We start from the raw sequence: 144179 nt of genomic DNA, 5'->3' as shown, positions 1-144179 counted from the left end.
AATAGGCAGAAGACATGAACAGACATTTCTCCAAAGAAGATACATGGATGGCCAACAGACACATGAAAAGATTCTCATCATCACTTATTGTCAGGGAAATGTAACTCAAAACTAAAATGATATATCACTTCACACCTGTTAGAATGGATAAAATCAACAGCACAAGAAACAACATGTGTTCACAAGGACACGGAGAAAAAGGAATCCTCTTACATTGTCGTTGGGAATGCAAACTGGTGTAGCCACTGTGGAAAACAGTATGGAGGTCTCTCAATAAGTTAAATATAGAACTACCTTATGATCCAGCAATGGCACTGTTGGGTATTTACCCAAAGAATACAAGAACACTAAAATCAAAAGGATACATATGCCCCCATGTTTATATCAGCATTATTTATAATAGTCAAGATATAGAAGCAGCCCAAGTGTCCATCAACTGATTAATAGATAAAGAAGTGGTGTATATATATATACAGTAGAATGTTATTCAACCATAAAAAAGAGAAAAATCTTGTCATTTACAATGACACAGATGGAGCCAGAGTATTGTGCTAAGCGAAATAAGTCTGTCAGAGAAAGACAAATAGCAAATGATTTCTTTCAGTCATATGTGGAATTTAAGAAACAAAACAAACGAGCAAAGGAAAAAAGAGAGAGAGAGAGAGAGACAAAGCCAAATAACAGACTCTTAACTACAGAGAACAAACTGATGGTTACCAGAGGTGAGGAGCATGGAGGAATGGGTTAAGTAGGTAATAGACATGTCGGAGTACACTTGTTGTGATGAGCACAGGGTGACTGATGTATGGAAATGTTACATCACTATATTGTATACCTGAAACTAATATAACATTGAATGTTAACTGGGATTAAAGTGAAAACTTAAAAATAAATTAATAATAATAATAATAATAATAATAATAATAATGTGCATGGATTTTAGAAGTCAGAGATCTGAGTTCAAATTCTGAATCTGACATTTACAAGTTCAGGTATAGAGCAGTTCTATAGCACTGCGTTAAGAAAATGAACCAAAGTCAGAATGTTGGAGTCTCAGTTCAAGTCCTCACCTCTTCCTAGGTGTGTAACGTTGGACAATACTCTGTATCTAACATGGGGACAGCAATGCTACCTACCCAATAGAGCTTTGGTGTTAATTAAATATAAATTAAATAAAGTAGAAAGCACTTGGAATATGGCAGGAGCTCAAAAACATTTTGCCATTTGTTAGTAAAGGTATTATCATGCCCTTCATTTAAACCACAGTCAATTTTGCTGGCTAAATTATCAGAAGACTGAAATTGATATCCAGTGGATAAATGGATTAAAATACTATAAACTATAAAGAGAAAAATATATTTGCTCTTGGATTACAATTCACTCTGTGTCTCGAATCAAATTAAACCAAGTTTTCTCTTAGTCGGTGAACCTCAGCTTACCAATCTATGTTTTTTTAAAGCTTAGACTTCTGTGAAAACTAAATCTAATGCATAATTTACAACATATAATCAAAATCCAATATTTAATTTTATTTTATATTAAAGTAAGAGCAACACAGCTGGGGGGGAGAAAGGTCAGAATTTGCTTAAATTCATGATACTTTGAAGAATCACAATATATTACAGTCAAAGCTGAGGTGTTCTTAGTTACAGTGAAGATGCAAGAAGATCCCAAAGGAAGGAAGTGGTGAGTAGAATTTCACCCCTGAAATCTTCACTGGGGATATACTGTTTCAATTGCAACATCTAATGTGCAAAACTAAAAAACAAACTGACAAGCTGAAAGCTATCTGGTCTTCATTTTATATTTCGTTTCTGTAACTACCAAAGAACATATAGCCCATCATATTGATTCTTTTCTGCATTTTTTTTTGTTCAAAGAGCAGAATATATTCTCAGGTATATTAATCATATTTCAAAATCAAGTTTATACTTTGATATGTAGGTTTTATAGTCCCTGATGTGTTCTAAAAGTACACAGTAGTTTTTTTGGTCTGTGTATACCTAAATATATGAGGCTTTAAAAATATCCTTAAAATGTAAACTTGGCCAAATAACTGCAAATCTAGCAGATGTTTTATGGAAATTTCTCTCAACACTGACATTTTTGTGTATTTGGTAAGACTGGCATATGAAATTCTATGCTGGTTGCTTCTCTTCTGTTATGTGTTTGTTTGTACACAGACATAACCGCAGTACTGTTTTAAAATGCTCCCTATCTGAGATATCTCTGGTTACCTGCTGTTCTACTAACTATTCTCTGAAAATTACATGCTCATTTCGGTCTCCCCAAACTGCATATTAAAAATGTTTCATATCTTCCCTTTGTTTCCAGGACTGTGGCTAGGAACTAAGACTGAACAGCATGTCTAGAACAGGTACCTGCAAATGGGTTAACTACCATACTGCATATAATGATATCTTCTGCACATGTGTTTCTAATCATTTATTACTAATTCTTTTTCATTTTTCTCTTTTGCTTTTTCAGTAGGCATCTTTTAGATTTTCAGGAGGTGTCACAAAACAATTACTGAACAGGGATCAATGAAAGGCATTTTAAATCCAATGGCAAGAGCAAAATGTTACATTTTATTTAATATTTCTTTCAGAGAATGCATTGCCCACTAATTTTGCCTGCCATCTTCTAGAGTCACTTTTAACCTTTTTTTTTTTTTTTTATTCCTTGTGTCCTCAGCTGTCCTTGGAAAAGAGCTCAGAGTTGTTCCATATTTTCACTCTTCAGTATAGTACCTCAATCCTAGGCTATGAACACTTCCAGCTCATCTTTAACTGCGTAAATGACAGTTTTTCCCACCTCCAACCCACACTACAAGCATCCTCTAGATTAAATTTTCTAAAACACCACTTTCATCATGGCACAATGTTGTTCAAGATCCTTCTGTGGTTCTAGTAACTATGGGAAAAAGCCCACACTTCTTACACTGTTAGGTTCCCAGTGCTAGGATATAGTATCTCATTTTAGTTATCAATTTAACCTCCTATGACTTCCCAATTTACTGTTGCTCCCACCAGGATAAATTCCTTTTCATTCCCCATGTGTTGATGCTTAGTCTGCCTCAGTGATTTTCCAAATATTCACCTCTTCTTTTTCCCTCCATCTCTACATCTATCCAAATCCTATCTGTCCTCTAGGACAAACTAAAGTGTCACAAATCCTATAAAAAATTTCAACTGATCCAACCCTCAAGTCATATTATTCTCTGAACTTACACTATACTCACCCTCTAACCACATAACAGGAAGTTTATATGCTGTACTGCATCGCTTCTGTTTTGAACTACTGCTGGTCCAAGTAGATCATAAACTGCTTGAGGCCATGGAATTCTCTATCTTTCCTTCCTATTATCCACTGTACTTTTTTCATTGCCGGAAACATATTAGATACACGAGAACATAAAGTGGACTCATTATAATAATCTTTTTTAAAAAAAGTTTACAAAATGCAATTCTAGTGCTTGCACTATTACCTAAGGATACATTAATGATTGTCTAAGAAATGTGAATGGGGCAAATCTGTGTGTGGTGCAAAATATCAAGATCAAATTTCTATAACTAAAATAAAAGGTTAAATGTACTAGATAGTGAGATATAAACAATCTTTTGGTGAGTCTCTTTATAAAGATAAGAGGACCACCTGATTTTCGGAGTTTCAAACACAGGTTTCTGTATTACTCTTTTCAGAAAAAAGCTTTTCAATTTTCTAAAATAGGAATTACAAAAATAAACAAGCAGGGGAGAGCAGACATATCTGTCTACTGTGAGAGGGAACACAGAGTAACCTAGAACAGTACATGAGGGCGCAAATTAAAGGAGGAGGGTATTCACAGAGAAAGTCTCCAAGTCTCCCTGTGACAGAGTGTCAGAGTCTGAACTGGGTAAAGAAGGCATCCTCATGGAAAAGCAAACTGAAGTGAGACATGAGTTGGGAAAGCATCTAAACAAGAGAGAGGAGGGAAAGCCTAATACACGTACTCTGAACAAGCAGAGGGAGAAGTGATCCCTACGGAAAGGTGGCTGGATGTCAGATGTCAGCCCCTATGCACGATGAGAACATCCATGCATGGATGTAGTCTGCTTTGAAGTGTCAGAGTTAAAGCAGGTGAGAAGGATCTTCAGGAATGTAATCTGGTCCATCAGGGAGATCAAGAGCTCAAATGGAGTGAAAAGGATATTTGTAAGTGAGGAAAAGGCTAACAATGGATGTCACAGTCCAAGCAGGGGGAGGAGGTACGAGGATAGTGTATAGGATCTTGAGTGAATATCCACATATGTGGAGTCAGAGTTGGAAGAGGATACGAAGGGCATCTGTGTGGGGGAGGAGCTGGAAGGGAAGACAAGATATTGGTATATTAGGATAATGTATTTCCTGAGAGAAACTTGGAAGACTGGTTTCTCAGAATCACAGATGAAAACTACACATGCAAAAAAAGGGAGAAAACTGGAACAAGTCCTGTGGTTCTACTCTGCTACTGGTTGTACTAATGAGAATTTAAGGATTTCACTATACAGAAATAATTATTGACAGGATTTGTGTGTGTGTGTGGGGGGTGTATTATACTTATTTATATTTCTTAGATCTATCCACTGTAAGGTCTGGAAGCAGTGACACTCCAAAAGCAAATGGTATACCTGACTCCTGGGTTTTAGCTTCTACTATTCTCTATTAAAAGAAATCAGGCCACTTGAAGAAAAGGCTGATTCTAGGCCTGAGACAGAGAAAGTATAAGATAAGCTACAAGTATCTGATATGGAGATATTAATATCCAAAATATGTAAGGCACTCATACAACTTAATAGCAAAATAATAATAACAACATCATCAAGAGCAACACCCAATTTAAAAAATGGTCAAAGGACCTGAACAAACATTTTTCTAAAGACATACAAATGGCCAATGAACATATGAAAAGGCGCTCAGCATCACTAATCATCAGGGAAATGCAAATCAAAAATAAATGAGGTATCAACTCTAACATGTTAGAATGGCTATTATCAAAAAGTCAAAAGATAAGGGTTGGTAATTATGTGGAGAAAAAAGAATACTCTAGTGGGAATGTAATTTAGAAGAGCCAAGGGCGCCTGGGTGGCGCAGTCGGTTAAGCGTCCGACTTCAGCCAGGTCATGATCTCGCGGTCAGTGAGTTCGAGCCCCGCGTCAGGCTCTGGGCTGATGGCTCGGAGCCTGGAGCCTGTTTCCGATTCTGTGTCTCCCTCTCTCTATGCCCCTCCCCCGTTCATTCTCTGTCTCTCTTTGTCCCAAAAATAAATAAATGTTGAAAAAAAAATTTAGAAGAGCCAAATAGAAAACAGTATGGAGATTCATCAAAAAATTAAAAACAGGGGCGCCTGGGTGGCGCAGTCGGTTGAACGTCCGACTTCAGCCAGGTCACGATCTCGCGGTCCGTGAGTTCGAGCCCTGCGTCGGGCTCTGGGCTGATGGCTCAGAGCCTGGAGCCTGTTTCCGATTCTGTGTCTCCCTCTCTCTCTGCCCCTCCCCCGTTCATGCTCTCTCTCTCTCTGTCCCAAAAATAAAATAAATGTTGAAAGAAAAAAAAAAATTAAAAACAGAACTACCTTACCATCAGCAATTCTACTTCTGGGTGTGTGTGTGTGTGTGTGTGTGTGTGTATATATATGTATATATATATATATGTATCAAGAGGAGTTGAAATCAGTATCTCCAAGAGATACCTGCCCTCCAATGCTCACTGCAACATTATTTACAATAACTAAGGCATGAAAACAACTTAAGTGTCCATCAACAGATAAGGAGAATTACATATATATATATAATTTTCTTTATCCATCCCTATATACCTATATTTATGTATCTTTATATATATATAATTCAAAAATTTATATATAATATATAAAGATACACACAATGGAATATTATTTAGCCATAAAAAGAAGGAAATCATTTCATTTGTGACAACAGAGATGAACTTGAGGACACTATGCTAAGTGAAATAAGCCAGACACAGAAAAAGAAATACTGCATGATCTCACTTATATGTGGAATTTTAAAAAGTTGAATCCGTAGAAACACAATGGAAAGTGGTTACCAGGGCCTGATGGTAGGGGAAATGGGAGACAGTGGTCAAAGGGTATAGGCTTTCAGGTTCAAGAAGAGTAAGTTCTGGTGACCTAGTGTACAGGATAACTACAGTTAATAATAATGTACTGTATACTTGAAACTTGCTAAAATAGTAGATTAGATCTAAGTCTTCTTACCACAAGGAAAAAAGTTAACTGTGAAGTGATGAATATGTTAATTAGCTTGACAGTAATAATTCCTTTGCAATGTACACACATATCAAATCATCACATTATACAACCTTAAGTATATGCAATTTTTATTTGCCAATCATACTTCAATAAAGCTGGCAAAAAAAATTAAAGAAAAGCCTCAAAGAAAGGAAGCACTCAAATAATGGAACATACCCTAAGAACAAATAAGTCAGTTTAAGTGGGCAAATGCTTGCCAAATTTGGAACAATTTGAGCACAAAAATAGAAACCTTTAGTTTATATAGGCAAAGTTAACAAATTAAACATATTTTTTAATTTTTTTAATGTTTTTACTTATTTTTGAGAGAGACACAGAAAGCATGAGTGTGGGAGGGACAGAGAGAGAGGGAGACACAGAATCCGAAGCAGGCTTCAAGCTCCAGCTGTCAGCACAGAGCCCAACGCGGGGCTTGATCCCACAAGCTCTGAGATCAAAACCTGAGTTGAAGTCAGACACTTAACCAACTGAGCCACCCAGGCGCCCCACATATTAAACAGATTTATGAGGAACAGATACTTACAGAGTTCCAAAGTACTTTCCCACAAAACATTCATTAATTACAACATAGAAAAGAGTTACTTTACAGTAAGGAAACTAGAATACTCCACCTTAATCAAGAAATCAAAGTGAGTATCATCAGTAATGGGGCAAATTGAAATCATGCACCCCTTCATAGGATGCCATGAGAAGAAAGGATTTCTTCTGTAGTTTCCTGACAAAGATACCTAATCTGAATGTAATCATGAGGAAATATCAGACAAATTCATACTGAGGAAACATTCTACAAAATAGCCTGCAATCTTCAAGAGTGTCAAGGTCATACAAATCCAAAGAAAAAACGGTGAAAACATTCCAAAGTGAAGAAGTGAAAAGAGACAAAACAACTAAATGCATTATGTGACTTTGAGCTGGATGCTTTTTCTATAAAGGATGCATGTAGGGTGACTGGCAAAATTTGACTGGAATGAGATTTCTCTGGATGTATCAAAACTGATTTCCTGGTTTTGATGGTAATACCATGATTATGTGGGAGAATTGCCTTGTTTATAGGGTTTAAACACAAATATTTGGGAATTATAAGGAATCAAACCAGTAACTTACTCAACAAATGATTCAGGAGTAAAAAACATTCTCTGTATTGTGCTTCCAATTTGTAAGCTTGCAATTCCATAAGAAAATCATTAATGAATACTTTGAAAATTATTAAAATGTGTTAAAATGGTAATGTAAACCCACACATATATAAGATAAACTAGAGCAGGAAAGGCTGATGCAAGTACCAAAAAGGAGTGTACAGCATCACAGCTGAAAACGTATCTGCCATTGTTTGTACTGTGAAGAGTTGCTAGACCTAATCAGTGCTGAATACAATTGATGACAAGACTAAACCTTTGGTCGTTCCAAATAAAATTCTTAAAAATCATCTCAAATAGGCAGTTGGACTAGCCCAGTAATGACTGGCTTAAGTCCAAATATAGTGGACTGAGTCCTTGCTAACCAGAAGTCATTAAAAAAATGTTTAAATACATAAAAATACTACCATAAAAATATGCATTCTTGATTTAACAAGAAACATTAGAAAAGATGGAACAGTTAAAATTTTGAGCCAGCAACCAGACATCTCTTAACAGATTTCACTCTACTATTTAGAAAGTTCCTCTCCTCTCCTTCAGTATCATGGATATCATTGATCAAAAGACACTCTGAAGAAGTGGCTGGTACAAATGACTGAAAGCTATGCAAAAATATTTCACTGAAAGTTCTAGAATTTTTTATGCCTTTATCCCAAAATAGCAAAAATATCTCTTTGACAACCAAAGTTCTCTTCCTTCTAAACTCTGTATATTATATGTATCACCTATGTGAGAACAGAGTTCATATCCCAAATCTAAGATAAAGAATAGATTCCAGCTTGCTTTGCTTTTATTCTCTACTACTCCTGTCACATCTCAAAGACAAAAGAGACTAAGGAATGACAAAGATTTTTTTCCTCAATTACACCTGTACGTGGTCTATAGGACACTATAAATTATGCCAATAGATACGTAAATCTAATATATTACCCTGAACCATAAACAATTTTAATGGGTCCAGCTGAAGCTGGGCTATAATTAAAATTTTAGTTTAGTAAACTTTTACACTAATATCTCAAGAGGAGTCCTGACAAAGAGAGTCTGAGGCTGCTACTTCCTCTGCTTTTGTAAGAACAGGACATTTTATAAGCTGAGGCTTTTCCAGTGTAGCATGCAGATTTGCAAAGGCCCAAAGGATATTAGGTAGATCCCAAAAGAAAGCAATCCTTTGAATGCCATTAGATATAGTTGCCTGCAGGGTAGGGTAAAAATCAAATAGAATCAACAAACTGGTTATTTTCTTGAATACTAATGTAGCCACAATTCTCAACTCTTTTTCTGTCTGCAACCATCATTATTACTATATACCTGTACTATTCCTCATTACCTGTGATGAATTTTGGAACTGGGAAGAGGCATTTAATCAATATCCTTCACTTGGGGTCTTGGGTAACTTAATTTGAAGGTTCAATTTTGTACATATAAAGTCAGGTTCATCTTACTTTTGATAGACATGGGAATAAAATCTCTAAATTTTTTTTGGCTTTGGGTTTTTGGTTTTGTTTATTGGGGTAAACTAGATGTATAATATTACATAAGTTTCAGGTAAACTACATTATAATTCAATATCCACATAAAGTGATCACCACTTTAAGTCTAGTTACCTTCTATCACCATACAGTTGACTCTCATTTATTTTGCCCTGCCCTCTTGTAACCCCCTCCCTCTCCACTCTGTTTCCTGTATCCATGAGTTTGAGTTTGTGTTCTGTTTTGTTCATTAATTTGTTACTTAGATTCCATACATGAGTGAAATCATATGGTACCTTGGTCGTTCTAGCTAGTTTTACTTAGCTTAATACTTTCAAGGTCCATCCATGTTGTCATAAAATGTCGAGATTTTTTTACGCCTGAGCAGTGTTCCACTTCTCTATCGGATAGAGAAGATGTGGTGTACATATATCATCAATGGATATTTAGGTAGTTTCCATTTCTTAGGTATTGTAAATGATGCTGCAATGAGCACAGGAGCGCATATATCTTTTCAAATCAGCAGTTCTATATTCTTCAAATAAATATCCAGAAATGGAATAGTTGGATCATAGGGTAGCTCTACTCTTAATTTTCTGAGGAATCTCCATACTGTTTTCCATCATGGCTGCACGAATTTACATTCCCACCAACAGTATATGAGGGTTCCCTTTTCTCCACATCCTCTCCAACACTTATCATTTGTCTTTTTGATAACAGCCATTCTAATCAGGGAGGTGATCTCACTATGATTTTGATTTGTATTTCCCTAATCATTAATGATGTTGAACACCTTTTAATGTTTATTTCTTTATTTTGAGAGAGACAGAGCAAGAGAGGGGCAAAAAGAGAGAATCCTAAGCAGGCTCTGCTTACAAATCGTGAGATCATGACCTGAGCCAAAATCAAGAGTCAAATGGTTAACCGACTGAGCCACCCAGATGCCTGATGTTGAACATCTTTTCACATACCTTGTTATACCTTAAACTTTTGAGTTTTTGAGTTAAAAAAAAAAGAAAAAATCAAGGTGCATTATATTTTCATCCTTAAGGTTGAATCTTAGGTAAGGCTAGTACCAATCTTGGGTATAATTAAATAAAAATCACATCTGGATTAAATTTTTCAATTCTAGAAGAAAATGTTTAACCATGTGAAGAACGTTATCAATTCCTTTCAATTGCTTTAAGAAATTCAATTATTTAAAAAAAATCCAATTGTTTATTTTCCTCATGCTTCCTTAAATTACTTTGTAAATTTAATATTATGGTGTACGGCTCAATCATTTATTTGACTTAATTTAGGAAATAATCTCTCCAGTTTGGTCCTTTCAGGATCCCCTATCTTTCCACATTATTTTTGGCACTAAAATTTTCTCTAAAATTAATTCTTACCTACCAACTTATATGGTATTAAACATTTAATTACATTGCCTGAACATCAATTTAAAATTCTTGTCAGGGTGTGTCTTAATCCATTCAGGCTGCTAAAAGAGAACACCATAAAAACTGGGTGGTTTATAAACAATAAACATTTATTTCTCACAGTTCTGGAAGCTGGAAGTCTAAGATCAGAGTGCCAGTGTAGTCAGGTGGAAGCTCCCTTATGGACTGCTGACTTCTGTTGTATCCTTATGTGACAGAAGGGGCTAGGGAGCTGCATGGTGTCTCTTTTATAAAAGCAATTAATCTCTTTCATGAAGGCTCCACCCTCATGACCTAAGCATCCTCCAAAGTCCCCACTTCCTAATACCTTCACATTAGGCACTAGGATTTTAATATATGAATTTGGAAGGGATGATTGAGAAGATAGCAAAGTTTCAATTAAATCTGTTTTCAGAATGAAGTTTCTAGCACACTTTTTTCTTCTCCCTATATCATTCTGGAACAGGATGGATCATAACTAGTATGGAGAGTTCTAATTCGTGTCCTTGCTTTGTAAGTACTTAATGTAGAGAACAGCAATTTCAGTGTTATACAGTAGAAATGAGAAGAGCTGGGTTAAAGTCTTCAGTTTTTGTAACACATTAATGGATAAATTATATGATATTGTCCTCAGTTATTTCTAGGTATTGCTTATAGTTTAGAAACTGAGAAACTTAAAAGCTCTAAGAGGTTCAATAACTTGCCCAAGGTCAGACAGCTAATAAAAAGAGTCATGATATAAAACTATATCTACCTGTCTTCAATATCTGTGTGTGGGTTTTTAGAAAATCCTCTCTATAATGACATCCTTAATTCTTCTTTTTCATAGAAGGTTCTAATGGGGGGGGGGGAGCCAAGATGGCAAAACAGCATGGAAGTTTTTTCTGTGTCTCACATCTGTGAAATACAGCCAGACCAACAATAAACCATCCTGCACACCCAGAAAACTGATTGGAGGATTAACACAACAATCTGCACAACCTGAACTACAGAATTCAGCAGGTACGCGACACGGAGAGGTGAACTTGGGGAGCGAGAAGCCACAGTAAGGGAGGTATTTTTGTGGGTGGAGAGAGGATGGAGACGGGGGGGGGGGGAGAGAATCCAGGAATGGCACCCCTCCCCAAAAACAGCTGGAAAGAAAGTGGAAAATTGGAAACAGCCACAGGGACTAAACTAAAAAGGGATAAAGGAGACAGGAGAGGGTTTAAATTCCATTAAGACTGTAAACAAGGGGAGCGCAGAGTCTGCAACTCTGAAGCTCAATACCTGGCGGTGCTCTGGTGGGAAGGGCGAGTCCCCAGGAGCACAGTGGGTCCAGGAGGTTCTTGGGCCACACAGGGAAAAGCGGTTCCACTGCTGGAAGGATATTTGGTAGAGACTGTTGAAGTCACCTGGTCCCAGCAGACCCCAGAAAACCACCCACATTCGCTGATGCTGTAACAAGGTCATTAAAGGTGAAGCCTGGTGCCAGATGTGTGTGGTGATTTTCCATAATCCCTGAAAAGCTGCTGCTACACTATCTCGCAAACTTTTCCTGGGGCATGCTGGCACCTGGCCGCAGTCTCAGGGCACTGTCAGCATCAGGGTCCAGCAAATGTTCCTGGGTGCAGTCAACATTCAGCCATTGCTCAGTGAGACCCTCCCACAGAGGGGTAGAACAGGTCAAAGCCGCAGTCCTTTGGAAGTAAGGGGACAGGGAAAACAGCCACATCTGACACAAAACTCAGGAGAGAGGTATTGCCTGGGGCTTGGTCATGGACAGTGAAAAAGTGGGGAGTGGACAAAAGCTGAAAAGGACGGATAGCGATTGCTGATCCGGGAGAAGAGAGTTCCCACACTAGAGACTGAGGAGCAGGGTGATGCCATTTTCACCGCTCTGGCACATGCGCATATGCACCTACGAGCGCCACAACACTCCATTCAAGTAGGCTAGCAGCGACATCTAGTGGAGAACGGAGCCATTACACTGAGCCCCACCCAACTAGGCCAACCTTGCTCACTCTTCAGGAACACAAGTCTCACCACCTGATTACTTTATGGACAATAAAGCGCTTCACAGTCTGACTTCCATGGGAAAACGAAGTAATTTCAGTCCTATTTCAACCTGTTACCTGGTCCATCTATTCAATTTTCTTTTTTTTTTCTTTTTCATTTCTTTTCTTTTCCTTGAATACAGAAAGAAAATACTCATTTTACTTTCAATTTCTATTAAAATATTTTTAATTTTTTTACTATATTTTTTGCTTTCATGTAATTTTTTTAACTTCTATTTTACTTCCATCACTTTATTTTAGTCTACTACAGTGTATTCACATTTTCCAATTTTCAGGCTTTTTTTTCTTTTTCTCTTTTGTTTCTTTTCTTTTTCTTGAATACAGAAAGAGAAAAAATTCATTTTTATTTTTAATTTTTATTAAAAATATTTTAATTTTTTCTACTACATTCTTTACTTTTGTGTACTTTTTTTCAAATTCTATTTTACTCCGATCATCTCATTTTGGTCTACGTCAGCGTATTCATTTTTTCAAATTCTCAAACAATTTCCTTTTTTCCCCACCCCTTTTTTCTCTAATCTGTCAAACCACTTTCAACACCAAAACCAAAAGACACCTAGAATCTAGTATCATTTATTCCATTTGTGTTTAAAATTTTAGTATTTTTTTAATTTCAATCTTTTTATTTTAATTTTTCTACCTCATTAATTCCTTTTCTCCCTTCAAAATGACAAAATGAAGGAATTCACCCCAAAAGAAAGAGCATGAAGAAACCACAGCCAGGGAAATAACCAACACAGACACAAGCGAGATGTCTGCACCAGAATTTAGAATCACAATAATAAGAATACTAGCTGGAGTCAAAAAAAGATTAGCATCCCTTTCTGCAGAGATAAAGGAAGAAAAAAACAGAATGAAATAAAAAATCCTTTAACTCTGCTGCAGTCATGGATGGATGCAACAGTGGCAAGGATGGATGAGGCAGAACAGAGAATCAGTGATACAGAGGACAAACTTACAGAGAATAACAAAGCAGAAAAAAAGAGGGAGATTAAGGCAAAAGAGCACGATTTAAGAATTAGAGAAATCAGTGACTCATGAAAGAGGAACAACATCAGAATCATAAGGGTCCCAGAAGAGGAAGAGAGAAAAATGGGGGTAGAAGAGTTATGTGAGCAAATCATAACAGAAAACATTCCTAACCTGGGGAAAGACACATCATCAAAATCCAGGAAGCAAAGAGGACCCCCATTAGATTCAACAGAAACCGACCATCAACAAGGCATATCATAGTCAAATTCACAAAATACTCAGGCAAGGAGAAAATCATGAAAGCAGCAAGGGAAAAAAAGTCCCTAACCTACAAGGGAAGACAGATCAGGTTTGCAGCAGACCTACCCACAGAAACTTGGCAGCCAGAAAGGAGTGGCAGGATATATTCAATGTGCTGAATCAGAAAAATATGCAGCCAAGAATTCTTTATCCAGTAAGGCTATCATTCAAAATAGAAGGAGAGATAAAGTTTCCCAGACAAATGAAAATTAAAGGAGTCTGTGACCACTAAACCAGCCCTGCAAGAAATTTCAAGGGGGAATCTCTGAGGGGAGAAAAGATGAAAATATAAATAAATAAATAAAAATAATAAATAAATAAATAACTACCAAAAGCAATAAAGATTAGAAAGGACCAGAGAACACCTCCAAAACTCCAACTCTATAAGCATCATGATGGCAATAAATTCATACCTTTAAGTACTCACTCTAAACATCAATGGACTCAATGCTCCAATCAAAAGACACAGGGTGACAGAATGGATAAGAAAACAAGATCCATCTATATGCTGTTTCCAAGAGACCCACTTCAGACCTAAAGACACCTTCAGATTGAAAGGGGATAGAGAACTATCTATCATGCTAATGGTCAACAAAAGAAAGCCGGAGTAGCCATACTTATATCAGACAATCTAGACTTTAAAATAAAGACTGTATCAAGAGATGCAGAAGGGCACTGTATCATAACCGAGGGGTCTATCCACCAAGAAGACCTGACAATTGTAAATACTTATGTGCCAAATGTGGAAGCACCTGTATGTATATACATCAATTAATCACAAACATAAAGAAACTCATCGATTATAATACCATAATAGTAGGAGACTTCAACACCCACTTACAACAATGGACAGATCATCTAATCAAAAAATCAACAAGGAAACAATGGCTTTGAATGACACACTGGACCAGATGGACTTAACAGATATACTCAGAACATTTCATCTTAAAGCAGCAGAATATACATTCTTCTCCAGTGCACATGGAATGCTCTCCAGAATAGACCATATACTGGGATACAAATCAGCCCTAAGTACAAACAGATCAAGATCATACTGTGCATATTTTCAGACCACAATGCTATGAAACTCAAAATCAACCACAAGAAAAAATTTGGAAAGGTAACAAATACTTGGAGACTGAAGAACATCCTACTAAAGAATGAATGGGCTAACCAAGCAGTTTAAGATGAAATTAAAAAGTATATGGAAGTCAGTGAAAATGATAACACCACAGCCCAAAACCTCTGGAACACAGCAAAGGCGGTCATAAGAGGAAAGTATATAGCAATCCAGGCCTTCCTAAAGAAGAAAGAAAGATCTCAAATACACAACCTAGCCTTGCATTTTAAGGAGCTGGAAAAAGAACAGCAAATAAAACCCCAAACCAGCATAAGACAGGAAGTAATAAAGATTAGAGCAGAAATTAATGCTATCAAAAACAAAAACAAAAAAACAAAAAACAGAACAGATCAATGAAACCAGATGCTGGTTCTCTGAAAAAATTCGAAAAATTGATAAACCACTAGCCAGTTTGATCAAAAAGAAAAAGGAAAGGACCCAAATCAATAAAATCAAGAATGAAAGAGGAGAGATCACAACCAACACAGCAGAAACAAAAACAATAATAAGACAATATTATGAGCAATTATATGCCAATAAAATGGGCAATCTGGAAGAAATGGATAAATTCCTGGAAACATATACACTACCAAAACTGAAACTGGAAGAAATAGAAAATTTGAACAGACCCATAACCAGTAAGGAAACTGAAGTAGTAATCAAAAATCTCCCAAAAAACAAGAGTCCAGGGCCAGATGGCTTTCCAGGGGAATTCTACTAAACATTTAAGGAAGATTTGACACCTATTCTCTTGAAGGTGTTCCAAAAAAATAGAAATGGAAGGAAAACTTCCAAACTCTTTCTATGAAGCCAGCATTACCTTGATTCCAAAACCAGACAGAGACCCCGCTAAAAAGGAGAACTATAGACCAATTTCCCTGATGAACATGGATGCAAAAATCCTCAACAAGATATTAGCCAACCAGATCCAACAATACATTAAAAAAATTATTCACCACGACCAAGTGGGATTTATACCTGGGATGCAGGGCTGGTTCAATATCCACAAAACAATTAACGTGATTCATCACATCAATAAAAGAAAGGACAAGAACTATATGATCCTCTCAATAGATGCAGAGAAAGCATTTGACAAAATACAGCATCCTTTCCTGATAAACCCTCAAGAAAGTAAGGACAGAAGGAGCATACCTCGAGATCATAAAAGCCATATATGAACAACCCAACGCTAATATCATCCTCAATGGGGAAAAACTGAGAGCTTTCCCCCTAAGGTCAGGAACAAGGCAGGGATATCCGCTCTTGCCACTGTTATTCAACACAGTATTGGAAGTCTTAGCTTCTGCAATCAGACAACACAAAGAAATAAAAGGCATCCAAATTGGCCAGGAGGAGGCCAAACTTTCACTCTTCACAGATGACATGATACTCTATATGGAAAACCCAAAGATTCCACCAAAAAACTGCTAGGATTGATTCATGAATTCAGCAAAGTTGCAGGATATAAAATGAATGCACAGAAATCGGGTGCATTCCTATACACCAACAATGAAGTGACAGAAGAGAAATCAAGGAATCGATCCCATTTACATAAAATACCTAGGAATAAATATAAAACCATAAAATACCTAGGAATAAATATAAACAAAGAGGTGAAACATCTATACACTGAAAACTATAGAAAGCTTATGAAAGAAACTGAAGAAGACACAAAAAAATGGAAAAAGATTCCATGCTCCTGGATAGGAAGAACAAATATTGTTAAAATGTCAATACTACCCAATGCAATCTACGTATTCAATGTAACCCTATCAAAATAACATCAGCATTCTTCACAAAGCTAGAACAAATAATCCTAAAATTTATATGGAACCAGAAAAGACCCTGAATAGCCAAAGCAATCTTGAAAAAGAAAACCAAAGCAGGAGGCATCACAATCCCAGACTTCAAGCTATACTGCAAAGCTGTAATCATCAAGACAGTATGGTACTGGCACAACAACAGACACTCAGATTAATGAACAGAACAGAGAACCCAGAAATGGACCCACAAAAGTATGGCCAACTAATCTTTGACAATGCAGGAAAGAATATCCAATGGAATAAAGACAGTCTCTTCAACAAGTGGTGCTGGGAAAACCAGACAGTGACATGCAGAAGAATGAACCTGAACCACTTTATTACACCACACACAAAAATAAATTCGAAATGGATGAAAGACCTAAACGTAAGACAGGAAGCCATCAAAATCCTCGAGGAGAAAGCAGGCAAAAACCTCTTTGATCTCGGCCGCAGCAACTTCTTACTCAACACTTCTCCAGAGGCAAGGGAAACAAAAGCAAAAATGAACTACTGGGACCTCATCAAAATAAAAAGCTTCTGCACAGGGAAGGAAACAATAAGAAAAACTAAAAAGCAACCGACAGAATGGGAGAAGATATTTGCAAATGACATATCAGATAAAGGGTTAGTATCCATAATCTATAGAGAACTTATCAAACTCAACACCCAAAAAACAAATAATCCAGTGAAGAAATGGGGAAAACACATGAATAGACACTTCTCCAGAGAAGATATCTAGATGGCCAACCAATGCATGAAAAAATGCTCCACATCACTCATCATCAGGGAAATACAAATCACAACCACAATGAGATACCACCTCACACCTGTCAGAATGGCTCACATTAACAACTCAGGCAAAATCAGACGTTGGCGACGATGCAGAGAAAGAGGATCTCTTTTGCATTGCTGGTGGGAATACAAGCTGGTGCAGCCACTCTGGAAAACTGTATGGAAGTTCCTCAAAAAACTAAAAATAGAACTACCCTATGACCCAACAATTACACTACTAGGCATTTATCCTAGGGATACAGGTGTGCTGTTTCAAAGGGGCACATGCACCTCCATGTTTATAGCAGCACTATCAACAATAGCCAAAGTATGGAAAGAGCCCAAATGTCCATCAATGGATGAATGGATATAAAGAAGATGTGGTATATATATACAATGGAGGATTATTCGGCAATCAAAAAGAATGAAATCTTGCCATTTGCAACTATATGGATGGAACTAGAGGGTATTATACTAAGCAAAATTAGTCAGAGAAAGACAAAATCATATGGCTTCACTCATACGAGGACTTTAAGATAAAAAACAGATGAACATAATGGAAAAAATAATATAAAAACAGGGAGGGGGAAAACAGAAGAGACTCATAAATATGGAGAACAAACTGAGGGTTACTGGAGGGGTTGTGTGGGAGGGGGGATGGGCTAAATGGGTAAGGGGCACTAAGAACTCTACTCCTGAAATCATTGTTGCACTATATATGCTAACTAATTTGGATGTAAATTTAAAAAAATAAAAAATAAAATTAAAAAAATATAAGGTTCTAATCCAAGTTATCTCATTTTTTGAAGTAATACATATATTCTGTTCAACAATGCCTCCATGTTTGATATCAGATACTAGGATAATATAAAGATGAGTAAGATGTGAACCCTTTCCTTCACCAAATTTACAATCTAGAATAAAATCACCAAAAACCTGACTTGATTATACAGAAAAAAGATTGCCTTTTTTCCCCCTCCATTTGTCTCCACATTTATATCTTCCACTAGAGGTGGAACTAGAGAAATTTGGTTTCAAGTCACATGCTATCATCATTGGCCTTGTCACAGAAAAATAGCACACAAAGGTTACCTAAATGAGGCTTTTCCTGAATTGGGTTCCAGGTTGAGGTTTATTTTTCACATTAGAATTTATTGAATCAACTATTGGAATTTTTGCCATGCAGGCATCCCAGTTTCTATAAGCCCATGGTAAAATAAGATTTTCAAAGAACAGGGGTGAGAGGTAACAATTTAGGGACAAAGGCAGACTGATAACACAGAATAAGAATCTGCAGTTGTCCCAGTGAACATAGGGAAATTGCCAAAGACACTATTCGACTTCAGGTGAGCCTAGAGTATTGTGACAAGGGACAAATTTAAAAATAACCCATATGCGAGATTTCTTGTTATATAACGCATTATAAAAATCATCTGCTATAGAATGATATAAAGAAAACAACTACAGAGACTATGAAAAGATTTATTCTCAGTACAAATATAATTATCAGTCTTTGGTGTCAATATATTATATTAATTATAATTATTCACATATTTGTATATTCTGATGAATTTAAGTTGAGAAATGCAGTTTGTTTTGTAAAAATCCAATCAGATGGTAAGTTTAGTTACTGCAAAGGAACTCTGATTTATAAATAAAAATGCCAAGATATAAATTAAAACAAAAATGAAATAAAAAAAAAAGTAACTAAAGACGAAGTTATTTCTCAAACAGGAATAGGCAGTATCCCAGAATCTATTTTCAGCCTCAGATAATAAGTTGGTGAAACCAAAGTTCAGTATGAGGAAAAGCCTTTCCATAGACTTAAGGAACACTTGATTAAAGAATAAAGAAAACTCCTATGTGAATATGAAGGAGTCCACCTACTGGACAGAATTGTTAATTGATATGGAAAAAAATCACAAACAGGTGTTTTATACTCCAGGCAGAAATCTCAGCAACATGAAAACATATTTTTTTAACAATTAGCATTATTACCATTAAGTGTGTGCCACATCTAGGACTTAATACAAAACCAATTGAAAGGAAAGAAGCAAGGGAAAAAGGCGGGGGGGGGGGGGGGTGGTGCGGAATGAACCCCATCTCTTCTTAATCTTCCTGTTTCATTTTGTTCACTTTTTTTCTGACAAGAATTTTAGGGGATAGATTTTCAAGCGTATTTTCCAAAGAAAGATACTATGTCCTCCTAGCCAAAGGGTAAAACAGACAGACAGACAGACTCATTTAAGATGCAAAACTTCATTCTACTCCTAGCCCGTCTGACATCTGTGAAAACCAGGGAAGGCTGCCTTATGTCCTTCATCTGCACACTACCTACTATATAGGGCTCAAAGGTTTCATATAAGATCATGTATGCAAGACTTTACAAAGTAAATATCCCATAACACAGAAGACAATGAAGCCTTATTTGACAATTCATACTAAGCAGGCAAGCCGTCTTACTACTTGACTCTTCCCCACCCTCACCCCCACAGAATTAGGAGACTGAAGCCTGCAGACAGCTTGCAGAATGAAAACAAAGGCAGGACTTAGCCTAGCCCAGGGACTGCTTTGCCACCTCCTGGACATGCCTCATTCCCACTTGGTGCTATTAATCAGGCCAGAACCAGTAGGCTGCCAATCCCTGCTGAAGGCACTGATGCCCCAAATGAAAAGCCTGCTTGCTGTGCTGACACTACTCTTAATGACTCAAACATCTGGAAAACAACATTTCACAGTGACTATCAGAACTTCCCAGAGAAGCAATAACTCACAGGGTGCATACCGTGCATTAGAAGCACAACAGGAGTGGCAAAGTGATGTCCCTTAGAAGGTGCCACAAGAACTTAGTGTTTTCCTTTGAGGCAAAGACTTTGGTGCCTTCAGGTAACAGACAATGCATTCCACCAAAACTTCAATGAATTCTTTTAGAATTATAGGAAACCCGCCACACTTAAATCCTGGTATATTTCTACCTTGTTAAAGCCACTTTAAGAATTTAAGTATTATTTTTAAATAATAAATGTGTTCAAATCACAAAAGTAATACATAACAAGTAACAGTAATAGACAGGTTACTGTATTTCTAAAGAGGACAGATTACTACATTTCTTCCTGAATAATTATATTGCAAAGATAGCTCTCCCCCATTCATCTCGTTTATACTTTCTTCAATTCCCACTTCTATCTCTTCCCCTAATCCCTCATTCTAGATACCACCAATACTCCAAAGCAAGTACCAAAAGGTTTTTTTAAGTGTTTTTTGTGTGTTTGTTTTGTTTTTATTGGGGGGGGGGGGAATGGGGAAGGGGCAGAGACAGAGAGAAAGAATCCCAATCAGGCTCCTCACTGTCAGTTCAGAGCCCAATGCAGGGCTTGATCTCAGAAACCATAAGATCATGATCTGAGCTGAAATCAAGAGTTGGACACTTAACTGACTGTGCCACCTGGATACACCCCACTAAAAGCTTTTTTAAGGCAGCTACTTACCTGTACTTTCTAGTGTTCCTATAATGATCATTTATTAATTAACTCAACAAACCCAGGAAGAAAGTAAACTACCCTTATAAAAATTTCTCATATTTCCATCACCAACTATGCTTATAATCTGCATTCTCACTGGCAAGGACTTACCATCTTCCTTGTTAGGTCTGGCCGTGGACCTAAAGTATAGTCCTATTAGAGACCTGCCACCTGCTCCCTAGATTTAGGTTCTATCACAAACAGTCTCAGCATTGAATTCTTCCCCATATTCACCAGGCCTACCACCACATCACTCTTCTTCAAGTCAGAGATACTCTCACACACTTTAACTCTCATTTTACTGACTACTCAACTCTGTTTTCCAATGCTGTTTTTGTGCATCCAAGCAGGCTGGGTATTACGTGTGTGTGTGTGTGTGTGTGTGTGTGTGAGAGAGAGAGAGAGAGAGAGAGAGAGAGAGAGAGAGAGGAAGAGATGGAGGGAGAACAGAGAGAGATTAGAAAGGTATGACAAAAGGATGAATATTAAAGTACAGGGTAATGGTGAACATGGAAAGAGTGAAGTCTAATTTCAAGTGAAAAGAATGCCTTCTGAGGAGTAGTTAATGAGGACAAAAAGTCAAATCCCCTCATCTTCTTGTTGTTGTTTTTTCAAGTTTTATTTATTTGTTGGGGGGAGGCAGGTGCAGAGAGAGAGAGAGAGAGAGAATCCCAAGCACGCTCCACTGACAGCACAGAGACCGATGCAGGGCTCCATCCCACGAACAATGAGATCATGACCTGAGCTAAAATCAAGAGCTGGACACTTAACTGACTGAGCCACCTAGGCACCCCCACCCCCATCTATTTTTATTAAGATACTTAAGACAAGAACAAAGGGCTATGAATCCAAATACTGCTCAATAAATACTGTTGGCTGACCCTAACTAGGTAAGCACATACACAGATACACCCACACTAAAATAAAAGTGATAATATATCAAGATTTTAATAATGGATTTTTCTGAGAACTGGAATTTTGAAAAAAAATGACTTTTCTGCTTTTTTCTGCAACTGTTGTTTTTCCAATATTTCCTCATTAATCTAGTATATGTTACTAGAAAAAATGATTTATACAAATGAATAAATGCCAGCAGCATGAATACTAGAAAATTCACCTAAGCATTAAAACCTCTGACCTGCACAGCCAGCAGAGCTCAGCTCTAGAAATAATGAATCTAGCTGAAGGCAGTAGGACAACAGACTTAAGCCCCTACTACATAGAATCTGGAATGAATCCTGAAGCTTTATGTTACTCTAGTGTGCTTGAGTAGAAAAACCGCCTAAGTCTAGGCCTTCCTTAGTACATGGCATATTTTCATAATCACAAGGATTTGGCTTCCGTTCTAGTATAGATTAGCTGCTAAATGCTGGGTCTGGGTCTGGCTGGGAACTATAATGAATTTGACTATGGATATACTCCCTACACCTATCCCAACAGAAGGATGCTGCTCTAAAGCAAACAGAGCCCCTAGGACATTAATGATGCCTTATTCATTCATTCAGTAAATATTTACTTAGTGCCTAACAGGCATTTTAGACTCAGGGAATTTAAGAGAGGACAAATCAGACCATGTCAGGTCACACACCCATCTTACATTCTACTTGGAGATACAGCAATAAAAATATAAGAAATAATAATAATAAAGGAGAAGGATGCTACTTTGAACAGGACAAGCAATGAGGTTTTCTCTCAAGCTGACACTTAAACAGAGATTGAAAGAAATACAACAGAAAATCATGTGAACATTTGGGTGACGATCACTCTGGACAGACGCAACAGAAGTTCAAGGACTGACGTAGAGTCCTTCCTGTGTTGAAGAGCAAAGCAGCTGGAGAATAGTGACCAGGGACAGAAACTAGTTAGTCTGGAATCAGATAATATATGGCCTTTAGGCCATAGTTAAGATTTTTAATTTTATTGAGCGTGATAGGAAATCATTAGAGGGTTTTATTCAGAGTGTAACTGCATATTTACACTTTAAATGGATGCTTCTGACCATGTGTAAAGTATAGCTAAATGGAAGCAAGAATATGTTGCAGGGAGTATGGCCAGAGTCGCAAAAGATGATTCCACAAAGTACAGTTAAGTGAAGGTCCTCATAGGGTCCTCAGTCGGAATGAGGCCCCACTCCAGAATGAAGCTTCTTTTTATTAGGATAATTGCTAAAGACTATGTGCATAAAGTCAGGTAAGCAAGTGTTTTAATCAATCTAATGGTTTGGCTTTTCAAGGTTGAATTTTGAGTTAACTGGTTTCTGTAACACTAGGGTCAGGTCTCTGAGGCAGGATCCAGCCCTGGACAATGATTTTTTTTATTATTTTTTTTAATGTTTATTTATTTTTGAGACAGAGAGAGAAAGAGCATGAACGGGGGAGGGTCAGAGAGAGAGACACAGAATCTGAAACAGGCTCAGAGCGTGGGGCTCAAACTCACAGACCGCGAGATCATGACCTGAGCCAAAGTCGGATGCTTAACCGACTGAGCCACCCAGACACCCCTGGCTGAACAATGTTAATGGCTCTAGGCATTCCTTAGGAGCTGCAGCCCCATTCAGCTGTGTAAACATGGCCTAAGGCCTTGCACCTTCTCCAGCCTTTCCCTTTTGAAGTCTTCTCCTTTGATGCTTCTCTCCTGCATCTCCCACAAGAATAGATACAAGAGGTAGGAGAATAAGATACTAGAACAATTTAATCAATAAATGATGAGAACATCTCATCATTTAATTTTGGCCTTTGGAACAGAGAATTAAAAAGAAAAGAATCAAAAGTTTTTCTAGACTTAGTTTATTAATAGAAGAAAGAGGTAATATCAAGGTAACTTCAGGATTGGAAAAAAGAATATAAATTTGAAAGGGAAAGCAGCAAATTAATTTTTATGCATAATTGGGTTCAGGCTAGAAATGATGATGGCTTGAATGAAAGATGATGACAACAGAAATGGAGGGAGGCAGTCAGATTCAGTTTTGTTGATGTGGGATGTGAAATGAGGATTGACAGGATGAACTTAAAATTTTTGACCTGCTAGCATTTACTTGAAGGGGAATACTATAGGAAAAACAGATTTGGTACACAAGAATAAAGAATTCAATCTGGATATACCAGGTTTAGGTACAAAGTTGGATATGGGTCTGAAGTTCAGGGGAAAGATTCAAGTCACAGATAGAACCTGGGTGATCTTTAATATAATAAGGATGGTAATTTAAAGACCACCTAGGAAGTGAATGCATCTGAAAAAAAGGAAGTGTCCAGGGTCAGAGTCCTGGGGCACTTCAACAATTAAGGTCAGAATGAGACAGGGAACCAACAGAGGACTGAAAGGGAGTAGAGACAAAAAGATCAGGAAAAAAGATGCTCCCAAAGCCAAATGAACAAAGTGTCTAAGAGAATACACAGTGAGTAACACAACTATGTAGTTCCCTTGTCTTCTCTCTGATCTCAGTGCCCTGCAGGAAAAACATTAGCTTACGTCAAATTTAAGTATTCCCCATGCCTTTGAAATGTATGTAGTACAGTAGTGAATACCAGGCCATCCCATTATGGCTAAGTTTGTTTAGCCCTCTTGGTTCTTCCCCTTCTTCTCCAGCCTGTATCACTGTAATGACACTGGATTAAGCACAAGCTAAAGAGACCACAGATTCTTCAAAAATCACACATCCTGAAAGCTACGTTTGTGAGCATTGTAAAGCAAAATTAAATTACAGGCATATTATTCTAATGCAGTGAAGAGAAAATGAGTCTTAGATATAAGTAGGTTTCTTTTGTGCCAGCTCTGTGCAATGGACCTCTTCTGTATTTGCTTGTTTTCTTATTCTTTCACCCTATTCTGTTAAATTTATTTTTAGCTATTCTTGGGCATCCTTCAGGAAAGGCAAATACTAAGGACTATAATTGAGTACAACCTAAAGGTTCCAAATAACAGTCTACTTAACACATCAATGTCAAAGAAAAAGCACCTTTCCTCCTAGGAGAATCAGATTCCCTCTTGTTAACTCCAGCAGCTTGTGAGTCTTCCTGACTTTGATATTAATTGCAGGGATTATTGGTATTACTGTTATAGGTTATAGTATAGGCTAAAAAGAAGAACAGTATCACAAGTGTTCTTTATCAGACATCACTGATATTGTTGATATTAGTGGGACAACTCTATCAGGAATGTCAGTCACATGAGTTAATACAGGTAGACAGCAGAAGTGTACATCTTTTAAGTCAATATCACGTATCTTTATTTCTATTATCCATGATAGCATTTATGATGTATCTCACAGTTGGTATTTACTGGCTTGGCCACGATAGAGAAACTGAAGCACACAAGGGCATGCATTCCTTGCCTGTGAGTTACTTTGGGGACTTGCCATCAGTTTGTACAGAAGGTGGAGCTCAGTGAACTTTAAAAGGTGATTTACTTCAATGGTGCCTATTCCTTCACCCCAAACTTTGGCTTTCTTCCCCACATCCCATTTCCTTAGAAAAAATGACTCATTGCAAGGAAATAAAATCAAAGTAGCCCCCACATCTTCAGAAAATAAGAACCAAAATAGATCACTGTATCCCCAGACCACTAGCTGCTTTGAGATTTTATTGTTGCTGTGGAAATAATTTTTTTTATTAATAAATATGGTTGGGGAAATGACTAAATTTATTTTTCTAAATTTTGTTGCATTTGTCATTTTAACATACAATTATTTACTTTCTTACTTAAATTTATATATATGGTTTTGTATTTTCCCCCAAATTACGTAAGCTCCAGTCTGCACCAAACCCTCAGCTCCCTGAGGGAAAATGTATTCATTAAAATCACATAGCTGGAAATGATTATAAGTGGACTTTGAAGCTTTGGGCTGTTTGGTCTCAAAGAGTTCTTTCTATAGCACCATTACCACCTTCATCATTCAAACCTCAGTGTTAATGAATTTCATCTTCTCTTGAGACTAAATAATTGTGAAGAGGAGAGAAAAATCAATGAGGATTTTAGAGAAAAGGATATTATTAGGCACACAAAGAAGAGGCTAGAGGTACCTAAAGATAACCTATTCCTACTTCATAATTTTGCCTAGACTTGTGCTACTGGTCTCATGTTATAGTGCTAGCTAAAAAGAATTAAGTGTACATGAGTACACACTTTTATTTTGTCCGTACCCTTGCATTTCTAAAAATTTGACTATGGTTTCACAATTGGCGTGCCCATGAGATTGTCTATGGAAAAAGAAAAATCTGCAGTACACCCTTTGTTTACAGAAATCTTTATCTCAGAGGTACCAACCTACTTTTATTTTCAGATGCCTTGTATTATTATGGTGGTTGTGCTATTGGTAAATGTACTCAACAGCAATTTCATGACTTACACACCCAATTAATAAAATAAATAATTGAAACTAGCATTAAGCATGCTAATAAGTCTACAGGATTATTTCCTAAAACAATTACACCAATAAAACAAAGGTTACAACAGGCAGATAGACAAGCCAATTACACTTTGAGATTTGATTTTTTTTGGGGGGGGGATGGGGGAAGATTCATCGTTGTTTTCCTATTAAAGCTGGTGGAAAAGCCTTTCTCTGGGGACTACTTTCCTAATTCATTTGGTACCATGCTAGCACTAACAAAGGAAAAAAATGGACTAAAAGCACAAGGTTCTATAATAGGAATAAACTTCGACACACCTAATACACAGTTAGGGCAACTGAACATTGTTACTTTTTGCCAATAGCAAGCAACAGGCACCTTTTTGCTTTTATTAATGCAGCTCAGCTGATATGAACAGACAGAATTGAAAGAATTGAAAGTGCTTTATTATTTGCAGCCAAATTTCAATTTTCTCTTTCAAGTACAGTTGAATGCATTTTCTTTGCAACCCAAAGACAGAAGATCTTGATTACTATTGCAAGAATAATCTCAGCCTTTGTGTGAAGAATATAGGGAAAATAAATAGTCTCTCTGGATGATGTGTCAGCTTGTGAACTTACAAAATAAGATATATTCTTAGAGGTAGGAAAATTAAATTAAGGTGAAATGGTACACCCATTAAAATGACAAATGAAGGCTTATTTTTGTAGGCCATCGCTGGCTTCCCAATTGTCCTTTGTCCTTAGCTTCACCCTAGGAGTACAGGCCACAGAACCAGAAACAAACAGGGTCAAGACAGGGGCAAGTGTCTGGAAATACAGGTCACTCAGGCTGTGAGCCCCATCGTGAACTGCTGGCTCTATTGTAAAATTAAGGTTTCAACCCTTCTAACCCCTACCACCACTCTTATTTCAGGTCTTTAGGTGGAAATAGAGTTGGTATCTCTCCAGATTTCATCTCATTTTTATCCACATAAAAATTATCACTCCAACACCATCTCAGCCAAGCATTCATCCTCTCGAGTATTAGGAAAAGCTGTATTTTTTGGTGTTATCTTTATTTGATCCCCACTCAACAGATAAACATCACCTGGGCATCTGCTAAGAAACAGAATAGTCACTGCCTGCATTAACAGAAGACACAATTTAGGAGCCAGACCATTATTGCCCCCTGTATTCTGTTTCTTCAAGCACCCCTCAGGATAACCCCTATGGCTGCCATCTCTGGACTGCTCGCCCATCACCACATGCACTCTTAACCTCTCTTCTCTCTCACTGCTCAAATGTAATGGCTTATTCACAATTTATCTGACACATCATTCTGCAATAATGGGTGACAGTGGTTTAATGTGCAAACTGACATGAATATAAGAGTTCAGGTCTCCCCCCATTTCATACCCCACTTCATCCTGGATAATATTTTAAACCAAGAAATTAATGACGATTTCTCAGACCTCATTTTCTTTTAACTCACTCCAAAATTTGATGTAGCTAACCACAAGTTATATAAGCTCAGACAGTTGGGTTTTCTGTTTTTGGTAATGCAAGTGCCTGACTTCAGTTTTCTTGTTTTTTTGTTTTTTATTTTTTTGTTTTTAATGTTTATTTATTTTTGAGAGAGACAGAGCATGAGTGGGGAAGGAGTAGAGAGAGAGAGAGGGAGACACAGAATCCAAAGCAGGGTCCAGGCTCCGAGCTGTCAGCACAGAGCCTGATGAAGGGCTTGAACCCACAAACCATGAGATCATGACCTGAGCGTAAGTCGGATGCCCAACTGACTGAGCCATCCAGGCACCCCTTAAGTTTTGACTAGTAAGACACTGGCTTCAAACAGGCATCCCCTTCAAAGATGGCTCTCCTGAATAAACACATTGTTGGGGCGCCTGGGTGGCTCAGTCTGTTAAGTGTCCGCCTCTTGATTTTGGCTCAAGTCATGATCTCACGATTCACGACTTAGGCTCCTGAGTTCAAGCCCCACGCTGGGCTCTATGCTAACGCTGCGGAGCCTGCTTGGGATTTTCTCTCTCTCTCTCTCTCTTTTTGAGGGAGAGAGAGAGACAGAAAGAGAGAGAAAGAGATAGAGAAAGTGAGAGCAGAGTAGGGGCAGAGAGAGGGAGACACAGAATCTCAAGCAGTCTCCAGGCTCTGAGCTCTGTCAGCACAGAGCCCAATGCGGGGCTTGAACTCTGGAAACCTGAGATCATAACCTGAGCCGAAGTCGGATGCTTAACTGACTGAGCCACCCAGGCGCCCCGTACACTTTTTAAAAACTGAATAAACACACCGTTAGCTCTGAAACTATAAAAAGAGTCAGGTGACGCCCCAGGCTTGTTTGTTTCAGAGATCTTGGTTGATTTCATTAACTGTCTACTTGGGCTGCTTGTCTTTTCTCTTCCTGCACTTTAAATTCTCACTCTTATGTTATAAATTCACCAGTAAACAGCTCTAGACCCTCTACCCTGGATCCCAATACAAGTAGAACCCCAAGTCCACACCTTTTCCCTCCCTCCCTCTCTTCTTCCCTCTCATCTCCCTCTGGACGGTGTTGTGTGGCCCCAAGTATGCCATGTAACTTCTAAGAATTCCAAGTAGTAAACTTTTTTTCAAAGTTTCTTGATGGTTATCCCAGAGAGCATCTTCCGACGATAATAGCCACAAAGGCCAGTCCAGCCACAACGCTCGTTATCCATAGGCTGAGACTGGCACACAACACCACATTAATTTGGTATCGCTATTTCTTCAGCTTCCCTAAGTATACTGGCTACGTTCTCTGAACCTCATCTCTTTGTTTTTCCTCCTAGCTCTCTTTGAGCTATTTCTCTAACATCTATTTTTTGGGGGGCACCTGGGTGACTCAAGTCGGTTGAGCATCTGACTTCGGCTCAGGTCATGATCTCGCGGTCTGTGAGTTCGAGCCCCATGTCGGGCTCTCTGCTGACAGCTCAGAGCCTGGAGCCTGCTTCAGATTCTGTGTCTCCCTCTCTCTCTGCCCCTCCCCCACTCATGCTCTGTCTCTGTCTCAGAAATAAACGTTAAAAAAATTTTTTTTAATCTATTTTTTGGGCCTTATAACTCAGAAGGTGTACTCACTCTCATAAAAGCTACCACCTTTAGATTGATGGATTCTCCTAACTAGAATTCTGGTAACATATGTTCAATGTCTATACAGAGATTTTTCTCCTGGATCTAGTCACTGGCCAATACCCAAATATGCATAAAAACTAATTTACTGCTTTCCTTTCCAAAATTATATTCTTTTTTCAGAATCCTGAGGTTACTTCTAGATGACCTCTTTCTTCCATTCATAAATTAAGTCTGGAAAAGCTGTTGATTCTCCTTTTGAATTCTCTGTTCCAAAGGCCAAAATTAAATTAGATGTTCTCATCATTTATTGCTTAGGTTATTCCAGTATTTCCCTAATTGGTCTTCCTGACACAAATCTCTTTCCATTCAATCTACCAATGACAAATTTTCCTAAAACACTGTTTCTCATTCTTTTGCCTTCCTGTTTAAAAACTGTGATGACCCTACACTGCCCATAGCATATTATCTTAAACTCTTTGGTCTAACCTGATAGGTTCATTGCTAATAGCATATCTCTTTCTGTCCCCTAATCACAGAAGTAACCAATAATGAATCACAGTGTACTTTAAAATTATCCTATAAAATCATGAAGTAAGGGGTTGTTTCATCACTTCTTGTTTACCACTGTATGTCACTAGAAAAAAAAAAAAATTAACATGCATTCAGAAAATGGTCTTAGTTCACATTAGTATCCCTACCTGATATGCTGTCTTCTATCTTCTTATGAAAAGCAAAGCCCAACTCATATACCATATCCTCCACTAAACATTATCAATACTTCAACCTGTACTGATCCTTCTTTATCGATTCCTACAGAGTCACAACATCCTGTATTGTACTTCATGTGAAGTAACTTTGTCTTTCTAGCTAGGTATTACAGTACCCTGTTTGAAAAGCCATCAGAGTATTAAACAGAATTTTTTTTTAAATCTGAACCTTTATAATTAGAATCTAAAAGATGAGTTAAGAAATGTGGCAAATAAGAGATTATCTTCTAACTACTAGAATTAGCTACCAGTAGAGAATGAAGTCTCTGTGTGTTAGTAGACATAAAACCCATTTTTATAAAGCTCCTAAGAGAATGGAAACCTAAGAGCACTTCAAGGAGGCCCATGTGTGTAAGTGATATATGTACATATACATAATGCGGGGAACTCTTTCACCAAGGAAGGTTACTGACTTGTGAGGTAAATAGTCTTCCATGAGGAAAATATACACTCCTCTCTGTAGATTTCAAGGCTCTTGACAAACACCACCCAACCTAAATTTCAGCCACGAATTCATTTCGTACATGTAATAACTAAAAAGTAATTTCCATTTTATTGATTCTGTCTGCAACATAAATATAGGCATTTTTAACATATTAAAATAATAAGCATTAGTTATTATTACAATGTCAATCATTTGTAGAGTATTTGCTATGCCCAGGTACAGTATTAACATCTTTTATTCAGCAGAAATGATAACAATGATATAACATATATATAAGAAAATAAAACATGCCTGGATTTCTCAATGCTCCAATGTATTTACTATAAAGTTAGAGAATCTTTTCATTTATCCTTGAAAATATTTTCATATATTACAGGATTAAATCTGTAACCATTTCTTCCCCACATTATGGTGCTAACTGCTCTGATCTGAAAGAATAATAAAACTTATCTTCCATAAAGACAAAAGGTTACATCCTGGGACAGGTACCTAGGTACTGGCTAAAAGTGCTAGGGAGACTATTTCTAGGTATTTACATTTCATGCAGGAATGAGACCCAAGACTTAGAGACCTCTCTAGGTCTGAGACACCCAGAGCTATCTGAGTTTTGGGGAGAGTTTACTTACAGACCAACGTGTTATAGTTAGCAATCAGGCCCATAATGTTTCCAAGGAGACTCTTGCAGGAGGGGAGAATGATAGCTGCCTCCTTACCACTCAATAAGCAGAGAAAAATTGTTTTTTTCATGTTCGTCACCTATGGACAGCTGTGCTACTTTCGTTGCAAAGTAGCATTATGGCACCACAAATGTAAGGTTAGAGGCTTTTATTATTTAGGAAAATCTGTCACTGATATAAAACACCATATGTGTGCATTCAAAATAAAATAAATATAAATATTAAAAACCTGAAACCCAACACAGTGTGAACTTTACAGTCTTGGCAGTTCTGAAAATTCACACGTACAACACATAACTTACTTTATTTCCACATCTCATTATAATTTCTGCCTCTGATAACTTAGCCTAATACAAAACTTCAATCTTGGTTTTTAAATTTAGATTTTTCCTGTGATTTCTCACTCTGGTTTCAGAAAACCATATGTAACACTGAGGCATCAAGAGTGGTATGCAACTCTTGATCCTTGTTCATTTCTCTGCACATATCTTATGGCAACATAACTTGTCATATGTTCCCTCCACACAGACATTAAACACAGGTTACTGGAGTGTGTAGTGAAATCGTGATGTCCTTGCTGATTTCCCACTTCAGTTAGGAGGCATAATCAAGTCTCTGAAATTTCAAATGAATCACCCTATTGTCCATACCATTGACTTCTCATCTTGATAAAGGCAGGAGAGGGAAAGGTCAATAACTGGTACTCCTGCTCAAATTCTAACAGTTAAGAGATACAGGGGAGTTGGCTTATGGAGAGATCAAAATTTTACTTCTGTATCTGATGAGAGCAGATAGGGAAGACTATCTATTTAGGGAAGGTTTATCTATTAATGTGTTTTCTAGTACTGAAACCAAAATTAGACTTTCTCATTCAGTATCAGCAGGATAGTATGGGGACAGTCATTCTCCTACCCTTGTAACATGGTAAAATGGAGAGCAGAAGCAGCTTCCTGAGAACAGCTCAATCCCAACAAGGGGAGAAGAGACTTCCAGTGTCTTCTCAATTCACCAAATAACTCCCTGAACTACTCAAGTAGAAGTTAGAGGCCTAATATGTTAGGACAATGGATCATACACATAAAAGGAAGCATCAGAAGTAGGAAGAAAATATTCCATAATCCCTCCTACATACCAATATTCTACAGCTTTCTATTCTCCTAAACCACTATGCTTAATCATGAAGCTTCAGCTGAACCAAGGTATTGTCCCCCCAGAGAAAAGGATCAGCAATCTATCAAGACATTACTGCTCCTATCTTTTTGAGTAACCTACCCCACCTGTGATTTTGGGTATCCTGCTGCGACCACTGTTAGCAGTGCAGATTTTTGAGCCCAGAATCCTTCAAAATAGTCCAAAAACACATTAATTAAATGTGTAGCCATTCTATATCCAAAGCTGAAAATTTTTTCTCAATTCTATTTCCCATCCCAAATTATGAACAGCTTATTATCTAGGATTTCTATCAAAGGTGCTACAATTAGATCGAATGGCTTAAATTCTAAGAACAAAAGTCTAACATTATAGATATTCCAAATTTGAAAATAACCTCCTTAAACTACTAAATTCCCAAAGAGAAATTAAAGTCCAAAGATTAAATTACCCTGACAGTTATATACAAATACAAAACAAATTAAAGTTCAAAGAAATTGATGTCTACAGTCAAATTTTCATGCCCCTGTAAGGTACAACTCCATAAAGTTAAAATCGTACTACTTAGTTCAAAGTCCAAGACAAATACCTTCCTTACAAATTTCTTCTACTTCCTCTCAGTAAGTCATTCTCAATGTCTAGGATAAGTACAGTTCTTTCAGGGATTCAGAAATTGCATCATGTCAAAGACAAGTTTTTACTAACTACATTTTAAATTTTTTTTTCAACGTTTATTTATTTTTGGGACAGAGAGAGACAGAGCATGAACGGGGGAGGGGCAGAGAGAGAGGGAGACACAGAATCGGAAACAGGCTCCAGGCTCCGAGCCATCAGCCCAGAGCCCGACGCGGGGCTCGAACTCACGGACTGCAAGATCATGACCTGGCTGAAGTCGGACGCTTAACCGACTGCGCCACCCAGGCGCCCCTAACTACATTTTAAAGAATCTAAAAAACAGTCATCTAGAAAAAAATAAGACGTTGAATTGTACATCATATTCCATGACCATTGAAAAATTCAAAAGGAATCAAAGATTTAAATGAAAAAAGGAAAAAAAATATAACCATGAAAGTTCTAGAAGAGAAAAATTCCTTTATAAATTGGAGAAAGACACTTCTAAACATGATTCAAAACCATAAAAGAAATACTTGTATATTACATAACATTAAAAAAAATAACCAGGATCAAAAAACAAATGACCCACTTGGGGGAAAAAAAATTAAAACTCACATCACAGGCAAAAGGTCCATCCCCCTCAATATATAAAGAGCAAGTAAATATCAAACAGAAGTAAAACACTAAAAACTCCCTATTGAAAATGAGCAAAGAAATGACGGCCAATTCACACAAAAAAATTCAAATGGCCTTTCAACAAATGAAAAGACACTGAACTCATTCATATCTTATTATTAATAAATAAAAAATTAAAACAACCCTGAAAAAATATTTTTCACCTATCAGACTGACAAAAATGTGAACATTTCTGTTCATAAGGCTACGATGAAGCAGAATGAGACTCATGGAATTTGGTAATATATAATCAATAGTACATATTCATTTATCTGATTCAACACTTCAACTTCTAAGAATTTATACTACAGGTATGATACATCTGCCAAGAATGATAAGTATATACATTTATTACCTCACTATTTATAACTGCAGAAAAGTAGACATCACCCAAATGTCTACCAAGAGACTGTTTAAATAAACTATGACACGATATATAGTAAAAATTAAAAAATAAACTGTGACAAATTCACATAATACAATATTAACACTGTGCAGCAGTAAAAACAAGTGAAAAGCTCCTCTATATACTGATATGAAAGTATTTCCAGAATATGCAGTTAAGTGAAGGAAAAAAAAACAAGGTGCAGACAGTATATAAAGTTTGCTTTCTTTTGTAAAGAAAAGGAAAAATTAAGAAAATATATTTGTAATTGCATTTTACAAAATGACACGAGAGGCATATATAGTATAGAACATACTAAATCATCTACCTAACTAGTCTAACTTGAGCAAGACTGCCTGGGTCTGTCTCTGCCACTTACAAATTAATTAACTTTTTTAGGCCTATTTATAAAATAGGAATTATAGGAATTCTTCCATAATAGGGTTGATACACAAAATAAATGAGCTAACATTTGCAAAATACACAGGTCAGTATTGGGCACTTAGTATTATAGACTTGTTTGTTAAACACCTAGATAAGTAAAATGCAAAGTGGACAAAAGACTTGTCAATGTATACTTTTCTTTATATCACTCTAGTTTCTGAACTATTAGTTTTTGAATTTTGTATGATTCAAAAATTACAGTAAATGAAAATATAAACTTAACAAACCTGGCCCCACATCCAAGTTTAAATACAAGCCATTCTCAGATCAGATTACTTCCCAAAACACTGTGTTCCTAGAAACCAGAACTGAGTAACATCTCAAGGAAAAACGAACCTGGCAATATTCTTGGTTTCAGCTCAATTAGGATGCTTGTCAGTTTGTGTGAGTAGCAGATTCCATAAAATTTCTATTAAAGCACTAATTCTGACACTACAGATTCATCTATCTAGGGACACAATGAACTTAGCATACTGTTGTCTCTCACAGAATAACATTTGTGACATTCCTGCCTTCCAGAAAACTTTAAACATTTTCAACCCCAATCACCAAATTGTATTTGAAGTACAATATATTCCTCTGCAACCTACCTCAAAAATCTCTTCATTTCGTTTCCTTCCTTTAACCTCCTGTCCCTGGCACTCTGGAACTTCTGGAAGTGGACTCTATATTATGAAACAGGGGCTACTACCTTCAGTAAACACATATTTTGAATCCTATACTACAAGGGGCACTTTCCACCACCTCATTCTGGAATTGCAAAGCTAGTGAGGCCTGCCTCTTAGAGAGGGTTTCTCTCTCATCTCATTTGTTTCGGCTGGCAAATCACTCTCAACTGAGATTCCGGAACTGAGGTTTCAACCGATGCTTCTGAAGCCTGAACCCCTAGAGGCCCAGTAAGAACCAATACCTCTTCCATGTGCTCCTCCAGGCACTGTCTTTCATCATCGAATTGTTCAGACCTTGAATAGCATTTTTTTTCTGCAGCAATGAAATATGCCTCTAGTGTTCATTTTCTTCCATCCTCGTCTACACTTTTCAGTTTAAATTTTTTAGTATGTTTAATATGTTTAGAAAGGCGAGTTTCTAACTGCTTAATCTATTAATTTGGTCTCTTCAAAACATACAGGATTACTGCTGATTGCTGGAAATGAGTATTTGGCTTCCTTTTATGTTTTTTAGATGTTAGGGTTTGTTTCCTAATATATGCCTCTATTTATTAAATTCCAGAATCTTCTCTAAAAGCAATGATGAAACCATTCAATTCTGAGTTTACTAAAAGCACCTACTCTTAAAAAAAATTTTTTTTTCTCCTCCGCTTCCCTGGGATGCATAATTCCACACAGCATCTTTTCTCCCACCAATGTGAACCATCCCCATCCAAGCTTGGATCTAACTCCTCCTCTTGCCTGACTCCTTTCAATATGCCCTATTTGCTGAGTCTTGTCTCGAGACCTAATTCTTGGTTGTTCCTTCTAAGCACAAACTGTACTTCTGTACAAACCTACAATTACTATATTACCTTAAAAGTCAACCAATGGTACTCTGTGCATTCTACAGGTCTTCTTAGTCTTTCCCAATCTTTAAGATGCTGTTCTGATAATATCTTTTACATCATCCCTTATCTGTGATCTCTCAGTACTTTTCTGACTCCTTTTGAGGGAGTCCTTCCACTTGAGATCTTTCCTCTTCCTTTTTGATTAACTGGAGACCTACCCCCCTATTTCAATCTGGTAACAACCGAACACCTTTCCCTTTTCCAATACTCTTTTGAAGAGAATTTACATCCCTCCGCCTCACCATTTCTCTCTCACAGATGTCTACTTGAACGTCGAATTGTTTTCTATGTCACCTTTGTCAAGTTCGTCCCCTCATTTCTCTAGATTTTTCCTAAAAAAGTTTTATTTTCCTCCAGCTGATTTTTTGTTTCCAATTCTTTCCGTTACTCTACATTAACACTGAAGCACAAGTTTTAAGTGACTCTAACACTTTAAATTCCTAAGCAACATCAATTATTAGAGCCAGAGCATTCCAAGCACAGCCTTTTTTTTTTTTTTTTTTTTTTTTTTACTGGCTTTCTAAGCGATCTTTTTTGCAACATTTTATTTTTGATCCTCAATTTAAGGAGAAGGTATATGCTCTTTACAGTAAAGACCCCTATTCTTCCTTAATTTGATATCCATCAATCTCCTATGAATGGAGCCCCAGTCTGAATCTCAGCAATCAAAAGTCATAGTCAAACTGTACGGAACGATCAAATTCAGAGCCACCTGAAATCAAAAGGTAAGAGCAACTTATAAACCTATAGACAAGTCATATGATTCCTAGATTTGTTCTTCCAACACTCCTTCCCTTGACTCTGAAGAGGAGTCAAAACATAAAAGCGGATGAGAATCTGAGGAGACTTTCTGTGCCACCAGCCTAGGCGTGGCCCTAAACGTACAGCTAACACAGACACCTAAAAAAGGCTGGCACATGAAAAGGGCTTGCTTTATTACCAAAACTTTGTCTCACACAAGGCTACTTAGAAAAAAATTATATATCCGCGTTTAAGGTCAAGCAGCAGTTACCAATTTGACTAGGATACATCGAGTAAGGATGTCTGCACTTCTAGTCCGATTTTGCCTGCTGAGCACCCCCAAAGCTTGCCTGCCTTTACTTACAGCCGAAAGCATGTAGACTTGCCTCCAAACAAATGGGTGTTTACTTTCATACAATCAGCCACTCCCCAGTGGAAAAAACCGCCACGAGCTGTAACAACCCACTACCACGGAAAATACGTGGTGAGCGCCTAGTCCGGGATCATCAAAGTTTTTAACACCTCCCACTGTAGCCATGCCAGAAGCGTGCCCGAAGCTCTATTCCACGCTATCCAACACAGCATTCTTCTTTTTCATTTTCGCTTTACTCCCACTCTGTATCTTGGATGTCGGGGTGTGAGGAGTCCGACATGTAAACGTCTCTCTTTTAGAAATAAAAGTAAAGCGGCAGGAAAACCAAAATATTCCGTTGTAACCGCCGGAGAAAATATTGAAGACCGTGGCTTATAAACTGCAGGCGTACTGACTCGGAACCCCAGCATTCGACTTACCAACGATGCCACGGACAGCACCCAGCCGACTCGGCGACGACGGCGACGACGGGGATGATGGCGCAGCAGTAAAACCGGCACCCGGGAACCTTACAGCCTGGAGGGCGGAGCTAACTGGGCACTTCCTGTGGGCAGCTCCTCCCTAAGAGGAAAGAAAGAGGCGGGTCACAACTCCAACGCTCTCTTTCCAAATTGACCAATCAGACCACGAGAAGAAGTAAAAAAGCGCATGGTGAAGCGTGTTGTTCTTCTATATGTCCTTCCGTAGTACAGCAAACGGTTTTGTGAGTTAAGTGTTCCCGCTCCTCAGTGTAATGCAGTCTCTCTTGCACAGGATTTAACTTGCACGTCACGGCAACCTTTTGGCAAGCTCAATGGCTCTCTTGGTGACATCTTCATCCCACTGGGTCACTAGGGAACTTTGAGATTGCCTGTAACCGCAAAGCGAGCTACAAGCTGGCTGCGTATCTCACCTCTCCTAAAGATGCCAGGTTATTAATTATGGTAACCACATAATATATTGTCCAAACTAGGACACTTAAAAAGGAGAAAAGATTAATTAAAATTATAAATTTTGGGCGCGTCTGAGTGGTTCAGTCAGTTAAGAAACGAACTCTGGATCTCCCCCCCCCCCCCCCAGGCCAGTGAGGACCCTGCTTGGGAATCTTTCTCCCTCCCTTTGTAGTTACATCTAATTGCATATATTTTGTTTTGTTCATTCACAGAGCTTAATCTCAGAGGTTAGAAGGGACACATTGTGCTTAACGCTCTTCTTTTCTCATAACTCTGTCTCCTATATCTCTGAATAGTCACTGCTACACCCCACTTCTTAGTTTTGATCCCACCCAGAAATCCAAGTTGGAAAGAAGGGGAGATTAGATCACTCAAAAAAAGATTTTGTCAGTTGTCAGATTGGTTCTTTTCTCCATAATAGAATATGATGAAAAATTAAACTTGAGAGGAGGAAGCAGTGAAGGGGAAAACCTGAGAGGCACATGGTATAGGTTTCAGGGAGTCGTTTATGGAGACTCTTGGAGGCAGAGATATGGAGGTGGACAGTGGAATATGGGAAATGGATAGGACATAAAAGTGTTTAAGAAGTGTTTATTTGTATTATATTAATATACTTCATAGTGTTTACATTAATCATCTACCTGGAAGTTGACTTTTTATTGTTGTGTTATGATTCTATGACCACCATACTGTAACCCTCTGATTTAAACAGGACAAAAATAGAACCAATGGAATTTAGGATAAAATTTCATAAAATCATATGTCCTGATCAAAAAATGGTTCAAGTCTAAAATAATTTTCTAGCTACATTAGCGCCTATAAATGTGTTTAATCTATGACACTGGGCTACACATCCCTATAACTTGACCATCTTCATGATTCTTTGAGAGGCTCTACTTCATGTTTCCTGGCAAGTTTTTGGTTTTCTTTTTTCATTTAAACTAATGGTTTGCAAGTTATTTGACAGAACTGACATCTCCATTTATTTATATCTTAAGAACTTCTCATTTATATAGATTCTCTAAAGTTGTGAAATTGCACCCCAAAAACTAAAATTTTCCTTGTTTCAAATTTCTACTTAATTGGTTAACCAAGGGGACAGTTAAGGGGATGGTGTCAAATTAGCAGGATACAATATCTTCATTGTCACAATCCCAAAACTCATAGTCCCTTTACTTAATTGCATTGCTATCTTTAGCTAAGGATTAGGAAGAAGCTGCTTTGCCCGGGTAATTCTTTTCCCTGGAACCTGAATGACCTCTAATTTTTACACCCTGCTGACAGAAACATATGTGACCCAGTTTTTTCAGAGTCTTGTTTCATGTGTTATAAATGTAGAGATATGTAATCTCTATAGCTTTTATTAAAAGATAAATGATTCTTCTCCTATATCCTCTTCTCAGGATGGGTGTTTGACTGTTAGGTTGTAACAGTGGACACAACAGCACACCAAATGACACAGACGAAAGGGAAATAATAGCTTCAACCATTCTTCATAAACTGAAACTCTGTGCTGACTATAAAGCTACTTACTCAAAGACCTTTTTGTAAATATCACAATGTGGACAATCTAGGGCCAATATATCCAAATTCCACAGTGGTTTTCTACCACCAAAAGGCATGAAATGTCAACATTCATTAAATAGACCACTAGTGATGTTAATACAAGTGCAGATTAAAGATGGCTACAATTCTTCGATATTCCTCCTATTGAGAGGTAAGGTCTATGTTACCTCTGCTTGAATCTGAGAGGATTCTGCAACTACTCTGACCTATAGAATATGGTGCCAGTGCCATATTTCTGCCAATTTGTAGGATGGTCATTAAAAGACGTACTATTTCCACTTCCTATCTCTTGAAATGCTTACTCTGGGAAAATCCAGCTGCCCTATAAGAAATCTGACCTATGAAACTTCTTGTCATGAGAAAGCCCAAGATAGCCACATAAAGAGAGAAATCCTCAAGTAGCCACCATGGTCATGGCCCTCTCAGTCCTGACATCAGGCCTGTGGGTGAAATCACGTTCCTATGCCTCCATTGTCACCTGCTAATTGACTGCAACTGCATAAGAGAGTCCAAGTGCAAGCCACTCAGATGAGTCAACAGAACAATTAATATAAATACATACATACATACATACATACATAAATAGTTGTTTTAAACCACCAAAATTTGAGGAAGTTTGTTAAGCAGCAATAGATAACTGGGATAACACCCAACGTTAATTGAGCACTTAAGTATGTGCCAGGTACTTTTCAAAACATATTCACATGAATCAATTAACTTAAATATTAAAACCACTCGAGATAATTATCCTTATTTGACTAGTGAGAAAACTGAGCAGCGAGATTAAATAATAGTGCCCAAAGTCAGATATTATTAAAATCCCATATGAATCTAGAGCCCCTGGACCACCAATCTCTCCTAACCTAACCTTTCAGTAGTAAGTGAGGCACTATATAGTCATCTTACATGTCTCAGTTTGTAGACTCCCATTTACAGTATCATGTGTTTGCCTGCCTAATAATTTATGCCCACATCCATTAAACTCATCAAAAATATTTTCAGCTTCATCGTATCAGATGGCAATGAGTATTAAAACTATGAAGACACTATAAAGAAAGATTAAATTTGAAAGTAAAATCAATACCATTAATACAAAAATATATATCATATGCATATGATTTGATCACTTATATAATATCAGACAGCCTTCTTCCATCAAAAGAGACAATTAAGAAATACTAACTGTTAAAAAAGATTCAACTTGTATATAATCTCCTAGCCATACAATATTGCCAGCATGTATAATGTAGTTTTAAGAGTAACAATGGGAACATGGGAGTGGCTCAGTCCGTTAAGCGTCCACCTTTGGCCCAGGTCATGATCTCATGGTTCATGAGCCCGAGCCCCGTGTTGGGCTCTGGGCTGACAGCTCAGAGTCTGGAGCCTGTTCAGATTCTGTGTCTCCATCTCATTCTCTGCCGCTCCCCACCACTCGCACTCTGTCTCTGTCTCTCTAAAATAAATAAGCATTAAAAAAAAAGTTTGAGAGTAATAATGAAACATCAAAGGTAAAATAAAATACTAGATTACATGTAATCCATTTATAGCCAGGAACAGTTATGAATTCCCAAAGAGGAAGGCATGTTAATATGAGGGATACAAAATTAAAAGGGTTAAAGTTGCTTTTACACACTTTATATCTTCAGACCATTTCTGCTCTTACTCTCTTTTTCCTTCCACAGCTTCCTTTCTATCTTGAAATTATTCTTACATAATAATATAAAGATCAATTTGTATTCAAATGAAGTCATTTCTTACCATCAGGCATCAGATAAGAGAAATGGTATTAGTATTGTATTTATATCCACAAACCAACAACACTCAATAAGGCTAGTTAGAGCAGCAGTGGCAGTTAGTGTGCACAGTAGTATTATACTAAGTATCTGTGTTTCTGTGAAAACAATTCAGAAACGAGGACAACAAGTTTAAATATAGTTCACATTATATTAATTAAAAAAGACTCATTATTCTGTCCTCTCCATTATCTAAACTTATTTTCTGTGCCCCAAGGTTAACTTTCAGTTGTACAAGACTTGAAAATTGATCTAGAAACAGTGGAATAGCATCCCAGCCTTTTAAAGTGTGTCATTTCCTTGTACTCCCGGCCAACTTTAAAATCCATTGTGGAACTTTGTTCAAACTACTTTTTACCTGTGTTTCACTGTTTCTCACTGTTTCTCACCCTTTTACCTGCTTGATCCCATACTTTTGCTCCTGCTCGCACTACAGAGAGGATTTTGGTACCTGGTAGCATGCCATTAGCAATGCACTACTATACTATTACTAAAATAAAGTTTTCATAGAACAACAATGTATTGTCCACTATGAAACCAGTGGAACCAATTCTATCCTACAATTACTTATCTGAGCTCTTATTTCAAAACCATTTGTATTGTCTGAGGAAGACATGTTTTATAATTCAAAGCATGATCATTGTCAAAGAATGACAAATGTATTTGAGCACTTAAATGACAAACAAAAATTCTCAGGGGTATAAAGAGGAGTTTTTAACCATGATGCACAGTGTGAAATTGATCCTTTTTATTTTCCATATATATTCTCTTACCAAATGGTATGTGAGGAAAAGACAGGCAAGTTACATTTGTTATTTAAGAAAGTTAGAGCTATATTTGTTAAAGTTAAAGTTATATTTGTTATTTAAGAAAAAGAAGATATACAATCTTACAACTTTGAAATATATACATTTGAATCCCTCTCCCATTTCCATGAAGTAAATACCAGAATTATGATTATAGAGCTATCATAATACCTTTAGTTGAGAGCAGTAAAAACTGTTGTTTTGGCCGCAGTACACAATCTTAAATTGAAATTGTATGAAGTAATTTGTTTTGCTTGCTTCTTTTAAATAATTAAGTATTATTTTTATCAAGATGCATGAATAAACTGAAAGCTACTGCTGGCATACTGTTGGCATCCTCTTTGGCAATCAACTAAATTCAAATTACCCAGTAAACTAAACCTACAAATTGACAAACACTATGTTAGGAACCTCAGTTTGTCAGAAGACAATGGGCTTATTGGTTTTAATCTTGTCATACTTACAAGATAAAACTGTAAACTTTTGATCCGGGAGCCTGGCCTATTCATTTTTTGCCCAAATATAATCAATACCTATTTTTATTTATTTTACAAATAAAAAATGGATCTGTTATCAAAAATTGTAATTTAATACGAAACATACTATAAAGGAGTAAGTAGGAGAAATGGATTAATTCCACTAAGAAGAATCAGAGACGGCCTCCGTTAGTGGAAATATTAGTGCTGTGGTTTATAGGAGGTTGTCAACAAGGGCAGGAAAAAGGCAATCGAGGAAAAGGATTTAGCTTGAAAAGGCACAAAGGGAATTTCAGAGAATGTTTGTTTAGAGAATTTCATATAGTCCTGGGTGGCTAGATCACAAAACAGGTAGAAGGAGAGGATGAAGGTGACATTAGAGTTGGGTTGTTTTAGGCCCTGAATGTCATGGTAAGGAATTCCTTTTTTGTCCCAAGGATGATGGGAGCCAATAGAGACGCTAAGGCAAGTGTGAAATGAACAGAAATAGCCTGACATTTGCATGTAAAATGGGCAGGGCTGAAGGGATGAGCCCAAGGAGCTAGAAATAAGGCCACCACTTGAGCAGAAATGCAAGGAGTAGTTGTATAATGAAAAATGAATTAGGTATCATTCAACCTTTATGAGGAATGCCAGCATTTTAAGTCTGCTCTTTGAGGGAGTGTTTGAATAATTCAGTTAGCACAATCTCTACAGGGCATTTTCAATTCTATGTATGGTTTATTCTTAGAGTGGCCAGAGGTATTATTCTATTCACAATGCAACCTTTTCCAAAATAAAGAGTAATAGCTTTTTACCTCATATTTGTTTTTCTACTAAAAGAAACATTAGACTTAGTCTTACTTATGAGTGAAAAAAATATTGTTCTCATTTATGTTAGAGTGTTTTATATTGTATGATGTATTGGTTAGAAAAGTATATACTTGAAAATATACAAAAATGGAATTATGCCTTTACCTTTTCCATTTTGCATGCAGAAGAAAAGGGATTTTTGTTCTCTCCATGGCACTGCTAGGGATACCATAAACTACAAGGGAAGGAGTTTTGATATCATACTATATTATGTTTACACTATGGACTAGTAGGGAAAATGCAGGAAACTGAAGTCAAGGAAGAAATAGAAATGTATCAGAATGCTGGAGTAATGTGCCAATGGAGATATCTTCCCCTGTTAAGAGTACACATGTATCAGTCTGTTTAGTTTTCAAGTGATAAATGCACGTGGGGCATCTTGACAATAATATTATTCCACAAGCAGACATATGGTCCTTACTTAATAAATAATGCCACTGATTAGCATTTATCTTAACACTAATGATACAAATTCATGAATCCATTTGCCTAGAATACCAAGCTGATGAATGTTACCCTGAAGAGTTTTCCAATGAGAACATTAGCCAAACCAATGTGAAATAGATGACAATATTTGACATTTTCCAGAATCAAAAGAGAGGGATAGCATCTAAGTACTCACATGAGGGGTGTAGACTTCAAGAAGTCATGCTAGAATATAGGTAAGACTTTCATGTCATATTTCTTGTGAGAGAAATTAATTTTCAGAATGCTCAGGGGGTGATAATATAGGTTAGGAAACATGGCAACCAAGTTCATGATTACTGAAATACCCCAGTGTTTTTCATAATCAAGTGGCCAGGAGTGATCTCCAGCTTCCAATTAGTCAGAAAGAAAATTAACTCTCAACTATTCTGTTTCAAAAATGAACTGTGTAGAAATTATTCACAAAGGATAAGAACGAATTAAATTAGGATAATTTAAACAATTGAAGTAATCCACCTTGAAAAGTAATAATACCTCTATGTGTTCCATTAATTTATTTGTCCTATATCTCTATTTATATTTGTGTTTGAGAATAGTTCTGTTTGATTTTGACTTCCTCTTCCTTCTACATTATTTTATATTCTCTATTATCAGTATTGAATATTATAAAGTAATATTATGTTGAAAATAAAAGGCAGGCACTTTCTATCTAGTGTTCAGTTCCATTGGAAACAGGATCTGGTGCTCAGTGTGATCTATGGGGGGAAAAAGCATTGCACAAATCACTACACAACAAAGGTGCTACACACTTTAAATATTAAAATTTTAATAGAAATGGTCTCCTAGGAGTAGAGAATTCCCTTTAGATTTGGCTGATAGAACACCATAGACTACGTGGTTTAAACAACAGAAATGTATTTCTCACAGTTCCGAAGCTGGAAGTCCCAAGATCCGGGAGCCAGCACAGTCAAGTTCTTCCAGGCTGCAGACAGTCAACTTCTCAGTGTATCTTCACATGGCAGAGAGCAGAGAGAGGAAGCAGGCTCGAGTGACTCTTATAAAGACATGAGTCCTATTCATGAGGACTCCACCCTCATGACCTCATCTCATCCTGATTACCTCCCAGGGGCCCTATTTCCTAATACCATCATATGGGGACAGGGTTCAGCATATGCAATGCTGGAGAGACACGAACATTCAGTCCATAAATGAACAAATACAGTTAAATATGGAAGGGATTTAATTACTATGTCATAAAAGCGAACAACAACAAAAGAATACTACATGTACTATGTATTTTATTAGTTATGTATCCATACAGGAATGTGTGTGTCTTTGTATGTGTTGTGGAAAATCTGTGGTCCTTTTTTCCTCTCAGGTGCGTTCTCTTTTTTAAACAATACAAATCGAAAAGCCTAAATTTTTCTTCAGAAAACAATTGTTTCAGAACAAGGAGGGTTACATTCAAAATATTTCATGATACATTATAAAATATAAAAACAAAACTAAAACTTTCATTAAGAGCATCAGAGTGTTCAAAGCATTTCATCTCATCAAAATAATTACACCTATTAGTCTGAGCTAGATATTGAAAAGCATAAGCTCACTTATTTTTGTAAGTTAACCTCATTCAGTTTCTTAGAAATTTACTTTGGTCTCACGAGTTAGAATTAAGTCATAGATTGCTATACTGTATTCATTTGGATGCATCAGAATAAAAATGACATGTAGATACATTTGATCTCCCTTTAATCAATCAAAACCACATATGTGAGGTTTTTATTACACCACATCAGATATCATGGGCCCTGTAACTTTTCTTCAGGTCCATATCACCCACAAGTAATTTTCCTGACCATGAAAACTTGGCAAAACTACAATCGAGACACCATTATCGGTCACGCAGGGAATTAGAGGTAAGTGAAAACTAGGAATATTCACGAATGAGGGAAGACTTCAATAGTGAAATATCATGTCCAAAACAATACTGTGGCCAATTTAAAAAAAGTATATTTATGTACAGAAAAAAGTTCTTAAAGCAAAAAACAATTCCAAAGATATTCATGTTTATTGTTTTAAATTTAAATAGAAAAAAATGCATTAGATACAATGTTTGCATTTTAATGATCCCAGAGTTTAGCTCCAACATAGTTATCTTAAAATATAAGTATCTATGATCAAATTTTATAGAAATTTAAATGCTTATTCTTTTAAATACTCATCCTGTAGTGGAAAATCAAAACCTGAATTATTCCAGAATATTATGCTCACATATCAATTTTGTTTTAACAAGCAAAGGAGGTTTATTACCATGAATAGTTAAGTTTAGCTTTGAGAAGCAAGAGAAGTTTGCTTTAAGGTCATTCATTTCTGGGGCGTCTGGGTGGCTCAGCCAGTTGGGCCTCCAACTTCAGCTCAGGTCATGATCTCACAGTTTGCGAGTTCAAGCCCTGTGTTGGGCTTTGTGCTGACAGCTCAGAGCCTGGAGCCTGGTTTGGATTCTGTGTCTCCCTCTCTCTCTGCCCCTTCCCTGCTCATGCTCTGGCTCTCTCTTTCTCAAACATTAAAAAAAAAAAATAATTTCCTAATGAATTATTTTAAAATACAAAGCCAGTATTTCCCTCTTTTTAAAACAAATGTGTAAAAACCTGGGGATTAAAGAGTATACATATCATGATGAAAAAATAAATAAAATGATAAAAAAAACAAATTTGCAAAAATAAAATCATAATGACTATGTAATACTCTTACATAAAATAAAATCATCAATTTCACGGGTCAAATGTGATTTCTATAAGCTCAAAAAGTGTGTACTTTGTAAGAAAACTGTCTTCCCATGTAATCAAAACACCTGTATCTCTTGACAAATTTTAAACTGTTTAAACTATCGCACTTTATTATTTGCTATTCTGATTGAGCAAGAATAATGAAGCTCAAAGGATAACAAATTTAGTTTTCATGATATGATAAAATATGCATTATTATTTTTCTATACTCCCAGAATGAGGAATACTTTTAATTGTGCAACTACACAATTTAAAATTATTCAAAGAGCAAGCAGCTAAGATTTTTTTTTCCTGTTTGTGCAACACTACAATTGAAAAACCAAACAGAGTATTTTTTTCTTCTTCAGTTCTCAACATTTTTAACATAACATTGTTAAGGATCTTTCATCATTAAAGAATAAACAAGCGGACAATTTAACCTCCTGTTTACTATGTCCATTCAATGTCTTATAGCATCCAAGTATGACTTTACCTGAAGACTAGATTTTGATTTATTTTCCAATAAAACTCCCTTAAAGTTATAAAACTCTATCTCATCAACCAACAATAATTTTACATACCTAGAAATATGAAAGTTCTGATTGAGTGTATATTTGAACTAGAAAACGGTATACATAATCAGTAAAATGAAACCATACATGTTCCACTTTATCAGCACACATCCGCATGGATGGAATACCGCATACTGCTCACAAATACAAAAGAGTAAAAGAGAATATGTCAGTCAAAGGTTAACTGCAATAATATTTATTTCTTACTATTATAATTTCCTTTCCCTCCCTTAAAGGGAAGTGTTTTCTATTGACTGTGTTATCACAGATTTAATCCAGGTTTCTTATCTGATTCCAGTGACACCTGATATACAAAAGGGGAAAACCACATAGCTCTGGTTGTCAGCCAAAAAATATCAGTAAAAGACACTCTCGTCAACCCTGGCCTAGTGGAAATATAAATGATAGATGATGATTCAGTTTAAGATGGTGAAATAAAAGCACTTATAATTTACTGCTCTCCGATGAAATACTTCCAAAAATAACATAAATAATAAAAAAAATGAAAAAAAAAGAAAATGAAACCACATGTGTAATTATAAGTAATTGGCAACAAATTATGATAAATAGCTTTCAAACAGGGACATATTTTGCACTAACAGGAGAAAAGACATTCACTGGCACATATCTTGGGTAGAATGTAGTTTACACAAAGTGTCATAGTTCTGAGACATTCTTCAAAGACTGTTTGAAGCCTCCGTGAGATGGAAAGTGGACAGGCAAGAGAAAAACAAAATCTGTCTCCAGAGAATTCCAATTATATATCTCCAAATGGTGGAATATGGGGATAAGGAAAAAAATGCTGACAGACTACATTTGATAGTTGTGAAACAGCCTGCTGGATAATCCAGACGACTAGCATTTAAGTGTGAGATGGGAGGGAGAGGAGACAATCACTAGAGGGCTAACAACACAGAGAAAGTAAAACTGAGGGAGTTTTACATTGTGAGCCACGTGGAGCACCGAATGTCAAAAATAGAGAAAAATATGGTCCCTGGGCAGAAACTAAAACAGATTTGGGGAGGTGGGCTTGAAACCTGAAACTTAAATAGCTACTGTGGGCTGCTCTGATTCATTCTCCCACCACTGCCCACATAGAGTTCAGTAAATAGCTGGCTTCATTCAGTGATTAATAGAAAGAAATCAGCCTGAAACATAGGCAAAGGAAGCAAAAACGCAATGAAAAAGCAAAGGAAGTTCATACCAGAGACCATTTTTTTTTTTTTCAGGAAACAGAGGAAAAGTTTATATAAGTACTTACTTATAGTCTCAAATAAATTATAGGCATGATCTCATTAATATTAGAGTGAAAAGCTCAAAGAAAAGATGCATTTTAATAGATTGTAAAAGTAGTAGAAAGAAATGAAAAAATGAAATGGCACAGACCAAGAAAGCAATGGAAAAAATAAAACCATTATGAAGTTAAAAATTACATAAGAGGTCACAAAATAGAATAAACACAACTGAATACTCACTTGGGTTAGGGTTGACAAAAGTTGACAACAAATTTAAAAATTCAAAATTGATGATAAAGAATATTATAAATAGTTATACAGGCAAAAGAGATTTAACACAATTAGCATTTGGAAAGAAAAATTACTTAGACACACCATAGGATAAAAACTTTCCTGAAATAAAGACTGAAATGTGGAATAAAAAGACATGTGTTGCTTGATTCAACACTAACTTTCAACAATCTCTCCAGTTTTACCATAGTTTTTTTCCATCTTATATTTAGATAACATAAATTTAATGGTTTTTACATTATTTAACAACTTTCACATGTGAAATACTTGACTCCTAAATTTATGAAATTCTGTCTTTCGATCGCTCTATTCTTCTATACAAACACGTATCTCTACAGAAGTAGCTGGCATGATGTTCACGAAATATTAACACTTTCTTGGTGGTGGAAATGTTGAGACTGTACATTTCTGCAATGCCTGCCTTCACTTTTAACAATTATGTATCATTTCCACAAATGACAATGAAGTCATTGGGATTTAAAAAAAGAAATGAAATGCAAAGATGAACTGAGAGAGAAAAGAAAAATGAGACTTCTCAATTCTTGTACTGTTGCCAGATTCATGGCCCTTCCTTCCACAGCTCATCCAGCAATCAAGTGATTTCTCTAAAATAGAAGCCTGGCATATTCATTTTCATCTTATTATACTGCAAGATTTTCAATAAATTGCCACTAATCCAGGATCAAACCCGATCTGTCTAATTTACACAAAACTCTCTAATCCAGTCCCAACAGGTCTTTCCTACATGAACATCTTTCACTTTCCTTAACTCACCTTCTTCCTATTACCTGGAACCACTAGTGGTAAGAGTTCCTCATGTTTCAGGTGGTGGGAAAAAATGTGCTGTTTGTTTGTGTTTGTTTGTTTGTTTGTAGAAGTAGGCAAAGGGGCTGGAACTCCAAATTTTTCCACACAATTCAGTTCAATATCATCTCTGTGAAGCCTTCCCTGCCATCACTCTTTTTTCCACACTATGAACCAAGTTAAAAAATTATGTGCATCCTTTTCCACCCTCTGTATCAGCACCATGCTGCACAATAGTAAAGCCTGATGCAAAAGAAAAAAAATATTAATACTGATCCTATATTTACTTAAAATTTGGGTATTTTGTTAATCATAGGTTTTTGCATCAAGTTTGATTTTTTTAAATACTCTTTCAAAATAGCATTTATCCTGATTACTGATTTCTATATATTTTTTTTGTTTCAGGTGAGGGCTCACGCATATCACCCTAGTTTTAGCCCTCCTCTATACTACTGAAGCACTTACTACAATCCATAGCTACTCATCTACACATCTATTATCACTACCAGACTGGGACCACATAAAAGGAAAGGAACCAGTTTCATTTCTCTATGTATATCTAAAAATCAGCACAGTCCCTAAAATGGAGCAGGAACCCATTTAGCAAAGATGAATAACAACCCAGAAAAGAGAAATGACCAATTTTTTTTTAGTTTTTAAGAGTAAAATCTTCCACAGAGAAGAAAATATCTAATCTAAATGGAGAGGGGTTGGTTGGTTGGTTTGTTTTGTTTTTGTTCTTTTTTTAAGGTCAGGGAACTGTCGTTTAATTCAAGTCACGAACTTGGAGTAATTAAGCAGTGAAACCAAATCAGTTTCTTTTCCCCCATAAACATCTATTTGTGGCACAAAGTATTGAGTGTACCTATTCTAATATATTGAGTGTAATCCATTCTAAGAATATGCCTGTATTTAGTGTACTATGAGAAGCAGAAAATATTAAAATTAAAAGAAAGCTTAGATTATTTAATCCTCCCATTCTCTTATACATAAGGAATCAAGCCTAGCAAGGTTAAGTGACTCGTTTAAAACCACAATAGAGTCAGAACTTGAAATTAGGTCACCCATTTCTCCACCCGGTGTTTTTGTCACTGGAGGTTTTTTTCACAAATCTAGAAGAGGGGACCATTGGAAAATGGGAGAGTGGGGAGTGGGGATTTTTTTCTAGGTCAGGCAGAATTGACCAGTTCATGGGTAAAATAAGTCACAAGCAATATCATACTTACTGCTTGAACCATGGTCACTGCTAAGGTGATGTGGTTGAAAAATGACCTTTCAAAGTTAATTCCAGCCCCTTGCTGTAGTCTTTGTCACTGGCTTCTCTATGATTCATTTCCATCGGTAAGAGAGTGACTCTACTTTCTGCCTACTCTAATTCAAGGTTTGTGGGGTCCGATTTAAAATATACACTGTTCAAATACTCTGTATATTAACAAGAGCAAGTCATTTTTAGCTGCAGATTAATCATATAAATATATTATTATACCTAGTCATGCCTGGAGTAAATTGGAAGTAATTATGTAGGAGTTAGTAACCAACTTGGAGTTGAAAGCTAGAAAATAGTTATTGGTTCTGAATAAGAAAATTCTGAATTTCATCTTTAAAAGATAGAGCCATACAAAGTCACCATTCTGAGCCAGAATTCTTCACAAATTACCAAGACTCTGAGCGCTCCTAATGACTCTTGCAAGATTTGCTCGTGGTGAAAAGTGACTGGTCCTTCATAAAAGTGTTTTGTTTAATGTAGCTATGAGTTATTAGAGAGATAGGAATGAAGACCAAAATAAAATATTTAACTATGACTTAATTTGATGAAATGCAGTTAGGGAAAATAAAATATGCATTATTATTATTGTTACTGTTGTGAACATTGTGTACAAATGAAATAATCCCTTTTTGTACTAGTCATTAGACTTCCTTTCTGATCAATTTATTCTTTAAATTAACAATTAAGAATCCTTGGTTAGGGATTCCTGGGTGGCTCAGTCGGTGAAGCGTCCAACTCCAGCTGGGGTCATGATCTCACAGCTTGTGGGGTCAAGCCCCTGGTTGGGCTCTGTGCTGACAGCTTGGAACCTGGACCCTGCTTTGGATTCTGTGTCTTCTTCTTTCTCTGCCCCTCCCCTGCTCCTGCTCTGTCTCTCAAAAATAAGTAAACATTAAAAAATTAAAAAAAAAAAGTAATCCTTGGTTAATTTTGCCCTTTCTCTTTGTTGGGCCACCTGACTTGTCCTAAAATCTTCTTCACAAACAAAGAGAAAAAACCATAGGCTCACCTGGATCCCTTGTCTACAAATCTAATATCATTGATTTTTATCCCTTTAAAATCTGTAAAATTTATAGAAGAATTTATTTTTTAAAAAGGAAGCCAATAAGATATTTCTTAAGAATAGGCCAATGAATAAGTAAGGAGTATATTCTTCACTAAAGAAATAAGGTCTTTTCATTGGAATAATAAACAATCATAGCTTCCAACCACAATTTCAAGAATTGTCCTCAAGGCTAGAAATCTACTTACATTCATAAAATAATTTGTGATAAGCTTTTCTATACAAGTACTACTCTTCATTAAATATTTACATATGTACAAATTTTATTTGGCCTCATATTACTGGTATCAATTTATAAATGAGGGCTTGGATTGGATGAATTCCAAAGCATCTTTCAGCCTTAAAATTGTTAGTGATTCTAGGATATACCTAGAGTGATAGCAAAAAAAGGTATCCTCAGATATGACTCACAATATTTGGCATTTGCACATTTTACAGTTCTCATATACAATCATTCCAAGGCAATGTAATAACTGAAAGACTAATGTCAATTAATTAATATTTCTTTTCTAAAAATAAGAGATTTTTGCTTGGAAAGTGGCCATTTTTATCAAAATGTTCCCCCAAACATCCAGAATACATTCATTCACACAACCTAGATCAGGAAAAAAAGAAGAATAGAAGAAAAATCTGGAAGCAACAAAACAAAAAACTAGACCTAGATTTAGTGTCATAAGACAGCTGCAAGAAATTTAATTAAGTTGTTAAGCCTACCTAATGAAAAAGAAAAGTCAGTACATGAAAATCCTGATAAATTGCATTAACAGAGTCAGCAGAATCCTACCCCTTGGCTATGAGTTTTCTTCTTTACTCCATTCCTCAGCTACTCTTTTAATTTTAAAATACTCACCCTAGTTGTGATACTGTACAAAACCTGCCCCCCCAAAACACTAAACTTCCCAAAAATACAAAACTACAGACACAAAAACTTCCCGGAAGATTAGCATTTCACCAGCCAAAATAGATCTATGTTTGGAAAAGCATCTAAAAGGCCTTGTATTGAGTTCCTAATTTTGATGATTCTGATCAAATTCTATCCTACTATTCTGATCAAATTTGAGACAGATAATTTATAGGATCTTACAGTGCCCAGAGTTTTATTCTCTGGTAGGCAGTGCTTCTTACTTAGAGAACCATCTGTACACATTTTCCTATATTTTGAAGTCAATTGCTAAGGTTGTGCTAACGTGTTACCCTCTATCGGTATAGGAGAAACAGATGTTTTCAATATGTTGTCAGACTCTAAATAAATTTCTTCCATTAAAGAATGCAATGTTCTCTGCTAGTTTATGGTTCATTAGCATGCATTGACTGTTCTACTATTCAAGTAATATCATAGGTTAAGGTGAAAGAGCTTTCCTAGAGAGACAGTGTCTAGCATAGTGCATGGAACACAGTAGGCTCTGAATAACTATATGTTGAAATAATACATAACTGAATGAACTACTGTCAAAAAGAATTCATACAAGGAGTTAAACTTTGGCTCAAAGCACAGATTTTTCAAGTCAAGTGTTTTAAGTCCTGTTTGACCAACATAAGACAGGGAACATGTCTTCGCTGGCCTTTGTTTTTGTTTTTTGACGCAGCAGAGGTTTCACTCTATTAGTCAGTATTTGTTTTGTTCCATTTTCCTTTTAAAAAATGTTTCATGTAACAGAGAAAGTCCTTTTCTTGCTGATACTAGAAGAATCTCCAAAGGTCACCGCATAGGATATCCAATAAACAATTCTGATTAAGGGCAGCGCCACTGGGAAATTTAGGGTTGTTGGTTGATATTCATAGTGTATATTTAAAAATGTCATAGTCTATTTTCAAATTCCAATGCATAAATATGAACCATGTATCTCTAATAGCCCTATTTCTCTTGTCCCAACTTTCCAGGATGGTCTGTATTTCATCTAATTTGAATGCTGAATTGATTCTATTCAAATCATTTTTCTGAAATGAAAGATGGCTCACTCTCTCTTCACTGAGGGATGGATTAACTCTCCCAATAACTGGCTTGGATTGTTTTTGAATGTAAAAATTACATAGGCTTTTTATTTTAATAAAGAATAATGGTTTATCTTTAAAAACATGTAAAAAGGCATTCTGTATTAAGGTCATCATCTTTTAGGAAACTATTCTAGCGACAAAATTACATTAGACTTTCTGATTTCTCCATAGTGTCCTTAGATAAATAAACAACCCAATATACCATGTTAAATGCCCCGAATGTTACTGGAAAGAGAATACGGGCATATTTGTCTATTTTGCTTGTGCCAGACCCAGACGGCGGTGGGGCAGAAGGAGGAGTAGTTGCTGACAACTTCCCAGAAGCCCCTGTGGTATTAACAGTGGTCTTAATTCGCTCCAGTCTTGATCCAAACACACGCTGGGTAGAAGCAGGTCCAGCAGAAGCCTGTTGGGGCACGTCCCCAGTTCTCCCAGGAGTAGAGGGAGGAGCAGAGAGAGGTGCTCTTGCAGCAGATATTGTTTCGGCTGCATTCGCATGGCTGAATGGGTTTGGACTGGAAGCTAAGTAAGACTGCGATGTGCCTTCAGAAGATCCTGGAATAACTGTGGAGGATTTGCTCGAATGGTTTCCCACCTCAGTTCTGTTGCCAGCATCAGATTCAGAGTGAACCAAGGCATTTGTTCTTTTTCTCATATTCAGATTGGCATTTGTGTTCTGAAAAGGTATATTAAAAATTACAATGATTATGTCATCCTATGTAAATTAATACAAAATTAAAGGGAACAAATAACTAAAATTAGTTGTTTCTATGATATAAATGTTTACTCATATACGATATCCATTCAGCTTACTGTAAAAGCTTAAAAATACCTAAGGAAAAAAAAAACATGAATACATTTGAAAGTGAATCCAAAATCTTCTATTTCAAAATATTTCCAGTCTTATAAATGGTCAGAAGTCAAATCTATAGAAAGATTTGGCTATTAGAGCTCTAAACTAGAGTTATGCTTGATTTTATTTGAGAAGTTCATGAAGATAGCGATACAACTTTCTTCAGTTTTATTGTAAATGATATTTTGTGATAGGTTGTATACACTTCAATGAGTTTTATATATGACTGTTTTATAAACAGCAAGAACTGTACTTACTCTTGTGCACAGAAAAACAATAACAACCATATATATGTGCATGACATTCCTTGAAAAAAGGAAACTCCAAAAGCTTAAATTTCCAAATCCCTGAAACTTATTTTCATAATCTTACATGGACGCACACACATTATTATAAAACCTGGAAGGCCTAATGCGTTTTATTTTTTCACCACAATAATGAATATACAAAGGAACACTAGTTTTAAACAAAATTTTATATTAGACATATAAACAGCATCACCATATCATTGCATAAATATCTGAATTCAAACTATTTACCAATAAAGAGTATTTAAATCAAAATGGAACTCATCCATTTATTTTCTCATCCCTTTATTTTATGCGTAGAACAAGACTATATTTGAATAAAGATGCATGATAAAGTTTAAAATTAATTCTCCTTATATTCTGACAGGCACGATAAGTAACTGGATAGCCAACTATAGACTGTCCATGCTAATGAAGGAAAATAATTGCTCAAATGATTCCCAAAATAGTCATGTCTGTCTTTAGAATATACCATGAGTTTTTTGCAAAAATGTTTCCTCTTTAATTATGTTTATTCTAAGCTACATTAAGGGTATATTGTAATTACTTTCTATACCTTCTCCTCTTACCATTTTATGAAATAGGTGGTGAGTGAAAAGAGGAGGAAGGAGAAGTGAGAGAGAGAGGAAGAAGACCAGCTCACAGGTGGGTGATTAGAAGGAGACAGCATACAAGAAATGTCACAGATAATATCACATACAATTAACTGAGAGCTCCTTTTACGGAGGAATGTTTATTCTACAAATAGAATCCTTTTTCAATACCACACCCAATAACTAGGTTGAATGTGTTTAATCCATATGTAATATATTTGTGAATTATGACTGCGAATTCGCTAAGTAGAGAAAGAGTAAAAGCCCCACAAAATGTAGAGTCAAAGATCTGAGAGGTTTCCAAAGTATTCTTCATGTCAGGCTGGAGTATTCTTCTAAGCAGGTTGCTGTCAAACTCATGAGAAATTGTAGTCTAACATATGACACCTAATTTTGGTGGAGAAAATTGAAACCAAAATCGACATCAACATAAAAGCTAAAGGTACCAGGGGAGCCTGAGTGGCTCAGTCGGTTAAGTGTCCACCTCTTAGTTTCGGCTCAGTCACAATCCCATGGTTTCATGAGTTTCAGCCCCTCATGGGGCTCTGTACTGACAGTGCGGAGTCTGCTTGGGATTCTCTCTTTCTCCTCTTTCTCTGCCCCTCCCCTGCGCATGCTGTCTCTGCCTCTCTCAAAAATAAATAAACTTAAAAAAAAAAGCTGAAGGTAACATTGTTTACCCTGCACTTTTACACTTTTCCTCTACAAAGCACATTGTAAATGTCAATTAATCCTCAGATTTTGAGTCCCTTTTTACGTAAAGGAATAATGTTAATTGATTAACATTAACTTTGAAATGTCATACACACAGTGAAGAATATACGGAAGGATAAGTTATATCCACAACATTAAGAGAGCTAACCCTATCATTGACAAGATGCATACCCACACACAATACAATCAAAAATATAACAAAAAGTAAAATATAGTGAAGATCAAACTGTAGTAAAATGATGAATATATTAAGGGAAGGGAAGAGAGTAAGAAAGGATCAATTAAACAAACAGGAAAGAAACATATTTTTCAAGTATAATCTGATATTTGCATAATGTCTTCTTCCACCAGAAGTTAGGTTGCCCCAAATCTTTAAAAACTCATATTAATCCAAAAACTAAATTCAAAGAATTAGAGATTTCTACTTCTGGTCAAAATGGAGTAAGAGGGACTGAATTTACTCTCCTGTATAAATGACAAAAAAAAAAAAAAAAAAAAAAAAAAAAAAAAAAAAAAGAAAGAAAGAAAGAAAAGAAAAGAAAATCTGGACAAAATATGTCAAACAATTATTTTTTGAAGACTCTGAGCCCTGGATGACATAAAATCATAATCATCAAGAGAGAAGAAACAAACTTGAAAGTGTTTCCATGCTGTGGTAGAGGAGAGGAGAATCCAGGAGAAATATGACAGATTCCCTGAACTGAGGAGTTGGAGCTGAAAATCTGGGGAAATCAAGATGGCTAGAATTCACAGGAAAAAGTAACAGAGAAGTGTACATAAATACATACATACATACATACATACATACATACATAATAAGTAAGTAATAAGAGAGAGATAGAACTCCAAAAATCAAGAGAGTAGCCATTGACTATTTTGCTAAGCACAGATCAGTTTGAGAGTGAAGTACTACCTGGCCATAAAAAGAATGCCCTAAAAGGATGAGAAGAAAGTACCTGAAACACAAAGCCAGAAATAATGCCTGTTCCCACCAGTCAGACCGCAAAATCTCACCATTCACGGAGCGCTTGGTAGAGCACTAAGAATGACCTTGCCTCAGTAATATGGAGTAATTAGCCCCAAACCCACAAAACTCTAGTTCTGCTGAATGAATTTTAAAAGTAAGACCTGAAAGAATGAAACTAACTGTAAGTGACTTAGCTGGGCCCCAGAAGAAAGTGCAAGAACATTTATAGGATTCTGTCTTCTTTCCCTCCAGATCAGTATCTTTCTGGAACTTCCTGAAATCCCAAATGTGAATCATGTTCTGTATCTTTGACTAAATACAAAAACTGCACCAATTTTTCCTCCTTCTCCATAGTCATGCCTCATGTGATATGAATTTCCTATTCCTCCCCCATCAAGAGATGGAGTTTATTTCCCCCACAGTCTTCCTTATAACTTTTTTCTGGCCAACAGTATGTCGCAGAAATGATGGTATGCCATTTCTGTCTTAGCCTTAAGACTTCTTGCTTCCACTCTCTTTCAAAACACTGTCATCAACACCACTTGTCAACAACAAGCTAGGACTAGACTGCTGAAAAGATCCTCTGGAGCAGAGCCAGTCACCCCAGTGAGGCTAGCCCAGGTCATCCAACAGCTAGATGACCACTAGACACATGAATTTTCTCAGCTGAGAAAGGATGAACTGCCCAACCAAGCCTAATAAAGATCAACAGAACTTTTCAATTAACTCACAGGCCTGAGATTAAAAGATAATGTTTACGTATGCCACTGAAATTTTGTACTTATTTGTTATGCAGTATTATTGTGGCACTAGATAACATGCTTAGACCAATTAAATCAAGGGTGCTAATATAAGATATTGCCAAACTTCTAGTGAGGAGAACTTCTCAGACATTCTGGGATAAGTGGAAGGCCAACCTACCCAGAATTCATCAAAGACCATTAGGGGGCCCTGTTGCCTAACTACAGACACCAGCTAAAGGACCAAGATATTTTGCCCTTTATAATCCCATTCTTAAAAAACAACTGTATTTTAAAACTGGGAGAAATTCTAAAATTGCAGTTCCTCACTTTACAGTAGAAGACAGTAGAGCAGAGAGGTTATAACTTGCTGGAAGTCATACAGTAAGTGACTTACTGAAGTGTTTTTATCATGTTGTACAGCCCCTCAATAAACAAATGTGGAGGTATTAAAAACTTAACAAACTACACCTATGTATTTGAGTCAGTTAAGTACTTGTAATAGCCAATAACACTGTAAAAAATTTATTCAAGACTTAGGGGTGCCTGGGTGGCTCAGTGGGTTAAGCATCCGACTCTTGGTTTCAGTTCAAGTCATGATCTCACAGTTCCTGGGTTCAAGTCTTTGTCGGGCTCCACGCTGACAGTGCGAAGACTGCTTGGGATTCTCTCTCTCTCCCTCTCTCTACCCCTCCCTGGCTCGCTCTCTCTCTCTCTCTCTCTCTCTCTCTCAAAATAAATAAATAAATGAACTTAAAAAAATGCTTATTCAAGACTTGGAAATCAGAAAGGACTACAGCATATTCTTTCAATGTCATATGGAGCATTGTTTAATAAGCCCACCCAAGGATTATTAAGCATGTAGGGGAATTTACTTGACATTGATTTTGCTATGTAATATTGGATTCAAGTGCAAACACTGTGGACTTTAACTTGTAGACTCCAGTCCAGTACAAAAGATCACTGTTGCCCAGTATGATATTAATTACTTCTATATCTAACCTGGTATTTATCCTAGCACTCTTTTTCTTTAAAGTGACTACTTTTAGTCCTGAAAAATATTTCAAACCAGTTTTACTATTTGTGTGGTTCCCTTATTAATTAATGAGTTGGACAAAACTTTGACAGATGTCCATTTCATGTTTGTATGAGTTCTATTTTCAATGGTTTAAAAATTATATTCAGGCCACATATACTATTATATTCTCATGACATCTACTATCATGACATCTACTATAAATATCACAGAAATTAAGCATAGACTTGAAGAATATGCCTAGAAAAAAAGAACTGACCCAAAGCAAAAGAGATAGGATCAGTCTAAAGTGACTGGAAAAAAAGAATCATAAACACAAGTAGACATTTGACTGATACCACCACTCACCAATCTGGTTCTTCACCTACATTCAAACCACCCTGTTCCAGGAGAAGCTAAGAGTATTGTTTTATTCCTCACCCAAGTGTAGGTATTTATCTGAAGGATACATAAATGCTGATTCGAAGGGGCACATGCACCCCAATGTTTATGTCAACAATAGCCAAATTATGGAAATAGCCCAAATTTCCAGGGACTGGTGAATGGATAAAGAAAATGTGGTATATATATACACAATGGAATACTACTTAGTGATGAAAAAGAATGAAATCTTGCCATTTGCAACAATGTGGATGGAACTAGAGGGTATTATGCTAAGCAAAATAAGTCAGAGAAAGACAGATATCATAGGATTTCACTCATATGTGGAATTTGAGAAACACAGCAGATGAACATAGGGGAAAGGAAGGAAAAATAAGATAAAACCAGAGGGGGAGGCAGACCATAAGAGACTGGAGGGGAGGTGGGTGGGGGGGGTGGGCTAAATGTGTGATGGGCTTTAAGGAGAGCACTTTTCGGGATGCGCACTGGGTGTCATAATGAAGAGATGAATCACTGGGTTCTACTCCTGAAGCCAAAACTACACAGTTAGTTAGTGTTAACTAACTTGAATTTAAATTAAAAAACAAATAGAAAAAAGAATCAAAGAAGCAAGAGACTTTATGAAAATGGAGGGAGCAGCAGGAAGTGTGCCACTAGGATTACCACTCCAAAACAAAGATCAAATCTTTCTGTTTTTTCTCGGTTTAAAAGTATTAGTGAGCTTTTAGACTATAAAGACTACCTTATTAATCACTGTAGGCAAATGCACACAGCAGGCACCTACTTCATTTTTTAATAATTTTTATTGAAATGGATATATTACAGAATCAGGATTCTTTTCAAATGAAAGTAATTGAAGGAAAAGTATCAAAAATGTTCTGACCTCCAGATTATCATTCCATTGCTTATGGAGCAGATTTCTAGACTACTGCAGATACTACCTAAGGTGCATGTCACCCTGATGCAACCCCAGGTCTCACTAAGAATGCCTAAGGTGTCTCAATATTCATATATCAGAACACACATAAAGGAAAGCAGAATTAGACTCACTTGGGGCTTAAATCTTCGCTTTCTGCCAAGTACCCAAACGATACTCAAGTTATTTTGTACCGATTCTCATGGCTACGTAAAAAGTAGTTGTCATTTTCCATGATGACAAACCACAAAAAGAGTGAGAAGTCAACTGACCTACCTGGCACCGGATTCACCAGGAATACTATTCACACAGTCTTCGAACTTTGGAACAACTAACGTGTCAGAGTGATGTAAGGTTGAGACTTGAGTGGCCTCATCACTGTTCAGTCAGTTTTCAGCAGACACACAGTGGTTGCAAACAAGAAAGCACCTAGGCTTCATCTGAATTTTAAAAAATGGTTTAGCTTGAAATCATTTTGTCATTAGTCACAACAGCCCAAAGCAAGGAAACTGGTGGGACAGAGATGCGAGGCAGCAGACTCAAACATTACCAACAAATTCAAGCAGCAACAGGCAAACAGGAGCAAATCCAAGCCATTCATCAATCATGACTGTGATCTGACACGATTTCTAGAGAAGTATTATCAACTGCAAAAAGAAAATTCATCTCAATTTATTACTCTAGCAGCAATGAGATAAAGTGACTAAGGCGAGCTTTGCAGAAGACACGCTACATTCATATGGCTCGCTTGAGAAGCTAATGAAGTTTAATAAAATGTAATTTAACCCTTCTAAATTAAAAACAAACAAGGCTAGTAATGAACATGTTTATCTTCCAGAATATCAATGAGTCAAATATTTAAAAAAAAATCCAATAACGGAAAGACATTTATTCCAGGCCATCTGACAGGGCTGCAGGGGTGAGCCACATATCTTATATAATAAGGAAATAAACAAGTATGGTAGAGCAGCTGAAACTAAACTCCAAGGTAATGATTTACTGAGGACTATCATTAGCGTTTTTAGAAAATGCTGCTGCGTAGAAATGAAAAACATCCCCTCCAAACAAACATGCTAAATATTTCATAAATAGTTACCAGGGGACTCTATCATACATTGAACAGCAAAATGCAGAAAGGAAAATGCTGAGCACTCTATTTATTGTATTTCATTTTCTCCCCATGTTAGCATTTAATTCAATGTTTGTATTTCCATAAGCTATGGAAATACTACTTTCAATATCAGGCACTGGGATAAAGGAAAAAAAAATTATGTCTTCAATTTGAAATTACCAGAGAACAAGAGCTTAAAGGATTCATTCTTTTTCTCTTTACATATTTAGACGTTGAAAGTTTAAAATATTAGGATTTCTTGAAGACATGCAAGGTGGTGGTTACTTTTATTTCCTAGTGATTCCCAGTACTTCTTCCTATTTGTCAAGATTTGTCTATTAAATATATTGCTCTAGCAGAGGAAATCTCTTTGCCAGAGATTTCACTACTTGGAGCAGAAGTTCTCAGCTTGATCAAGTGGACTTGACCAGAACTGCTACCTGGAATTGCTTCAGAAGGTGCATCCACCAATGCTCCCAACATAACCCTAGAGAGGGTAGAGGGCAAAGGACACTCCACTCATTTTATCCGAATGCAAACACTAACCTGCATGAATTTTTTCTTGCTCGTTAACAAGAAGCAGCATTATAGTCATTCTAAATGTTTATAAGAATAATCTGGGAGCTAGTTAAAAACTCAGATAGTATTTGCGGAAAGTCTTATTTATTCGTTATGTTATTGCCAATCATCAGAGATCAGAAATCGGGAAACACTTGCTAAATAATTAGGACTGTGTGCCTCTGAAATCAGACAGACCTGGACACAAGCACTGAATTTGCCATTTGCTAGCGTTGAGATATCTGGCAAGTTACTTAACCTCTCAAAACCTCAAGATCTCAAAATCTTTGCCAAAACAGGAGTTATAACGGTAACTTCCTTATAATGAATAAATAAAATAATACATGTAAGGCACTTACAATGTCCAGCACCTAGTAGGCATCAAATGAACATTACATAGAAATAGTCCAGGAGAAGGCAGATAATGACATTGTGGTCCCCACAAGAAGGTATATCACGCATAAATAAATCACCACAGTAAATGAACTTTTAGAAGATATTATCTGTATTTCTATAAAAACATGGCCACCGTTTCTAGTAACTAGAAAGGTGGGAGAACACTGAAGCAAAGGGCAGTCTATGGTGTAGGAGAAAGTCATGAAAAGCATGTTGCCGGCTGAAATGAGAAATAAATATGAGGAAACACAAAATGCACTACAAAGTTAAAATACATATTGGACACAGCAAACGTGGAGTATTAGCACTATAGTAAATCCCATAATGTATGATGTAAGACAAATATAAAAAGCTCTTCTGGGAAGTAAATGGCAATAGCAAGAATAGCAACAATGGTTAACTTTTGCTGAGTGGTTCTTCTGCAACTGGAGTTCAGCTGACATGCTTTTAACTAATTAGCTACCACAATCATACATCATGCTCCATGCAGGAAAAACTATAGCCACAAGTATTTCAATGTCCCAAAATGATGTGGGGTCCATAAAAGTATTTCTTGTATTATATCAGATCACTGGTCTCTTTCTGGAATTTTCCAAGTATTAGTGAAGTCTGGAAACTAGTGATCAGGGAAACAGCAAAGACTGCGGAACCACTATATTCCAACCTAGAGGAGGATATTCCTACCACACCCACATACACAGAACATTGGCAACCTCGTTTGGCTGGCCCACTTTCTAAATATAATGGAATATTAAAAAGCATTGTATCTGTGGATATATTGGTCTGGCACCATAGTATCACTCTCTTTTTTAATTACAGCAGTCAAAAGGACTTTCTTCCGCGTTGAAATTGGATGCAGAAAATGGGGCAGTGAAGGCACTAGACTTGGGATACTAGAAGGCAACAAATGCCAAAGAAGGTAAAATAATCAAAATATTAAGAGGTTTTAATCATTACTGTAGACTGAATAGTGACCCCTCAAAATTCGTATGTTGAAGTCCTAACCACCCACTGTGTGGCTGTATTGGAGACTGAATCTTTAATGAAGTGACCAAGGCTGATTCAGGTCCCAAGGGTCAAGCCCTGATCAGGTAACACTGGTATCCTTACAAAAGAAGAAGAGGCACCGGAGAACTCTTTTTCTCTAACAAAAGAGGCTACAACAAGAATGCAGCCGTCTGCAAGCCAGAAAGAGAGCTCTCACCAAAAACCAAACCTATGGAAACCTTGATCTTGGGTTTTCTAGCCTTTAGAACTATAAGAAAACACATTTCTGTTGTTTAAGCCAATGTTGTTTAAACCTATGTTGTTTTGTTATGATGGCCTAAACAATTATCTAACTTCAATAAAATTCAATTTGAGGCACATATATTTTAAGATTTTTTAAAACAGTGAGTAGTAACTGACCTCATAAGAAAAAAGTAAAACCTAAACAAACTTGCAACTCTCTTTTTAGATATTTTCTTTGTTTCTAGTCTGTTCTCTTCTCTCTTTTACACTGAATATAACTTTCTGAAAATCCCAAATCCTAGATAGAGTTAAGATACAGGACATTCAAAGAAACTGAGATGGCTTTGACAGGAAGGAAGCATTGATTTCTTTGTCATCTTCTTAATTTTTCTTGATGAATAAAAATGCATATATATCTACCATGGATCATCTACAATCTCTTCCTAAACTGTCCTAATTGCCTAGACATAAGATACCTCCATCTTCTCTTCTTTTCAGCTTCTTTTCACTCACATCTGAGGAATTTGGTGGTTAACTGAGGGTTTAAATCTTCTAGTTTGGACTTAGATCCAGATCCTCCTTAATTAATTAATTAATTTATTTATTTATTTAAATTTTTGAGTGATAGAACACAAGCAGGAGAAGGGCAGAGAGAGAGGGAGACACAGAATCCAGGCTCCAGGCTCCCAGCTGTCAGCACAGAGCCCAACGCGGGGCTTGAACCCACAAACTGCGAGATCATGACCTGAGCCAAAGTCAGATGCTTAACCGACTGAATCACCCAGGCGCCCCAGCTCCAGATCCTTCTTAACTACCCAATACTTCTCCCTAAGTATTTTTGCCTGTTTTCATATTATAACTTGAATGTATGACCCTGAAGACCACCTTCTCTCTCTGTGTTGTGGATTTCAGAGCATTTATTTGTTTAAATATTGAAAAAGTGTCATTAATAATATAATTTAGAACCTTTATTTTCCACATTTCCAGATTTCTTTAAACCTTAAAAGTAGAGTTAATTTACATAGATATCCGACAAATCACTGCAAAAGAAATCTCACTACATTTTTAAATCCCTAACTTGGGTGGCCAAATCAATTTATTTTTTAAAGCATGCTCATCATCCTGTGGAAATGATCTGCTTCAGCTTCAAAATATTCAGAAAATTACATTTGAACTTCAAAATCATTCAGACAATGCTTTTTCTCTTAATGTAGACTTGTTATGATTTGATCATAACAAAATCGTGCTTTGAGAAATAGCCACCCAGAAGGATTCAGGTTCGTGCCAACCCTCCGGGAGGCTGATATACCAAGTAGTCTGAGTCACAGTTTTATCTGCATTAGCAAAGGCAACAGGGGCACTATCCAAAAAGCAATGATTTATCAAGACCAGATTCTCCGTATACTTCCACTGGAAGGAAACATTTCAAAGCTCAAGCATTGTCAGTCACATCCCTTTGTAAAATCATAGCTATGCAGTGTAAGAAAGCCTTTGATGAGCCAAGAACCTTACCTAAAACAGTCTGAGTTTCTTTGCAATATTAGACAATGTTGGCCTATTGAATCTGAACATTTATAATAGCTCCAATAGATTTATTTTTAGGAGAAAGAGCTCAAGTGCCATGCTTCATCTCTTGCTGGAAGTGAGTAGTAGAAGATTCACGATTAAGCTCATAAGCAATAAAGGACTTATTAAAAGCATTGATTTACCCCATTATGAATTTGCCTAACGTATATGTATTGAGTGTACTGAGTGTCCAATTTTTCAAGGTATTTTGCTGAGCACTGAGAGTACAGAGGTGAAAAAAATACAGCCCTGGCATCTTCTCTCAGGAATTAAAAAAAAATTATAATAATCAGTAAGTGCTTTAAAGGGAAACTAAAGAAATTAGGAAGTGCATTACCTTTCCTGATTGCTGAGAAAGTAACTTTCAGAAAGAGACATAAACTGAAACTTTAGGAATCAGTGAGGTTTAACCAGGTAAGGAAGGAAGGGGAAAGGAAGGAAGTACCTTGGGGCAGTGGGGACAAATTCTGAAGATTTCTCTCAGTAGCATCAAGATAAGGAAGGCTGAGAAACTTCCTTGTCATTAAAATTTGAGATCTTTTGAGGATGTTCTAAAATCTTCCTTTTCTTTTCTTACTTTTATATTGTCTTGAAATGGGCAATTAAGGCAATGCTTTACATTCAGGGCTACTCTACCATAAGTAATGTCTAATACCAATACTTGATAGACAGAGATCATGAATATCCATGAATATCTCTACAATCTATTGAGTGCTTACTAAGGACCCAGTACTACACTAAATGTTTTTCACAAATAACCTCACATATTTCCTGCAATCACCTGTGAGATAGTATTAATAGTCTTATTTTTTCCAATGAGGACACTGAAGCCTAGAAAAGTTAGGTACTTCACTTAAGGTCAGACAATTAACATGGGTTAGAGTCATGATGTGAATCCCAAACCCACCCACACTTTTAACCACTTCTGGACACTGCCTATAATAATAAGTGCATATGTTAATGGGGTTGAAGGAAAACAGAAAAGAATTTACCTGAAATATGTCCACAACCCAAATCATTATAAATGGCTTGGTTTTTAATTTTATTTACATTTATTTGGTTTCTATCATAAATTAAACACTGTACTATGCTTTGACTCACAAAAAAATCTCTCTGATTAGTCCTGCCTTTCCAGTTTATGTGAAAATTGTTCTAGAGTTTTTACAGATTACTCTCTCTCCCATTCTTCCTTATATTCTTCCTATTCCTTTGATGCTTGGTTGTCATCACATGATTATAGATAGTACTTTGTATCTCTACATTTTGATTTTTTAAATGTTTATTTATTTTTGAGACAGAGAGAGAGAGAGCATGAGTGAGGGAGGGGCAGAGAGAGAGGGAGACACAGAATCCAAGGCAGGCTCCCGGCTCTCAGCTGTCAGCACAGAGCCTGACGCAGGGCTCAAACTCATGAGCTGTGAGATCATGACCTGAGCTGAAGTCAGGTGCTTAACCAACTGCCCCTGTAGATTTTGAACTGTTTTAAAATGAACTGTTTTAAAAATGAATCAACATCACCACTCAAAACTTATTAGACTAGTTGACACCACTCAAAGGTATTAGACTATCTTCTATATGATGATCTTCTGCAAGATGGAAGCTGTGCCCCAACCTTCTTTGACAAACTTTCTCTTAAGTTGGAATACAGCACTTTCAAAAGACGTTTAAAAATATACTACTCAAATATATGATATGGTAAAATTGAAACATCCTCCCCACCCCCAGCACATAAGACACTGCAATTGCAACTTTAATTGTAACCCAGATAAGGTATCGACATAAACAGTGGCTCTAGTTCCTGATTTGAGAATGATTTTCCAAACATGTAGTTATCTACAAGTAATTAAAGTTAATGAAGTTCAGCAATTCATGTGCCAAATTAGGTATAAAGTTAATGTGTATACATATGTGTATGTAGTAGAAAAGGACTCATTAAGCCACCTATTGTGTATGCTCTTATATTTTGAAAATCAATCCATTTCTCTAGTCTTTACAATTGGAACCACAGCCAATTGGTCATAAAGCATATGTTGAATTATCATTTTAACACGATTCATTACAAATCTACTCCATCTACAGTAAAACAATGCATTAGGCCAGAACAAATTGATATTCCACCATGACCTAGTTGGTAGGTCTTACATTGTCAAACAGATGAACCCCCCCCCCAAAACAGCTGAAGCCGTTCAGATATTCTCCAGAAATAATTTGACTTGTCCTCAAAGAGTAAGTGCCATGTATGGTTTCCAATGGGGCATTAGCAAAACCATTCAACATCGAACAAGGCTCTCATGTTGAAACAGCTGTTCATCCAAAGTGAACATTTTAAAACTTTCTTGGAGCCTAGATAATCTTACTTGAGCTAGAAAATAAGGTATTAGACTATTTTGCATGTTCTACCACTTTATGACAAGAAAGACAATTTTGCACTTCAGTAAAGGCGGATTGCAAATTTAGCATGAATTGAACCAGTAGCTGAGTTGCAATTTATGGTAAATGGCTCATCAGCACATTAATGTATACCACCAAGATAACCACTTCAACCAAGCAGGCCGGAAACTACATGACCCAAATACCTGGTAGGCAGCAAGAAAAATGTGCCCTTCACACACATCTATAAAATGAATCTTAAAACCAAAAGCTACCAAACATTTATCTTCGTTATCATTCTTGTTGGTAGAACGTTAGTAGTTAAAAACCAAAGGCAGAACCATAGGTTCTAAAAGCAAGTTGATTGAAGTTTCAGATTCTGCCAAATACTACTTATGTGACCTTGGGGGAGTTATTTAGTTCCTCTGGGCTTCCGATTTCTCTCCCGGGTAAAATGAGGATAATAACGAAAAGTACTTAGAGTTACTGATGGGTAGTGCTGTGAAGCCCTTGACACACTACCTAGAACATAGTAAACAATCAATAATTGTTAAATATTAATATTATATTGTTATTTCATATTCTAAGACAGAAGTGCGGATAGTCCCTATGAGGTAAAATATCACAATGCAAGTTTCCATTATTTCTATCCTCAGATATTTGCTATATTTTTTCAATAGAACTAAATATTTAATGAATACTGTAACTAAACACCTCAGAAAGGGTTGGAAATGTACGGGAACACTACATTTTGTGCTCTGTTCCAAATTCATCGTATTTCCTATTTCTAGATGGAGACAATCAGCTCCATTCCTTGGAGCAGTGCTAAGAACTAGCAAAAACCCAACTTGCCCAGATCTGGCAATTGTAGGAAGAGATAATTAAAGGCTCCTGTTTAAAAGGGTTCCTTTTGGGCTGATGGATGCTTGCAGAGAGACATAAAATCAGGAATCCTGTGATTTTGTTCTACTGAATAATATTAGTAATTTAAAAAATATTTGCACTTTCCCAACATACAACATACTAAAATTTCTCTTGCATTATAAAGAAGTAAACAATGTCAGCATCCAAAATTCCTCAAGCTTCTGACCCCTTTCAGCTATTGTTCTTCGATCACTGCCAGTTTAGGGGAAAATTGTCTACATTTACTATTCCTGCTTCTTCACCTGTTATTTACTCTTCAACCCATTGTTATTTTATATCCCCTCCTATCTTTCCCTTGAAACTCTTTGTGGATTATTCCAAAAGGAACTTTTTAAAATATGTATCTTACCTACGGTCTCAGCAGTATCTAAAACTGTTGCTCACTTCTATATTCTTTAAATTTTTCCCCTAAACTCCACAATCAAGTCACGTTCCCCTTTCCTTTCTCAGTCGCCAGTCTCTTCTTCTGCTTAATTCTAAAATGCTATCTTTCCATACAGTTCAACTCTCAGACATCTCAATTTTCTCAATCTTTGGGCAAATAAACCTGTCCGGTGGCTTGGATTACCATCTTTATATCAATATTATAAAATCAATGTCTACATCCCAAATTTTTCTCCAACCTGAAGTCCCATATATCTAGGATGATATCAATCAGATATACTAGAAGCATACCAAAATTTTAATTTATTCACTCATATATACACTCACTTATTCATCTAATTATTTAGCACATATTTATTGAATGCTCATTTATATATATGTCAGACACTGTTCTGGGCTCTGGTGATACAAAAGTGGAAGAAAGTCCCCAAATTCTTACCCTTATGGAACCTACATTTTTGACCAAAGTCTAATCTATATACCAATTTGTTCATATGCAATGAACCCAATGTATTTATCCTAACAAATACATCCCTCCTGCTGTATCCTACATTTTTTTTTAAATTTTTTTTTCAACGTTTATTTATTTTGGGGACAGAGAGAGACAGAGCATGAACGGGGGAGGGGCAGAGAGAGAGGGAGACACAGAATCGGAAACAGGCTCCAGGCTCTGAGCCATCAGCCCAGAGCCTGACGCGGGGCTCGAACTCCCGGACCGCGAGATCGTGACCTGGCTGAAGTCGGACGCTTAACCGACTGCGCCACCCGGGTGCCCCAACTGTATCCTACATTTTAAAGACTGGCACACTATCCAGCTAGCTATACAAGCCACAAAACTTCTACTATTCTTTCTACTTCTGCTTTATTCTTTTGTGTCCAATATCTTCAATATTTGTCCAATCGGTCTAGTCTTCTTCACAGCCTTTATAAAGGCAATCAACATTTCTCACTTGGCTACTGCACAGGCTATTAACATTCTCAGACCCACATGCTTATGAATCTTCCCTCTCTCTACTCCCCACTAAAATAGTATTTATGCATTGTTAATCTGATCACATTACTTCCATGCTTATATTCTTTCAGTTTGAACTCTACTGTTTTCAGGGGGGGAAAAAAAACAAAACCTTAAAATACTTACATGGCAGCGTAATACTCTACGTGATCTGGGCCCTGCCCCCCCCCCCCCCCGTCAGTCTCATCTCCCCGTTATTTTCAAACCCTCCACTTAACCACTCCGGGTACCCTCGTGTAGCGTATGCTGTTGGTGACTGTCTGTATTTATTTGGTTTATCCAGTATATTACTCCAGACAAGATGATGGCTTGCTGCTTTTCTCTGACTAAGGGGCACTCTGTCTACAGAAGCTTGATCTGGGGGGAGGGTTGGACTCGAAGTTCAAGAAAGCTAACATCCCTTGAGTAATCCTAATTAACAAGAGGCAAGAGTTGGTAAATAAGTATCCTGACTTCTTTGTCAGTGGTGGGACAGTTCTGACGTGTGTTCCTCACATACTCTGAGAGAACCTCTAGGATGATGAGTACACAGTGGTAAATCTGCTCATTAATCATACTTTATTGCATTTCTGTCCTTTACATCTTACTTTCCTTACAGTGCTTCTGGGGATCGCCTAAAAAAAATAAAGTGCTTGGACACAAATCCTTGCAGCAGAACTCTGCTTTGGGAAAAACCCAATTAAAACACCTGGACTCTAGCAGGATACCATCATTTAGTTCTACAAGCATCAGCTGTATTGTCTTGCCTCTGGATCCTTGCACATGCCTTCTTTCCCCCATCTTCGTTGCCTCCCTTTTATGCTTTCAAAGGCAGTACTCAGCTATTGATTTCTCTGAGAAGTTTAATGTGACACACCCACCACCATTATCAGAATACGCCACCACAGACATGCTAATCTGAACTGCTATACCTTTACACAGCATTTTATGCTTTTTCCTAGCCTACCATGTAGCATACTGTGTGAGTGCCCCTCCCAAATATGGGTTCCTTAGGACTGCAGGGCTCTTATGTATTCCTTTCCCCACTAACTAGCACAGTACCAAGCACTAAGAGATCTCCAATAAAAATAAGTCAAACGAGTAATAAATAAAAGATGAGCAAACTGTATTGAAATAAATCAACAACAAAATCATTCCTTCCTGTACACTCAGAACAGCAAAAATGAGTCTCACACAATGTGTCTCAGGAGATAAGTAGTTGGCAAAGCTATATAGCCAAAAGCAGAGCATTTAAATCCACTTGAAAACCAGATGACAGTCATTTATTCTATCCAGATTATACTTCCTGGGCTACTATAGTAGTTAATGAACTGTTTAATGAGTCAATCCTGGAATATTAACGATAACTGGAATTAAACGCCTTTCCTCTCCCGTTTCAGACATCTGCTTGTTTAAAAATATGACTGAAAGATTACTATTGAATAGAAGAGCATCACCTCCTAGATCAACATCTACCTTCCTCTTGCCCTCTGCTGCTACACAGGAAAAGCGTGAGGCTGGTGAGCACCAACCTGCCTGTACAAGAGCAAAGCAATGGGAAATGGGAGTCTCTCCTTGAAACCACATGAAACATGTAGCCAGAGGCTGAAATAGCTTGTTTAACAAGGACTGGATTTTTCCTCTCAATCATAGTTCTAAAGCTATCAGTTATTGAAAAGCTGATTTTCAAAGCACACACTAGAACAGCTTTTCTGTACAGCTGCAATGCTATTTAAATCTTCCATGAATATATCCACAAACCCAAGAAAATTCTAAGCTGAAATATTGCTCTTAGAGAGGACACACTAAAATAAAACCCTATGGGGGAAAAAATCCAGAAGTGAAATATGGTCATTAATTTTAATATTGGAATTATAAAATCAGGCATATGGCTTCTATTCCTCCAACCCAGAAGAGCCCTTGAAATCACTATTTGGAAGGTCAGCCTTTAAGGTTCTTTTGTGAGACTCTTTGATGGACATTACCCGTCTGCCTCACATCCATTCTTTAATACACTTCAGAAATGTGGATAAATGTCCCACCTAGTGCTATGGTGAGGTTAAAAGTAGATGTAGAATATGCAGTAAAGGCAATGCTTTGGAGACACAAAACTGATCAATAGGAGGCAAGATCATCCTTGGAAAGAAATGACTCTTGAACTCAACTTCCTGCTCCGCAGTAAATCTCAAGTCCTTATCTGCCACACCATTCTCAAAGAATCCCCAGTACCCCTCTGGTGATCCTGGCAACACTGATGTCACATTTTAATTTCCCATTACCAGCCATATCATTCCACTGAAGCCATTCAGGCTGCCATTATAGTATTTTATTTATAGTGTTGATACTTCTTTGAATTTCACCATAGTGGAAACTTTTAGACTCTAGCCAGCACGTTGCAGTCTGAGTTTCCTTCACTTAAAGCATTCAATTTCATCAAATTGCCTACCAAGTGAAATTATATTGAGCACTGGTCACTATAATATTTTGGAGCCATTTGTTTGGAGGCTGTTGATGAAAACACGCTGACACTATATCTTAAAAAGTTCACTGCAATCACTGACCAAAGGAAACCCATGATAAGAATTGTTCCGTGCCCCATCAAGTATTGCGTAGCCCTGTGGTTCACATCTGCCATCTCTTAACCCCCAATATAATGGACTCTCCAGGCCAGGGCCAAATGAATGCTTGCTAAATTACTGATTCACTTCAAATAATGAAATGACACACTATCCCGTGAATATGCCAGGATGATTATAAGACATAAGGTAAGGGATGTACACAGCCTCAATACCTAGCACAATTCCTGGCACAAATTAACACTCAACAGCTATTTGTTGAATGAACACATAAATGAATGTGCAGAAGCTGAGGTCCTGATGTTTAAGAAAGACTTACCAAACACCGGTGTATTGAAAGTTCCACCCAAATGTCTTGAATCATCATTTGACCATAAAGCACGGATATAAAGCTCAGCAGGACCAAAGAAAATTGGGATCGGATCCATATTCTAAAGCATTGTGGAGTTAATAAGTAAAAAGCTAATGCCATTTTGAGATTTTGTTATGCTATGGAAACCTGCGGGTCCCTTGGTTTTAAAGTAATTTTCCAGCATACTAAAAGCAGAACTTTTTTCTCATGTTGTTCTTTCCTTTGTTTCCATAGGAAACAGTGACTTCCAGGCATCTGAGATGACACAACATAGATTGCCAAATTGCATGCCACCCTGCAGTTGCCAAGGAGATAATGTATGTCATTCCTACAAATAACATGTTGCTCACGCCTTCATTTCCTTTATCTAGCTTTTTAAGATATTCTTCGCCTGAACTGAATTCAGATAACGTTCCCTGTGAACTGATGGAAACATTCCTTTTTTAAAAATGTGTTTACCCCATTCCCCCAAGACACTTGATAGCATCACACATGCTGTCTGTGGAAGGTCTGAGCATATTTTATGCTGATTTTGGAACCAGTGATTCAGCAGTTTTCACTGGAAAAAAAAAATGCATCCTGAATTCTGTCTGCTTGCATTCTAAGTAAAGGTTCAATTAAATCCACACCTGGCACTAACATATTCCAGTTTGAAATGGCCTACCACAAAAGCAGCTGTACTCAGTTGAATTTACATAGGAAGGAAAAGAAGGAAAAGAGTTCTAGCAAGGAAAGGAGGGAAAGATGGATGGAAGGAAGGGAGAAAGGAAAGGACGGAGGGAAGGCAGAAGAGTGGGAGGAAAGCAGGAAAACATGTTTACTGAGCACTTACAGTACTCCAGATTAAACATCCATAAGATGAACCAACAGAATTAGAGAAATTAAACATCTCGGCTGACACCATCCCACTAGCAAGAGGTAGAGTCAGTATTTGAACTCGAGTATGTCTGCTTTTTAAAAAGAATGTGTTTCCCACTTATCTAGTACATAACAAATCACCCCAAACAATCCGTTTTATGGCTTTGGAGGTTGACTGGACTCAGCTAGGCAGCTGTCACTCAGTGTCTCTCAGGTGGTTTCAGTCAGAGTGGCTGGGACTGGAGTCACCTTGAAGGTGTCCTCACTCACATTTCTGGCAGTTGATGATGGGCCTGTCAGCCAAAATACCCTACCTGTGGTCTCTCCATGTGGTCTGGGCTTCCTTACAGCATGATGGCTGGGTCCCAGTAAGGAGTCTCAAACGAGCCAGCGTCGATGTCATATAGCATCACTTCCACTAGGCACAGAGCCCTCCCACCCCCTTGCCAACTAGATTCAAGGTTGAGGTAACACAGACTCTAACCAACATTGTAAGAAATGCATGTCAGATAACCAGTGGAGGAAGGAGCCTTAATACAACCACCTTGAAAAATGTTTTCTGTCACAATGTACTTCTTGCAATACTCAAAATGCTTCAAACAGCCTGAGCTCCAGGCTTCACGGATCTCTTTATGTGGTTGGTAGAGTTAAGTGGGGGAGGGAACAGTTAAAATTACCAGTTTTGAAAGAGGAATGGAGCAACTTTTAATGTCAGCTTGATGAATTGTGAAAAAAAAAAAAAACAAAAAAACCTGAACATTGAAATTAAACTTTGGAATGAGTTCCTGATTATTTTTTTGTGTGCTTAGCAGAATCCCTTTTTACTCATGCATTGTCAATTTTCAAAGCATTTGGTTAACATAAAAACTAACTCTACACTAAAATTATATTGTGGTAGATTCAAACATATGTTAGCACTATCTAATATTACCAAAGAGCACTTTCATCTAATTCAGCTTCTTGGTTCTTTTTGTCCCTAGATAAATGGGAGTTTCCTACATGAATTATAGGTTATACCTGCTCACGTGGGGCATGCATATGTGGAAATAGTAGCACCAAATGAATGGCTGTTACAAAGGCTAACAGTCTATGTGGAGCTATGTTCTTGTCATTTTAATCTATAACCAACCATGAATGTATCAGGAGCCTTCTGGCTAATGCCTTTCTCTTCTGTGCACTCTTTCAAATTGTTCTAAGAGTGAACCTAGCTAGGCCTTACATCATGAGACCACCCAGCTGATCCGAAACAGCCATAAGCCCTCCATTGAACATCGAATTTGTATTTCAACCATTAAAATAATCAAATTTGTTTATCCTCTAGAAATCTATGAAACTATTATCATAAATAAAGAGAACCTCAGCCAGAAAATAAGATATTAATGACATGAAGAAAGAACACCATGGAGTGAGCACAATAATCGGATTGTGGAGAGCTTTCCAACTGAGGAAGAACATTATGGTGAGCTAGTGAAAAAGCAACAAATTCTGTCTCATTGTTTGCATTGCTGAGAGTATACGATTGTGCTTATTCTACTGTGCTAGCAGATTGATCTGGAATAAACATATATAATGTACATATTTGATGTAGCTATTTCTGAACTGACCAGCTCTATCATGAATCAGGCTGCACCACGCAATGCTAAATTAGGTCTAACAAGCATACCATAATCCCCAAAAAACAGCAGAGTTCTTTCTTTGCCGTATAAGTCCGGCATTACTCTCAATCAGCCCAACATATATGATGAAATCTTAGGATATCCTCAATTAGGGCTTGACAAAAAAAAAAAAGAAAGAAAGAAAGAAAGAAAGAAAAAGAAAATTGAAGTGCTCGGGTAACACACAAGGCAATGCCAGCAAGTGACATGGACAAAAAGACTTCTTATTCAGTATTTCTCTTCTCACTTTCATACTTCTGATTTCACCCCACATGTTTCAGCTCCCAATTTTACATCTTTCTGTATCTGGTTCTGTTTTGTTTTTCCACCATGAGAAAGAGCATCTAATAACAAAATCCTTGAAAGTAAAGCAGCAGTATTGATCCGTCTTACATTATAGAACAATTGGCCTGTACCTTCCACCAACACTGCAGCACAATAAAGACTTGAGATCTTTTTACTTCCCTGTTTTCTTCAATTTTATGTGCCTTGGAACTTAGAAGCTTCATAATGCTATGATTTCCAATACTGTGAGTAGTCTAGCTGCATTTAATGACTGCAAAATGTCTGGATAGTAACCAGGAAGTTAATTGTAGCCAATAATTATCTAAAATGGTCTCATGAGGTCCTGAAATCCCCTTTTGATTATAATTTTAAACTTTAACCCCATTATACAATGCCTATTAAAGTCATAAATATCTAGATTATAATTTTAAATAATTAACTTAAATCCTTTTGCAAATTTTCATTGCTAGAAAACTGCTTTTTACATTTGCTCTGTTGTTAAGGTGGCTATCTCGTCTATTGGTCAAGCCAGGATATTTTTGTCCTAAACAAAGGCTAAATTGGGTAAACCACAAGGACAAAGTCAACCTACCCATTATACATTAGTTGAAAAAAAAAACAATAAAAATTTTCAATTTGCTAGGAATTTGAAGACCACAGGGGGAAAAAATGTACATTTCATTCAAAATATGATTTTAGGTTTTTCCATATTCTATCTCAATGTGCTTCAAAACCTTTCTTTAAGGTATTTTTAGTAATGAAATTGATAAAATAAATTTGGCTACAGCACAAAGGATATTACCCATTGCAAACGTGCAAAAGTGAATGATTTACATAATTTTGAAAAATGAGTACAATCCATAAAGAAACACTGTGGGGAAAAAGGTCGAAGAGAAAAAGAACTTAAATACTGGAAGTACTAAAGGAGAGATTCATTTTTTTAATTAACCAAAAACAAACAGGATTCACCACATAAAATCTAATTCTATTTTTATGAATCGCTCAGGGATACTAATATAACTTTCTGTCAGCAGATCAAGTCCCCATTGACCGTAATCTATTTCAGTCCCGAAATGTATTCTTGCTTTGTGGATAATAGGTAACCTCCTTGGTGCCATTTTTAGATCAGCCCATCGGCAAACATTAAGCAGAAAGCATGTTAACATTTTTTAGGATCAGCTAAGCCTTTGGCAAAGTGGGTTTCTTGCTTGCAGAAGCAGCATAGTAAGCTAACCACAGGGGAGCTGATGCTCTGCGTCTGTATAAGCCTCAGCTTCTTCAAGTCAAAATAAAATAAATAAACTAACAACACAGTCCTACTGAGAGTATTATGATGCCCATAGAGGATATGTTCCCATCGGCCCCAGGCACACTGAGTACCGGTCCAAGGTTTTGACATTCTTGGCTCCAACCTAAATTCTTGTCTTGAAAACAAATAAACTTAAAAAATGCTAATCACTGTAATCACCAGGATAATTTCTAATTACCTATTTTGCTGTCAAAAAGAAAAAGTTGATAAAGGAAATTGTTAAGTCAGATCTAGGCCTCATCTTCACCTCAAAAGACTGCCTTTGACTTTTTAAACCATTCTTAACCAGTGCAAATGGTGTTTTCATATGGTTCAACTTAATACAAACTGACTTTTGTCAAAACAAATTGCAGGCCCATTTGGTCATGGAAGGGAAAGCCATGAAGGTCAAGTGCTCAGCCCATGCTCCCTCCATTCATCACTGCTGTCCATGTTTTGTTTTGTTTTTTAAGTTTATTTATTTTGAGAAAGAGAGAGAGAGAGAGGTGGGGGGCAGAGAGAGAGAGAGGGAGAGAGAGAGAATCCCAAGCAGGCTTTGCTCTGTCAGCAATGCACAAACCATGAGATCATGACCTGAGCTGAAACCAGAGGTCAGACGCTTAACCAACTGAGCCACTCAAGCACCCCAGTCCTCATGTGTTTGTGGTGGATCTGCCCTAAGAATATAACTATCAAGTTCCTATATGGTTGTCCAGCTCTTGCTTACTTTCTGTGGAAGCATCTTTGAAGCTCCATGATGCCTTCTTTTCTCACCTTCCAAACAGGATGCCTTTCTAAGAGCTTCTCCATTCAAACCCAGCTCTCAGAAGGGTATTGATTGTACCCTTCTCCCACATAGAATCAGAGGACGTTTCCTTGCATTCCACATATAGTCTGAACAGCATAGTTGAGCAGGACTCTCACTTCCCATCTAGTGGCCTGTCTATATCAGTAGCCAGAGTAACCCAAACAAGACTAAGAGTCAAAGGCATGGCCCATGAAAAAGGAAGGGATAATAGTTGCTTCATACAGGAGACTTCCACAGAAACCAGGTGTTTGGGGTCAAGAAATGAGACATGCAGATTTCCTTCAGTAATCTCCAAACTTGGTGTGGGCCTCAAAAAGTGAAAAAGCAATACTGGAATGGGTATTTGGGGTTTTTCTCTATTATTGTGATCATCTAGGACTTCTCTTTCCTGTCATTATTATTATTATTATTAATGCACTGCAGAGACCACATTGCATTCATTCATTCTTTGATCCATTGACTCAGTCAGCCAGTATTAGATGAGCATTTACTGGGTGCCAGGCTCTGTGCTAAACAGTGGTCGAAAAGTTCATATTCTTAAAGACTTTTTAAAAAATCTGTCCAGATGTTCACATATGCACATAGCTGATTAAACTAAAAACAACACTATACCCATTTTGTATGTGAAGAGTTGACATTCCACTATTTGGATACAGAGTCCATACCACATTTTGCCAAGTTCTCTTTGAAAATGTTAATCCTCAAGTGCCAACGATGCGGCTGAAGAGACAGTACACATGTGCTAAGTGATGGGGATCCTTCTTCCTTCATATCTCCTCCCTTTATTTTAATGGTACAACTTTTCATTTTCAAGGGACCCCTTGATGTCCCCATTAAACTGATTAGGCTTAAACAATCTTTTCAGGGAGGCAAAAATAGAGAGCACTAACAGAGAAACTAAACCACACACACATCCTCACACCCCCATTCCTTTCTCTTTTTTTTAATGTTTATTTATTTTTGAGAGAGATGGAGACAGAGTGTGAGCAGGAGAGGGGCAGAGACAAAGAGACACACAATCCAGAGCGGGCTCCAGGCTCTGAGAAAGCTGTCAGCACAGAGCCTGATGCAGGACTCAAACTCACAAACTGTGAGATCATGACCTGAGCCGAAGTTGGACGCTTAACCAACTGAGCCACCCAGGTGCCCTGTCCGTTTCTTTCTTTAAATCCCTTAAAGACAGCCTTTTCTCTGACTCTGGAGCCCACAACTGTTATCTTTCTTTTTTTTTTTATGTTTATTTTTTCAGAGAGGGAGAGAGAAAAAGAGAGAAAGAGAGACCATGATCAGGGAAAGGGGAGAGAGAGAGAGAGACTCTCTGAAGCAGGCTCCAGGCTCCAAGCTGTCAGCACTGAGCCTGATGTGGGGCTTAAACTCGTGAATCGCGAGATCATGACCTGAGCCAAAGTCAGGCACTTAACCAACTGAGCCACCCAGGTGCCCCACAACTGTTTTCAATAAGTCAAACAAAAAAACAAGTGAAAGTAATTTTTTTTAAGTTTTTAGGTTTTGGTTTGTTTTTTTATATATTAGAGAGAAAGAGAGCATGTGAGCAGGGGAGAGGGTCAGGAAAGAGAATCTTAAGCAGGCTCCATGCTCAGCACAGACCCCAATGAGGGGTTCCATCCCATGAACCCTTGAGATCATGACCAGAGCCAAAGTTAAGAATCAGATGCTCAATGCACTGAGCCACCCAAGTACCCTTAAATTTTTGTTTTAGTCAAATTCCACCCCCCCCCCCCCAAAAAAAAGAGAGACCGAGAAAGAGCTTGAGAGAGAAACCAAATTCACTGGACTACATGGTTGGGAGTCATGAGACTGGAGAGAATAAATAAGTCTCCATGCTAGTCATCTATATGAAGATGTTGGAGTTACAAAAATTGAAGTCAAAGTACAAGAGAGAGAAACAGATGGAGAAAGAAGAGAATCTTGCAGAATAACTAAGGAATATGAAAATTGAGGGTCACTAATAAGAGAGGCTTTGTGAAAGCATAAGATGTGTTATTCAGGCAATGAAGCTAGGCAGGTGAAGAATCTCGTGAAATCTGAAATCCTAGAACACAGAAAACCATGTCCTGCCATAATATCTGAGTGGAAAGTGCCCTCCCCTTAAATTGACCAAAATAGATAATAATCTTTGACCAAGGATATTTTTATGCATAATATCCTCTAATTCATTTAAGTGAAATGAAATAAGTAATACGCAAACTGATAATTCTTGAAACTTCTGAAACATCTGAGGCTGAGTGAAAAGCTAGAGATTTAGCTATGTATATTATGTTGTGAGAAATTAGTCCCTCAAAATAGCAAAAGGGAAATTGGCAGCTTAGCTAAATAAACCAGAAGGAATGAATAATCTTACATAGTAGCTTAGGGAAAAGAATTTGCTGGAAAATGTAGCTAAACATTGAGGGAATTTGTTTCAAGCAGCTGTAATTTTTGAAGCTGATTTTTTTTCACTCTTGAAGAAGGGCTGGTTCACTCACATTACTAACAGAGATGGAAAAAGATCACCAAATTAATAAAAATTTGAAATGCCTTTAAAAAAAAACTTCTAGGGGCACCTGGGTGGCTCAGTCGGTTGAGCGTCCAACATCAGCTCAGCTCATGATCTCATGGTTCGTGAGTTCAAGCCCGCTTTGGGCTCTGTGCTGACAGCTCAGAGCCTGGAGCCTGCTTCGGATTCTGTGTCTCCCTCTCTCTGTCCCTACCCTGCTCATGCTCTGTCTCTCTCTCTCTCTCTCTCTCTCTCTCTCTCTCTCTCAAAAATAAATAAACATTAAAAATAACAAAAAGTAAATTTAAAAACCTTTTAATAAAATGTCACTGATGGAAATATGTGGTTCCTTCATATATTGCTATCCCTGGCACTTGAGCCCATGTCTCAGTTGTATGAGGAATGAAATCAACCAGTAAGTATTACTCAAGTACTTGCTAGGTACTTAGCAAGTTTGTTCCAGATGTGCTAGAGGAATAATGGAGTAAATGGAGAAGTCATAAAAATTCCAGGAATATAGGAATAGTTTATTAATCATACAGCAACTCCAGAATGATCCTTCGGCTAGTCCATAAATATCACAAACAAAACTAATGATATTTATAGTAATGAGCTAGCTCATTTCCTTGCTATTCTCCTGCATCTGCTGGCCACCAGTAAAATACACCTCACTGGTAGGCTGAGTTCTCCCACCATGCCCTCCCAAAGTTCAGGATGCTTCTTAAAACGTGCCCTGATCCCTACAGAATATTTGCTCCTCTTGATTATTTATATCACTATACTCTGCCACCTGAAATAGTATTAATTCATTTAGGGCAAAAAGGTCTCTTTTGAACTCCTTTAAAATTTTCCCTACAACCTTTAGAACGATTCTTCTGAACGTTTATTCTAAGTAAACATTGTTAATTGAAGATATAAACGTGTAAGACAGGTTATTTCAAATCAAAGTAACAGTCATACTTTTGAATGTTTTTAACTGTTTAAAATGTCAAAAAGTGGTAAAACTAGGGACTGCTCTATAGTTTGTCGACATGACTGCACTAATCAATTTGTCATTTTTAGCCTTGACAAAATTTTTATGTATTTTATGCAAACCTGGGCATTTGGAGAGGGTGCCTACTTTTCTGTGATTTTGGCTTCTATGTAACCTAAACTACTAGCTAAGGGATAGGGCTTGTTATAATCAGGACAGAGTTTCAAAGTACGGCTTACCCTTTGAACAATGTGAGCATGAATACAGCCCTCAGGAAAGCAGGAAATGGGGCGGGGCATGAGTATGGGGCGATAGGCAGAGCAGAGGGTCAGTAGTGCTGGTGGTGGGTTGTAACTGCAGCCTTCATTCCCACTTGTAAACCTACCCTTTGGAGCCAGGCTACCTGGGCTAAACCCTGGCCTGGTTACTTACAAGCGGTATGATTTTGAACAAATCACTCAGGCCTCTCAGCGCTTCAATTTCCTCATCTGTCAGGTAGGATGAAGATCAGACAGGACTGCTGTGACAATTATATGAGTTAATATATGTAAAATGCTTAAAATACTCTCTGGCACTTGGTCACATAGTATCCGTTGATGCTTTTATTGCCACTGGAATAGTATGGTTTTTGCTATATAGGTGAGCATAAAATAACTTGAATATTTAATTGCATCTGACTCAGTGAACCCAAAAAGACTCATCCTCCTTCTAATCATTTTTTACCGAAGCAAGCACATGTTGAAGAGTATAAAGCAAGCTGGCATTGGTTATAGAGAGTGAATGAGTCTGTAGTAGCACAGATTTTTCAATTAGAAGGAAATTTAGATATTACCTTGCCTAACTCGTTCATCTAACAGAGAAGTGCAAACCCAAATACTGCATTGTGTTATTAAAGCGCCATTGGAGACCTGAGAGTAGAGACAAAATCCCTTTATGCCTCTTTGTTTTCTCTACTGAGAGGCAGCACCATGCATCTGAAAGTGTCCAAAAACACTTCACCAAGGCTTATTTTCCTCAACCATAAAATTATGTGTATAACAACATGACAATTCATCCTGGGGCTCACTGTAGAAATTAGAGATAGCGTATGTAAAGTAACTAGCCCTATGTATTATACACATATACACACACATATATGGGATATATATAAATATATACATATATCTACATATCTATATAGTACATTGTAGACAATAAAAAAATGATGATCATCATAGTAATGACATGCTACCTCCCCAAATTCCATGTAATATATAAATACACTTTACAGCTTCTTCCTTTGCCATATTTGTAAACATAGAATACATGAAAATAAAAAAATGGATTTACTATTAATCTATATCTATACCACACACATAGACACACACACACACACACACACACACACCCTCCACTGTATTATACTATGTTTATAAGACACCTTACTCTTTCCTTGAACACTAATACAGCTAATATATCTAGCCTTCCTAATAGCATTAAAATTATGGCATTTCCCATTCTGTAGAAATAAACAGACTAAATTTTTAATCATGCTGCTAATGTTGGCATTTTTCTACCCATGTGATTATTATCAATAGTCACCAAAATATGCACATTATGGTTTCAATGAGCTACTAAAACTGATTGCTTCTCCTCCATTTGTCATTTTGAATGATGTCCCTTAACTTGCCACGTTTTGCATTTCAAAAAAATGTGAAGTCTCAGCTTAATTCTCTCTGAGATAACTTATTACCCTCTCTGCTTCTCTTTCACAGCATTTTGTACATTAATCGTTATTTAATTATTCGAAATTAATCATTGAATGTTGACCTTCAGTACTATTCTCATATCTATGAAGGGAGTGAGTACAGTATTCCTAGCATACTGACACTTAATAGGTATTTCATAAATATGTTCATAAATATAATAGGTTCCCAAAATGTAATTGAATATAGAGATTGGTATTTCAGCAGATAGATCTAAGGTAGCAGCAAAGATTTGAGAGTGAGTTCCCACTACTAAAAGTTTGCTTGTATTAATCTAAAACCAGGACTCAGACGACACTTCTATACACTAACTATGCTACTAACTCACAAGACTAACAGCCTCTGCCCTTCACTAGACAACACTCCTAGGTTTTGCCTTTGAATCCTGTGTGCCCTGCACGGTGACTGTGCATAGCAGTTGTTTGGTAAACTCTTGTTAAATGACTAGATTTGTTTTCAAGGATTAGCAACAAGACAATTTCTCATGAAGCTGTACAAGACACGTAATAATACAAAAAGATAAAAAATACGGCTGGGAATGAGACAAAATTCTGTTATTCTTGACATAAATCATACAGCTTAGTAATTGTGCGATTAAGCAATGACTCATTGCCTAAAAAGAATTACTAACTACAGAACATCCTGTACCAAACAAGGTATGGGCTTGGGGAGGTACAATTTATATATGATTTAAAGAATGTCATTAAACTAGTGTCACAAACATACGTAAATGTCAAGTGAACTGACAGCAGTGCTTCATGTCCTTTTGCAAACTGCCAAGGGAACTTTAAACTAAGTTAAGAAATGAAAGAAATATGGACAAATGGAAAAATGAAAGTTGCTTGCATGTTAGCTTAAACTATTTAAAGAACAGCATTTCTAAGTGGAGTTTCGAGAATGATTAAAACAAAAATCTGAAACTGACCTAGTTTGTACACCCTGTTGCAATGAAATGATGCTTGTGTATTACCAATCACTAGGAAATCATTGTATTTAACACTGATGTTGCTAACAGTCATTGACATGTGTGTAAGTAGTATGACTAAATTGACCAAAGGACAACAAATAATGCTTTCCTCTTTTTTTAATTTTTAAATGTTCTATTTAGTTTTGAGAGAGAGAGAGAGGGAGAGAGAGAGAGAGAGAGAGAGAGCGCACGCAAGTGGGGGAGGGGCAGAGAGAGAGGGAGACATAATAATCCAAAGCAGGCTCCAGACGCTGAGCTGTCAGCGCAGAGTCCGACGCGGGGCTCAAACCCACAAACCGTGAGATCATGACCTCAGCCGAAGTCAGGTGTGTAACTGACTGAGCCACCCAGGCGCCCCAATGCTTTCCTCTTAATGCACAGTGGCACTTGTAGATTTACTGAGCTTTTTGTTTTGTTTTATTTTTTTTTTTCAAAGTGTCCTCCTCAGTCCTCTATTGCTGCCCACTAGGTAAGTTCCACTGTTGACATGTGCATCTCAGAATGCTAAGACTGAATATTAGTTGTTATAGCTGCTCACAGTAACCAGGCTCTAGCTCACTACTAACATCTGTTTGATGTTCACATTTACTCTGACGAGAAAGAATGTTACATAAAATACAAATGTTTTGGGACACGGTTGATAAATATATAATTTCAGAGGCACCACATTTCCCATTGTCTGATTCCTATAGTTGACTCCTTATAATCCGTCAATAAACTGTAATTTCTAAACACTATGCACTGTGTTGTGTGAGAAAATAGAATAAAGCCACAATCAATGTTATTAAGGAGCTAGCCATCTAAACTAGGTAAATACAGCAATCACATATGAAACAATTTAGTAATGCAAAATACTTTAGGATATTATAAATGATAAATGTTGTGATATATATTTTAAATGTTGAAGATGGTTCAAGAAATAAAGGATAATAATAATCGCACAATTATTTACTGGGCATTAATCTTGCACTATGTACTTTACATGTATGATGTTATTAAACTCTCATGATAAGCCTTTTCAGTAGGTTCTCTCATCACCCCCAGTTTGTAAATGTGGATCCTTGAGACCATGTCCTTGAGATTCCTGAGCTCAGTCAGAATGAGACACATACATGGGAAATATGGCTTGAGTTTGACTTTGAACAGTGGGTAGTAAAAAAGGAGATTCTCATGAGTGCACTTGAGTTACTGAATTCAAGAGGAACCTTCAATTTTTTATTTATTTTTTAATCATCTTTTTATTAAAGACTCTAAGTAGAGCAAATAGCTCTTTAATTTTGTAAATATCTCTGTAAAAGGGGCGCTTGGGTGGCTCAGTCAGTTAAACATCTGGGTATTGGTCTCATCTCGGGTCAAGATCTCCTGGCTCGTGGGATCGAGCCCCATCAGTCCAGCAGAGCTGCACTGACAGCACAGAGCCTGCATGGGATTCTCCCTCTCTCTCTCTCTGCCCCTCCCTCCCTCGCTCTTGCTCTCTCAAAATAAATAAATTAAAAAACATATTTTAAAAATATCCTTGTAAGAATCTATGAAAAGTCCATGAAGAATAGTTATGGTGAAAAGGAAACAGACAACGAAATTGAGTAGATGGGAATGGAAAGGTATGCTGCAGTCTGAAAACAGAAATCATTATCGTGTGAAGGGAGACAATGCCCTGCTACAGAATTGCCACTATCTAAACTTGAACTAATTTAGCTTCTTCATTAAATGTGGTTCACTGCTCTTCTCTATTCTAGTGAATGATGCCACCACCATCTCATCCTCCATTTCTGTCACTCAACATTTCTAATCCATCGTTAAAGCTTTAGGCTTAAAAGTATGGGTTTTGTTGGCCCAGCCCTGCAACCTACCAGATAAATGATTTGGGGAAGATCACTTGATCTCTATCAATTTCCTTATTGGTAAAACATGGATTCCAACAGGACACATCTTGTAAGTTTTTAAAATTAAGTTATATATACAATGTCTGTAAAAGTTCTTGTCACTGACATGTAAAAACCATTCAGAATATTTTGCCATTGTTATTTATTCATAGAAATATGCACAAAAGATTATTGGGCTGATCATTTTATGCGTGTGTATAATATATACATTCTAATGACTATTATTCATAAGTATATCATAAATTAAATAGTACAAAACAGAGTTTTAATAAAAGAGAACAAGTTTTACATTCAGATGCAGCTGAATTCGTCTAAATATTGGTTTACCTTTTTTTTTTTTAATTTTTTTTCAACGTTTATTTATTTTTGGGACAGAGAGAGACAGAGCATGAACGGGGGAGGGGCAGAGAGAGAGGGAGACACAGAACCGGAAACAGGCTCCAGGCTCTGAGCCGTCAGCCCAGAGCCTGACGCGGGGCTCGAACTCACGGACCGCGAGATTGTGACCTGGCTGTAGTCGGACGCTTAACCGACTGCGCCACCCAGGCGCCCCTTGGTTTACCATTTCTTGACTACATCACCTAACAATTGCAAGCCTCAGTTTCTTCATTTTTAAAATAGTTATCATGATCTTGAAATTAAGTAACACATGTAAAGCCTATCACATAGTACCTGACACAATTTAAAAGCCAAAGTAATTTTAGTCATTGTATCATTGGATTTTTTTCACAAGATACCACATATACTCATAAATGCATACTTTCTAACTGAACAATGACCACAGGATATATTTTCAAATGAGTTTTTAAAATATGATTTTGAGAAATCTTCTCCTTTTATAGTTATTCTCGAAACCATCCTATTAATCCAAATCACCTGCATCAGTAAGAGAGTAGATACTCTAAGAAGTAGTGAGGATATGAAAGGGTACAACCACAACAGTGAAGATCAACTCAGATACTGGAAGGACAGAATCAAAGGCAGAATTAAGGTAAGAGAAGCATAACAGCTGCTTTGCCTCTTGAGATGCCCAAAGACATATTCAAGCTGCCCATAGCTGCCCTTGGATTCTGCCAATCGGCCTTTTCTCCTTGCTTCATGAATATTCCATAAACCATACGCTTTCCAATTCCCAAAGAATAGAAGTGGTCACCATACACCTCTGCTAGGCCATTAACTGGCCATAGGACACATATAGTGACAATGAATCAAACCACTAGTGACCTTACCCAAAGACAGAATTACCAAATGTCATGTAGTCTCTGAGGGCAATTCCAAATAAGGGGTTTAAGCATATTTTAAACAAAGGCAGCTTCATTCCAATAAGTAAACAGTCACACAAGCTGGAATACATATTTGAATAAGCAAATTTCAGCTGTCTGATTAGAATTTCTACTGAAACTCCAAACCTTATATATTTTTAGAATATTTCCTTCCAATAACATATTTTAAAATGTTACTCTTAAGATATTCTTTCTCCTCCTAAATTTTCTTCCTCTCTCTCTCTCTCTCTCTCTCTGTTCCTCACACTCTCCTTCTCTCAATTTTAATGTTTTCAACCTTCAAAGTTGGACTTGATACTAAAGCCATTCAATGACAACTGACATTGCAATGTCAGCTATGCTCTGGCAGCAATCTGGAGTTAGGAGGATGGGCTAACCCATTAATCACTGTCTTTGGAACACAGATATTCGTCAAGTAAACTGCTGTGGAGATATGGGTTATCATACACAAACAATCACATATTGTAGAGGACCGGAAGCCTACGATGCATACTTTGACCAGATTTCCTTCCCAACCTTTAAATACTATGAATTCTTGACTCTGGGTATGTCATTTGCACACAGGTTGTGGCCCAGCCTGCCAAGAGGAGTTACTGAATCAGAGTGGACTTAGCCAATTGCATGTGCTCAACCAAGCATTTACTGACAATGGCAACTACTCCATCCAAGTGATATATTTAAGGGAACAAATAGAAGATTATTGGTTCTCTTCCCACCTTGGGAAATTCTGCAAAATTACTCAAGTGTTGATAACATTCCATTATAGCACTAGGGCAAGTTCACTTTGCAAAAATGAAAAGAACTATGCCAACTCATCACAAATAGAAAAAATATGTATATAAAATATGTCTCCAAATCCAGAATCTCTGGACTTGAGCAATCCTGGGGTTGGGGGAAGTTAGCAGCTACATGGGAGAGTCAGAATGATTTACGCTTTCAACATTATTAGAAAATCATTAGTAGAAATATCTTGTTTCAATACTTAAAATTAACCACTAGTGATATAAAGATATATATAGCTTCCAAAGTACATGAAAAAATAAACACTAAGAAATTTTGTGAGAAAGATATATAACAAAAGCTAATATTAAGAAAGAATTCAAAAAATATAAAAATCAGACCAAATAGAATTCAAGGGAAAAGGTATTATATGGGACCAAAAAAAGGTTATTTTACAATTAAATATATATACGGATACGAAAATAGAGCAGATATGAATCTTTACATGTTGAATATCAGGGTATCAAAGTGTATAAAACAAAAAAAGTTAAAAGGCAAAAAAAAAAATTTGACACAGGCTCATATTAGTGGGAGAATTTTTTGTGTCTTTCTTGGTATTTGAAAAATCAAGAAGACAAGAGGTGATTTGTTAGACAAATGAAACAATAATGTTTTAAGTAAAATTGATTTAATAACTAAAAATCAACTTCTTTCAAATTGCCATCAAACATTTATAAGTTTTTAACATAAGACAGAACACAATGGAAGTATGATAACATTTACATTTATACAGGTAACATTTCTGAACACAATGTGATACAACTAGAAATGGACAGTGGAGCTAAATAAATAAACCAATTCCACTTTGGAAATTTTATCTTCCAAATATCATAGAGAAAAACAATCGTGTAATTGTAGAATATTTTGCAAATAATTATGGTAATAGATATCAAAAGTTATTAACTATGGATAAGGGTGTATGCAATATAGCTCATGGCAATAAAGGAAACTATTATTAAAGAAGAAACAGTGAAAACAAATTACTAAGAATTAACAAAAAAACTAGAAAAGAGTAACAAAATTAACCTACAAAAAGATGGAAATAAAATAAATCATGAATCAACAATTAGAACACAGAAACAGTTAAATAAATGAATACATACATACATAAACAAATATCCAAGACTTAACTTTTTTTTGAAAGAAATAGTAAATAGAATTTTTCTACCAAGGCCTACAAGAGAGCAAAACAACTAAAATCACAATAAAAGTCAGAGAGGGCATAAATCTACTCGTGGGTAATGGGAAAGGGCTAAAACGGCAGATAATCAGTTTTTTTTTAACTGAATACAGTGTACAAAATCCATTCTAATGATTTTGAAAAATTTTCGAAACGGTTTACTCTAGAGGAAAATGTAAATTAAGTCAATTCAAATGGACTTAATGGAAAGGGCAATAATTTTCCTACCTGCTCACGTGTTATTCTTAGAGAACCAGTGCCTGGAGCTCGTAGGAGCTATAGGTTGTTGACACTTCACCAGTTAATCCCTGCTAGAGCGAGCATGGAACCTGATTTGTTCTACCGCTGTGTCCGCGGAGGACTTCCCCGACCACCTGCATGCCACCACCCCCCCCCCCCACGCACCTTCCCGCAGAAGACTTCCCCCGACCACTTGTATTCTGAATGGCACCCCAGCCCTCTCACAATGCAGCAGCGCTTCCTTCCTCTTAGGTGCTTCTGCACTATCACAGCACTGTCGGCATCTAACATGCGCATGTTTTTTAAAGTTTTAACATTTATTCATTTTTGAGAGACAGAGAAGGACAAAGAGTGAACAGGGGAAGGGCAGGGAGAGAGGGAGGCAGAATCCGAAGCAGGCTCTAGGCTCTGAGCTGTCAGCACAGAGCCCAGAGGCAGGGCTTGAACTCATGGACCGCAAGAGAACTGAGAGAGATTGTGACCTAGGCAGAAGTCTGATGCTTAACCAACTGAGCCACCCAGGTGCCCCTATTTATGCAGATGATTTTAAACCATCTGTCTCCCTCTCCTCATTCTACACACTTAAATGTAAGCTCCATAGAGCGGGATATTTGTTTAGGAGGGGGGTTACGTACACTGTTGATTCTCAGACTAAAACAGAGTCTGTCACGTGGTTGGCAATGAATGTGTATTTGCTGGAGTTAGAAAATGAAGGAATTAATGAATGATTTAACAAATACAGGGAATAAGTTATTATCTACACACAATAAAGTCAATCATTATATATACTGTGATTTGGGCAAAAGAGTTTTAAACCATTACTTGTGGTTGAATTTTTTATTGCAGAATCACTAATGTGCTCAATGTAAATTACAGTAGCTCTTAGGTTTTTACATCCTTTTAGGTCTGTTCCCTTAGCATAAGAATTCTCAGTCTTTGGTGTACATCGACTACAACTATGGGTGTTTTGTTTATTGGTTTTATTTTCTCGTTTAATACAAGGGCACAGGCCCCATCCAGCCCCATGGGATAGTGCTAATGTGGGATCATGTTAAGAACCGCTGCTTTATTTTGTTCAATGAACTCTACCAAAATGCTTTGTCAACCCACTTAAAGATATCCATAGGTTCCTCTTAAGAGTATACCTAAGATTCAGGGGCGCCTGGGTGGCACAGTCGGTTAAGCGTCCGACTTCAGCCAGGTCACGATCTCACGGTCCGGGAGTTCGAGCCACGCGTCGGGCTCTGGGCTGATGGCTCAGAGCCTGGAGCCTATTTCCGATTCTGTGTCTCCCTCTCTCTGCCCCTCCCCCGTTCATGCTCTGTCTCTCTCTGTCCCAAAAATAAATAAAAACGTTGAAAAAAAAATTAATAAAAGAGTATACCTAAGATTTTGCCTGTCAAAAATCTTTTAATTCTGGCAGCAAGTTACAAACAACTAGCTCCACGTAAATCTAGCTCGTCCAAATCTGTTTAATTTTTAGGCCACTAATCACCGTGTTAAAGTTGAAATTTACAATTATCCTTTTATATTTTTCCAGACTTTAAATAACTCACAAATTGTTATTGGGATTTTCAAATTCTCAGTTTTTCCCCTGGCAATACAAATCTGCCCAAAAAGTTGAAATCTTAAACTGAAGGAGATTAAGTCAAATACCTGTAGAGATGTTTCAGGATGCTTTTCTCTCAGCACTGGAGCAGCCGGGATCTCCTGGGGGGCTTTTGATGACTTCCTTTTGGCTTTTTCCATTTGAATATTGGTAAAATAATTGACAGCAGCAAACTCAATAAGTGCGGAAAATACGAAAGCAAAGCAGACAGCTATAAACCAATCCATGGCAGTAGCATAGGACACTTTGGGCAAAGAATGCCGGGCACTGATGCTCAGTGTGGTCATGGTGAGGACTGTGGTTATCCCTTCAAAAGCAAAAGAGCAAAGAGACAAAATACTTTACCATTACTTCTATGAAACCAAACCAACAAACCAACAAACCTAGGGATTTGGTGGGGTAGGGGTTACAAATTTTTCAATATCTCAAACCAAACCATCTTTAGTGGAAGATTTGAATCCTAGTGGTTCAGTGAAATTAGCACAGGTATTTTTGTTAATTTTTTAAATGTTTTGTTTATTTTTTGAGAGACAGAGCGTGGGCAGGGAAGGGGCAGAGAGAGGGAGACACAGAATCTGAAGCAGGCTCCAGGCTCTGAGCTGTCAGCACAGAGCCCGATGTGGGGCTTGAACTCACGAACGGTGAGATCATGACCTGAGCCAAAGTCGGATGGTTAAACAACTAAGCCACCCAGGCGCTCCAGCACAGGTTTTTGAGTAAGACACAGATATAACTAAAATCCTGCCTCTATATTAATCATTGGCTCAGTGCCACCTGGATTAAGTAAGGAAAACTCACTGGGCTTCATTTGATACTTACCTTTTGGGGTTGCTATAAAGATTACAAATATATAAGGCACCTGTCATATATTGGATTGGTATTAGTATCTGAGCCAACATACCTGAGAAAGTCAACACATCCATCTAACAGGATGTGTGACTTATTGAAGTGCTTATTCTCAACCAGAAGTGAGAAGTTGATAGCATTGTAATTTGGACCATCAAAATTTCTGGGATAGGTATGGCCCATTGCTATTGAGAATCATTACCAGAAAAAGCATGAATTATAGATATTTACAATCCTTAAGTGAATATTACCTATTGAATTAAGATAATAATAAAATAATAATAATCTAGTTGTGAAAGAGCTTAATTTATAAAAGGCAGTACATGTAGATTTCTGAAAAAATTGATTTCTAGAATAATTTTGTTTTAAATATTGGACATCTACCATGCATCAGTTCGTGGTAGGCAGGAAAATCTTTGCAACAGGAATAGAAGTACTTCTCTTTCATCAACAGGCTTCCAAAGCATATCATTTCCAGGGAAGCCTTCTCCTCAACCTAAAAAAAAGGTTAGTCCCCATTCTCAGTATAAAAATTCCACTTGCCACGAGAACTATAGAGAAATGCATTATTTAAAGATGCTAATAGTTGACTCTCTGCATCTTTGTCTATCTGTATATTTAATCTATGTTATCTAGTTAAGCTTGGAAATTTCTGTGAGAATTTACTATATCCATTTAAACTCATTCTATATAATGCTCAGGATAGCTCATGAATTGACACACCCAGATGTCGGGGGATGAGGAGGAGGAAGATAGTGATGATGATGATGATGATGATGATGATGATGATGATAATGATGATGATGATGGAGACACCTAAACTATATATTCCAATCCATGTCAGTCCTTAGTTGAAAGCCAAACAATACATGTCAAACTGAAGAAAAAGTGAGCCCCATGCAGTAAAGGAATAATAATATTTGAGCTTAGGGAGAAATTATATTGTCTCCTCAACTCAGCATTTAATTATATTCTTCCTTGTTCCCTAATGATTCCATGTATGTAAGCCTGTTTCCACAACTTGATTTAGTGTAGCCTCCTTGAGGGCATAAATGTCTAACATTTCTTCAGGACAGACCATACCTCATATAGTGCTGGATACATGATGAATGCATAAGAAATAAAAACTCATTTTTTCACCTCCTCACCAACCCATTTTTTTCTCTAGTCCCCTCTTAATTGTCAATTTTAGAACATAAAAAAGTTAAAGCTACTTGCAGTATATAAACTATAGATCTTTTAAAAAGATTCCATAAACAGAGAAAGAAATTTGAGGATTTGGTTGTATTCCCTTTTAAAAAAATAATGGTGATTTTTTTTTTTAGGGTTTTATTTGTCTAAAACAGATTTTAAAATGTATGCTTGGTGAAATAAGGAGATATGAAAATAGCTAGAAAATGGAGTATTGGGAATTTATTGGACTTCATTTCAGAAAGAGACCTTAGAACTTTTAGGCCTCCATTTTGAATCTCAGAAAAAATGGCAGCTTTCCCATGCTGCCTATGAAATGTAAATTAATTTTAAAAATTTTAGCTACATAGTTTGAAAATAAATCAAAGTTTTTCTTCTTATTCATAAAAATTTAAGTTTAATGGTCTATTAAGAATTCAAAAATGTTCTACAACTTCCTTACTTCCCCTACTATGCTGAAAACTATGCTGAAAACTACTATGCTGAAAAACTATGCTGAAAACACTTGGGAATAAAACATGAACAGTGCAGCCTAAATAAGAATACTACTCAGAACTCAGAAAATTCCACAGAGCATGTGATAACAAAAAAGGAAAACTCAAACCCAACTATAAGCAATTTGGGATTTCCCATGTTGCTTTGAACATTTATTTCTTGTACTAGAACAATTTCTCCCTCAGACCTCAAGTAATGGTCTTCTCCTGCTATCATAGAAAGAAATTCCTTTGTTAATGTAAGTAGGATATTAATGCAATTATTGAGCCATGAACCCCAAAATTACTTTCTGATCATTAAGGAGGGTAAATCCCCAGTTTCATGAAGATGTTAAATTATGCTAGGGACATAAGTGCAAAAAATCCTGGATATGTGGCCACTTTCCATTCCTTTTTCACTGACTTGAGTCAATTTAGTTTTAAGTTTGTAGAATAACCATTGAAGGGTATATGATACTATGGTTCATCTTTCCTGACTATTGGCAAAGCTAGGAAAGGTAGCCTGCATAAACAATTGGCTAAGTGTTTGAAGTTGCCATCCTTTTCTTTAGACATTAAAAAGTTCTGTCTGCCTGGTGATCAAATTTAAAGAAAGCACTAGCATGACAGGAATGTGCTTATTACAGCTGTTTTTAGACAGAGCATTTGGTTCAATAAATACTAAAAGAATTGCAAACAGAAGCCAACCCTTTGGATAAGAAGCCATGCTTCCTCTGCATCTAGGAAGACATTGCATCTGCTCTAAATGGCTTTGCTGGCATCTACCCTCAAAACACTTCAACAACCACAGGATTTTTTTTTGACACATTCAAGTATTGATGCCAGTACCTGCTTTTATAATGCTGAATATGTACCATATTGGCTGGCCCGGGAGCTGGGAGAGGACGTGGAAGAGTGGGCTAAGACTGTGCACAAGAGTAAATTTTTGGCCGGCCACTCCAAGAAAATGAACTAGTAATGATTTAGACATGCCAGCTGGCATTTACTCTGGTTTAACATTTTACTATACTGGAATAATTAGAAGACTTAAAGGCATGCAACTTTGCAGATAGAAGGCCTTTGGAGAGAATGTAGAACACTCTGCTTCTCATAGTTACACTAATTTTTTTGAAGGGGGAGTCTGTTTTTGCATGATTTCCAGTGATATCTCTGACCCAGAAAATTCTCTCCCTGAATGAAGAGGGAAATGAAAATTAGGGGAAAAAATATTAATCCAGAATGAATTTTTTACTTGAATCTCATATGAAATAGATTGCCAATGATCCCCCAAACACTTTAAACTTAACTTCCTTAGGAAAATACCTCAATGAACAATTTAATAACTACCATCCTGACACATCTTAGACATTTCAAGACTTCATTATTGTGCATAATTTCCCTGGTCAATCAAAACCAACATCTCGGCACATAAACTCAAGACAGGCAAATGTCACAGTTCAAATGGAAAAAGCTACCCACAAATTATCTTCAGCACACATCCATACAATCTCACTCAGTAGCTCTGGAATACTCCACAAGTGCCCACATCATACTTCCTGTGAAGACAGAATGACAGAGTAGAAATGGCAGAGTCCTCAACGTTAGACAGAAACTGTCCTGGGTCCATCACTTATAAGTAGGTGACTTGATACAAGTTTCTTGATTTCTCTGGGTACTTTTGCTTCTCCATGAAAAATTAATAACACCTACCTTGCTGAGCTATTGTGAAGGTTACACAAGATGGCACATCTTATCCTTACTACATGCTACTTAATTTCCTCACAGTGTCTGCGTTATCAAGAAATCTGTAGGAAATGTTGGGTGGCTACAGCTGTAATCAATGTTATCCTTCTCCGCACCGCTGGCGATTTCCATTATTTGGGGACAAGTGAGACAGTGGCTACCAGTTTGTGTTGAACCGAAAAAGCACCCAAAGCTTATCAAGCAATCACAATAAACATAAACTACAGAGAAGCTTTAATTATAGTATCAAGTGGTGGTCTCAGATGAGGTAGGTGGCAGGGTAGACTTATAATAATCAACATTGAAATAAAATGCATTGTGTGATAGGCATTCCTTCAAGTGCTTTATCCAAATTAATTTATTTAATCCTCATAGCAACCCTGTGAAGTAGGTACAACCGTGTATCCTGTTGTAACACATGTGGAAAAGAGCAGAAGCAACTCACTGATGGTTTGTCAGCAAATCAGTGGCAGACCTAGTGGTTAGAACCTTGGCTGCAGCATCTGTATTAAGATACTATTATACCTTCATCAGATGCACAAATGATGGGTCAGTATTTTCTGTTCTAGGTGTTCTTTAAGACCACAGAGAAAAGATGACAAAAATAAGTGATTTTACTTTTATTACCAATGAAATAGTTCCTGAAATATTGATATTATTGGTGCCAGGGAAAGTTACAGAACTTTGGTCTGATGCTCAGCCTCAGCAGGTACTTCCCTCCCAGTCAGGCTGACTCAACATGACATGGAAACACCCAAGATTAGTATGGGCACTAAATGAGATAATGAGCATAAAGGACTTAGCAGAGTGCCTGGAATTACACAACAGAACAATATATGTCCTCTTGAAAAAGCAACTAAAAATCAAGGAAATCAAGTCACAACAAAGTAAATCTCCTCTCTGTCAGAGAAGTATGAGAGAGAGTAACTAATATGTACTAAGTGCACCATATGCCCTGTGATGAGGACCGCACATAAATCCACATCCTCACTAGTCTATGAAAGAGAGATGTATTAGCATGGATATGTATATGGATGGAGAAAATAAGTGCCAGATTCCAGTTTCAAACCCCAATCTGTTATGGTGCGAAGCTTAGATTTGTTATTTTCTGTTTCATTTTTACATACGTTTTTAATGGGTAAAATTTATTCAACACTTGCAACATGGATTTATTCTTTAACTGAACCTTTGCAACTCTATGAAGAAGGCAGTGCCATGATACCTGCTCACTACCCTCCTGGGGTCATACCCTGCCCCCAGGATTGACCTTATGCAGTGGTTTCCCCAGTAGGGTTCTTGAGTAAACCTAAGACTAAAGGAGGGTGGGTGCAGTGTCTATGGAAAATGTCCTCACATTCACGTGCACTGAGGACACTAAGACACCTTATGAGTTCTCTATAAGGATGGGGAGGTGAGATGAGAAGCTCCTACTTCCCCCAGTTTCTTCTCACCAGCATTCATCCCCTCAGCTCGTGTATGATAAGGAATATTCTCCCGTGGCTTTAATCCTAGTAACTAGAAAAGGCAAAGGGAGATTGACATCTCTTGTGAGGACTATACCTCCAGTCCAGAGCAACTGGGAACATTTTCTTTCTTATCCTGCTACTGAATGCTTGTGCTACTCACAATCAATATAAAAAGAATAGAGAAATTTGTTAAGTTACATAAATACCATTATAACTAATTATATTATTTATTTATTTTTTTTCAACGTTTTTATTTATTTATGGGACAGACAGAGACAGAGCATGAATGGGGGAGGGGCAGAGAGAGAGGGAGACACAGAATCGGAAACAGGCTCTAGGCTCTGAGCCATCAGCCCAGAGCCTGACGCGGGGCTCGAACTCACGGACCATGAGATCGTGACCTGGCTGAAGTCGGACGCTTAACCGACTGCGCCACCCAGGCGCCCCTAATTATGTTATTTAAAAGCATGACTGATATGTAGAAGACTTATGAAGAGCTATAAAATTTAAAACTGATGTGTTCTGGACCTCATATAGCTTAGAATATGATATATAGAAAGCCACTATAAAAATGAAAAGAAGAAAATATGGTGTGTTCAGAAAAAAAGGATTTAACTAGAATATAACAATAAGCTAATAAACTAGGTGTATAATGCCATCCAACTCAATGCATTTAAACCACTTGCATTTTGTTCCTCTTCATTAAAACGCAGATTTTTCTAAGGCTTTCATATTTATTCGGCCATGACTTTTATTTGTTTTATTGTAAGTTCCCAGTGCATTTCATTTTAACACCTAGATATGATTTTAATTCAATTACACAACATTAAGGTAGGAGCCCAAGAATGTCACCAAAAGTGAAATCATATCCAGTTTCACACTTGGTCTTCATCTGCCGGGTCTTAATAAGAGAAATCTGATGGGGCCCCAAAGGAAGGGATAGACTGTCCATATCCCCTCAAGCCTTATTCGTCTTGGCTGGGAAAAATGGAAAGCTTATGTGATTCTTTTATGAATACAGCTTGATATATTACCGTTTAATATTTTCTTAGAAAAAAAATTATGTCTACGAGCTATTCCCATGAATCGTGATCAAAATATAATGTGAACAAAAAATACCCAAGAAAATGAATCTCAATTACCAAACACAGTCCTAGCTGGAACTGACTCCTTGTTTATCCAGAATGAAACTTGAGAAAGAATCACTGTCATAATACACGGAATATATGTCTGAATCATAAAGTAACCCATCTTCCGTCTCAGGTGGAAGTAAACTGTCATAACAATATATTCACCTACAAATAAAACATGAGGAAAATGTATTATTGGTTATGCAGGCAATTAGTCAATTAACTTCATAATCATATTTCAGCCTAAAAAGAGCATTTTAGACAAAGAATTATCTGTTGTGCATAGCAAGCAAACTGAGAAATATATAGTTCCTAACTATGGGGAAAATGACCCTGAACACAATTATTGTTCTATACAGTGATGAAGCCATTTAATACATTAAGCTATAACTTTTAAAAAAATTCTTGCAGCGCTGTCTGTATTAAAGGTCCAGTACTGCAAAAGCAATTACCATTCAATTTCAGCATTTTCTAAGAGCAGAATTTAGACCGAACTTTTATGGAAAGTCAGTAGGAAAAAAAATGGAAACACACACACATTTGAAAATACTGCCTTAGTTTTCAGAAACAGCTATATTTCTAAATGTTACATATATATAAAGAAAAATACAAAGAGAAACATATAACATAGAACCATAGTTAACATCCCTGAGTTCAGGTATATTTTATGGGCATTTAGACAAGCTAATAAGGGAAACAAACTAAGATTTCTAATGGCTGTTGATAAGTACTTTTTAATATTACATCTGAAAGCAACAATTAAGAAAGTTACTTAGGAAGCGGTAGACTTATTCTCAGACTCTGAAGCCCAGGATTCAGAAGACTCAAATCCCAGAATCTGTTTTCAGTCCCACTTGCAGGCTCGAGAATGAATGCCAAGTAGCATATTGATTTTAATTATTAAACATCTCACCCGTAATGGACTTGATAGTTTCACTTGACACAGTTTGCCCAATCAAGTCATATTGGACTAAGCTGGAAGACTCCTTTGGAACTTCCACTGATTTCTCAGGACCTTTTGTCCATGTATAAATCATCTCACTCTTCGGATATGCATCTGAATGAGAGCCCAGAATGTGATTAAAGTCAGTGGTCCTTTCCCATCAGCACTGATGGTCAACATTTAAGAATATTACACATGTTCAAGAAAGATGATATAAAAGTAAACAATAATCATGATTTATTAAAACACGTTTAAGACTTAGAAAACTGTAGAGATTAAATAAACAGTCTTGCAACTCAGCATGTTTCTTGCTTTTATGTTGAGAATTGGAGGAGAGGGGCGCCTGGGTGGCGCGGTCGGTTAAGCGTCCGACTTCAGCCAGGTCACGATCTCTCAGTCCGTGAGTTCGAGCCCCGCATCAGGCTCTGGGCTGATGGCTCAGAGCCTGGAGCCTGTTTCCGATTCTGTGTCTCCCTCTCTCTCTGCCCCTCCCCCGTTCATGCTCTGTCTCTCTCTGTCTCAAAAATAAATAAACGTTAAAAAAAAAAAAGAGAGAGAGAATTGGAGAAGAGATTAAAATTGGAGGAGGGGCACTTGGATGCGTTTCCATACTAATAGGAGAAGCAGTTGAAAAGCGGAAATAATACCCCTCCCCCCAAAAAGTACTTCTTTCCATTCTCACTCACTTCCAGGGCTTGACCAACACTGACTCCTTCCATCCTACGGCAACTCTGCCAATTAGAAATGTACCAGATGCCGCCTATAATAATACAACAAAAACAAAAACAAACCCTACTGTTGGGAGAGCTCTCCGGGGGTCACCTATTCCACACTGCCTCTGGGCAGTCCCCGTGCCTTCTGGGAACAATTTGGCAGTGACAACTGGCTCTGCTCTTTGTGGAGCTCTCCAGGGAATATAATTACACAACCAGTTCCACTACCTTTAAACTCTTACAATCAGGACATTTTCCTTTCCATCTTCAACAAATCCCTCCCAGAGGCAATTTAAGCCCATTTCCTATTATTTGGTGTTCAACTCAAATGGAAACCAGCTGCTTGCTGACCAGTCTACCCACAACAGATAGCTTGGCTCACTCACAAATAAGTTCAAAAGAACCAAGATGAATCGGTTCCCTCCACAAACCTTCCTAAAGTGACTACAGCACAGTAGGTCCTCAGTGAAAGCTTAATTCTACAAGAGTTGATACCTAGGGAGATTATTTTTACAAACAGCTTCTCAAAACAAACTGGGAGGCTTGTGTTGTCATTTAGCAGTATAGAGTCATGTGTCAACATTTCTCTCCTAAAGTATATTCATGCTTCATCATACATTTAAAAGACCCTGAATGCTATGTTCCTGCCCATGATATTTTAAATCGGGTATTCTTCTCTTGGCTATCCTAATGTGGTAGAATAACCTTTCTCTTAATGATTCGATACTTGAGGCAGGAAGTGGGGGCGTAGGCAAAATGGGTGAAAGCGATAAAAAAATGTCTCTTTCTAATTCCCAACCTAACAAACCAACTCCCAAGGAGTGATTTCTTTATCTAGTACAAACCCTGACTGGTGCCAACTATGTTCAAGTTGCTCTGAAGAGTGCGTCTCGATGGGCAGCAGAGGTGGATGGGTGAGAAAGAACTTCCCATAGATAAGAACGATCTGTAGGGGAATTTAAATTATTACAGTACAAATGGATTTTAATTATGCCCCAGTGAGATCGCCCTTTCTATGTATCTTTTTAATTTTCTCTCTTTAAGTCACTGGTCAGCGAGTAAATGACTCTCTAGCTTTAACCTAGCTCACCAAACACTGTGATTACTAGGGGTTGTCAAAGAATGGTGAATGCCAGTTCTCATGAAGTTACGCACAATGGTAAGAGCAGGCAACAGTTTCACAATCAGTGCACTAAGAATCCAAAGCAATAATAAAAGCCAGCACCTGTTTTTGGTAGATTCTGAGTGAATCAAATATTTGAGGCACACATTAGAAGAAGCAATCTCATTTTTCCACCATCTCAGGTAAAGGGAGCTTGGGGGAAGGGATTCCATATTCTTTACTACCCATTCATTTCACCTTCTTGCCTTCACCTCCACAAAATATTTGCAAATCATCTACTTCATAGCTTCGCCTCTAGTGCCGTCCTTGTCTAAGCCACTGCCATCTTTGATGGTACTAAAGCAATAGCCTCCCACTCTTCTCTGCTTCTACTCTAGTCTCCCTACAATCCATTCTCCATAGAAAAGCTGAAATGAAATTGTAAAATGTTAAAGAATGCCAAATCCCCTAGTAAAATCTTCCAAAGTCTTTCTGTAGCATTTACAATAGAATCTAATCCTTAATGTGGTCTATAAGATGCTACATGATCTGGATCTGTCTACATATCAGACCATATCTCTTATGATGCTTTCATCATGCTTCAGCCACTTTGGTTCTAACAGTGCTGCTTATATTATTTTAACCTGGTCATTTCAAGAAGACCTGAAACCTCTCTGACCTTTTTTCAAATCTGCCATAAAGAATTCTGCTTGTAACAGACGATGTTAAATTACTCCCTCTCCCCCCCACTAAAAATCCTTTGTACTTTCTTTGTTACACCACCAACACATGGAGTTCAGAAGTCTTTAATTTCACCACTGACCACCAACCTATTATTTATGAGTCAGTTTACCCAGGCTATCTGTCCAAACTGATTTTTGGTTTTTGGAAAAGGGGCTGTTTTTACTTCTTTATTTAAATATATTAGGTAAAATAGAGTCTCCTAAAAGTCAAATCTTGGACAGTTATTGTCACGAACAATGATTTATGGATTATGGGAAATTGTGCACACATATAAATATCAGCTTGCGTAAGATATTAATAAATTCTAACAATACTTTTATTGTAACTTACAACTTCCAAATTTCAAAGGGCATGCATGACCATCCATGGGGAAATCCACCAATCTCATGGGACACTCCGCACTTATGGTGAGTCTATGATGGAAAAATGCGATTAAAATTAACTCTCACTTTAAAAATGATTTTTTAGACACCTAAAACGAGAAGGATGAAAAGAAGGAAGGAAGGACAGAAGAAGGGAGAGAGAGAAGGAAGAAAAAATGGAAGAAAGCATAAAAAGGAAAGATGGAAAAAGAAAAAATTTACTACCTCATTGTGTATAAAATAGTGCCATTTCTCATAATTCTAAAAAGCTTGTTTGGAGCTGTCATATTATGTGAAACAGATTTCTTTCCATTCCTGAAGAAAGTATCAGGTGTCCATACTTTTGTTACCATCATATTGTTCAATCTCAAAATTTCAATGGGGCCATCATATTTTAGTCTTTTGTCAATCCACGTCTGTCTGAAGAACACATCCATTGTGTATTCCTAGGGAAATTAGTTTGTGACATTCAAATCACAGATGACTACACATAAATATGCATTAAATTCTAGCCTCTATCCCACTCATAAAAAAAAAACTACCCAAATAAAAACTAAATTAATAGGAGCAGAAATGTTCTTACATCAATGGAGCTAAATGATTCTCAGCAATTAAAGCATGTTGTGTCCATCTTGATGCCTTAATCTTCTACTTCATCAGGTAAATAAATTACCATACACATGAATCATTCAAGACTAATTACTATAATTTAATAAAACTACCAGCACAAAGTAATTACAGTTGTGCTTTAGTCCAGGTAGCAAAATTAGTAAAAGTGTAACAAATATCATTGTATTATTAATCATAAAATTGTAGGCATCTCTAAGACGAGTAAAATATGTAAAAAGCAATTTTATATTCACAAAATTTATTAAAAGTAGCCTAGGAGCCTAAGGCCAAGGAAAAAAGGTGAAGTAGGTCCTTTAACCTTTAAACTACATATATTTAAAATTAGAGGGCACAACTGAATAGATGAATTCATCTTGACCAGTGTTTGGTGTTCTAACCTCTTTAAGCATGAGAAAGAGGCAGGAAGAGAAGGCATGGGGGGATGGGGTGGGGGCAAGTTGTGAGCAGTTGGGCCAACATGGAGTACTAAATGCAGTTAGGACTACAATATAGTTTTATACAAAAACTAATTACACTCTTCAATTTTCTCCACTTCAATAATTTTCTAAGGAAAAAAAATCACTACATAAAAGGTTGTACCACTGACACAAGTAATAGTAAGGTTTTTTTTTTCTTTGTTGAGAATAACTCCAAACCAAAAAATACTCAAATATTAGAGCTGAAATGTAAATTCAATGTCTTATCCTTATAAACCTTTAAGTCTAATTAGGAGGCTCTTTGACTTTCTAGCTGTGTGCGATTAACAAGATAAATATCATTTGCCCTCTCTTCTGCATGTTTTCTTCAAAAGACAAAAAGTACATGAAGTTTCCTAAATACCTACCATTTCCACATCAGAAACAGGTCCAAAGCTGGTGACGTATATGTCAGTTTTTACTTCTGTAACAGGACCTAGTAGGTATGAAGTAAATAGGAGTGAAAAAAAAATACCAATATTACAGGCAAGGAGAATAGAGCAAATACAGATATATCATGTTTTTACTGGCATCTTAAATATTTAGTGAGATAATGCACCTCTACAAAAAAAAAAAAAATGTAGACAAAAGAATAACAGAACCAGAAAGCAGTGTTTATTTACAGGCAAAAAAAAAAAAAAAAATTACTTAGGGTAACATTGTTTCTTAAAGAAATACATCACCTACCAGGCACTACTGTGAAAGGCAGTGCAAGGAACAAAAACTCTTAGCCTTTGTAATTTTTTATAGTCCGTCATCTGATTGGCCCTTAGTAAAGAAGCGAGCTGTTAAAAAGAGGGAACTTAGCCACAAGAGTGAGGAGGAGAAAAACCATAATGGTCGTCTTTGGAAAGCTGAGGATTCTACTTAAATAAGAGCACAAAAATGATTCATGGCACCTTTAACAGTAGGCACACCATCCACCGGTAACTGAGATTAAAGACAAACTCTCCTACAAGCCAGACCTATTCACCTCTTGCCACCTACTAGCTGTTTGATCAAGGGCAGGCTACTGAACCTCTCAAAAGCAGCAATCGCACATATCAAGCAAGACTACCGATGGGGATCAAGTGAAATTGCTCACATAAGACCCTGAACACAGTGACTCTCTCATAAGAGTACTTATTAAGTAGTAGTTTCTCTTGGCTTCTGATAAACGCCACTACTGAGATTCTTTCCTAGGTGTAAATAGCTTTGGTTCAGAAACAAATACATGGGTGTGTTTGGCAGAAGGGAAAGGCGGGAGCATCATGATAATGGGGCTGACACAGATTTTAGACAAAGGAAAATTGCTACAATCTGGGTTTAGCATGGTGCTTAACATCAGGAATTGTGGAATTTAAATTTGGCTCTTTTTAAATACACGATCTTAGTCAAGTCATGAATCCTAATAGGTTAAGGTTTTAATGAGTATTAACTAAAATAATAAATGTAAATGACTTGCCCCAGTCTCTAGAACATAATGCTGTCAATAATGATAGTCATTATGATATATATACCTTTTTATTCCTAATAAAAATAAAAAATTGTTGCCCTCTTGAACATCATTTCCTTAAATGATGGTTTATACCATTGTATGGCCAGAAGCTAGATACTCTATACTGGAAAGAATAACATTGCTATCAAGATGCACTATTTCCTTTGGATACTGGTTGGACAATTGGATTTATGCCAAAAAAAAAAAAAAAAAAGAAAAGAAAAAGAAAAAGAAAAAGACAAATAACAGTTAGTATAGCTTAATGCCCTAGGTCTAAAGTTATCCTCATAAAAATGAATCAGAATATTTCTCCCTGTATAGGATGAAGACTGAGCCACAGGAAAAAAAAAATGGTTTGAAGGAGAATTAGAAATTCTTTCTTGAATAACTATCTTAAGACAAATAGGGGTATCTGAATGGCTCAGTTGGTTGAGCTTCTGACTCTTGATTTTGGCTCAGGTCATGATCTCACAGTTTCGTGAGTTTGGGCCCCACATCCAGCTCTATGATAACAGTGCAGAGCCTCCTTGAGATTCTCCCTCTCTCTCTGCCCCTCCTCCCCCACTCACACTCTCTTTGCCTCCCTCAAAATAAATTAATTAATTAAAAATTTTTTAATGTTTATTTATTTTTGAGAGAGAGAGACAGAGAGACAGAGAGACAGAGCACAAGTTAGAAGGGGCAAAGAGAGAGGGAGACACAGAATCCAAAGCAGGCTCCAGGCTCAAAGCTGTCATCGCAGAGCCTGACGCAGGGTTCGAACCCACAAACTGTGAGATCGTGACCTGCGCCAAAGAATAAATAAACATATTTTTTAAAAGAGAAAAATATATCCTTTGTAAGTATAGTGAAAGAAAAGGTACAGATCAGATTGATCTATTAGAGGTTTTTTTCATTTATAAATAGGTTATTTTAAATTTTATTTTAGAGACAGAGAGCATGAGCTAGGGAGAGAAGGAAAGAGAGAATCCTAAGCAGGCTCCATGCTCATGCTGAGCCTGACACAGGGCCCAATCCCATGGCCCTGGGATCATGACCTGAGCCAAAATCAAGAGTCAGACGCTCAACTGACTGAGCAACTCAGGCGCCCCAATGAGTTTGCATTAAAAAAAATACTAACACCTTTGGAAAGCAGAGAAAATAAGTGTGAGAAGTTAACTGAATTTTCATTTGAATGAGCAATTATAAACAAGAACAAAAATATGGTAGCAATAAGCTCATTAAGCCAAAATGTTCCGGGAATAGATAGGCAATCCAAGAAGCTGATAATGTGTGTTGAATTTTAGAAAACAGAGCTTTTAACTCAAAGTGGTTCAAGAGTGGGACAAGTTATTCTGCTAGTTTCTTAAGAACCGCTGAAGTATCAAAAGCATTAAGTTGCTGCATGTCAGAGCAAAGGAGGTAAGTTACTTAGAACAATTAAGGTTGCATATGTCCTGACAACTGAACTGTTGTTTGACAAGATTCTTGAGAAATTAAAAGTTACTTCAAAGATCAATTTAGGGTAGTGGTTTTCAAATTGGAACTGAATCAGAATCACCTTGAAGGTTTGTTAGAGCACAGAATGCTGGGCTCCACCCTACACTTGCTGATTGACCTAAAGTGGAGCCTGGTAATTTGCATCTCTAACAGGTTCCTAGGTGATGCTGTTCACGTTATTCTAGTTTACAGACAATGCTCATCTGATTTCTAGAATAGTATTTACCAAAATATGTCCTATAAAATATTAAGACCGTAAGTGTTCTATGGGAGTGAGAGACGCGTAGGAGAGGAATTAGACCAACGTAATGTTTACTTACAAATTTATTTTAAGGTGCATGGGGTTATACTAATTCTTATAGTTATAATGATTCCATGATAATAATGGGTATTTTCTTTTTTTAAATATTTTTTAATGTTTATTTTATTTTTGAGAGAGAGAGAAGGAGTGTGTGAATGGGGAAGGGGCAGAGAGAGAGGGAGACACAGAATCTGAAGCAGGATCCAGGCTCTGAGCTGGCAGCACAGAGCCTGAAGTGGAGCTCAAACCCATGAACCACAAGATCATGACAAGAGCTGAAGTTGGATGCCTAACTGACTGAGCCACCCAGGCTATTTTCAAATTCTTACATAATTCTTTCTTAATGATTCTTGAAAAACGTTTGCCTTCAGAATTACAATCCTAGTATTGTTGAGTTAGTTTGTGGCATTATTCAGTATTTGCTTTATATGATCACATAGGTCTTTCAGACAAGCTAGGTTCTGAAGATATGATTGGTAAAGAGATTTCATTTGGACATTCATTCAATAAACATCTATTGAGTGAGCACCTGCTGTGTGCCAGGTTCCATACTAGGCCCTGGTGCTTCAGTAGGAAACAAGACTTAAGAGCTTCCTGCCTCAGGGTGTTAATGTGCTATTAGAGAAGTCTGAGTATAAGTAATTAAGAAATAAATTACATGGGAGGATCTTGTCATTCATAAGAGATATAAAACAGGCTGGTAATTGAGTTACAGACTGGGAAAGCCTAGATGTTGTAGCCCTTCTTCAAAGCAGAACTTTTAAACTGAGACCTGGAGGGTAAGCATGAGGCATTGGAGGAACCGAGAGAATTGCATCACAGGCATAAAGAACTTCAGGGAAGAAAGCCTAGAGGCGGGAGAGGCCTTAGTGTGCTTGGGGACGAGGAAAGAGGCCAGTGTGGCTGGGGCCAAGCAGGTAAGGAAGAAAATGATAAGAAATGAAAGCCACATAAGCAGAATGAAAACCAGAGTCAGGGGACAGAGATCCGCACCTGAGCTGATATTCTAAAGTGGCATCTTTTAAGCAACATATTTATACTACACATTATGGTGACAGTTGTTAAAACTACATGGAAAAGAACTATTAGAGATCCCAGTGACAGATGGGCAACACATAAAGAGGTTGTTATGGGCTGAATTATGCTCTTTCCAAATTCATATGTTGAAGTCCTAACCCCCAGTACCTCAGAATGTACCTGTATTTGGAGTTAGGGTCTTTAAAAAAGGGAATGAGGTTGGGGCGCCTGGGTGGCGCAGTCGGTTAAGTGTCTGGCTTCAGCCAGGTCACGATCTCGCGGTCCATGAGTTTGAGCCCCGCGTCAGGCTCTGGGCTGATGGCTCGGAGCCTGGAGCCTGTTTCGGATTCTGTGTCTCCCTCTCTCTCTGCCCCTCCCCCGTTCATGCTCTGTCTCTCTCTGTCCCAAAAATAAAAACGTTGAAAAAAAATTAAAAAAAAAAGGGGAATGAGGTTAAAATGAGGTCATTAAGATGGGTTCTAATCCAATGTGATTCATTAAGACGGAGAAGATAGCCATCCACAAGCAAAGGAGAGTGGACTTAGAAGAAACCAACCCTCTGCTGACATCTTGAACTCGCCGCCGTTTAAGCCACCCTGTCTGTAATACTTTGTTATGGCAGCCCAAACAAAAGAATACAGAAATGCAAAAGAAACAATTTTTCCCTGTTCTTTCCCAACGTTTTCTCCCTCTGATATTCAGTACAGCTCTGCCTTAGGCTGTGAGGAAGTTTGATTTTTATCCCTTCATCATTGGGAGGCCATCAAGAGTCTGAAGTAAGGAAATTATGTGACCTGAATTATATTTTTTATAAAATCCCTCTGGCAGTTGTACGGACAATAAATTATAGGGAGGCAAGTGTAGAAGAAGGGCTCTTATAAGAGGCTGCTGTATTAGCCTAGCCGAGAAATGATGGTGGCCTATACTGGGAATATGGCAGTGGGGATGGAGTGTGGACAGATCAGTGGGCATGCTGGTGTGAAACTAACTCACCGGGAATGGGTTTTTTTCCAAAGAGCAATAAACAGAGATATAATATTCTATGTATTGAAGGCCTACTACATGCCAGGCAGGATACTAGCCTCTTTCCATATACTATTTCATTTAATTTTCACAATACCCTCCCAGGGTGATATTATCGTGAGGATTTTATGGATCTGGAAACTGAGCTCACAGAATTTAAATATAATAAGCCAGAGCCAGAATTATAACCCCCTTGTAGTGATCTCCAAAATATGTTCTGGCTTTACTATGCTAATGACATCATTAAATAAGAAACAATAATTAATTGCTTATATAATTTTCTATCTACAACATAACATGCCATACCTAAATTTCCTAAATTTTGTTTATGTTACACCTAAATTTTGTTTATGCTTAAGTTCTGAACTGTGTTCTTGCAGCTCTTTCTATGTCTTTGCTCTTATCATAGCTTGTTTGATTCTTTCTTTCTCCCCTTAACAGTAAAATGAAATCTTAATGCTCCTTGAAGTTCCCAACTAGTATAGCACATTGCACATACTAGGTGGTCAATAACTATGTGTCCGTGTTCTTAGTATCACCGCACTAGTGATTCAAAAACTTCCCAAAAAGAAAAATTACTTGGATTCATGTGTTACACCAGTTAAGCTAAAAATATTTCCTGATTAAAGCTGAAACTGTGTCTTATTTATATTTGTATCCTTTCCCAGAACTAATCTCCGGCCTTAAACGTAATAGGTTTCCAATAAATCAGTTTTCTATGAATAATGGTCGCTATGTAATTAAGAGCAATTCTTAGAGACGCTTCCTCTAACACTACTGTTTAGGATGTTCAAATCAACCTTACTAAGAGCATAATTACATAGAAACCAGATAATTTTGAGCTTGGAAGGACTTCTCATAATGTTACATGCATTTGTGTAACATCAAAGACATATTTTATTTAAAAAATCTGACTTCTTTGGTAATAGGGAAGTGATTTTTAATCTGCAAAATGTAGTTGGCATTTTGTAAGGCAAACAAAGTGATCTGCAATAGTCTTTGAAAGAAAGAACCAAGACTACTAAGATCAAATGCAAAGGAATATTCCCATCTTATTAATGAATCTAACTTGGGTGCAAAGTAGGAAGACAATTAATAATATATGAGATAATTTTCCACTATTAACTTAATTCAGCTGTACAGACCTGGTCAAAGGATATAACGATTTAATTTCTTGCCCAATAACAGGGTCCAATTTGCTGTCACACCAGGAAAAAAGACCTAATGTGTCTGGCTGATTATGGAAATGGTTAATCCTGTTCACATTTTGTCCCCAGCTATGCATTTGAGGACATATTTATGGTTTTCCAGCCACTTAAATTCATGCATCAAGCTACATCTTACAAAACGCTGCTGATGTATTTCCAAAACTCAAGAGATTTAACGTATTTAGGAGGTACAATAACAACAAGGAATCTTGAGTGATATATTTAAAGAAATCTATAATTTAGTTTGTCATCAAAAAATACAGAAATGCTAGCCTTCCTGCCTGGTAAACAAAGAAAAGGTATCCATTGATGTCACAGAGAAAACAGAATGCTATAGAGTTTTACTTAAATGACATTAAAGATTAGTGCTTCCTATGTCCTATGATCCTTCTATCAATCCAGGTCACCTTTTTAAATAATTAAAGTATTTAAATAAATAAGAAAAGCATTTAAAAAAACAATGAAATCAGGGCCAAAGATGAAAATGCAATTCACAGAAAGAAAATTCTTGTAGGCATTAAAGGTTTGAGAAGACATCCAACCACATTAGAAATCAGAAAATTCTAATTACTTCACAATCAAAGACCATTTCAAGTATGGTTGAAGGGTTTGTGGATCCTGAATCTCATATTCATTGTAAATGAGAGTTTTAATTTGTAAAACTACCACAGAAAACAGTTTGGCATTATCTCATCAAGTTGAACTCCCACTTACACTAAGATCCAGAAAAATCCATTCCTGGATGTATATGCAAAAGAAACTTTTGCACATTTACAGCAGGAAATTTGGGCCAGAATATTCACAGCAACACAATCTTGGAAACAAGCAAAATGCCTACTGCCAACAGAGAAGATGAATAAACTAGTTCCTATGAAGTGGGAATATCACACAGCAGTCAAATGAATGATCTATAGCAATATGCATCAGCAAGAATGAACCTTAGCATACACAATTAAGTGGGGGGAGAAAAACACCAAAAGCTCATATATAACATGTTCCAAACCAATACATTTCCTAATTTAAAATTTTAAAAATTGAGCCAAAATGAGATTCAAAGAAAACCTATGAAATAATTTAAAAAGGACTTGGAGCGGTGGTTGCTTCTGATGGGGCAGACAGGGAGAAAAGATGAAGGAGACTACATAGCAGGATGGAAGTTATCAAAGTTGTACAGTTTAATGATTGAACTGGTGTCTACTCTATCGCAGTGAATGAGTCCATAGATGGATGGGTAGTTAAAAATAAGGTTATGTGTGGACCGATAATGGATGTTATTGGTGAACCAAGTACTTTTAATCCAGAATCCAATTCCGTGCAAAAGAGGCTTTTAAAAATAAATATAATAAAAAGGCCCAGGCAGTAATATCATGCCGGTTGATGTATTTTTCACCTAAAAGGAAACTAACAACCCAGGGAAATATTATCTAAATAAATATCCATAAAGTTGCAAATAGGCTCTATCTAGAGTTTACAGGGCCTACTTTGGGAAACACCAAAGGCATGTTGCATATCCTTGCCCTGCCCGAAAGAAAATGCAAATATATGATAGAGAGCAGCAGTACATCTTTTTTGCTAAACTGAGAGAACAAAGTACATTCCTGTTCTGGTTTCTATAGACCCTTGTCTTTCTCTCAGTTATTCCTTGCCTCCATTGTAATATTAACGTATCCCCTACTAGGTGATCCCCTACAGATGTATTCTGATATTTCGCATCTGAAAAGAAGGCAACCTTCCCTCTTTCTCTTGCTTTTCACATCGTGAACTTATGGGGAAAAAAAAAATCCATTATTGCCTCTCATTCTTCCTTTTCTATTCACTCTACCATCTCTCATAACCTGGTTTTCATGCCCAGGATCCACGAAAATCCCTTTTGTCAATATCATTCATATCTCTGACACAATTCCCACAGATTTAAAAAAATAATTTAATCTCTCCCACTGTTATCAACGTTTTTTTTTTTTATTTTTTTTTATTTTTGGGACAGAGAGAGACAGAGCATGAACGGGGGAGGGGCAGAGAGAGAGGGAGACACAGAATCCGAAACAGGCTCCAGGCTCTGAGCCATCAGCCCAGAGCCCGACGCCGGGCTCGAACTCCCGGACCGCAAGATCGTGACCTGGCTGAAGTCGGACACTTAACCGACTGCGCCACCCAGGCGCCCCTAATCTCTCCCACTTTTAAACAGGCTCAGGTCATGATCTCACAGCTTGTGAGTTCAAGCCCGGCATCAGGCTCTGTGCTGAAGCTCAGAGCCTGGAGCCTGCTTCGGATTCGGTGTCTCCCTCTCTCTCTACCCTCCCCTGCTTGCACTCTGTCTCTGTCTCTGTCTCTGTCTCTCTCTCTCTCTCTCTCTCTCTTTCTCAAAAAAATAAGCATTAGAAATATTAAAAATAAGTGAAAATAGAAAGGCTCTCTTGATCCTACTTCTCCTTCCATTTACCACCCCATTTCTCTGCTGCCCCGTACAATAATTTAATACAAATGTCCAAAGACTCCTCCCATTCTTTCAATGTCTCCCAATCAGACCTCCACACCCATCACAGCACCAAAACTGCTCCTGTCAAAATCACTGACCATGCAGATATTGCTGAATGTAGTGATCAATTTTATGTTCTTATCTTTCTTAATCTGTCAGGAGCATTAAGAAGTAAATGATCAATCCCACCTCCTTTTTTTTTTTTAATTTTTAATGTTAATTTATTTTGGGGAGAGAGAGACAGAGTGTGAGTGGGGGAGGGGCAGAGAGAGAGAGGGAGACACAGAATCCTAAGCAGTTTCCTGGCTCTGAGCTGTCAGCAAAGAACCTGAGGCAGGGCTCAAACCCACGAATGCTGAGATCATGACCTGAGCTGAAGTCAGTCGTCTAACTGACTGAGCCACCCAGGCCCCACCCCCCACTTTTTAAAAAAAAATTTTAAATGTTTATTTTTGAGGGGGGGGAGAGGGAGTCCTCTTTTTCTTTTAAGTTTATTTATTTTGAGAGAAGAGAGAGTGGGGAGGGGCAGTGAAAGGGGGAGATACAGAATCCCAAGCAGACTCCACACCATCAGCAAAGGTGGCCGGAACTTATGAACTCTGAGATAATGACCTGAATGACACCAAGAGTCCGAGGCTTAACCGACTGAGACACCCATGCACCCCCACCTCCTCTTCTAAACAAATATCTATATCTATCTATTTATATTTATATATTTTTAATTTAACATCCAGTATGCATACTCTGAGATTTTCCTCCTACCCAAAGGCCACTCCTCACTTGGTCTTCCTGAGACAGAGATTCCTCTTCTCTCCCACCTCTTAACACTGGAGACTTCAGAGTCCTATATTTGTACCTCTTCTCTATCATCCTTAATCTCTTGATGATCCCTTTAGTCTAATGGCTTTAAATACCATATATAGTGACATACCAATCGTCCCTGCTTTTCAGACTTACCTCCACTTAATGTCCAATCGGCATCTCAAATTTAACATATCCACATACAAATTGTTCATCCACACCCCAAATCTGCTTCTGCCGCAGTGTCGGCAAGTCTATTTCTCCAGGCGTTCAAGTCAAAAACTTTGGAGTCAGATTTGACCCCTCCCTTTTCCTCACATCCCACATCCTAGCTGTCGTCAGTGGACTAGACCTTTGAAACATAGCCAGAAACCCATCATTTCTTCCAACTTTACAAGCTTCACTGCCACCAGCTTGGTCAAAATATCCATCATCTCTCACCTGGTTAATTGTGAAAACCTCTCTGCCTTTGCCCTTGACCCTGAGTGCCTGTTGTCAATACAAAATCCAAGGTGGGCTTTTGAAAATTAGGCAGTTCAGGTTTTGCCCCTGTTGGAATCTCTCTAATCACTTCTGATATGAATCACAGTAAAAGCAAAGTCCTTACCAGCTTGCAAAGCTTTACACAACCTCATCTTTGTATCACACTAACCCCTTCTTACTCTTCAGTCCTGCTAAACTTTACTGCAGCGACACTGATTTCCATGCTTAGCACTTTGGCACATAAAGTTCCTTCAACCCAAATGTGGCTTATGCTTTTACCTATACTTAGAATCACTGTTCAAATACCACCTTCTCAGGTGCCTGGGTGGCTCAGTCGGTTAAGTGCCTGACTCTTGGTTTTGGCTCAGGCCATGATCTCACGGCTCCTAGGTTCAAGCCCCACGTGGGATTCTACACTGACAGCATAGAGCCTGCTTGGGATTCTCTCGCTCTCTCTCTGGCCCTCTCCTACTCATTCTCTCTCTCTCTCTCTCCCTCCCTCTCTCACAAAATAAATAAACTTTAAAAATCACCTTCTCAACGAAGTCTTTCTTACCAACTTTGTTAAAACTGCAACTCCTCCCTGCTTTATATTACTCCATAGCAGTTATCGACTTCTGACACTCTATATTTTATTTATTTCTGTTGTTCATTTTCTGTCCCTTTCACTAAAGTGTCAGCTCATGAAGGTAGGGAATTGCATCTCTTTTGTTCACTAATGCATTCCAGTGCCATCCTAGAATCATGCCTGGCACATATTATATGATTAGTAAGTAGTTAATGAAAAGTGAACCAAATGAAATATCTCCACGTGGCCAGACTTATCTTACTTACGTCTTGGAAGGTTTTGAAAAAGGTTTTTCTCATCCCTCCTTCCTAAGACATTCCATTCTCTTGACTTCTAGAAATTCACACTCTCCTAGTGCCCACCTACATATCACAGTCTCCTCTTTTACATCCTTCTCTGGCAATTCTGTTTTCTACCTCTCCTCAACTGTTAATGCTCTTGGAGGTTTGGTTCAGGGCTCTTTCTGCCTTCATACTCTTCTTTAGCATCTATTCTCACAGTGTTATATGCTGGTGACTCTTGCATATCTCTAAACAAAACTCTTGTCTGATATCCAAACAAGTACAACCGCTAGGACTCCATATATGTATCCTAAACTCAACGTCTCCACACATGATTTCTTGATTTCACGCCCATCTCTCTTCTTCCTCCCCACCTCCCTAATTTAAATAACACCTTCCTCTGCCCATTTTCTCAAAATAAAAATCCAGGGGTCATTTTTTGATTCCTCCCTTTCCTTTACCACCCCTATGAAATCCAGCACCAATTAATAGTTCGATTATATTTCCACAATGTATCTTAATTTTTTCCACTTAACTCCATTTTACTACATCTACATTTACTACAACCCACCACTAACTTCAGAGAACCTCCCATCCCTCACCACACACACACACACACACACACACACACACACACACACACACAAACCTTCTTCATTGGTCTCTTTGCTTCCAGTATTGCCCAACCTCTATATCCTTCCTTTTATTAAGCAGCAGTCAGAGGAATCATGATACAAAGTCACACCAAGTCATTCATTCTCTCCACCTAAAAAACTCCAATGGCTTCCGGGTTCACTAAAAGAAAGATCTAAACTCTTTTACTAAAGGTCTTGCATGATCTGGTCTTTGTTTACCATCACAAGCTAGAACTGTGAGAATCTTCCTCTTGCTTTCTTACTACCTTCATGGAACTCCCTTTCCCGGACTCCCTTCATTGCCTATATCACACTAAATTCTTATCTACCTTAGGATCCTTAAACTTGCCTTTTTGTTCTATCTGAGAACAACTATTGCTTACCTTTTCTATATCTGTCACCCTTAGGTCTCAGCTTAAGAGACTTTCTTGACCACTGTGCTGAAATAGACCCCTTATCCAATTTATTCTCTACCTTAGCATGCTATTGGATTGTCCCACGGGGAGATCTTTAATTATTTAGTTGTTTCTCTGTAGTTTTATCTCTCTACTACACTGTTTAGCCATATAGTTCACGAGGGCCTGTGTCTGATTCAGAATTACATCTTTACAAGCTCACATTGTTCCTGATACATAGTGGTCTCAATAGGTATTGGTTAAACAAATGAATGCGTAAGTGGGTGTGACAAATCAAAAGAGAATGAAGCTTTATTTTTCGGTCACCCTGTGGATTTTAAGTGTTCTTTCGTCTATATACTTTCAAAAATATATTCTCTGTAGACTCAATAAAGCTAGCACAAGGTTAGTGCATTAATTTAATTTTCAGGTTAGGATATGGATCATGTGAAACATTGCAAGAATATTTTTATTTCTATAGTAAAGATGTTCCAAATATACCAAAGTATATATACTTCTCCATATTTGCTTTCCCATTTTAAAATGTTATTAAAGCTTTAGAATAAAAGTTCTCATTTCACTCCTTTGAGGGAAATGTAGTTTTGCTTATTTTAATAACCTAATTAGAAACAAGAAGGTATGTTAATGAAAATTCCACTCTTGGTAAACAGAGGATGTTTTGAAAAAGCCTTAGAAGTGGATGTCGCAATAGACCAGCTGCCTGGTGTATTAGTGGCCTTGTCTATGAGTAGTTTTAGGGTTCTTGAGAGCAATTCATTGGAACTTTTCTCAGCCTCCCCTCTAAGATAGGGAGGATGCCCACCCTGCTTATCTCTGCTAATCTTATTAAGCATTATATGCAAAAAGGTTTTGGGGCACCCAGGAAGCTCAGCTGGTTAAACGTGGGACCCTTGATTTTCACTGGGGTCATGATCTCACGTGAGTCTGAGCCCCACATCCGGCTCTGCGCTGACAGTGAGGAGCCTGCTTGGGATTCTCTCTCTCTCTCTCTCTCTCTCTCTCTCTCTCCCTCTCTCTCTCTCTCTTTCTCCCTCTCTTTCTCAAAATAAATAAATAAACTTAAAAAAATGATTCAAAACTATAGAGGACTCCACTAATGTGGAGTTCTACTATGTTGGTGAGCAACCTTGCAAAACTGACCTAATGGTCAGTTCCCATTTCAGGGAGTTTGTGCAAGAGGATCTAAGGCAACTGTCTCTAATGGAAGCATTTATTATTCCAGACCACGTGCCTCAAAAGATGGAAATGCACAAAGGTAGCGTAATCCGGCAGTAAAATGGAAGTGGGTAAGGGCTGACTTCCTAAACGATCTCCTGGTGGTTAGCTATGCATTTTTAAGACCACATGTAACAGTGTGGAAAGTGGCTAAGAGCACAGGGGACTGATTTTCTAGCTTCTTTGTGGAGAGCTTCACTTGTGAGCCACTTCTAAGCAGGTGCAAGCTACTTCAGGATGACGGCAGACTGATTTGTCAGAGGCCAAAAGAACTATGCCCCTTCAGAAGTCCCAATCTGGCTTCTCTCACCATGCCTCCTTCCTTCTCTTCTCACCTTTTCCCCTTTTCTTCTCCAATGGGAGAACGTGGGAGACAAGGGAGAGGAGACCCTGGAGGGATGAAAAGAAGAGAACCATTTCAGTTCCTTTTACTTCCCGGTTGCAAGCTGTGCTGCTGAGTTAAAAATATGTAATTTAGTTTCCAAATCTATTCCAACCCCTGCCGGCCTACTGAGCAATCACAAACCATCCAATTTCAATTCAAATCTTTGCTTTTAGCTTTATTTGAAATGGAACACAGCTAAGTTGTATAAACAGATATAAAGTAAACGCTCTACAAAGAGCAGAAGTGGGATTAAAGGAACCAGGAAGTAAATCTGTATTTATAGCATACCGGTCAAAATCCGAATTGTTTTCATTTTATTTTTAAAATGCCAAACTTGCCACAAAGTACTGAAATGTCAAAGAAGGGACCAAACTTGCAGCACATCCAAGAGTCTGTGCTAAGTGTGAGTTTTCTTATTATTTTCAGCGATGCTTGTTTATAACATCCTGTAAACAGATTACACAGTTTTCTGCAGGTGAGAATTACTATCCCTCTGTCATGTTTGGAACGCTGTGAATTTACAGAGAATGACCCATTTCTAAAAAGATGAATCACATTTACCACAAATATTTATGAGCATAGCCCAAAAATTGTGTGACACCGTACATTTTTAATGATTAATCAACTGCTAACACTCGAAGTAACATGAATTCCACCTCTTCCCATAAAGCTATAAAAGTATTTCCAGGTGGGTAATGTACATCACCTAGCAGTGACAAGTAAGATGACTAATAATGCCCTTGAGACATTTCAGCCATATTGCAGCTGGCCAAAATCCAGTAATGGCTCATGTTGACTGATTTCATTCATTTTATTGTCTATATAATATCATGGGAGAGGATAGCTGGTTCAAAAGGATTCATCCGCAACGGACACCTTCTTCTTTTTGAGTTATACTTGCATTATAACCAACGGGGGAGATACTATTGTAACTTTTGCCATTTAATAATAAAACCATACCATTTCAGTTGTAACTTTTCACTTTAATTTATGTGCAGGTACATCAATTCTCCAATAAATATTTAAACTCCTGTGATTTCGTATTTCTGTTATTCTTCCCCCTTACTTCAAATGTCATGTTTAAAACTTTTACGGGCAGATAAATCCTCTTTTATGGAGACAATATAGTCTTCACATTGTCTGAAATATTCTCGGCAAATTTTTTTCTTGGGGGGGTGGGATATATAGTGATAACTTCCCCATCACTTGTGAAAGATCATGCGCTGGCAAATGATTCACTTCTGTAAGGAAGCCTCTTTCCCGATTTGCACGGAGGCAAATGCAGTGCGGAGCATCCTACTGCTGAGGCAATGTGAGGAGAACCTTTCATCCTTCTCATCCATATTTGTCACTGTCAACACGCCAAAAAATCAATTAATACCCTCAATGGCCCCCTAGCACCTTCTCAATAAAATCCAGAAAAAAAGTTGGGGATCAGAAAGCCTGATTCCAGACAACCATTAATATGCTATGTGTCCCTGTAAAATCACTTTCCATTTCTAATCTTCAGTGTCCCCATTTGTCAAATGAGGAGAACCAGACTAGTCAGACTCCAAAGAATCATCCAGCTCCACTCTATCCAATTCTGTTTTACTTCTGATAATTCTTTCAAACCACAGACAGTGTCTAATTCTGTCTTCATTCCCAGGACTGTCCTACTCCCGTTCACTTTCTCTATTCTCTCATCATCCTATCTCTTATACACTCTCAGGAGGAAGCTTGAAGTCCCCTGTGCTGCTAACATCATGTGATGCTCACCACATAGCATCTGATATCATCTCCATCTTCATGGGTTTGTCTCTTATAAATATACAACCTGACCTGGGTTCACATCCTGCCCATGCCACTTACCAACTGTGAACTTGAACTGGTTACTTAGCCTCCCAAGCCTAAATTTCTTCATCTATAAAATGGGGATGGTAATAACTTACTCTCAGTAATGCCTATAAAATGCCTGGTGAATATGCCAATTCAAATAAATAAATAAATAAATAAATAAATAAATAAATACAATATTAGTGCTTATTATTGTTACTCCTACTCCTACTCCTACTCCTACTCGAGGCTCTTTTAAGACACAGCCTAGGTCTTGATCAACTCATTTCCCAGTAGGCTCAGAGTAGTTGGAAAGAAGAGGGACTTGGTGGTCGGGTCCTGAACTGACACTTGGGGTGAAGTCACGTGTTCTCCCTGAACTGGACCCAGCGGGTGTCTGAGGTTAAGAATTGTATCTTCAGATTCTGTGAACACAGTGCCTAGCAAAATGCTTGCCACATAAATTCTCATTATATAAGCAAATGGAATATGAATATGAAAAAGAGCAACCGTAGGGTTAATGGATGCGCAGTAGGGTTAATTAGAGCTACTGTAAAATACTTAAGGAAGAAATAAAGCTGAAACACCTCTAACTCCAAAGTCTTGGGAGGGAAGTAAATGACCTCTCCCCAAATGAAGTAAAAATTGATCCCACTGTGTAAGAGAACAGGAAAGGACTGGGTTCTCTAGCAGAGCAGGCAGCTTCGTGCCCCAGATTCTTGTCCTAGGTAGAGCACGGTGGCGAGGTTTTGGCAGAGGAACAAATACCACGTGGGAGGACAAGGGACTTCGGATCAGTTGCCTCAAGTACAACCAGCTCTGAGCGAAGCGGCCAGGTGCAGGGGAAGTCCGTTCTCAGGGCGCAGCGCAGCTGGGCAGCCGAGCCCCACGTTCCCGTTTTTGACTCTTTCTTTCCAACCTCCCCCACCCAGCAGTCAGGTCCCGGAAGGTAATTAGTGTGGGGGAGAGGCAAAGCTTCTGAGTCTGCAGGGAGATGGGAAAGTAAGGGTGGAGGCGGTCTTCTTGTCAGAGGTCTCATCAAGGTGGGGGGGCGGGGAGAGAGAGGAAGGGAGGGAGGGAGGGAGAGAGAGAGAGGGGAAGAGATTTTCCATTTTTGCACTCGAGGCATACCTAATGATATTCCCACAGACAGACAGACAGGCAGACCGAGAGAGGGACAGACAGGACACACTTGAGCGTTTGAAATCTTTCATACCCCCAAATCCAGGACGCAGCCTGTTGTCATAACCATCGAGTAAGCTGTCCAGGATGCGGGTAAAATTTTCCGGGCATAATTTCTCCTCCTTTTGGTTTTGTCCTGGGGATTCGTTTAAACTGCAAACGCAAAAAAAAAAAAAAAAAAAAAAAAAAAGAGAGAGAGAGAGAGAAAAGAAAACGGCGTAAGGGGTTGTTTTAAGAATCGATTACAGAACAGGTGGAAACAGGTTTATCTTCTAGGGAAAGAGACTTTTGCCCCAAGCTACAAGAGGCAGGTCTGAAGGATGGGGGGACAGAGAAATGGTCGGGAAAGGCGCACCCTGAGCACACGCACCCCCAAACCCACACTCTTCTTGCACCCGGTGCCCCTTCTGCTCTCCGCGTCTACGCGGTCACAGAAAAGCCTAGCTTCGGTCCCTGACCTTACAGCGGAAACAGGAGGGTCTGGTTTGCCCTGGGAGGGGCGGCGGCCGGAGGGGGCTCGGAGCTGGCCACTTCTCCACCCTTGCCCCTCAGGACCCCAAAGAACTCACCAAGCCGCCAGGCAAAGGAAGTGCAGGAGGGCGAAACTGACCCGGGAGGACGTGGCGATCGCGGGTACCTTCTTGGCAGAAACCATCTTTGCAACATGCCATACTTTAAGCCTGTTCACGTTTCCAGGCTCTCAAGATGCCCTGAGCAGGGTGCGAGGCGAGGGCAGAGGCTCTCCGCGGCGTGCGCACACTCGCGCTCACACTCGCCCGCGCTCACACTCGCCCGCGCTCAGCCAGCCCGAGCCGCGGTGGGCGCGTGTGTGCACGCGGGCCAGGGGGAGGCGGAACCTGCCTTTCCTCGCCCCCTCCTTTTCTCGCTGAGCTCTCAATGTGTATGGAGAGCTATGTATACCGCTCAACACCCTTTCGTGCCCGCACCGTGGAGCCTCCGAGGTTAACCTCAGCGCGCTGGCACGGAAAGGCTGAGCGAGTTCTTCCCAACCTTGAACTCTGGATTTCCGCCCCTCCTGGCGTCCGCCGCCCCCAACCCTAAGCGGGTCCCCGCCCACAGCAGTGCCTAGCCTCCACTTTTCCCTCCGCCCCCCCCCCCCCCCCCCCCCCCCGCCGCTTCCTGCTGGGGTTTGGATTTCACCAACGAAGCTCCTCTCTCAGGTTGTCTGAGGTCCTGTTTTGTACCCATTTTCAAGGCTGAGGGGAAGGAGCGGGGGCATTAGGATGGCTGGGCGTGGGGACGGGAGACTGCGGTGAGCACAGGGGATCGAGGACGGACGGAAACAAACTTTGGGACTCTCCCCTTCAGGTGCTGGGGCGGAGTGGGGCGGCAAAGGAAAGATGATTCTTCCTGGTGAGAGAGAGGGGTTGCAATTCACCGGGCACGCTCGCGCCAAACTTAGCAAGTGGACTTGAGCCTCATTCTGTTCGCAACGCGTTTGCCAAGCTGTTGCTGTGAACATAACACATTCCTTTACTACACTCGCTCCCACCTGGCACACACACACGCTCAGCTCTGCTGCCCCATCCTTTGCTGGAGAGGAGAGGAGAGGTGAAGACGAAGGACGTCGGGCCAAAATCACTCTCACTTTTGGTGACACTTCCTGCTCTTTTCTTTCATGATAGAGCTCCCTGACTTCCTGCGGTTGACCGCTTTAGGGGGCAGGAAAGGATGGCTGTGGAGAGGCAGAGGAGAGACACAGAAGAAAGGCAAATGTGGTGGGGGGTGGGGGGTGAGGGGCTCAGTAGACCTGTTTAAAACGTTAATTATTGGTTCCAAGGGGAAAGGTGTCTTTCACATTAATAGTGATGCAAGTGGAAATTTGCATATGATGGACCAATGACCTAGGTGATTTCCAAAAAGTTAGTTCCCTGGAAACTGTCACCACCAATATTTATATTCTGTTTAGAACTTTGATGGTTTGTTCAAATTTGGATGACTACTGGGCTGATTTGACATGAAAACAGCAGGTTTTGTTTCAGTACCGTCATTAAAATTTTTCTTTGCAAAGGGGAAACCTTTCTGACCGCCCAAAGTGCTTAATCGCAGAGGTATGTATTCCGTGATATTCTATATTGTTTCCTTCATGGAATTTATTATACTTCATCCTAATTCTGTCTGTGTCATTCTTCTCTAAAGACCCCTTAAGGGTCTGGGCTGGTAATTATGATTTATCTGTGGATATTTTTTCTCTTATTACAGTGCCTACCACATAGTACAAGGACAATAAATATTTATTGAATGAACAATTAAACAAATTAATGAATTACCTACTCCCAGATCCATCCTAATTAATTTGGATGAAATTCAAACTTACTCTCATCGAAAAATGAAAATATTAGTGTCCTCCCCATATATGCCATGAAAGCATTTGTTTCCACAGACTCTACACATAAAAACTTATAATACATCATATTATTATATCACATTATATTATTTTTTCAATCTGAATGCTTTCTTATACTTTCAGAACAGAATTTTATTTTTTTCTTACAATATCCATTTGAAATATAGAGATAGATAGATATTGATATACACATATATATCAAAAAACAAATATAATGGCCTAAGGGAGAAGAGGTTTCATATTGTTAAAGAGAAATTATCTTTAAAATTTCAATTTTAAATATGTGAAACTAATACCATCCAAGGTATGAAAAGAAGATTTCCCCCTTCAGTGTAGCTACTTCCAATTATATTTTTGTTAACAGATGTATTTAAGATCAACTGAAGATAATAGCATAGATATATCATTTTATTTTATTTCATAGCCTTTCATTTATGCTGTCCTTTATATTACTTAAAGAAGTTATATGTTGGGTGTTACTGTCTGAAATCTTTAAAAAAAATTTTTTTTGTCACTAGGAATTTTAAATTAACCATAACATTAAAAAATTACAACTTACCAGAAGTTACACATATCATTAGATATGCTATTATTTTTATATAAATTTCTATCCATTCTGATTCAGATTGTGAGTGATTCCTGATTGCCTGTATATAACTGTACAGAAATATAAAGGTGTTAAAATTATACATATTAATTCCTTATTTAAAGTTAACAAAAGTCTTTCATTGCTATGCTTGATAGAGTTTGAATTAGGTTCAATTACATAACCCCCAAACATCATTATGTTAAGCCAGCCACATATTATAAATTTATCATAAAGCCTTATCTCTGGTATGGTAGAATACAAGTGAAATAGATTGCCCTAATGCTGAAGTCTTACCTCAGAGTACACATACCTATGAAATGCCCTAAAAATTAATACAAAATTTTGTATTCACATAAGTATGTGCATTTTTCTTTGAGGCTCTTTATGACTTTCATCAGAGTTTCAAAGGCTATGAACAATGATAGTACAGACTAATGTTTTAAAATAAAAGATTAAATATATAATAGAACAATCAACCAAATAGGTGGAAAACATTTGTAACCAGTGTGTACCAAACATGTCTATCCCATTTGATACCCTTATTCATGGCCAGTTTCCATAGACTGTTATGTAGATCTTGGGTCTCCATTGAAGGTACTCAGCTCCATTTGCTGTCAATTTGTCAAACATCCAATTAGCTTGGCACACAAAACTTTGGAGTGGTAATAAAATGAATTTGAAAGAATTCAACCTGTTTTTGTTTCCATTAATTGCCTCCCTTAATTTTATTTGTGTATATGCGTGTATGTTTTCAAAGTTTCTGAAAAAAAAATACTATTATCAAGTAACAGATTTTTTTTCTATATCTAATAGTAATGATTAGGAAGGGAAATTCATGTGTTACCAATAATGCCCCAAGTTAAATTATTGTTAAATTTTCTGCCAAGTGTCTGTCTTATGATATATACATTAGGTTGTCGCCTTCTTCTTCTCCTTCTCCTCCTTCTCCTTCTCCTTCTTCTTCAACAACAGAAATTAATTTTCTCACACTGAAGGCTAGAAGTCCAGGACCAAGGTGTCATCAAATTTGACTTCTTCTGAAGCCTCTCTTCTTGACTTGCAGATGGCCTCCTTCTCACTGTGTCTTCTCGTGGTCTTTTCTCTGTATTCATGCACTCTGTGTTCAAATTTCTTTATAAAGACACCAGTGCTGTCGGATCAGGGTTCACCCTAAAACCTCATTTTAATTTAAAGGCCTTTAAAAATTCCCTATTTCCAGATAAGGTCACATTCTGAGGCTCCAGAGGTTATGACTTTAACTTATGATTTGGGTGAGTGGGGGGACACAATTTAGTGCATAACCGTGGTGATCTTCCTTCAACTATATTTAAAACAAAATGAAAATAATATACATATAGTGCGTTTTAAAATTCACTAAGCCATAAAGGCAATTTGGACATTCTTATACGAATAGTAATAATTATGATGATAATAATCTTTATTATAATAATAGCAATTATCCTTTATTAAGTAGCTAATTTCATTCAAATCTTCAGAACAAATATTTATGGTTAGGTATTATTATTCTCATGTTATGAATAAACTGAAGCTTAAACATGCTGAGTAATTTGTTCATGGTGGGCCAAATCAATGGAAAGATCAAGATTTTATTCTTTGTCCCTGGAGGACTAGCTGGATAAAATGTAATTTTGTTGTTGTTGTTGTTTAATTTGACATAGACATATATTCTGAAATGATTACTACAATAATGTTAGTTAACCCATCCATCATCTCACAGTTATTTTTTATATGTGTGGTGAGACCATTTAAGATCTAGTCTCTTAGCAAATTTCAAGTACACAATACAGAATTGTTAACTATGTATAACAATGTTAGCTAAGTACGTCACTACGCTTTACTAGATCCCTAGGACTTATTCATCTTATAAACAGTTGAAAGTTCATACCCTTTGGTCAATATCACCCCATTTCCCCTACCTGCAATCCCAACCACCTGTTTTCTCTGAGTTCATGCAGCATTTGTCTTTCTCAATCTGTGTTGTTTTATTTCCAGAGCAATACCGGACTAATACAACCAAATTGGAAAGCCATTTGGCAATAGTTGAAGTTGAACATGAATATGCCCTATGATCAAGCCATCTCCTGCCTGTTTTATAGTCCATAGAAGTTCTCAAACATTGCAAGGAGGCAACTGAAAAATAGTACATTGTTTGTAATTGTGGGGAAATAGCAACAAAATAAAAGTCCTTTGATGGGAAAATGGACACACTGTATTATGGTATAAACAGAGTACTATCAGGTAATTAAAATTAAGAAAATCAGGTATAGGAGAAAAATAAGATAAGCAAAATAAGCAAGTGACAGAATAATACCTTCAGTAAAATATCATTCATACAAAATTTAAAACATGAAAAATAACATTGTTTATGGGTATGTATGTAGTGATAGAGAACCCACATGAAAAAAGAAACATCAAATTAAAGGCAATGGATATCTATGGAGAGGGAGAAAGGGGACTAGAATAGAGAGAGGAAATTGACTACTTCAATTATTTAAGTATTGGAGCAAATATGAAAAAAATCTTAAATATTGACAGATCTGGTGGTAGGGACTTGAGTGTTCATTATATTACTTTTTTCATTGTCCTGATCATCTATTGCTGTATAACAAACCATTGCAAACCTTGCTGGCTTAAAACAGCAATTTATAATGATCTCTCAGTATTCCTGGTTTGACCACTCTCATCCAGCGGTTCTCCCTGGAGATGCCTCAGGGAGATGCCTGTTGCAGTTACCTGGTAGCTGGCGCTGTAGTCATCTGAAGGTTTGACTGAGCTGGCCACTGAAGACAGTTTATTACTTCACATGACTGGCACCTTCGCTGGGACATCTGGAACAGTTGGAGGGTTGGCTGGATCTCTCTCTCTCTCTCTCTCTCTCTCTCTCTCTCTCTCTCTTTCTATTTCTTTCTCTGGCCTCCCACTTAATTAGCTTGGATTCCTGACAACATGAAGCTGGCTTCTCCAAAATAAACATTTCCAGAGTTGGGCTGAAACTGTAAGACTTCTTAAGAATAAGCCCCGGAAGTTACAGAGTACCACAACTACTGCATTCTACTGGTCAAATCAAGACGGGAACAAACCACATCTGTGCAGAGGAGATGCACAAGGAAATCGCTGGGAGGTATGGTTTTTGGGTGGCCATCTTTGAAGACTAGCCACCATATGTACTTTTCTGTATGCTTGAAATAGTTCATAGAAAAATGAATAACATTTTATAGGAGCTGTCAACTTGACTTGGCCACATTACCCAAATATTAAGTCAAACATTATTCTAGATGCTTTTGTGAAAGTATCTTTAAATGAGGTCAACATTGAAATCAGACTTTGAGTAAAGTAGATTACATTCCATAATGTGGGTGGGCCTCACCCAATCAGTGGAAGGCCTGAATAGAAAAAAGACTGACCTCCCCATAGGAAAAGTGAATTCTGCCAGCAGACTGCTTTCATACTAAAACTGTAACTCATTTCTGGTTTTCCAGCCTTCTGTCCTATCCTACAGATCTTGCACTTCCAGCCTCCATTATTGTGTGAGCCAAAATAAATGACTAAATCCCATCCCCTACTCACCACCATTGATTCTTTTTCTCTGGAGAACCCTAATCTAACACAAGTGGTAGAGGAAGACAAGACTTAATGTTTACTGAATCTCTTGGATATGAGTAAAGTTTAATGGCTCAGTCCATTTAACAAATTAAAAATTTTCTTGCCTTTCAAATGTCACTGAGTTCTTCTGAAAGAGAAATTGTATAAAATTATAATAGAATCTTGAATCAGTTATTACAACATACTGTCATTGTTGCTTTTAGGATGCTTTTTAGATTTTTGTAACACCAGTAAAGGTTCATGACATGTGAGCATTTATAAATGTTGAACATACATGAGCCATAATTTTGGTTCTAAATGAATCACTTGCAGGAGCTCCTGGGTTGGTTCAGCGTGTTGGATGTGCAACTCTCGATTTTGGTTCAGGTCATGATCTCACCATTTGTGGGACTGAGGCCTGCATCTGGTTCTGTGTTGACAGCCCGGAGCCTGCTTGAGATTCTCTCTCTCCTTCTCTCTCTCAAAGAAATAAATAAACATTAAAAACTCATCACTGTATTTAAGTCTTATTGTTTTGATTTTTTTTAATCAGCCAAATAATGCATGCACATTGTAGAAATTTTGAAGAATACAGGGGCGCCTGTGTGGCTTACTTGGTTGATCATCTGACTCTTGATTGAGGCTCAGTCTTGATCCCAGGGTTGTGAGCTGTGGATCCTGCTTGGGATTTCTCTCTCTCTCTCTCTCTCTCTCTCTCTCTTTCTCTCTCTCTCTCAAAAAAAAATTTTTGAAGAATACAAAACAATACAGCAAAAAAACCCTGTACAATGCAATTATTCAAATAAAATGCTTTTAAACTCTAAAAAAAAAGAAAAGAAGCCTAAGGCTTTGAAGAGATATCACCATTTCCTTAATAAGCTTTGGGAAACACAATAGTAAGTGGACATATTTAGCAATTACATCAGCCCAAGAAACAAAGACGTGAAATGTATTGTATATTTTATGTAATTTTATTGCATATATTTGCATCGGATATGTTAATTATATCTATTTTTTCACTGGTGATATGAAGAGATTCTCACTTCAAATATATTAATAAACAGAAGCAAAAAATGAACCTGAAAACATATTTACTGTCACTAATTGTTCTAGACACACATATTCTGATCTTTCAAATTGTTTCAATAACAAAAACCTTAAAGAAAAGCATAACGTCAGGTATTCAGGTGTCTTTTTTAGTATTTTTAAGTCCTCAATACAGAGCTTAACATGCAAATCGGGTTCAGGCAAAATAAATTGCCAAAATATCAGAGATTTACACTGGCCTGCTATCGAGGCGAGACAGCGTTCGGAATTAAATTTTCCGTACAAACCTGTGAAGTCTTAACAGGACACAGTGGCAATATATTTGGTCCTCTGAAGACTATGTAGCCAGACTGCTCTTCATTACCATCTGGTGGTTGCTGCATGGAGTGGCATTAAACATAACTCTCAAAGAGAGTTAAAGGAACTGAATATCATACTTAAGAATAGAGAGAAGAACCTGAGTATTACTGATGAATATGACAAACGCGTGAGGAAAAAGACCAAAGAAGGACTTGGGACTTGACTTACAATAAAAAAAAAAAAAAAGTATATCATAAACAGTTAATTTGGAAACAACTTACAATGGAGAAAAGTTGGATGTCTGGTAACAATGACTTAGGAACAGCATAAGACTCCCAAATCACACCTATTTGCTTTATGACAGAAAAAGACATGCAATTTTTCTTCTGGTGAGGTATTAGATATAAGCATTTTTTTCTGGACTTACGAAATCTTTCAGTCATCCCTGTATATTCATATGCCATCTGCCAAAGAAGCATCCTCTTCCATTTTATCTACCTGGCAAACACTTCTATCTCTCTAAAATTTTAGCTTAAATGGTGCCTCGTTTCAGAAGTCTATCTGTGCCGTCCCGGCTAAGGGTTCTGCTTATCCACCCCTACAGAGTGCTGATCATTTGTGTAATGGTTTCTTTTCATGCCTGTCTGAGTTTCTCAAGGGTAGAGACCGTGCCTTATTTATTCTTGTAAGACCCAAGTTCTAAGCATTTAATTTATATTTACGCAAGGAATTAATCCATGCAAGTTCATTGTTACTTAGGAAATTTAAACCAAAAGAAACCTCTGACATTTCAAGCTTAACAGACAGTAAAGCGAGGAAAAAGTTAGATTTTAGAGAAAAGGAATGTCCATATTGACCTTTTAAATTTCCCACTTCCATCATAGAACTGCAAAGCCAGGGAAATCATCTAGTTTTGCCACATAATTTTCAGTGTGAGACTAAGGCTCAGAGAGAATATATGACTTTCTCAAATGTCTACGATTAACAGCTACCAGAATCAGGATTTCAATCCCTGTCTTCTGACTCTCCATCATTGAGATTTTTATTCTACTGGCTAATCCCTAACTTCTCTTCAGAGAAAACTTAGTTCTAGGGCACGGAACTTGAAATCTAAAAATTAAAAGCCTTTTTATGGATCTGAATTCTATTCTTGATCCATGACCCAGCCTACAAATATTTATGGGCAAGTTAGGAAATCATTAATTATGTTATTGGGCAATATAATATATTTAAGTGTTTTAAATGCTTGGATTTTGTGCCACTAAGTCTATGAATTTACTCTAAAAAAATAACAAGGCATGCATGCCAATATTACGAGCACGATGAGCAACAAACAGCATTATTAATACTTCTGACAAAAAGGATAGACTCCCTGGTAAAATTTCTGGAATGTTTTGCTCTTATGAGATATACTTTAGGGCTGAGTAGGAGGTTTTTGAGATGCTCCAAACACACCTTGTTTTTTAATTGCCTACTCTAAGTAGACGCCAAATCCATGTGACCTCACTATACGAACGGATGACACAGTCTCTTGGAATATGTTTCTAATAAGATATGTTGGCTAAAATCCAGAACCACTTTTCTTCTGGGAATGTGTATATGGTGCCATATCATGCGGTTTTTTCAGCTTTAGAAATTATACTTCCAGAGGAAAAAAATGCTTTTGGCATTTGCAGTCTTAACATTTATAGTTTCATAGTTTTGGCATTTCCACAGGTCTCTGGCACATGGTGATTTGTAATTTCTGCTAAGGCGTAAATATAAATAGTGGGTGCTGGGAGGCCAGGGGGCAGACACAGCCAGGCACTGAACCAGAAAGAATTCAAGCCAAGGACGCACCTGGGCTGAGGCCAAACACAACGTGGCTTTGTGGTTCCCAGGGTTACTGTCCCACATGCAGAAACTCTCCTGGGGTGAGTTTAAAAAATATAGAAACAAATACAGAAAAAAAGTGGTTCTTGGTGAAGTAATAACCATCTAGTAAGATTTTAAATTTTGGTGCGTGCTGAAAAATGTAGCAAACTTATGGTTTGAGCACAGTATCTGAAAAGGAATGTTTTGGCACTAAAAGGAATAGGAATTCAAGAGAAAGTAGTGAGGCAGTGAAAACATTCCCTCATAAAGTTGAGACTATCAGTGGTCTACCTTAGAGTCAACTTTTTAATAGCTTTCTGAAGACACAAGCACTGAAAATATCCTTTTTATTAGGTGTTTTTTTTTTTTTCAGTCACTGAGAACATTACTTCTCCCTCTGTAAGTTCTTTAAAACTAGAAACCAGTGGCTCGTCAATGACTAGCAAATCTCTTTAGCTAACTAGGCTAGCTGCAATACACGATGCTTAGTCTGCCTTACTCACAGCCAACTCTCAGCATTTTAACCTCTTTCTGCGCAAATAAGTGTTCTCTTCTTTTCTTTCTTCCTGCTCTTTTTAAAAAAATCTTACCTGAAATTTGCAAGTATCTGATTTTGAGATACTTTTGATATTATGTCTTTTTTCAAGCCATCCCATAAAGATGCGATAATGTCTTTTTGCTTTCTCCTTGCTTGATATAACCCAACTATTTTTCTGATTCATTTCGATGTTCTTTGAGAAGGGAATCTCTTCAATTGAATTGTTTACAACAAAATTATAATGATAAATGTGTTTTTCCTTTCTCCTTCCCTATCAAATTATGACCATAGACTTTGACTTTAGGTTGAAATTGGCTTTTAGAAATTTTATAAAGCTGCCTAACATTCACAGACAGACCCCTCATTAAGTTATACTGAAAAAGTCTGGCTCTTGGGAAAGATATTTAACATATTATAATATTATTTCATTATTCCAAAGTACATATTCTCACAAAGTTCATAGTAACAAAAAATAAAACAAGGAAAAAAATGTAAAAAAAATATCCTGTAATACTCATAAAGATAGAACTCTTTCCTTTTTGAGTCTGGTACATCTATTACATCTATAATTTGTCTTACATCATGAATACAAAATTACTGCAAAATCAAATTGCTTCACTTGCTTTTGATTACAATGACTTGAGTTATGATAAAGTATCTATCCTATAAGCAAACTGTTCCTAAAATAAGGAATTATAGAAGCCAGGCATTGAAACACATTTTATGTGGGTTTGGCATAAGATTCAATAACTAACATGTTTTCAACATATTTTGCTTTGCTTGTAACACAAAATTCTGCCATATGTGAACCCAAGCAGAACACAGAATAAGTGGGACAAATGGAAAATATAGAAAGATGATAGATTTAAACCCAAATATTCCAATAGTTACATTAAATACGAGAGAAAATATTGCAATTGAAAGACAAAGATTGCCAAACTGAATAACAAAATAAAGCTCCATTTTATACCACTTAAAACAGACTAACTTTAAATGTAAGACAATTTTAAAATAAAGTGTACCCCATGTTGTCAGATACAGTAATTTTATGTGCAAGAAGCGTTATTAGAGATCAAGGTGAATGTTTCACATTGAAAAAGATATGGTAAATTGTGGTGACTGTTGGGCCTCCTTGGTAGCTTGGTTGGTTAGCATCTGACTCTGGGTTTCGGCTCATGTCATGATATCATGGTTTGTGAGTTTGAGCCCCTCATCTGGCTCCCTCTCTCTGCCCTTCCCTGGCTGGCTCTCTCTGTCTCTTTCAAAATAAATAAATAAAAACTTTAAAAACATTGAAAAAGATGTAAGCTTATCAGAATAATACAATAATTCTTAAATTGTTTGCACCTTCATTCATAGCTTTAAAAAAAACACTATAGGAAACATTGACAAAACTGCAGAGCGTATATTCTTTTCAAATGACGTGAAACATTACCCCTAAGTGACCGCATGCTGGCATCTTAAAACAAATCAAAGCAAACGTGAAGGGATTGAAATTATACCAGGTGTGTTCTTTGATCACTGTAAATTTTTTTTAATTTTTTTAATGTTTATTTGTTTTTGAGACAGAGAGAGACAGAGCATGAATGGGGGAGGGTCAGAGAGAGAGGGAGACACAGAATCTGAAACAGGCTCCGGGCTCTGAGCAGTCAGCACAGAGCCCAACGCGGGGCTCGAACTCATGGGCAGTGAGATCGTGACCTGAGCCGAAGTCGGATGCTTAACCAACTGAGCCACCCAGGCGCCCCTGATCACTGTAAAATTAAGAAACATTAGTAACACATAGATAAGCAGAATATCCTTCTAGAGATTGGAAAAAAGTAGAGGGAGATAGAACAAGTGTTCAGGGAGGTAGGTGGGGCCCAGGTCATGGTGAGGCTTAAGCTGTACCTTTACTAAGGCACTTTTATCCCGACAGAACATTGGGAGGACATTCAAAGATGTATATTTTAGGACTGATTAATCAATTTTACATTTTAAAAGCGTCATTCTGGCTGCAACTGTGGTGATGGGTTTGAGGGGAGTGAGACTGGGTAAAGAATGGTTTGAAGTGAGGAAAAGTCTAGAGGCAAGGAGGTCAGTTAAGGAGTGCTTACAATGTTACAGGTGAGGGTGGTTGCCTGAACTGGAATAGCGGCAGGGAAACAAGGATGGAAATAAATGGAAAGAAGTGGAGACATATTTAGGTGACAAGATAAGCATTGTTCGCATTTGGTGACAAAAAGATGACACCCAGATTTTTGGGTTGGTTCAGTGGTAGGTTGTGGTATCAGTCACCTAAATACAGGATTCTTCCATGAGGGCAGGGGGGAACTGGTGATAGTGACCACAAGGGGGTTGTATAGTCACACTGGTTCTGAATAGTGTTCTGGACCTGTAATGTACATTTGAGATTGTAAGTGGGAAAGCCACGCGAGTAGATGAGATTGCACAAAAAAAAAAAAAAAAAAAAGAGTAGAAAGCTTATTGTAGAATCTAAAGAATGGCAACTTTTAAACTTCTGATACTGACTATCATTTGGGGAAAAAATAAAATATTTTTCTTATACCTGGACTTTTAAAATATCACCATTATAAAATACTTACCCTATAGGTTTATTCATTTAATTTAAGGAATGACACCTAAAATTAATGTATTCAACACTATTAATAAACACCATCTACTAAGCTTAAGACGTGTTCAAAATGTATCAATTTTAACTTTTTTAAGGAGAAGAAAAGAACAGAACCTGAGAATTAGTGAGTCCAATTATACAAATCATGGTTAAGATAGTTGATAAGAGATATATAAAATGGGTGGCCATGAGGGTCCTGGTGGTGTCAGAGGTCATATTCCTGTAAGCATAAATTCATGTAATTGAGAATTGTCTTCAATGGTGCTCTGGAATTAAACTGTAGTAGTGGCAGTCCATTGGTTGAGGGGATTTAAGTTGGACAGTTTCAGGGCTGGTCCAATGAATAAGTGAACCGAGAATAGCATGTATTGGCCAGAGAGTGGTTGATGTAGCACAGAAAGAGTGGTCTCTGGGCTGGACCACAAAGAAAGTAAAACCAAGAAAGGTGTTAGTCCCCATTTAGTAAGCAACTGTAGATTTCATCCAAATTCTGTAGATTTTTTAATGTGTGTACTTTGAAAGCTTTCTTTTATTTTTTTTTAATTTTTTTCAACGTTTTTTATTTATTTTTGGGACAGAGAGAGACAGAGCATGAATGGGGGAGGGGCAGAGAGAGAGGGAGACACAGAATCGGAAACGGGCTCCAGGCTCCGAGCCATCAGCCCAGAGCCTGACGCGGGGCTCGAACTCACGGACCGCGAGATGGTGACCTGGCTGAAGTCGGACGCTTAACCGACTGCGCCACCCAGGCGCCCCGAAAGCTTTCTTTTAAAAAACTCTGCCAGGCAGTTTGCAAAACAAGGCATTTGGACGGGCTAAGCCCTTGCAGATAAACTAAGAATTCTTGCCTGCCACAGCTGACATTTTAACCAAGACTCTGCTCATCTCTGGATAAATGTGACTGTTCTGTTCCACATTCTCAGCCAGCCTTAGCTTTACTACATATTCAGGGAAGCTTTCTCAGTGAGTGGAGCACACTGTCTTGACCTCCCTTTGCTAAGTAACAGGGCAATGTAGCAGGAACTGTATTGGCATTTCCCTTCCACAAACCCAGGTTCGTATCCCTGCCTCTGACATGATGGCTGCAACAAAAATCAATTCTTGGTGGTATTTCATATGATGAACTAGAAGAAAAACAAGTGCATGGGTCTGGAAGTATTGAGGAGGACAAAAATGTCTCCTTTGGAAGAATCTGAGGCAAAGATTCATTTAAGCAGCACCATCAGAACACCCTGGGACTAAACTTGAACTTACTCTTGCAGTTTATATGGTTCCAAACTTGCACTCCAGTGAGGACTTGCTCCCTGTAACTCAGTCTCTCCCTGTAACTTAGATTTGAGTCCTATAGTTTTTCTCCTTACCTAGGGGGTGGAATCCTCCTATGCAAAACTTCCAGATTCCTGGGTTGTAATTCGTCTGTTTATAGATTTCCATGGTAAAACTCTCCATATGTCAATTCGGACATTTAATTGCTGCTTACTCTTCAGCCTCGTGGAAATGTGCCCTGATCATCGGCCCGAGCATGTTATTCTTGATGTTAGATTTCACTAGATGCTTGCTATCAATCTTCACAGATACCAATTTGTCAGTTACCCTTCCTGATGTCTATCTCCTCCCAGTGTCTGTTTTCTTTTTCTGTCCGTGTCTGTCCCACAGACTGCTTCCACTCCTCATTGTTGCCTACTACGCTATCCTTAGCCCTTTCCGCTTGACCTGAGCTAACATCTGAATAGTATACTATTGTTTCCAGGATGGAATCAGCAATGGTGTCACATCTGAAATGGAATGACTGTCCAACAAATGTCAGGACTTGCAAGTCTGCCCACAGTCAGCTGAATAGAGATCAAAACTAAGACACCAAATAGTGAACATTAGGAATTAAGTCTTTCTTTTCTTTTTTTCTTTTCTTTTTTTTTAATGTTTAAGATGTGATTAGATAATCATGTTACTGGAGCAAAAAGCCATAATAAATTACAACCCCAAATTCACCAGCACCATTTTACAGAGTATTAGAGCAGAAAAAAACTTTTAAAACCATCTAGGTCAATTCCCTGCCTCCTATTCCAGTGTTTGTGTAATGATTACCTAGCAATTATTGTGTTGTATACTAATGAAAGAACTATGGTAAGCAATGCTGAGATTACCTTATTTTTAATAGTGCAGGTAACTAGAATCAATTGAAATAATGGCTCATTTCCCTGAGACCATATATTGTGGTGAAACTATCATGCCATCATCATATAATCCTTAACATGTAGCAAAGCTTCTCTTTTTCCCCAAAGCTGGATATTAGTGACTCTGACCTATTCTAATTCTGGCTACCCCATTTCTTAGCTGTTTGCCCTTGGAAACGTCTTTTTACTACTTTGTGCTTCATTTTCATCATTTGCAAAATAAGGACAATCATAGTGCCTATTTTATAGAATTGTTAACAAGGATTAAATGTGCTAATACATGTTAAAACAATTCAAAGGATGTCTGGAACATAGCACTATTAAAGTGTTAGCTATATTAATAACTAACACATTAAATTTTTGAAGCTCACACTTTTTTTTAACTCATTGTCACTGATGGAGAGAAAATCTTCCTACAGGGAGAGTTAAAAGGTTCAAAGTGTTAAAGCATTAGGGAGTTAACACATTGATGGGAATAAATTTTAGTCAAAGTGAAAATGAGAGCATCCGACAATTTGCAGTTTCAATGGTGGACGAAGGTCAAAGGTCAAGGTACCTACAAATTGAAATGCAACTGAGTGGGGGAAGTTAGCAATTGAGGATGCTGGCAGCCCTGAGACAAACTTCAAAGACTTTCCAATTTGTTGGAGGAGGTCATCGAGAGGACGTGACCACCAGTTGACCCATGGACTGGACCCAAGCTATCAGAGGCTCCTCATTATATCCCTGTCTTTGGAATTATCTTGTATCCACCGTCCTCACACTAGGAACCATTTCTTCTCTCTCTCTCTCTCTCTCTCTCTTTTTAAATGTTTATTTATTTATTTTTGAGAGAGAGAGAAAAGGGGGAGAGAGAGTGTAAGCAGGGGAGGGGCAGAGAGAGGGAGAGAGGGAACCCTAAGCAGGCTCCCGGCTGTCAGCCCACAGCCCAATGCGGCTGGGTTCCTTGAACCGGGAGATCATGACCTGAGCCAAAATCAAGAGCCAGATTCTTAGCCAACTGAGCCACCGAGGTGCCCCACGCTAGGAACCATTTCAAGGATTCACCTTAGGAGAGCAAGGTGTTGTTGGGACCGTCTGTGCTCAGCACTGACTGAACGCAGGTAAGGCCTCTGTATAAAGTTTTAAGATTCTGGCCAGTGGGTGGGGAGCTCTGTTTGTCTGCTGCCACCCAGGAAGGGAGCCAGTTTGTGAACCGGCGCAGTTTTTCCCGACGTCACCTTATTGCCGCAGCAGGAATGAATCCAGAGATGTGACCAGGGTCCCTCTTTCCTGTTTGACCGTGCAGATGCACAGGCAGCCGGCCGCCAGACTGAGGGGCTGCAACAGGCACCGAGCCCAGCTGTGAACTGCCTAGGCAGCAAGTACTAAGAAAACCGGCAGCAAGATGAATGTGGGGCCAAGCCAAGGAAGTTTGCACTGTGCACTGCTTGCCTGGGGCTGCAAACGAGGTGCAGGAATCATGAGAGTAAGGTCCAAGGTGGGGGCAAATGGTCATGCTTGACTGGAAAGCAGAGACATAGCAGATGCAGGGAGCAGACTATTCCCAGGGAGATCTGCATGCATACCTGTGCTCCATGGGGAGGGCGTTCCAGCACCTTGTGGGGGGCTCAATGAATCTGACTAATCCCTGCTTCACTTTGTATTTTCCAACCTCTTCCAATTCTGGTGCAGCTCATATGTTTATACTCACTAAGTAGAATACATTTCTGGGCAAAGAGAAAAGACTTCCGTTTTCAAGTTTTAGGATTTGTGCTTAAATCTAATTTTACATGTTTGATGAATATGCACAAATTTCCTCTCCAACTATTCACAATTTATAAACTTCTATCCAAACTCCTCTCAGTCCTTATAAGTTGATTTTATAAATATTTCAAAATTCGGGGGGGGGGGGGTTGGGGGCCAGGGCGGCTCAGTCGGTTGAGCATCTGACTCTTGATTTCTGCTGAGGTCATGATCCTAGGGTTCTGGGATCCAGCCCCAAGTCCGGCTCCATGCTGAGTGTGGAGCCTGCTTGAGATTCTCTCTCTCTCTCTCTCTCTCTCTCTCTCTCTGTCTCTCTGTCTGTCTCTCTCTCTCTGTCTCTCTATTTGCCCTTCCTCTGCTTGTACATGCACTCTCTCTCTCTCTCAAATAAAAATTAAAAATAAATAAATCTTTCAAAATACAGGGGGAATAAAAAACAACCACCAAAAGTGCACCATTCTGGTGCCCCACAGTCAGATCAACTTAATTCTCACATTTTGTCAAAATTGATTTAGAATTTGTTTAGTAAAACACTACAGGGCGCCTGGATGACTCAGTCGGTTAAGTATCTGACTTTTGATCTCCGCTCAGGTCGTGATCTCATGGCTCATGAGATTGAGCCCAGTGTTAGTCTCTGTGCTGATAGCATGGAGCCTGCTTAGGATTCTCTCTCTCCCTTTCTCTGTCCCTCCCCGACTCATGCTCTCTCTCTTTAAACAAATAAACACATAAATAAATAAATAAACCTTTAAAAAAGTTACAAATGCAAAGGAAACTTCCAGAATGCTCCAACACAACTGTCCTTCCGACTTTAAAAATAGCCATCACATTGAATTTTGTAGTTTCTTCTGTGCATATTTGTGTTATTACATTACTATACAAAGTAAATGATGTTATTTATTATGCTTTTAATATTTTATATATATTATTATCATGCAATTTGCTTTTTATATTAACATTTTGCTTTTTGAGATTATTCATTTTTATACATTTTCATGGTAATTGACCCTAGCGTCTATAACAAACAACATAATAATGCATTAAAGTGGGAGAAAGAGAAAAAGAAGGGAAACACACTAGATATTTAACCATCTTGGCCAAAAAGTAACCCATAACATTTCTCTTGACATTTGATTGTTTGGAACATGTCATACGGTCACTCTAACAGCAAGGGAGTTACTGAGATGCAAAATTGGTACTAAATGGTTTCAGGGCATTAATTAGAAAGTGTTACCATTAATCGCCTGCTTTAATTTGTTGAGATTTTTCTTCCATCTATGGGCATGGGCTAATTCTGCATGGGCTAATTCTGCAATGTGTTTATACTCTCCATTAACAAGAAAATGAACTGAGGTTTTTGTATCCATTCATACAGCCGTTGTATATCTTAACTCATTCCATTTTTCATTTATTTAAGGTGTACGCTTCATCTCTTACAATGTACCAGGATTTTTGCTATACCACAGATATTATTCTTAGAGGACACAATCTAGCAGAGAAAATGTATATCTAGCTAACTACAGAATTATGGGGAAGATGTTTGAATAGAGGTTCTGACTAAATGTTGTAGCAGCTGGAGTATTAGGGAGAACTACACTTTAACATTCTTAAGGTTGAAAAGGGCACAGGAGCACCGCTGAAATAAAATCCAGCATATAAAAGGTTCATTTATGATTACATAGAAAATGGAAGCATTTCAGTGTTTTAAATATCAAGGACATGGTAATAGGGGAGGGGATCAAAGAAGGAAAAACAATAGAAATAATGTAAGAGATAGGGTCATTGTTCCCTATGTCCCCAAGTATAGCACGCTGCCTTCAACAAAATATGAACCAGACTACAAAAGACAAAAACTCCTTAAAAATGCTTCACACTTTTCCTTATAAAAATTCATATTCTTGGTTAAAAGAATAACCAATAAGTTTGGTGAAAAGCCAAGCTTGTTATTTCAATTATTTTTTTCTTTTCCATCATTAAAAATATTCAAGCTCTTTTAATAATGATTCAATAGAAAATTTTGGAAAACCATAATCATTTGAATTGATCACTAAAGTGACATAGTAACATCAGTGAATTATAAAATTGCTCAACAATTTTCTGAAGAAAAGGAAAATCAAATCCAGAAATTTTCTTTATCTTCCCCTTGATGACAAAATTTCTGTTATGCAGATAATTTAATGAACAAAGTTATGTTCCTTGGTTGAAATGAGAGTAGAATCAGTTTTTGAACAGGATGCTAAAATGTCCAACCTGCTATAATTAGAAAATTTAGTTTTTAATAAATAGCATGGACTGTTTTGAAAGAAGAATTTGAGAATATGAGGATTAATACTATGTTTTTTGACTGGAGAAAGATTAATGAGTTGTTGTTTGAAGAGAATGATATTTTGAGTTAACTGACCTAGGACATAATTCCAGGAGTGTAACTTACTAAACGTGTGGACTTCTGCATGTCATAAAGTTTCTATGTATTTCACTATTTCTCACCTTAAAATGAGAGTGTTCGGCCAGATTGTTAAATTCCCTGCTGGTGTTAAGATTCCGGGAGCAGTTGGCATCATGCTTTTGATACAATATAACTGTCAGAGAAAAGTATTATGACTCTGGCGACTATGTGACATTAAGCACAGCTTCAATGATACTTTCATAAGTATGATGCCTTTTTGATTACGTATTTCTCATGTATTTACGCAAACTCCTAAGAAAATTAAAAGTGAATATTTTCTTAACTGAGTACTGCATGCAATATGATTTTAGAGAAATACTGAGAAAAGATGAAACAGACTTCCAGGAGAATTGTGCTGTGACAAACACTGTAGGAAGCCACCTAAGGGCTAAACCTAAAGAAACAATAAGAAACAAGTGAAAACAAATAGGAATATGTAAAGTAAGAAAGTAGCTTTAAACAACAAATCATCATCATCTTCAAAATCTAATGATTTATTCCTTACACACACACACACACACACACTTCTTTTTAACCATTAACTATGGAATATGTCAAGATACTTAATTTTTGTAGGCTTAACATTCTCATCGTGATTATTTTTTGACTAGCAGCTGGCTAATCTCCCAATCAAAATTTTGCACACTGCTACATGAACACTGCTTTGGAGCCCTGTGAGTATCTATCCACAGATTCCTAAGGGAGTCCAACATTAGTTGAAATAACAGGTTATTTTCTCCCAGAACTCAAGTAATTAATTTGTTGTTAAGTCCTAGCTTCAATTATTGACTTTTCCAAACTTCAATCTCTTACCACTTTCCCTAATGGTTACCCATGTCTTTATTTAATTTTTCCTTTTATAAATATTAGTAGCCCTTTCCTTTTTAACAGAGAATCCCTTTTCAGCTACTCAATTGTTGAATTTTAATGTTTGTAGCTCTTAGCAATAAAATGAATGCCCAAGAAAACAATGTGGTAACACTGGAGAGCTAAAATTTTATAATATATTCTTCTTCATCTTTTGGCTCATTCCTGATAATTTATGAAATTTATATGCATCACTAAGCACTAAAAAGGAAAATTGATTTTCTCTGAAAATAAGCTTTCAAGATCTTCCATCCTGATATTTGGTATAGCTTAAAAATCTTAATGAGATGGAGTTAAAGTCATTTGAAACGGAAACACCTCAAAATTCACTAATTTTGGAAAAAATAATACATTTATCATCTGCCTAATGGAAGATTCACCGTGTCCTCCTATTGGTTGATCTATCAGAAGTAATTGGTACCATAACTGATCATTTCCTTTTCCTTTGCATACTTCCTTCCCTCCGCTTTCAGGACGCCCTACTCTCCTGGTTTTCTTGCTGCTTATGTCCCTTCTCAGTCTCTTTTTCTAGGGCCTTTCCATCTACCCCAACCTCAAAAGATTGTAAAGCCCCAGGGCACCCAGAATTTCTTCTTTTCTATCTATGCCCACAATATTGGTGAGGTTACATAGTCCATGGCATTAAATACTGATATTCGTGTGCTAGGGCTGCTTTAACAAACTACCACAGATTAGGTGGCTTAAATAGAAATTTATTTTCTCATGATTCTAAAGGCTGGAAGTCCAAGATCAAGGTGGGGGCAGGTTTGGTTTCTGCTGAGGCCTGTCTCCTCAGAAATGGCTCTGTTCTTGCTGCGTCCTCACATGGCTCACTGTTTTCAAGTAGCCCTGGTATCTCTTTTTTCTTCTCCTAAGACATTAGTCATATTGGAATTAGTGCCACACCCTTATAATCTCATTGAACTTTAATTATCTCTTTAAAGGGCCCATCTCCAAATAAAGTTATTGAGGGTAGGGCTTTAACATATGAATTTTAGGAGGACATGCAGGTAAGGCCAATGTTTTTCAAATTTATATCTCCAGTCAAGATCTCTTCCTTTAAATGGAATTATCGGGGCACCTGGGTGGCTCAGTCGGTTAAGCGGCCGACTTCTGCTCAGGTCATGATCTCACGGTCTGTGAGTTCGAGACCCGCGTCGGGCTCTGTGCTGACAGCCTGGAGCCTGTTTCAGATTCTGTGTCTCCCTCTCTCTGACCCTCCCCCGTTCATGCTCTGTCTCTCTCTGTCTCAAAAATAAACATTAAAAAAAATTTAAAAAATGGAATTATCAAAATATAGTTGACCCTTGACCAACATGATTTTGAACTGCAGAGGTCCACTTATAAGCAGATTTATGTTGATAAAGAGTCCAGTACTATAAATGTATTTTCTCTTCCTTTTAACTTTCCTAATAACATTTTCTTTTCTCTAGCTTACTCTATGGTAAGAATACAGTATATAATACATATAACATACAAAATATGTATTAAATGGCACTTTGTGTTATCAGTAAGGCTTTTGGTCATCAGTAGGCTATCAGTAGTTAAGTTTTGAGAGAGTCAAAAGTTACATAGGGATTTTTTACTGTGTAGGGTTCAGAGCCTCTAATCCTCCCATTGTCCAAGGGTTGTCTGTACATCCAATTTAGAAAGTCCTGAACAGACTCAAGACACAAAGTCCCTTTCCCAAATGATTTCTCCGCGTCTTCCCCAACTCTGCCATCTACTCAGCTTGTCGACTTTGAAGTCACCCCTAATTCCTCTCCTCCCCTCACACACCACTTCCAGTCTGTCAGGATGCCCTGATAACTCTAGCTTCAGAATACATCCAGAATACTACCCCTTGTCATCACCACCATTACTATTCTGAGTTCTCCACCTGGACTTGTGACATAACTCCTTCTACACTTGCCCTCTAGCAGTCTATAAGCTAGCAGCTAGAGTGATTCTATGAAAAAGCAAGTCAGATCAAATCCTGGATTGTCCACATCAAATCCTTCTGCTGATTTTCCCTCTTACTCAGAACAAATCCCTTAGCTCTAACACCTCTCCTGTTACCTCTTCTGCCTCTCCCTCTGCTCTCGCAGCACTGGCCCCTCTTAAACACACCAACACATCCCCACTTCCATATCTTTATACTTGCTGTTCTCTGTTGGCAATGTTCTTCCTCACTCCATCTACAAGGCTCACTCCCTCACTGTCTATGGCCTTTTACTCAAAAGTCAATGAGGCCTTCCCTGACCATTGTTTCTAAAGTTTCAACAAACTCAGCTCTCCCCAGATTCCTATTTCTATTCCCTGGTTTGCCTTTTATTTTTCTTTCTTTCTCTCATCACTGTCTAAATATACAGTATACTTTGCTTATGGTCCATTTCCCTCACTACAATATAAACTCCATGATGGCAAGGGTGGATTTTCTTCTGTTTTGTTCACAGCTGTGTACTATTTAGAATAGCACCTGGTTCACATTAGACATTCAATAAATGTGGCTAACTTTATTTATTTGTCCACTCATGCAACAAATGTTTATTGCACATCTATTTTGTGCCAGACACAGTTCTAGACCAGGGATATACCTGGGTGAGTTAAAGAAAATGCTTCTTTCCCTCATAGAACTTCAATTTAGTAGTTTTATTGTAAGAATGTATGTGATAGTAAAGAACAGAGAAATCTCAGCCACAATACTTGGTCACGTAAGGACGTAGGAAATCCTGAACCATTAGAGAATAGCAGTTGCTATGATGGCTTTGGACACGAAGATAGAAGGCATTCACAGCAGCCCACAAGTGTGGCTGTACTCTTGGCTTCTCAGAAGGTGTGTAGATTTTCAGTCATGTGTGGTCTTTTCTCAAGCGTTTTACTCTTACTGCTGCTCAACTACTGTCTCAGGGACTTTTCATTTTCTAAGGGGAATTTTCCATTATCCCTTCACCAGCATTTGGATATCTCACTCTCTGTACTCCACCTTTTCTCCAAGAAGGAGGGTACATAGTAGTTCACAATACTGGCTTTGGATTTTAACTTTGTGAGCTTGAACCCTGGCTCTGTCTCATCTAAGCTGTGCCACCAACAGCAATTTGCTTTACCCATCTCTTCTTCTTTTAAAAAAACTGAAAAATCAAGGCAATGTTACTAGAATCTGGAAATGTTAGATATGCATGGAATAATATATTTTAAAAGACTTAAAATAGTGTGTGGCACATAGTAAGCATTAAATAAATGATAGTTTTTGTTTTTATTTCATTATTTCTATTTAAAAAGCATGGTTTATTCAAAATATCTGTTCCTTCCTATTTCACTGCAGCCTGTCAACTTCATGGCATCTTCTCTATCTCATAAATGTTTAACTTCTATACCTTTTGCCTATAGCTGCAGAATAATTTCTTAACATTTGCTTTTGATCTCACTGCATTTAACCTAAAAGTTGAAGAATAATTCTTTACCCATTTATTTGCTTATCAGTTCATTTTGTGTCTTAATTTCCTCTTTCTTTTACTGATGTTTTGTTTTGCTGTAGTTATACTTAAGTAATTCTTGCTGAAAGGGTTTGTGGGGGCAAAACTTTCAGTCCTTTTATGTCCCAAACTGACTTTAAGTTGCCAACACAACTCAGTGCTAATTTGTAAGAGTAAAGAATTCGCACTTCAAAGTCATGTTCACTCAGAATTTTTAAAACATTGCTTCTATGATTTCTGGTACTAAATTTGTTGATAAGAATTTCTGATGCATGGGGTTAATAAATTTCTGTTTTTCTCTCATTTATAAACAGGAATTTCTGGTACTAAATTTGCTGATAATAATGACAAATTATTCTCTTTTCTATGTTGTTAATATGATTCCCTCCCGCACCCCCAGGAGAATTCTACAATTTTTTTCTTTATCCAAGATGTTTTGAAAATTCATCAGAGGGGCGCCTGGGTGGCGCAGTCGGTTAAGCGTCCGACTTCAGCCAGGTCACCATCTCGCGGTCCGTGAGTTCGAGCCCCGCGTCGGGCTCTGGGCTGATGGCTCGGAGCCTGGAGCCTGTTTCTGATTTTGTGTCTCCCTCTCTCTCTGCCCCTCCCCCGTTCATGCTCTGTCTCCCTCTGTCCCAAAAATAAATAAACGTTGGAAAAAAAATTAAAAAAAAAAAAGAAAATTCATCAGAATATGACTAATTAATGCTGTTTAACTTCCAATGAACTTGTTCAATCACAAAATGAATAACTTTTGTCGTTTCTGGGATATTACTATTTCTTCTATTATTTGCTCCTCTTTTTGTCTTCTATTCTTTCCTTATGTAACTTCTGGATCTCTTTTCAGTGACATTTTATTTTGTCTTCTGCAATGTAATCTTGATAACTATTTGATTCTATTATTTGGCTCACTAACAAAATCATCAGTTGTGTCTTTCAATTCATCTACTGAATTTTCTTTTAAAATTTGCAATTACATTTTAATTTCCTAGAATCCCAGCTTTTAATTTGTGTCCTTGTTGACA

At 37.6% G+C, this 144179-nt stretch overlaps 1 protein-coding gene and 1 long non-coding RNA gene across 3 annotated transcripts; one reads left to right on the top strand and one right to left on the bottom strand.

The window, feature by feature from the left end:
• Positions 1-52644: 52644 nt before the first annotated feature.
• On the bottom strand, positions 52645-120652 carry GABRA4 (gamma-aminobutyric acid type A receptor subunit alpha4). The gene is made up of 9 exons (XM_040484510.1): positions 120123-120652; positions 119588-119706; positions 103160-103227; positions 101932-102152; positions 101675-101757; positions 98756-98899; positions 97855-98007; positions 91041-91300; positions 52645-54652 (listed from the first exon to the last, which is right to left on the bottom strand). The coding sequence occupies exons 1-9, from the start codon at positions 120206-120208 to the stop codon at positions 54119-54121; spliced, it is 1668 nt and encodes a 555-aa protein (XP_040340444.1). The 5' UTR covers positions 120209-120652; the 3' UTR covers positions 52645-54118.
• Positions 55743-88038, top strand: LOC121036243 (uncharacterized). Of its 2 annotated transcripts, none has more exons than XR_005793289.1 (7): positions 55743-55782; positions 71415-71534; positions 73177-73259; positions 75122-75259; positions 85755-85950; positions 86744-86892; positions 87749-88038. It is a non-coding gene; the product is annotated as an uncharacterized LOC121036243 (long non-coding RNA). The 2 variants fall into 2 exon arrangements; XR_005793290.1 differs by lacking the exon at positions 55743-55782 and adding an exon at positions 63365-63468.
• Positions 120653-144179: the final 23527 nt, after the last annotated feature.

The sequence above is a fragment of the Herpailurus yagouaroundi genome, unplaced genomic scaffold, assembly GCF_014898765.1.
Source record: "Herpailurus yagouaroundi ecotype Mexico unplaced genomic scaffold, PumYag 28, whole genome shotgun sequence".
In the NCBI taxonomy this organism is placed as follows: Eukaryota; Metazoa; Chordata; class Mammalia; order Carnivora; family Felidae; genus Herpailurus; species Herpailurus yagouaroundi.
The sequence above is the reverse complement of the archived record's forward strand: the minus strand, read 5'-3'. Positions and strand labels throughout refer to the sequence as shown.

Excerpts from the sequence above, each read along its gene's own strand:
- GABRA4 (XM_040484510.1), bottom strand. The coding sequence starts at position 120,208 with ATGGTTTCTGCCAAGAAGGTACCCGCGATCGCCACGTCCTCCCGGGTC. Across the intron at positions 98,900-101,674 it reads CCCTTTGAAATTTGGAAGTT|ATGCATATCCGAAGAGTGAG; the intron begins GTAAGTTACAAT and ends GCTCTCATTCAG. Across the intron at positions 54,653-91,040 it reads ATCCTGAAACATCTCTACAG|AACACAAATGCCAATCTGAA; the intron begins GTATTTGACTTA and ends ATACCTTTTCAG.